Here is a 144179-nt window from a genome sequence, read left to right as displayed (position 1 = left end):
GGCTATTTCTTAATTTTCACGCGTATTTCGATATCTAAGTCCTCTAATATGCATCGCTGTAACATGTTGACTATATACATTTTGTTCCTCTCGTAATAAGCTTTCGAATGAGGTATACGGTTTATCTAAAATGAAGGGTTAAAGGGTCGCAACAGTCCATTCCATTATTCAAAATATCCATTTCATTATTCAAAATTGGCTATTTCTTAATTTTCACGCGTGTTTCGATATTTAAGTCCTCTAATATGCATCGCTGAACATGTTGACTATATACATTTTGTTCCTCTCATAATAAGCTTTCGAATGAGGTATAAGGTTTATTTAAAATGAGGGGTTAAAGGGTCGCAGCAGTCCATTCCATTATTCAAAATATCCATTTCATTATTCAAAATTGGCTATTTCTTAATTTTCACGCGTGTTTCGATATTTAAGTCCTCTAATATGCATCGCTGAACATGTTGACTATATACATTTTGTTCCTCTCGTAATAAGCTTTCGAATGAGGTATAAGGTTTATCTAAAATGAGGGGTTAAAGGGTCGCAGCAGTCCATTCCATTATTCAAAATATCCATTTCATTATTCAAAATTGGCTATTTCTTAATTTTCACGCGTATTTCGATATCTAAGTCCTCTAATATGCATCGCTGAACATGTTGATTATATACATTTTGTTCCTCTCGTAATAAGCTTTCGAATGAGGCATACGGTTTATCTAAAATGAGGGGTTAAAGGGTCGCAGCAGTCCATTCCATTATTCAAAATATCCATTTCATTATTCAAAATTGACTATTTCTTAATTTTCACGCGTATTTCGATATCTAAGTCCTCTAATATGCATCGCTGTAACATGTTGACTATATACATTTTGTTCCTCTCGTAATAAGCTTTCGTATGAGGTATACGGTTTATCTAAAATGAAGGGTTAAAGGGTCGCAGCAGTCCATTCCATTATTCAAAATATCCATTTCATTATTCAAAATTGGCTATTTCTTAATTTTCACGCGTGTTTCGATATTTAAGTCCTCTAATATGCATCGCTGAACATGTTGACTATATACATTTTGTTCCTCTCGTAATAAGCTTTCGAATGAGGTATAAGGTTTATCTAAAATGAGGGGTTAAAGGGTCGCAGCAGTCCATTTCATTATTCAAAATATCCATTTCATTATTCAAAATTGACTATTTCTTAATTTTCACGCGTATTTCGATATCTAAGTCCTCTAATATGCATCGCTGTAACATGTTGACTATATACATTTTGTTCCTCTCGTAATAAGCTTTCGAATGAGGTATACGGTTTATCTAAAATGAAGGGTTAAAGGGTCGCAGCAGTCCATTCCATTATTCAAAATATCCATTTCATTATTCAAAATTGGCTATTTCTTAATTTTCACGCGTGTTTCGATATTTAAGTCCTCTAATATGCATCGCTGAACATGTTGACTATATACATTTTGTTCCTCTCGTAATAAGCTTTCGAATGAGGTATAAGGTTTATCTAAAATGAGGGGTTAAAGGGTCGCAGCAGTCCATTTCATTATTCAAAATATCCATTTCATTATTCAAAATTGGCTATTTCTTAATTTTCACGCGTATTTCGATATCTAAGTCCTCTAATATGCATCGCTGTAACATGTTGACTATATACATTTTGTTCCTCTCGTAATAAGCTTTCGAATGAGGTATACGGTTTATCTAAAATGAAGGGTTAAAGGGTCGCAACAGTCCATTCCATTATTCAAAATATCCATTTCATTATTCAAAATTGGCTATTTCTTAATTTTCACGCGTGTTTCGATATTTAAGTCCTCTAATATGCATCGCTGAACATGTTGACTATATACATTTTGTTCCTCTCATAATAAGCTTTCGAATGAGGTATAAGGTTTATTTAAAATGAGGGGTTAAAGGGTCGCAGCAGTCCATTCCATTATTCAAAATATCCATTTCATTATTCAAAATTGGCTATTTCTTAATTTTCACGCGTGTTTCGATATTTAAGTCCTCTAATATGCATCGCTGAACATGTTGACTATATACATTTTGTTCCTCTCGTAATAAGCTTTCGAATGAGGTATAAGGTTTATCTAAAATGAGGGGTTAAAGGGTCGCAGCAGTCCATTCCATTATTCAAAATATCCATTTCATTATTCAAAATTGGCTATTTCTTAATTTTCACGCGTATTTCGATATCTAAGTCCTCTAATATGCATCGCTGAACATGTTGATTATATACATTTTGTTCCTCTCGTAATAAGCTTTCGAATGAGGCATACGGTTTATCTAAAATGAGGGGTTAAAGGGTCGCAGCAGTCCATTCCATTATTCAAAATATCCATTTCATTATTCAAAATTGACTATTTCTTAATTTTCACGCGTATTTCGATATCGAAGTCCTCTAATATGCATCGCTGTAACATGTTGACTATATACATTTTGTTCCTCTCGTAATAAGCTTTCGTATGAGGTATACGGTTTATCTAAAATGAAGGGTTAAAGGGTCGCAGCAGTCCATTCCATTATTCAAAATATCCATTTCATTATTCAAAATTGGCTATTTCTTAATTTTCACGCGTGTTTCGATATTTAAGTCCTCTAATATGCATCGCTGAACATGTTGACTATATACATTTTGTTCCTCTCGTAATAAGCTTTCGAATGAGGTATAAGGTTTATCTAAAATGAGGGGTTAAAGGGTCGCAGCAGTCCATTTCATTATTCAAAATATCCATTTCATTATTCAAAATTGACTATTTCTTAATTTTCACGCGTATTTCGATATCTAAGTCCTCTAATATGCATCGCTGTAACATGTTGACTATATACATTTTGTTCCTCTCGTAATAAGCTTTCGAATGAGGTATACGGTTTATCTAAAATGAAGGGTTAAAGGGTCGCAGCAGTCCATTCCATTATTCAAAATATCCATTTCATTATTCAAAATTGGCTATTTCTTAATTTTCACGCGTGTTTCGATATTTAAGTCCTCTAATATGCATCGCTGAACATGTTGACTATATACATTTTGTTCCTCTCGTAATAAGCTTTCGAATGAGGTATAAGGTTTATCTAAAATGAGGGGTTAAAGGGTCGCAGCAGTCCATTTCATTATTCAAAATATCCATTTCATTATTCAAAATTGGCTATTTCTTAATTTTCACGCGTATTTCGATATCTAAGTCCTCTAATATGCATCGCTGTAACATGTTGACTATATACATTTTGTTCCTCTCGTAATAAGCTTTCGAATGAGGTATACGGTTTATCTAAAATGAAGGGTTAAAGGGTCGCAACAGTCCATTCCATTATTCAAAATATCCATTTCATTATTCAAAATTGGCTATTTCTTAATTTTCACGCGTGTTTCGATATTTAAGTCCTCTAATATGCATCGCTGAACATGTTGACTATATACATTTTGTTCCTCTCATAATAAGCTTTCGAATGAGGTATAAGGTTTATTTAAAATGAGGGGTTAAAGGGTCGCAGCAGTCCATTCCATTATTCAAAATATCCATTTCATTATTCAAAATTGGCTATTTCTTAATTTTCACGCGTGTTTCGATATTTAAGTCCTCTAATATGCATCGCTGAACATGTTGACTATATACATTTTGTTCCTATCGTAATAAGCTTTCGAATGAGGTATAAGGTTTATCTAAAATGAGGGGTTAAAGGGTCGCAGCAGTCCATTCCATTATTCAAAATATCCATTTCATTATTCAAAATTGGCTATTTCTTAATTTTCACGCGTATTTCGATATCTAAGTCCTCTAATATGCATCGCTGAACATGTTGATTATATACATTTTGTTCCTCTCGTAATAAGCTTTCGAATGAGGCATACAGTTTATCTAAAATGAGGGGTTAAAGGGTCGCAGCAGTCCATTCCATTATTCAAAATATCCATTTCATTATTCAAAATTGACTATTTCTTAATTTTCACGCGTATTTCGATATCTAAGTCCTCTAATATGCATCGCTGTAACATGTTGACTATATACATTTTGTTCCTCTCGTAATAAGCTTTCGTATGAGGTATACGGTTTATCTAAAATGAAGGGTTAAAGGGTCGCAGCAGTCCATTCCATTATTCAAAATATCCATTTCATTATTCAAAATTGGCTATTTCTTAATTTTCACGCGTGTTTCGATATTTAAGTCCTCTAATATGCATCGCTGAACATGTTGACTATATACATTTTGTTCCTCTCGTAATAAGCTTTCGAATGAGGTATAAGGTTTATCTAAAATGAGGGGTTAAAGGGTCGCAGCAGTCCATTTCATTATTCAAAATATCCATTTCATTATTCAAAATTGACTATTTCTTAATTTTCACGCGTATTTCGATATCTAAGTCCTCTAATATGCATCGCTGTAACATGTTGACTATATACATTTTGTTCCTCTCGTAATAAGCTTTCGAATGAGGTATACGGTTTATCTAAAATGAAGGGTTAAAGGGTCGCAGCAGTCCATTCCATTATTCAAAATATCCATTTCATTATTCAAAATTGGCTATTTCTTAATTTTCACGCGTGTTTCGATATTTAAGTCCTCTAATATGCATCGCTGAACATGTTGACTATATACATTTTGTTCCTCTCGTAATAAGCTTTCGAATGAGGTATAAGGTTTATCTAAAATGAGGGGTTAAAGGGTCGCAGCAGTCCATTTCATTATTCAAAATATCCATTTCATTATTCAAAATTGGCTATTTCTTAATTTTCACGCGTATTTCGATATCTAAGTCCTCTAATATGCATCGCTGTAACATGTTGACTATATACATTTTGTTCCTCTCGTAATAAGCTTTCGAATGAGGTATACGGTTTATCTAAAATGAAGGGTTAAAGGGTCGCAACAGTCCATTCCATTATTCAAAATATCCATTTCATTATTCAAAATTGGCTATTTCTTAATTTTCACGCGTGTTTCGATATTTAAGTCCTCTAATATGCATCGCTGAACATGTTGACTATATACATTTTGTTCCTCTCATAATAAGCTTTCGAATGAGGTATAAGGTTTATTTAAAATGAGGGGTTAAAGGGTCGCAGCAGTCCATTCCATTATTCAAAATATCCATTTCATTATTCAAAATTGGCTATTTCTTAATTTTCACGCGTGTTTCGATATTTAAGTCCTCTAATATGCATCGCTGAACATGTTGACTATATACATTTTGTTCCTCTCGTAATAAGCTTTCGAATGAGGTATAAGGTTTATCTAAAATGAGGGGTTAAAGGGTCGCAGCAGTCCATTCCATTATTCAAAATATCCATTTCATTATTCAAAATTGGCTATTTCTTAATTTTCACGCGTATTTCGATATCTAAGTCCTCTAATATGCATCGCTGAACATGTTGATTATATACATTTTGTTCCTCTCGTAATAAGCTTTCGAATGAGGCATACGGTTTATCTAAAATGAGGGGTTAAAGGGTCGCAGCAGTCCATTCCATTATTCAAAATATCCATTTCATTATTCAAAATTGACTATTTCTTAATTTTCACGCGTATTTCGATATCTAAGTCCTCTAATATGCATCGCTGTAACATGTTGACTATATACATTTTGTTCCTCTCGTAATAAGCTTTCGTATGAGGTATACGGTTTATCTAAAATGAAGGGTTAAAGGGTCGCAGCAGTCCATTCCATTATTCAAAATATCCATTTCATTATTCAAAATTGGCTATTTCTTAATTTTCACGCGTGTTTCGATATTTAAGTCCTCTAATATGCATCGCTGAACATGTTGACTATATACATTTTGTTCCTCTCGTAATAAGCTTTCGAATGAGGTATAAGGTTTATCTAAAATGAGGGGTTAAAGGGTCGCAGCAGTCCATTTCATTATTCAAAATATCCATTTCATTATTCAAAATTGACTATTTCTTAATTTTCACGCGTATTTCGATATCTAAGTCCTCTAATATGCATCGCTGTAACATGTTGACTATATACATTTTGTTCCTCTCGTAATAAGCTTTCGAATGAGGTATACGGTTTATCTAAAATGAAGGGTTAAAGGGTCGCAGCAGTCCATTCCATTATTCAAAATATCCATTTCATTATTCAAAATTGGCTATTTCTTAATTTTCACGCGTGTTTCGATATTTAAGTCCTCTAATATGCATCGCTGAACATGTTGACTATATACATTTTGTTCCTCTCGTAATAAGCTTTCGAATGAGGTATAAGGTTTATCTAAAATGAGGGGTTAAAGGGTCGCAGCAGTCCATTTCATTATTCAAAATATCCATTTCATTATTCAAAATTGGCTATTTCTTAATTTTCACGCGTATTTCGATATCTAAGTCCTCTAATATGCATCGCTGTAACATGTTGACTATATACATTTTGTTCCTCTCGTAATAAGCTTTCGAATGAGGTATACGGTTTATCTAAAATGAAGGGTTAAAGGGTCGCAACAGTCCATTCCATTATTCAAAATATCCATTTCATTATTCAAAATTGGCTATTTCTTAATTTTCACGCGTGTTTCGATATTTAAGTCCTCTAATATGCATCGCTGAACATGTTGACTATATACATTTTGTTCCTCTCATAATAAGCTTTCGAATGAGGTATAAGGTTTATTTAAAATGAGGGGTTAAAGGGTCGCAGCAGTCCATTCCATTATTCAAAATATCCATTTCATTATTCAAAATTGGCTATTTCTTAATTTTCACGCGTGTTTCGATATTTAAGTCCTCTAATATGCATCGCTGAACATGTTGACTATATACATTTTGTTCCTCTCGTAATAAGCTTTCGAATGAGGTATAAGGTTTATCTAAAATGAGGGGTTAAAGGGTCGCAGCAGTCCATTCCATTATTCAAAATATCCATTTCATTATTCAAAATTGGCTATTTCTTAATTTTCACGCGTATTTCGATATCTAAGTCCTCTAATATGCATCGCTGAACATGTTGATTATATACATTTTGTTCCTCTCGTAATAAGCTTTCGAATGAGGCATACGGTTTATCTAAAATGAGGGGTTAAAGGGTCGCAGCAGTCCATTCCATTATTCAAAATATCCATTTCATTATTCAAAATTGACTATTTCTTAATTTTCACGCGTATTTCGATATCTAAGTCCTCTAATATGCATCGCTGTAACATGTTGACTATATACATTTTGTTCCTCTCGTAATAAGCTTTCGTATGAGGTATACGGTTTATCTAAAATGAAGGGTTAAAGGGTCGCAGCAGTCCATTCCATTATTCAAAATATCCATTTCATTATTCAAAATTGGCTATTTCTTAATTTTCACGCGTGTTTCGATATTTAAGTCCTCTAATATGCATCGCTGAACATGTTGACTATATACATTTTGTTCCTCTCGTAATAAGCTTTCGAATGAGGTATAAGGTTTATCTAAAATGAGGGGTTAAAGGGTCGCAGCAGTCCATTTCATTATTCAAAATATCCATTTCATTATTCAAAATTGACTATTTCTTAATTTTCACGCGTATTTCGATATCTAAGTCCTCTAATATGCATCGCTGTAACATGTTGACTATATACATTTTGTTCCTCTCGTAATAAGCTTTCGAATGAGGTATACGGTTTATCTAAAATGAAGGGTTAAAGGGTCGCAGCAGTCCATTCCATTATTCAAAATATCCATTTCATTATTCAAAATTGGCTATTTCTTAATTTTCACGCGTGTTTCGATATTTAAGTCCTCTAATATGCATCGCTGAACATGTTGACTATATACATTTTGTTCCTCTCGTAATAAGCTTTCGAATGAGGTATAAGGTTTATCTAAAATGAGGGGTTAAAGGGTCGCAGCAGTCCATTTCATTATTCAAAATATCCATTTCATTATTCAAAATTGGCTATTTCTTAATTTTCACGCGTATTTCGATATCTAAGTCCTCTAATATGCATCGCTGTAACATGTTGACTATATACATTTTGTTCCTCTCGTAATAAGCTTTCGAATGAGGTATACGGTTTATCTAAAATGAAGGGTTAAAGGGTCGCAACAGTCCATTCCATTATTCAAAATATCCATTTCATTATTCAAAATTGGCTATTTCTTAATTTTCACGCGTGTTTCGATATTTAAGTCCTCTAATATGCATCGCTGAACATGTTGACTATATACATTTTGTTCCTCTCATAATAAGCTTTCGAATGAGGTATAAGGTTTATTTAAAATGAGGGGTTAAAGGGTCGCAGCAGTCCATTCCATTATTCAAAATATCCATTTCATTATTCAAAATTGGCTATTTCTTAATTTTCACGCGTGTTTCGATATTTAAGTCCTCTAATATGCATCGCTGAACATGTTGACTATATACATTTTGTTCCTCTCGTAATAAGCTTTCGAATGAGGTATAAGGTTTATCTAAAATGAGGGGTTAAAGGGTCGCAGCAGTCCATTCCATTATTCAAAATATCCATTTCATTATTCAAAATTGGCTATTTCTTAATTTTCACGCGTATTTCGATATCTAAGTCCTCTAATATGCATCGCTGAACATGTTGATTATATACATTTTGTTCCTCTCGTAATAAGCTTTCGAATGAGGCATACGGTTTATCTAAAATGAGGGGTTAAAGGGTCGCAGCAGTCCATTCCATTATTCAAAATATCCATTTCATTATTCAAAATTGACTATTTCTTAATTTTCACGCGTATTTCGATATCTAAGTCCTCTAATATGCATCGCTGTAACATGTTGACTATATACATTTTGTTCCTCTCGTAATAAGCTTTCGTATGAGGTATACGGTTTATCTAAAATGAAGGGTTAAAGGGTCGCAGCAGTCCATTCCATTATTCAAAATATCCATTTCATTATTCAAAATTGGCTATTTCTTAATTTTCACGCGTGTTTCGATATTTAAGTCCTCTAATATGCATCGCTGAACATGTTGACTATATACATTTTGTTCCTCTCGTAATAAGCTTTCGAATGAGGTATAAGGTTTATCTAAAATGAGGGGTTAAAGGGTCGCAGCAGTCCATTTCATTATTCAAAATATCCATTTCATTATTCAAAATTGACTATTTCTTAATTTTCACGCGTATTTCGATATCTAAGTCCTCTAATATGCATCGCTGTAACATGTTGACTATATACATTTTGTTCCTCTCGTAATAAGCTTTCGAATGAGGTATACGGTTTATCTAAAATGAAGGGTTAAAGGGTCGCAGCAGTCCATTCCATTATTCAAAATATCCATTTCATTATTCAAAATTGGCTATTTCTTAATTTTCACGCGTGTTTCGATATTTAAGTCCTCTAATATGCATCGCTGAACATGTTGACTATATACATTTTGTTCCTCTCGTAATAAGCTTTCGAATGAGGTATAAGGTTTATCTAAAATGAGGGGTTAAAGGGTCGCAGCAGTCCATTTCATTATTCAAAATATCCATTTCATTATTCAAAATTGGCTATTTCTTAATTTTCACGCGTATTTCGATATCTAAGTCCTCTAATATGCATCGCTGTAACATGTTGACTATATACATTTTGTTCCTCTCGTAATAAGCTTTCGAATGAGGTATACGGTTTATCTAAAATGAAGGGTTAAAGGGTCGCAACAGTCCATTCCATTATTCAAAATATCCATTTCATTATTCAAAATTGGCTATTTCTTAATTTTCACGCGTGTTTCGATATTTAAGTCCTCTAATATGCATCGCTGAACATGTTGACTATATACATTTTGTTCCTCTCATAATAAGCTTTCGAATGAGGTATAAGGTTTATTTAAAATGAGGGGTTAAAGGGTCGCAGCAGTCCATTCCATTATTCAAAATATCCATTTCATTATTCAAAATTGGCTATTTCTTAATTTTCACGCGTGTTTCGATATTTAAGTCCTCTAATATGCATCGCTGAACATGTTGACTATATACATTTTGTTCCTCTCGTAATAAGCTTTCGAATGAGGTATAAGGTTTATCTAAAATGAGGGGTTAAAGGGTCGCAGCAGTCCATTCCATTATTCAAAATATCCATTTCATTATTCAAAATTGGCTATTTCTTAATTTTCACGCGTATTTCGATATCTAAGTCCTCTAATATGCATCGCTGAACATGTTGATTATATACATTTTGTTCCTCTCGTAATAAGCTTTCGAATGAGGCATACGGTTTATCTAAAATGAGGGGTTAAAGGGTCGCAGCAGTCCATTCCATTATTCAAAATATCCATTTCATTATTCAAAATTGACTATTTCTTAATTTTCACGCGTATTTCGATATCTAAGTCCTCTAATATGCATCGCTGTAACATGTTGACTATATACATTTTGTTCCTCTCGTAATAAGCTTTCGTATGAGGTATACGGTTTATCTAAAATGAAGGGTTAAAGGGTCGCAGCAGTCCATTCCATTATTCAAAATATCCATTTCATTATTCAAAATTGGCTATTTCTTAATTTTCACGCGTGTTTCGATATTTAAGTCCTCTAATATGCATCGCTGAACATGTTGACTATATACATTTTGTTCCTCTCGTAATAAGCTTTCGAATGAGGTATAAGGTTTATCTAAAATGAGGGGTTAAAGGGTCGCAGCAGTCCATTTCATTATTCAAAATATCCATTTCATTATTCAAAATTGACTATTTCTTAATTTTCACGCGTATTTCGATATCTAAGTCCTCTAATATGCATCGCTGTAACATGTTGACTATATACATTTTGTTCCTCTCGTAATAAGCTTTCGAATGAGGTATACGGTTTATCTAAAATGAAGGGTTAAAGGGTCGCAGCAGTCCATTCCATTATTCAAAATATCCATTTCATTATTCAAAATTGGCTATTTCTTAATTTTCACGCGTGTTTCGATATTTAAGTCCTCTAATATGCATCGCTGAACATGTTGACTATATACATTTTGTTCCTCTCGTAATAAGCTTTCGAATGAGGTATAAGGTTTATCTAAAATGAGGGGTTAAAGGGTCGCAGCAGTCCATTTCATTATTCAAAATATCCATTTCATTATTCAAAATTGGCTATTTCTTAATTTTCACGCGTATTTCGATATCTAAGTCCTCTAATATGCATCGCTGTAACATGTTGACTATATACATTTTGTTCCTCTCGTAATAAGCTTTCGAATGAGGTATACGGTTTATCTAAAATGAAGGGTTAAAGGGTCGCAACAGTCCATTCCATTATTCAAAATATCCATTTCATTATTCAAAATTGGCTATTTCTTAATTTTCACGCGTGTTTCGATATTTAAGTCCTCTAATATGCATCGCTGAACATGTTGACTATATACATTTTGTTCCTCTCATAATAAGCTTTCGAATGAGGTATAAGGTTTATTTAAAATGAGGGGTTAAAGGGTCGCAGCAGTCCATTCCATTATTCAAAATATCCATTTCATTATTCAAAATTGGCTATTTCTTAATTTTCACGCGTGTTTCGATATTTAAGTCCTCTAATATGCATCGCTGAACATGTTGACTATATACATTTTGTTCCTCTCGTAATAAGCTTTCGAATGAGGTATAAGGTTTATCTAAAATGAGGGGTTAAAGGGTCGCAGCAGTCCATTCCATTATTCAAAATATCCATTTCATTATTCAAAATTGGCTATTTCTTAATTTTCACGCGTATTTCGATATCTAAGTCCTCTAATATGCATCGCTGAACATGTTGATTATATACATTTTGTTCCTCTCGTAATAAGCTTTCGAATGAGGCATACGGTTTATCTAAAATGAGGGGTTAAAGGGTCGCAGCAGTCCATTCCATTATTCAAAATATCCATTTCATTATTCAAAATTGACTATTTCTTAATTTTCACGCGTATTTCGATATCTAAGTCCTCTAATATGCATCGCTGTAACATGTTGACTATATACATTTTGTTCCTCTCGTAATAAGCTTTCGTATGAGGTATACGGTTTATCTAAAATGAAGGGTTAAAGGGTCGCAGCAGTCCATTCCATTATTCAAAATATCCATTTCATTATTCAAAATTGGCTATTTCTTAATTTTCACGCGTGTTTCGATATTTAAGTCCTCTAATATGCATCGCTGAACATGTTGACTATATACATTTTGTTCCTCTCGTAATAAGCTTTCGAATGAGGTATAAGGTTTATCTAAAATGAGGGGTTAAAGGGTCGCAGCAGTCCATTTCATTATTCAAAATATCCATTTCATTATTCAAAATTGACTATTTCTTAATTTTCACGCGTATTTCGATATCTAAGTCCTCTAATATGCATCGCTGTAACATGTTGACTATATACATTTTGTTCCTCTCGTAATAAGCTTTCGAATGAGGTATACGGTTTATCTAAAATGAAGGGTTAAAGGGTCGCAGCAGTCCATTCCATTATTCAAAATATCCATTTCATTATTCAAAATTGGCTATTTCTTAATTTTCACGCGTGTTTCGATATTTAAGTCCTCTAATATGCATCGCTGAACATGTTGACTATATACATTTTGTTCCTCTCGTAATAAGCTTTCGAATGAGGTATAAGGTTTATCTAAAATGAGGGGTTAAAGGGTCGCAGCAGTCCATTTCATTATTCAAAATATCCATTTCATTATTCAAAATTGGCTATTTCTTAATTTTCACGCGTATTTCGATATCTAAGTCCTCTAATATGCATCGCTGTAACATGTTGACTATATACATTTTGTTCCTCTCGTAATAAGCTTTCGAATGAGGTATACGGTTTATCTAAAATGAAGGGTTAAAGGGTCGCAACAGTCCATTCCATTATTCAAAATATCCATTTCATTATTCAAAATTGGCTATTTCTTAATTTTCACGCGTGTTTCGATATTTAAGTCCTCTAATATGCATCGCTGAACATGTTGACTATATACATTTTGTTCCTCTCATAATAAGCTTTCGAATGAGGTATAAGGTTTATTTAAAATGAGGGGTTAAAGGGTCGCAGCAGTCCATTCCATTATTCAAAATATCCATTTCATTATTCAAAATTGGCTATTTCTTAATTTTCACGCGTGTTTCGATATTTAAGTCCTCTAATATGCATCGCTGAACATGTTGACTATATACATTTTGTTCCTCTCGTAATAAGCTTTCGAATGAGGTATAAGGTTTATCTAAAATGAGGGGTTAAAGGGTCGCAGCAGTCCATTCCATTATTCAAAATATCCATTTCATTATTCAAAATTGGCTATTTCTTAATTTTCACGCGTATTTCGATATCTAAGTCCTCTAATATGCATCGCTGAACATGTTGATTATATACATTTTGTTCCTCTCGTAATAAGCTTTCGAATGAGGCATACGGTTTATCTAAAATGAGGGGTTAAAGGGTCGCAGCAGTCCATTCCATTATTCAAAATATCCATTTCATTATTCAAAATTGACTATTTCTTAATTTTCACGCGTATTTCGATATCTAAGTCCTCTAATATGCATCGCTGTAACATGTTGACTATATACATTTTGTTCCTCTCGTAATAAGCTTTCGTATGAGGTATACGGTTTATCTAAAATGAAGGGTTAAAGGGTCGCAGCAGTCCATTCCATTATTCAAAATATCCATTTCATTATTCAAAATTGGCTATTTCTTAATTTTCACGCGTGTTTCGATATTTAAGTCCTCTAATATGCATCGCTGAACATGTTGACTATATACATTTTGTTCCTCTCGTAATAAGCTTTCGAATGAGGTATAAGGTTTATCTAAAATGAGGGGTTAAAGGGTCGCAGCAGTCCATTTCATTATTCAAAATATCCATTTCATTATTCAAAATTGACTATTTCTTAATTTTCACGCGTATTTCGATATCTAAGTCCTCTAATATGCATCGCTGTAACATGTTGACTATATACATTTTGTTCCTCTCGTAATAAGCTTTCGAATGAGGTATACCGTTTATCTAAAATGAAGGGTTAAAGGGTCGCAGCAGTCCATTCCATTATTCAAAATATCCATTTCATTATTCAAAATTGGCTATTTCTTAATTTTCACGCGTGTTTCGATATTTAAGTCCTCTAATATGCATCGCTGAACATGTTGACTATATACATTTTGTTCCTCTCGTAATAAGCTTTCGAATGAGGTATAAGGTTTATCTAAAATGAGGGGTTAAAGGGTCGCAGCAGTCCATTTCATTATTCAAAATATCCATTTCATTATTCAAAATTGGCTATTTCTTAATTTTCACGCGTATTTCGATATCTAAGTCCTCTAATATGCATCGCTGTAACATGTTGACTATATACATTTTGTTCCTCTCGTAATAAGCTTTCGAATGAGGTATACGGTTTATCTAAAATGAAGGGTTAAAGGGTCGCAACAGTCCATTCCATTATTCAAAATATCCATTTCATTATTCAAAATTGGCTATTTCTTAATTTTCACGCGTGTTTCGATATTTAAGTCCTCTAATATGCATCGCTGAACATGTTGACTATATACATTTTGTTCCTCTCATAATAAGCTTTCGAATGAGGTATAAGGTTTATTTAAAATGAGGGGTTAAAGGGTCGCAGCAGTCCATTCCATTATTCAAAATATCCATTTCATTATTCAAAATTGGCTATTTCTTAATTTTCACGCGTGTTTCGATATTTAAGTCCTCTAATATGCATCGCTGAACATGTTGACTATATACATTTTGTTCCTCTCGTAATAAGCTTTCGAATGAGGTATACGGTTTATCTAAAATGAAGGGTTAAAGGGTCGCAACAGTCCATTCCATTATTCAAAATATCCATTTCATTATTCAAAATTGGCTATTTCTTAATTTTCACGCGTATTTCGATATCTAAGTCCTCTAATATGCATCGCTGTAACATGTTGACTATATACATTTTGTTCCTCTCGTAATAAGCTTTCGAATGAGGTATACGGTTTATCTAAAATGAAGGGTTAAAGGGTCGCAACAGTCCATTCCATTATTCAAAATATCCATTTCATTATTCAAAATTGGCTATTTCTTAATTTTCACGCGTGTTTCGATATTTAAGTCCTCTAATATGCATCGCTGAACATGTTGACTATATACATTTTGTTCCTCTCGTAATAAGCTTTCGAATGAGGTATAAGGTTTATCTAAAATGAGGGGTTAAAGGGTCGCAGCAGTCCATTCCATTATTCAAAATATCCATTTCATTATTCAAAATTGGCTATTTCTTAATTTTCACGCGTATTTCGATATCTAAGTCCTCTAATATGCATCGCTGAACATGTTGATTATATACATTTTGTTCCTCTCGTAATAAGCTTTCGAATGAGGCATACGGTTTATCTAAAATGAGGGGTTAAAGGGTCGCAGCAGTCCATTCCATTATTCAAAATATCCATTTCATTATTCAAAATTGACTATTTCTTAATTTTCACGCGTATTTCGATATCTAAGTCCTCTAATATGCATCGCTGTAACATGTTGACTATATACATTTTGTTCCTCTCGTAATAAGCTTTCGTATGAGGTATACGGTTTATCTAAAATGAAGGGTTAAAGGGTCGCAGCAGTCCATTCCATTATTCAAAATATCCATTTCATTATTCAAAATTGGCTATTTCTTAATTTTCACGCGTGTTTCGATATTTAAGTCCTCTAATATGCATCGCTGAACATGTTGACTATATACATTTTGTTCCTCTCGTAATAAGCTTTCGAATGAGGTATAAGGTTTATCTAAAATGAGGGGTTAAAGGGTCGCAGCAGTCCATTTCATTATTCAAAATATCCATTTCATTATTCAAAATTGACTATTTCTTAATTTTCACGCGTATTTCGATATCTAAGTCCTCTAATATGCATCGCTGTAACATGTTGACTATATACATTTTGTTCCTCTCGTAATAAGCTTTCGAATGAGGTATACGGTTTATCTAAAATGAAGGGTTAAAGGGTCGCAGCAGTCCATTCCATTATTCAAAATATCCATTTCATTATTCAAAATTGGCTATTTCTTAATTTTCACGCGTGTTTCGATATTTAAGTCCTCTAATATGCATCGCTGAACATGTTGACTATATACATTTTGTTCCTCTCGTAATAAGCTTTCGAATGAGGTATAAGGTTTATCCAAAATGAGGGGTTAAAGGGTCGCAGCAGTCCATTTCATTATTCAAAATATCCATTTCATTATTCAAAATTGGCTATTTCTTAATTTTCACGCGTATTTCGATATCTAAGTCCTCTAATATGCATCGCTGTAACATGTTGACTATATACATTTTGTTCCTCTAGTAATAAGCTTTCGAATGAGGTATACGGTTTATCTAAAATGAAGGGTTAAAGGGTCGCAACAGTCCATTCCATTATTCAAAATATCCATTTCATTATTCAAAATTGGCTATTTCTTAATTTTCACGCGTGTTTCGATATTTAAGTCCTCTAATATGCATCGCTGAACATGTTGACTATATACATTTTGTTCCTCTCATAATAAGCTTTCGAATGAGGTATAAGGTTTATTTAAAATGAGGGGTTAAAGGGTCGCAGCAGTCCATTCCATTATTCAAAATATCCATTTCATTATTCAAAATTGGCTATTTCTTAATTTTCACGCGTGTTTCGATATTTAAGTCCTCTAATATGCATCGCTGAACATGTTGACTATATACATTTTGTTCCTCTCGTAATAAGCTTTCGAATGAGGTATAAGGTTTATCTAAAATGAGGGGTTAAAGGGTCGCAGCAGTCCATTCCATTATTCAAAATATCCATTTCATTATTCAAAATTGGCTATTTCTTAATTTTCACGCGTATTTCGATATCTAAGTCCTCTAATATGCATCGCTGAACATGTTGATTATATACATTTTGTTCCTCTCGTAATAAGCTTTCGAATGAGGCATACGGTTTATCTAAAATGAGGGGTTAAAGGGTCGCAGCAGTCCATTCCATTATTCAAAATATCCATTTCATTATTCAAAATTGACTATTTCTTAATTTTCACGCGTATTTCGATATCTAAGTCCTCTAATATGCATCGCTGTAACATGTTGACTATATACATTTTGTTCCTCTCGTAATAAGCTTTCGTATGAGGTATACGGTTTATCTAAAATGAAGGGTTAAAGGGTCGCAGCAGTCCATTCCATTATTCAAAATATCCATTTCATTATTCAAAATTGGCTATTTCTTAATTTTCACGCGTGTTTTGATATTTAAGTCCTCTAATATGCATCGCTGAACATGTTGACTATATACATTTTGTTCCTCTCGTAATAAGCTTTCGAATGAGGTATAAGGTTTATCTAAAATGAGGGGTTAAAGGGTCGCAGCAGTCCATTTCATTATTCAAAATATCCATTTCATTATTCAAAATTGACTATTTCTTAATTTTCACGCGTATTTCGATATCTAAGTCCTCTAATATGCATCGCTGTAACATGTTGACTATATACATTTTGTTCCTCTCGTAATAAGCTTTCGAATGAGGTATACGGTTTATCTAAAATGAAGGGTTAAAGGGTCGCAGCAGTCCATTCCATTATTCAAAATATCCATTTCATTATTCAAAATTGGCTATTTCTTAATTTTCACGCGTATTTCGATATCTAAGTCCTCTAATATGCATCGCTGTAACATGTTGACTATATACATTTTGTTCCTCTCGTAATAAGCTTTCGAATGAGGTATACGGTTTATCTAAAATGAAGGGTTAAAGGGTCGCAACAGTCCATTCCATTATTCAAAATATCCATTTCATTATTCAAAATTGGCTATTTCTTAATTTTCACGCGTGTTTCGATATTTAAGTCCTCTAATATGCATCGCTGAACATGTTGACTATATACATTTTGTTCCTCTCATAATAAGCTTTCGAATGAGGTATAAGGTTTATTTAAAATGAGGGGTTAAAGGGTCGCAGCAGTCCATTCCATTATTCAAAATATCCATTTCATTATTCAAAATTGGCTATTTCTTAATTTTCACGCGTATTTCGATATCTAAGTCCTCTAATATGCATCGCTGAACATGTTGATTATATACATTTTGTTCCTCTCGTAATAAGCTTTCGAATGAGGCATACGGTTTATCTAAAATGAGGGGTTAAAGGGTCGCAGCAGTCCATTCCATTATTCAAAATATCCATTTCATTATTCAAAATTGACTATTTCTTAATTTTCACGCGTATTTCGATATCTAAGTCCTCTAATATGCATCGCTGTAACATGTTGACTATATACATTTTGTTCCTCTCGTAATAAGCTTTCGTATGAGGTATACGGTTTATCTAAAATGAAGGGTTAAAGGGTCGCAGCAGTCCATTCCATTATTCAAAATATCCATTTCATTATTCAAAATTGGCTATTTCTTAATTTTCACGCGTGTTTCGATATTTAAGTCCTCTAATATGCATCGCTGAACATGTTGACTATATACATTTTGTTCCTCTCGTAATAAGCTTTCGAATGAGGTATAAGGTTTATCTAAAATGAGGGGTTAAAGGGTCGCAGCAGTCCATTTCATTATTCAAAATATCCATTTCATTATTCAAAATTGACTATTTCTTAATTTTCACGCGTATTTCGATATCTAAGTCCTCTAATATGCATCGCTGTAACATGTTGACTATATACATTTTGTTCCTCTCGTAATAAGCTTTCGAATGAGGTATACGGTTTATCTAAAATGAAGGGTTAAAGGGTCGCAGCAGTCCATTCCATTATTCAAAATATCCATTTCATTATTCAAAATTGGCTATTTCTTAATTTTCACGCGTGTTTCGATATTTAAGTCCTCTAATATGCATCGCTGAACATGTTGACTATATACATTTTGTTCCTCTCGTAATAAGCTTTCGAATGAGGTATAAGGTTTATCTAAAATGAGGGGTTAAAGGGTCGCAGCAGTCCATTTCATTATTCAAAATATCCATTTCATTATTCAAAATTGGCTATTTCTTAATTTTCACGCGTATTTCGATATCTAAGTCCTCTAATATGCATCGCTGTAACATGTTGACTATATACATTTTGTTCCTCTCGTAATAAGCTTTCGAATGAGGTATACGGTTTATCTAAAATGAAGGGTTAAAGGGTCGCAACAGTCCATTCCATTATTCAAAATATCCATTTCATTATTCAAAATTGGCTATTTCTTAATTTTCACGCGTGTTTCGATATTTAAGTCCTCTAATATGCATCGCTGAACATGTTGACTATATACATTTTGTTCCTCTCATAATAAGCTTTCGAATGAGGTATAAGGTTTATTTAAAATGAGGGGTTAAAGGGTCGCAGCAGTCCATTCCATTATTCAAAATATCCATTTCATTATTCAAAATTGGCTATTTCTTAATTTTCACGCGTGTTTCGATATTTAAGTCCTCTAATATGCATCGCTGAACATGTTGACTATATACATTTTGTTCCTCTCGTAATAAGCTTTCGAATGAGGTATAAGGTTTATCTAAAATGAGGGGTTAAAGGGTCGCAGCAGTCCATTCCATTATTCAAAATATCCATTTCATTATTCAAAATTGGCTATTTCTTAATTTTCACGCGTATTTCGATATCTAAGTCCTCTAATATGCATCGCTGAACATGTTGATTATATACATTTTGTTCCTCTCGTAATAAGCTTTCGAATGAGGCATACGGTTTATCTAAAATGAGGGGTTAAAGGGTCGCAGCAGTCCATTCCATTATTCAAAATATCCATTTCATTATTCAAAATTGACTATTTCTTAATTTTCACGCGTATTTCGATATCTAAGTCCTCTAATATGCATCGCTGTAACATGTTGACTATATACATTTTGTTCCTCTCGTAATAAGCTTTCGTATGAGGTATACGGTTTATCTAAAATGAAGGGTTAAAGGGTCGCAGCAGTCCATTCCATTATTCAAAATATCCATTTCATTATTCAAAATTGGCTATTTCTTAATTTTCACGCGTGTTTTGATATTTAAGTCCTCTAATATGCATCGCTGAACATGTTGACTATATACATTTTGTTCCTCTCGTAATAAGCTTTCGAATGAGGTATAAGGTTTATCTAAAATGAGGGGTTAAAGGGTCGCAGCAGTCCATTTCATTATTCAAAATATCCATTTCATTATTCAAAATTGACTATTTCTTAATTTTCACGCGTATTTCGATATCTAAGTCCTCTAATATGCATCGCTGTAACATGTTGACTATATACATTTTGTTCCTCTCGTAATAAGCTTTCGAATGAGGTATACGGTTTATCTAAAATGAAGGGTTAAAGGGTCGCAGCAGTCCATTCCATTATTCAAAATATCCATTTCATTATTCAAAATTGGCTATTTCTTAATTTTCACGCGTATTTCGATATCTAAGTCCTCTAATATGCATCGCTGTAACATGTTGACTATATACATTTTGTTCCTCTCGTAATAAGCTTTCGAATGAGGTATACGGTTTATCTAAAATGAAGGGTTAAAGGGTCGCAACAGTCCATTCCATTATTCAAAATATCCATTTCATTATTCAAAATTGGCTATTTCTTAATTTTCACGCGTGTTTCGATATTTAAGTCCTCTAATATGCATCGCTGAACATGTTGACTATATACATTTTGTTCCTCTCATAATAAGCTTTCGAATGAGGTATAAGGTTTATTTAAAATGAGGGGTTAAAGGGTCGCAGCAGTCCATTCCATTATTCAAAATATCCATTTCATTATTCAAAATTGGCTATTTCTTAATTTTCACGCGTGTTTCGATATTTAAGTCCTCTAATATGCATCGCTGAACATGTTGACTATATACATTTTGTTCCTCTCGTAATAAGCTTTCGAATGAGGTATAAGGTTTATCTAAAATGAGGGGTTAAAGGGTCGCAGCAGTCCATTCCATTATTCAAAATATCCATTTCATTATTCAAAATTGGCTATTTCTTAATTTTCACGCGTATTTCGATATCTAAGTCCTCTAATATGCATCGCTGAACATGTTGATTATATACATTTTGTTCCTCTCGTAATAAGCTTTCGAATGAGGCATACGGTTTATCTAAAATGAGGGGTTAAAGGGTCGCAGCAGTCCATTCCATTATTCAAAATATCCATTTCATTATTCAAAATTGACTATTTCTTAATTTTCACGCGTATTTCGATATCTAAGTCCTCTAATATGCATCGCTGTAACATGTTGACTATATACATTTTGTTCCTCTCGTAATAAGCTTTCGTATGAGGTATACGGTTTATCTAAAATGAAGGGTTAAAGGGTCGCAGCAGTCCATTCCATTATTCAAAATATCCATTTCATTATTCAAAATTGGCTATTTCTTAATTTTCACGCGTGTTTCGATATTTAAGTCCTCTAATATGCATCGCTGAACATGTTGACTATATACATTTTGTTCCTCTCGTAATAAGCTTTCGAATGAGGTATAAGGTTTATCTAAAATGAGGGGTTAAAGGGTCGCAGCAGTCCATTTCATTATTCAAAATATCCATTTCATTATTCAAAATTGACTATTTCTTAATTTTCACGCGTATTTCGATATCTAAGTCCTCTAATATGCATCGCTGTAACATGTTGACTATATACATTTTGTTCCTCTCGTAATAAGCTTTCGAATGAGGTATACGGTTTATCTAAAATGAAGGGTTAAAGGGTCGCAGCAGTCCATTCCATTATTCAAAATATCCATTTCATTATTCAAAATTGGCTATTTCTTAATTTTCACGCGTGTTTCGATATTTAAGTCCTCTAATATGCATCGCTGAACATGTTGACTATATACATTTTGTTCCTCTCGTAATAAGCTTTCGAATGAGGTATAAGGTTTATCTAAAATGAGGGGTTAAAGGGTCGCAGCAGTCCATTTCATTATTCAAAATATCCATTTCATTATTCAAAATTGGCTATTTCTTAATTTTCACGCGTATTTCGATATCTAAGTCCTCTAATATGCATCGCTGTAACATGTTGACTATATACATTTTGTTCCTCTCGTAATAAGCTTTCGAATGAGGTATACGGTTTATCTAAAATGAAGGGTTAAAGGGTCGCAACAGTCCATTCCATTATTCAAAATATCCATTTCATTATTCAAAATTGGCTATTTCTTAATTTTCACGCGTGTTTCGATATTTAAGTCCTCTAATATGCATCGCTGAACATGTTGACTATATACATTTTGTTCCTCTCATAATAAGCTTTCGAATGAGGTATAAGGTTTATTTAAAATGAGGGGTTAAAGGGTCGCAGCAGTCCATTCCATTATTCAAAATATCCATTTCATTATTCAAAATTGGCTATTTCTTAATTTTCACGCGTGTTTCGATATTTAAGTCCTCTAATATGCATCGCTGAACATGTTGACTATATACATTTTGTTCCTCTCGTAATAAGCTTTCGAATGAGGTATAAGGTTTATCTAAAATGAGGGGTTAAAGGGTCGCAGCAGTCCATTCCATTATTCAAAATATCCATTTCATTATTCAAAATTGGCTATTTCTTAATTTTCACGCGTATTTCGATATCTAAGTCCTCTAATATGCATCGCTGAACATGTTGATTATATACATTTTGTTCCTCTCGTAATAAGCTTTCGAATGAGGCATACGGTTTATCTAAAATGAGGGGTTAAAGGGTCGCAGCAGTCCATTCCATTATTCAAAATATCCATTTCATTATTCAAAATTGACTATTTCTTAATTTTCACGCGTATTTCGATATCTAAGTCCTCTAATATGCATCGCTGTAACATGTTGACTATATACATTTTGTTCCTCTCGTAATAAGCTTTCGTATGAGGTATACGGTTTATCTAAAATGAAGGGTTAAAGGGTCGCAGCAGTCCATTCCATTATTCAAAATATCCATTTCATTATTCAAAATTGGCTATTTCTTAATTTTCACGCGTGTTTTGATATTTAAGTCCTCTAATATGCATCGCTGAACATGTTGACTATATACATTTTGTTCCTCTCGTAATAAGCTTTCGAATGAGGTATAAGGTTTATCTAAAATGAGGGGTTAAAGGGTCGCAGCAGTCCATTTCATTATTCAAAATATCCATTTCATTATTCAAAATTGACTATTTCTTAATTTTCACGCGTATTTCGATATCTAAGTCCTCTAATATGCATCGCTGTAACATGTTGACTATATACATTTTGTTCCTCTCGTAATAAGCTTTCGAATGAGGTATACGGTTTATCTAAAATGAAGGGTTAAAGGGTCGCAGCAGTCCATTCCATTATTCAAAATATCCATTTCATTATTCAAAATTGGCTATTTCTTAATTTTCACGCGTATTTCGATATCTAAGTCCTCTAATATGCATCGCTGTAACATGTTGACTATATACATTTTGTTCCTCTCGTAATAAGCTTTCGAATGAGGTATACGGTTTATCTAAAATGAAGGGTTAAAGGGTCGCAACAGTCCATTCCATTATTCAAAATATCCATTTCATTATTCAAAATTGGCTATTTCTTAATTTTCACGCGTGTTTCGATATTTAAGTCCTCTAATATGCATCGCTGAACATGTTGACTATATACATTTTGTTCCTCTCATAATAAGCTTTCGAATGAGGTATAAGGTTTATTTAAAATGAGGGGTTAAAGGGTCGCAGCAGTCCATTCCATTATTCAAAATATCCATTTCATTATTCAAAATTGGCTATTTCTTAATTTTCACGCGTGTTTCGATATTTAAGTCCTCTAATATGCATCGCTGAACATGTTGACTATATACATTTTGTTCCTCTCGTAATAAGCTTTCGAATGAGGTATAAGGTTTATCTAAAATGAGGGGTTAAAGGGTCGCAGCAGTCCATTCCATTATTCAAAATATCCATTTCATTATTCAAAATTGGCTATTTCTTAATTTTCACGCGTATTTCGATATCTAAGTCCTCTAATATGCATCGCTGAACATGTTGATTATATACATTTTGTTCCTCTCGTAATAAGCTTTCGAATGAGGCATACGGTTTATCTAAAATGAGGGGTTAAAGGGTCGCAGCAGTCCATTCCATTATTCAAAATATCCATTTCATTATTCAAAATTGACTATTTCTTAATTTTCACGCGTATTTCGATATCTAAGTCCTCTAATATGCATCGCTGTAACATGTTGACTATATACATTTTGTTCCTCTCGTAATAAGCTTTCGTATGAGGTATACGGTTTATCTAAAATGAAGGGTTAAAGGGTCGCAGCAGTCCATTCCATTATTCAAAATATCCATTTCATTATTCAAAATTGGCTATTTCTTAATTTTCACGCGTGTTTCGATATTTAAGTCCTCTAATATGCATCGCTGAACATGTTGACTATATACATTTTGTTCCTCTCGTAATAAGCTTTCGAATGAGGTATACGGTTTATCTAAAATGAAGGGTTAAAGGGTCGCAGCAGTCCATTCCATTATTCAAAATATCCATTTCATTATTCAAAATTGGCTATTTCTTAATTTTCACGCGTGTTTCGATATTTAAGTCCTCTAATATGCATCGCTGAACATGTTGACTATATACATTTTGTTCCTCTCGTAATAAGCTTTCGAATGAGGTATAAGGTTTATCTAAAATGAGGGGTTAAAGGGTCGCAGCAGTCCATTTCATTATTCAAAATATCCATTTCATTATTCAAAATTGGCTATTTCTTAATTTTCACGCGTATTTTAGCATTTAACTCCGTAACTCTCTTTTGGTCATTGCGGCACAATCGACTTGTTTTTTCTAAAAAAAATTAAAGGATTGAGAATAGCAAAGTTCTAGTGAAAACTAAAAAAGAAAGACCACATAGATTATTTCAATTTTGAAAAATATGTTTTGGTATTCAGGTCGTCCATACACTGAACCATGGAATTCCTGTTAAAAATAGTTAGGAAAACACCACTAGTTTATCCTCCGAAACTAAAAACTAGATTAATATATAAAATGAAACTTAAAGAGTGTTTTTATCTATTGTTTCTGATATTAATTTGAACATTTGTTAGATATCACCAAAAAGACGAATTTAGAAATACGGGATATAGCTATAGTGTCACAGTCATTTTTTTTATCTTTTATTTCACTATTCACCGCTTCAAGTTGAATGATGAAATATAAACTATTTCATTATTCATTATTCATTTTTTAATATTGAATAATGAATAGTGAACTATTTCATTATTCATTATTGAATAATGAATAATGAACTATGAACAATGGACGTACTTCAGCGCGGTATTGAATTCATTGTTAGGATTTACATTTCTCCTTTTAGATATCAAATGATGGCTATATTATAGTCAAAATCAAACACGAAAAAAAAAATCAACTTAAATAAAAGCAGTGGAACGACTTCATGTATCGTCCGAATTGTTTGGGTGCAAACGGTCAAGGTTCTCAATGCTCTTCAGAAGTTCAACTTCGTACCTTATATGGTCTTTTTAACTTTTCATTTATTCGCGCGTCATTGATGAATCTTTTGTAGACGAAACGCGCGTCTGCCGCCAATACAAAATTTCACAATCCTAGTGTCTGTGATTACTGCTTACCAGTTTCAGTATCGTTTCCGGCCTGCTGCAACGACATGCATGCATAAACTCCCTTTTTGGTATATAGAATGTTTCGCTCTTCTTGTTATATTGATTTTCTGCAGATGATGCTCAGTTTTCATATTTGGAACCAGGGAAAGATCACTATTAAACATCACGTGATCATTCCGCCAGTGCCAAGGACAAAAACATTTAATGTTATCTGTAAACACCTACAAAAAGTGAATTCCGAAAATTATCATTAAAACAAAAAACTTCTAAATGTAATAAATTATGATAAAAAAAGGAAATATTGGTATACACTACACACAATACTGGTGTGTTTATTTTTGTTTTGTTCTAAAGGGTTCATTGTTTTTTTAAGCTGCTGCTGCAAAATGTCTTGGGATATTTTTAGAGTTTTCATCTAATGGGGTTGTGTATTTTCATTGTTTTCATTCGTTATTATCTAAATTGAAGCCATCGAGTTTTGACGTTACATCTTTGAGCTGTTTGTGCCGACTGTTATTCTATTTATACGCAAATACAAAACACAGGACATTGTGCTTTATTTTTTGTATGTTTCAATTTGCATTGCAATACAAATCTTAGTGTGCGTTTAGAAAGAGCAGCAAAAGGAAAGGTCTTATTTGAATAGATTACCCGCATTTGTTTTCTCTCAATCGGTTTATGACTTTTTAACAGTGGCATACTTTTGTGGTCTGTATTTTGGTCTGTATTTACTTTAAGCAGCATTCGGCAAATTTCGAAATTTAGGTTCATTAATACTCTTTGTTTCCGTCTTTTATTTAGCCTTTTCAACTTGTTGGATATATACAAGAGTTACTGATGAGCCTTTTGTACAGAGGCTCGGTGGGCAAGTTGTCTAAGTAGTTCTACTGTAAGCACTAGCTAGTAAACACTGAGGTTTGAGTTCGAACCTCGCTCGTGTGGGTGCACTTGCATCCAATCTTAATTGACTAGGATAATCAGTTTTCCTGTCGAATGTCTCTGGGTTGTCCGAGCACTCCGGCTTCATCCACCAAAAACTGACCACCACGAATTGCCCAAAAATGTCGCTTAAAAATGCAGTTAAATCGAAAAAGAACAAAACGAATGCACTTTATTATCTTTTGTTAAAAATCAAAAGATTATCTTGAAGCTGTTGCCAAAAGATATATAGTGAATGAATGCTATTTACTTGACATATTTTCATAAAATTATAAGAACTGAAAAAGTATATCGAAAATGTCAATCGGTGAATGCAAAAAAAAATAGGAATGCTTAATTACTTATTTGAATCATTTATGACTCAGCAATAATAATACATGTATATTACACTTTTTTGATGCGTTTTGTTATTTGATTTTGCCATGTGATTATGGACTTTCCAATTTGATTTTCCTCCGAGTTCAGTATATTTCTGATTTTACTTTTTACACGTTAGATCTTTCTAAATGTATATCTCGTTATCCTGATCATCATATTTTATGCCGATTCATGATATTTCAAAAACAGCTTCCGTTTATAAACTGTTATCAATTTCAGAACAACAACGACCATTGATGCAGTGGTTCTGTATTAAACATGTAATTAAAAAATCATATCTACCTTAAACATGCTGACCATCTTAATCAATGTAGCCTCAGAAACTTCGAATCACCATTTCAGTATTTAATTTTTACTGTTCCTCTCCCAAGTGTGTGATATATTTTACAACTCACCTTGTTCAATATTTGCTGTGTTTTTCACTACTTTTCCAATTTTAGTTGAGTGTCAAAAACATCCTACCGCTACTAAACAAAAACCGTGTCAAGTCACTTTCCGTACAATAGTCTCGCTTAGTGGGAGATGGCTTTGATTAATAACAATTACATAATTCAGTTTTATATAATGGTTAATAAATTATTTAATAATCTGATAATACTGATCTACATTAAATCATCGAATCGACAGATGTTTCTCTTGTATTCTTTATACATGTACAAATGTACTTGTGTTATCTAAAATTCACCTGGGCAGATGGTGTAATAACTAATGAGCTGTCTTTCATTTAAAATTATTTTTTGAAAAAAGAGTTATCACTGTCTATGAAGTGGTTTTCGAAAGTCAATTTGACATTATTAAGATCAGTGATTTTAAAATACTTATTTATACTTAGTTTTCCCCATATTCACCCCATACAATCTGGAATTTGAAATGAATATTTTATTAATGTTGAATTGATTACATTAATTAATGATGAATCCCTTTCAATATCACGCAAACTACGAAAAACAGAGACGTAATATTTCTCACAGTGTAAAATTACTATTGATTGTTTAGGTAATAACAGTAGTCGGACTGACTGTTGTTATAAACAGTCAGTTTATGAGTGTAACAATTCTCAATTAAGAAAAGTTTATGCTTGGGCTTTGCTAATAGTTCAGTGAAATCCGTACGATGGCCTATAGTTGTTTTAAAATTTCTGTGTAATTTTGTCTCTTGTGAAGAGTTGTCTCATTGGCAACTATACCACATCTTCTTTTTTGATATATAGACTTCTACACTGAATATGTGTTTAATTTCATTTAAAAGCTCTGAACATGCATGAAATATTTGCCACTGGATGTTAGGCAACCAACAATCACTCAAAAATTAAAAAGTTTGTTTCAACACGGCACTTTGAAACACTTCTATTTACGTAAAAATACGACAAAAATTAGATTTTATGCAACTGGAGAATCTTTATACCAGGCGTTCTCAAATTCAGCGGTTTGATTAACTAGAGTTGAGAATTTATTATTTGTTTTTCATTTATTGGAATAACTTGTTGTATATATAGTCTCAGTTAAATCCAAGACAGTGTTTTAGATGCATAAATCTAGACCTCTTAAATTAGCAACCTTTTAATTTATAAATATCTTTTTGTTTATTCTGACACCTGATTTTAAACAAAGAATAAATATTTAACTGGACAACAATAGTGCTTTGTTGGCACTTTTGTTTCTTTTGAATAAACAAATCAAAGATCTGTTTACCACTTCATATAATGAACAATCTGATCTTTTTTTGCCGCAAAAAATCCAATTGTTTGGCTACACGAGAAAACGCAGTACACCATGTTAAAGTGAAATAGTGCTTCTTAAAAGAATACATCGTTTTTCCCCTCTTTTTTCTTCATTCTGTCGTGTTATTATTTATCAATGTTATTTATCATTTTAGAAATGTGAGTAGATCGGTTATAATAGTTATAGATTTAATTAATAATGTTCATTTTTCGCTACCATGCAGCTGATGCTCTTTATCTCTCCTTTCCTTTGTGCCTTATATTGTACACTCTAGATTTGTCTCATATTCCCTTTTTGGTTTTGTTGGAAATCGTTTCTAACGTACCAAAACACAGAGTCGTTATTCATAATTTTTTTTTTATAATTTTTGATTTTGATAAAAAGGTTCCATTGTTACATGTTTCAAAATAGACTTAATCTTTCTCGTTTTCTTGTATTTAGTTTGGTATGAAAGGATTTGCGCGGTACACGCCAATGAGACTTCTACTCCTAGCATATACAGAATATAGAACGATAAACAAAGAACATAAAGAATATAGAAAAGAGACATTTATAAACAATTACAGCAGATTCCATTGAGTATGTAGCCAAAGGTAATATCTTTGGTTAGCTTGCTTGTTAACTGAACCGTGAAGTCATTGTTAGGTCAGGTATACTATCCTCCTTTCGAAGTAGCATAGTCCTACAGACAGATAGATTGGTTTTCTGTCGGACTAGTCTATTCTTAAAGTAGGGAAGTTTACCTTACCTTACAATGACTTCACGGTTCAGCTAACAAGCAAGCTAACCAAAGACATTTCCCTTGGTTACAACCTCAATGGAATCCGCTGCAAAGAATACATAAATGAAGTGTATCCTCGATTAAATGTCAGTCAATCACCAATTAATTGATTGCATATAAATTTTAAAGTTTTATAATAATTTCAATTCAACAATAAAAAAGGTAAATGTATACACATGAAAATGTAAGAGACAAATTTAAATGTGTACAGTACCATCACTTCTGCAAAATTTTGTGAAACTTAACGTATATGTTGCGCATTTGAAATGGATTACTATATTCTAAAGAAAAAGAGTTATCTTCCGTATATCAGATATACTTTTGATTGATGTTAAAAGCTGTAATTTCAGTGGCAAATATTTCACACACATATTGATGATATTTATGAGTAGAACACTTCAACAATTGATCTAATTCGTAGGTTCTGTAATGTAGATACTTTTTTTTCTTTTCACTATTGCAATCCATCTATTCAGTATACTACTCGAGTGCCATGTATAAGGCAACATGAGACTCTCACAATGATTTTGCCTTCCATTTATTAAGGAAATCAAGGGCCATAACTCCAGAACAGCATAATTATCAGGCAAAATCAAACTTGGCCTCTCAGTGTATTCAACTTCCTTTTCGATTTGCGTTATCAGAAATAACACATTTAAATGTTGATTAAAAATAATCGAACAGTTATTGAACTGAAACAACATAAAGCTCCAGTTTCCCAATCAATTGAGGAGCATTCAACTCCTAAATGACAAACGTGAACATGTTCAATATCGAATTTTGACTTCAAATCAAAATCTGAAAGGGGTTGGTTGAAATGTTCTTAAGTCATAAATGTACTACAGAAGTTATGTGAAGCCGTCCTAAAATAGAATTTACAAACGATAAACAAATAAAACACTAAAAGGACAAATAGTGATTACTTAAGTGATGCTCATATTAAAATTCAAAAGCGGAAGCGCTTCTTGATAAGAATATGATAGTCACTCGCTTTCATTTCGTATAAATAAAGGAAAAAGCATGTAACATTCAATTGTTACATGAAATTATACAGAATTTCGAAATAAAAACATATGTTTAGTTATTCACATTTTTAGTTTGAAAGTAAATTTAAACAGAAAACTTTGAAAATATATACTTAGATTTCTGCCTTTCATTGGGTTTGTTTTTAAACACACGACAAAAAACAAATGGTTAACCAAAAGTTTCGCAGGGCGCAGCTTTATACGACCTCAGAGGTCGAACCTTGAACGGTTGGGGCTGGTATGGACACAACATTCAAACTGGATACAGCTCTGAATTTGGATAGTGATTAAAAAGTTGACACAGCATAAGTTTCTGACACAGAATGAATGTGGTCCAATGAACTTAAAAAAAATTTTTTTGCTTTTGAGCAATTCACTATGCTGTTAAATATTAATCCTTTGATATTTGAAGATTTTTTTTTTTTCATTTCTGAAATCTGAAATAAGAACAATTGAACCCAACCAATTTTTTTTCACCTCCCCCTTTCCCAAATTCAAAAAATGATCCCAATTCAAATTTCTTTTGGAGTATTCAACAATAACTACTCATTTAAATACATCATAAAATATAAAATGTCTTACAGTCATGATTTAAGTTGATTTAACTACTATCAAAGAAAGATAACTCAAATGCAACATTTTATATTGGCAAATTTCCAATGTTCAGTTCATTAGCCTGAAGTTTTTGGCAAATTCCAATGGAATTTATTTATACCAATTACCAACCTTACACTGCTTTTAAATTATGTTTTGTACTTAGGTAATTTTCCATTAACTGAGTGGAAACCCTTTCCCCCCTTTTTGCACCTTATTCCTGAACAGTTTGAGCCATAACTCCCAAGACAATTATTACCATCCCTTTGTGGTATTCCAATATCCAAAATTTAAATACATGGTTAGATTCATCATATCAAAGAACCCCAAGTATTCAATTTTGGTTAAAATCAAACTAAGTTTAATTTTGACCCTTTGGACCTTGATGTAGACCAATTTGAAAAACGGACCAAAAATTAAGAATCTAAATACACGGTTAGATTTGGTATATCAAAGAACCCCAATAGTTCAATTTTTGATGAAATCAAACAAAGTTTAATTTTGGCCCCTAATCCGTTGGTGCCAAAAGTCGATAAATCAATCCAACCTTCCTTTGGTGGTCATAAACCTTGTGTTAAAATTTCATAGATTTCTATTAACTAATACTAACGTCATTGTGCAAAAACCAAGTAAAATGCTTATTTTGGGACCTGTTTTTGGCCCCTAATTCCTAAACTTTTGGGACCTGTTTTTGGCCCCTAATTCCTAAACTTTTGGGACTTAAACTCCCAAAATCAATCCCAACATTCCTTTCGTTGTCATAGACCTTATGTTAAAATTTCATAGATTTTTGTTTACTGATACTTAAGTTATTATGTGAAAACCATGAAAAATGCTTATTTGGGCCCTTTTTGGCCCCTAGTTCCTAAACGGTTGAGACCAAAATCAATCCCAACCTTCCTTTTATGGTCATAAACCTTGTTTAAATTTCATTGATTTCTATTCACTTTTACTAAAGTTAGAGTGCGAAAAACCAAATGTCTTTGGACAACTACGACACCGCCGATGTCGCTAACCAATATACGACCAAATTTTTTTTCAATTTTTGCGGTTGTAAAAAAACATGAATCATCGACACTGGGTATATATTATTACTACCCCTGTTAAATAAAATTGAGAATGGAAATTGGGGATGTGTCAATGAGACAACAACCCGGCCATAGAGCGGACAACAGCAGAAGGTCACCAACAGATCTTCAATGCAGGATAAAACATTTTTTAACTCGAGATTATTATCTATTATTCCTTTTTGTGACGGACCTCCCTCAGGGTCAAGTAGATAAAAGTTTTGGATATTGGTCCACTTATTTAATTAGAATTTAAAATATATATTTTCCACAACCGTTCTGGATAAATGGAAAAATATGTGAAACTTTACACTAGGATGATGAATAGAAGAGTTACCCTTATTTGGTTTAATTTCTCATTAAATTGAGAAATTTGTAGAAAAAGAAGGTATGAGAAATATACATATACAAGGACATTGCAAGATTAGTCACAATTTGCACCTTTTGGAAGGTAAGAAATGGATCATGTCAAAATGAAAGGATTCGGTTTTCTAAATGTTATCTACAACTTCATGATGAGATTGTCAGATTAAAAACTACATTTAAAAAATAGAAACATGAACCTGAACATTTTAATTTAAAATAAAACTTTTGTGTTAAGATTGATCCAGGTGAGTTATTCGAAATAGAGAGTAAAACACTATACTTTATAGTTGGAACCCATCACTTCAAAAGCATATCTGAAATACGAATTTAAACTCAACAACTATTATAATACACCTTGACAAAAATATTGCAACATTTCCATTGAAAACAATGTAAAATGACACAAATGTAGAATGTGTACAATTTGGGATTTACCAAATACCATCAAGACATCTGGAAATGGGAATGCAACTAGTTGGTAGATTACCTTGTGAAGAAATAAGTGGCTGGTTGTGTTTTGTTTCTCCTGTAATTGTGGTAGTTTTACATATATGTCAACTAATTTCAAGGATGTTCATTTGTCTGGGTCTCAAGAATACTCAAGCCTGATGAATCTAGCTGCTCTCCTTTGGAATATTTCGAGGTGTATGTTCTTTGAAATGGTCGTCCAAGGCACTTCTTGCATATTTTATTGTTGTTCTTACTTTTGAGTTACACATAACTGTTGTTTTACATTCAATTGACATTTACCAATATCATCATATAATTTAATTTGGGATGTAAAGTGTCTTCTGGTTGGCCGACGTTATTTTGTTATGAGCCCATAGACATAATTTAGTCATGTGACCGTGACATCATCAACATCTTTTTCATGGTTTTCTACAGTTTAAAATAAAATTTAGAATTAAATTATAAGAAATGACTAATATTTTTGTTTGTCTATTCTTCTATAGTAAAAGACTTCAACAACTGTGAAATATTTAATCTTTCCTCCTCAGCAATTTATGTAGACATAAAAATCACTGAATAGAAAAATAATTTTATTCTTAAAATAGTATATAAAATGTTTTGTACAAAGTAAAATTTGATATGTATTAAAACATTTGTACATCATATAAAAACAATGTGGAATGTGAAACAATTTATAACAACCAACAAAGAAGCAAGATTCATTGTAGTTTGAATGTAGAGCCCTAACGTTAACCTCAAAAAGGTCAATCTTAAATGAATTTCAGATCATGAATCCTCCCCACCCCCTTTAATAGTTCTACGGGTTTTTTCCACAGAAAATTTCTTTATTTAAGTCATATTATTTTTGTCATGCTAATAATGGAAAACTATTGGAATTATATTATGGCAAATAAAAAGTTCATGATATTTTACGCTGGAATGCATTGAATCTGTTAAGAACAGTTCCCCTTCCAAATTGTTTATAATTCAGCTACATGAAAATTTACAAATATCATAGATTTATTTTACATTTCGATCTCATTTTGATTATTAAAGTAAAACGAAAGTCTAATCCAACACCCGGTTGATTTTGTTTCTTTAAATGTTTTCAAAATTAATAAATTTTAAACAATCACAACCTAATTACCTACATAGGGGTTTATATGGTATGATTTCGTACATTATTTTATATATACAAAATCATGGCACATCTGGAAAGTTTTTTTGTATATACACATAATTACATTATAATCAGTATTTACATATTTACATTTTATCAATATCTAAAAAATTTAACAAAACAATTGCACCATTCATTTTCTTGCACTCAGATATATAAAATATATTATAAACATACAACAGTACAGACATACAAATCACATAATAATTTCCAATTTTGAGTTCTGATGATTTCTGCATAATATTAAAAAAAAAAAAGTTAAAATGGTGTTTTTTTTTTTAAATCTTTGCCTTGTCAGAAAACGTTGTGTAAATAAATTCATTATTTTATTACAAATATTAAAAAAAAATAATGTATAAATTGACATTGCACTAACAAGAAATCAAAAATATTCTTATGCAGTAAGATCAATTTATGAAAAAAATATAAAAAATATGAAAATCAGTTTCTTTTTGTGTTTCGTCACCATAACATATGATATAGATAAATTTCTAAAATCTATTTCTATGCTTTGTCACCATAACATGATATATAGATAAATTCCTACTTGTAAAAGCCATTTCTATGCTCTGTGCATACTACACATTTTGATTTCATATATTGATTATTCATACTTTGATCAGTCAGAAAATGAATATATAAGTATATTGAAAAATAGACAGGAAAGAATTTTGAAAGTCTATTATTTATGATCTTTGTTATTTTTTGTACAATTGTTAACATTAACATAAAAACGAAACAAAACCCAATATAAAACTAAAGAAAAATTTTTTTTTGGCAAGTTTTACTTTCACAGGGGTTGAGACACTTGTGAAGGACTAGAAAAAAAATTAAATCACAATTAAACCAGATGACTGACTTAAACTAATAATTCTAAAAATAGAATGTTTCCATTTGACTTATTTCAATCATGAATTATTAATTAATGTTTTATATAAATAACACAACTTAATATTTACGTATGATTTACACATTTTAAAGCATTACCAGTTTTAATTTGATGCAAATCGTTTGTTGATTTTAGCTTTAATTTTACAACTATCTTTTTATTATAGTTTTTACAGACAGTCAAGTCATTCCTTAATCTTCTTTTTGAAAAAGAGATAACAATTTCTGTAAAATGTCAAAAAAAACCTCCATGATAAATTCCTGTATATAATTCAAGATTATATAAATATAGAATGTAAAAAATATTCATTATGCATTTTATGAGAGAGATAAGTTTAATATCAGAAAAGTCAGATCTATAACAAAATAAGTTTACAAATGTAGGTAAACAGAAAATATGTAAATATAACTTAATAGCTAGAAAAAGGAGAATCTCAAAGAATACAAAAATCAAATCTCATCAACAGAGCATGTAATCTCAAAATTATAATCATACAAATTGGAATCTCTTAGAAGAGAGAATATAATCTCAAAATTTTCATCATAAAAATAGAATCTCATTTATTTCTTAATAATAATAATAAAGTTTAGGTTTTGAGTATAATTATTTAATGATTTACATTCATTAGCAAATTTTGAGAATTAAGACATTTTTGTTTACTATGTTCTATGGATCATTCCAAGATAGTAATTTTTTGGTATATATTTTTCATTGACCATATGCTTTCATGAATACCTACTCAACTATATTATCTAAATTAACAAGGGAATAATCACAAAAGCACTATGGTGTATAGTTTGGATATAAAGAATTAATGTCAGATTCTAAATAACACATCAGATCTTTAGTTTCTGTTCAGTATTGCCAAGGCAACAGGAAGTAAACCAATCAGAATCCAGTTAGCCATAACTGCAGATGCACCAGCAATTCTACATTTCAATGTGTCAAACCTGTATAATAGAAAATAAAGTAAAAATTTATTTTTGAATTTTAATTGTTTTGACTTGTTGAATTCTTTAGCTTTAGTCCGTAATAATAACCTATTCAATATATTTGTCATGTTTTCATGTAATTTTAATGGTTTGTCTGTTTGACTAAAACGTTGCCAAGTGAATGAATTGCAGAATGAAGTTGAAGATATCTATCAGATTCTGGTCTTTGTGTTTGACTTGCATGAGGAAGACCAATGATTTGATATATACATTTCTCTAATTCTATGGAAATTTATCCCTTTCCGAACCCATTGTATAAAAAAATTTAATCAACGTGTGGTTGCTGGTGATCTCAAAAGATCATTGGGTGATTTTAAGGGTCATGACCTTTTTAGCTAACTGGATGAATCAAAATTTGATAACAGGTGTTAATGAAATTGACAACTTCGTGTAATGTGAAAGGCACTCGAAGGGGATTTTCAGTTAACAAAAAATGAAAATGTCTTTTTTATCATTAGAGAAACAGATTCTTACATAGTTACTCGTGGATTATCGGATTTATCCAATCTCGATAGTTAAATTATAAATTTTAAAGTCGAGAAAATTGATAATTTAACTATCTCGATTGGATAAATCCGATAATCCACTGGTATCAATGTAAGAATCTATATGTACCTGCCCACATAATGTTTAACAGTACAAAAATTGTGCTTTGCTAATTGTTGAAGGCTGTACACTGCCTGTTGTTGTTAATATCTTTGTCATAAAGTTTCTTGTGAAGAGTTGTCTCATTGGCAACCATACGATATCTTTTATTCCATTTTTACTAAACATGTGGAATCAAGGAGTATAAGTGAAGAGTGGTTGCCTCTAGGTCAGAAGAAGTTTCTAAGAAAAGTGAAACACTTCTTGTAGATGGTTACCCTTTGAATTAAATTATAAATCCAGCTCTGTTTTGTGAGTCTAGTACAAATAAGGGTTAAAGTTTTAAATCACAATAACCATAATAACATTTTATCATTTTAATATGCATGTTATATTTGCAACTGGGAATTGAAAACCAATCCATCCAATTCATTTGTTTTTTCTAAGCAAGTTTAATTTAAATCAAAATGCAAAAGGCAAATTTTAAAACTAAGGTTTTTATGAACATTATATTGTTAGCTATTTTTCTAACCTGTTAGGTAAACCAGCCTCCATTTTCTGGTATTCGTTTTCTATCGTCTGTCCATCATAAAACCAGGCGTTGTCATTGAAGATATACTCGTAACCTTGGCGACATTCACATTTGTAATTACCAATGGCATATCTTTTATCTGGAATTCTTCCAGGGGTAGGAATACACTAAAAATATATACAGAAAGCATTGTATATAAAATTACAATCTACAGAGTAACAGATTACAAACATTATAGAAAATCAAATATTTTTTTTCAATTTCTAGGTTGTGCATGTGATTCATTCGTTCTCTATTCTTTGATTTGTGTACTTTTTATTTTTTTTTGTGATGTTGGTTGTTTGTGTCTGTCTGTTGTTTTGGTATTCTAATTTTTTTCTTTGTCCTTTTGGCACGTTGTATATGAATGAGATGTGGTATGATACAGATAAGACAGCTCGTCATCCAAGTCACAATATATTTAAAGTCAACAATTATAGGTCAAAGATTGGCCTTCAACAGGGAGCCTTGGCTCATACATGTACCAAACAGCAAGCTTTAAAGGGCTTAAAAATGACTATTGTAGATCTAGAATAATTCAAATAGAAAAACCATTAGTCTAATATATGAAGCCAGAAAAAAATCTACATTTAGAACAACAGAGCACCAACAGAAAGAAGATTCAATGCTATCTATTATTGGTACCAGGGAAAAATCACAGTAAATTTCACGTGATTATTCCGCCAGTGCCAAGGACAGACAACACAATACATAAAACCAAACATTCCACCAATACCAAGACAAGAACATACTTCATCAACAATAAATAACAACACATACAACCTCATTGTTAACACAAGTTTCAAAGCTATGCTATTTTGCCTAAAATCCACCAGTAGAGACTCATTAGGTTCTTTTACTTTGAAATACCTGTTTCAAATCCTGTCTTTTTAATCTGTGGTGAATTTTTCGGTTCATTGTACTAACTCTGTTCTTGGTACAATGAACTACTTTTTTTTCTCATATTTAGATCCTAAATGATTTTCCCAGGCCTGCATTTTTTTTCTATGTTCATGGTATGAAACCCCTTTTTTCTTTTGTTTTAGGCATTGAACTTTCATTTGACTTTAACACCTGGCTTTGAAATTTGGGGAACTCTCAACATGAATGTTCCAAAACATTTCTAATTCCTTACACATGCTTCAAGTCAGTGTAATTTAGTTTGTACTTACATAAGTAGATTGATAATGGCACTTTGCTGTATTTTTGAAGGCATTAGCTTGGTAGAATGGACCTGGACACTGAGTTATCTGTAGGTAATCCAATTTGACATCTACTGTAACTACTCCTCTGAAATAGACATCATCGTTATTATACTTTTTTTGCTTGTAAAGTTTCAAAATACAATTGTTTATTTAATATATTTGCATCATTCCTACTTTCAACCTCAACTTCATTATAGAATGAATGGTTTGCTTAAATACAATAACTAATCTAACAAATTTGTATTGTCCTATTTTTCAAGAATTGTTATTATGGTGTTCCCTTATTCAGAAGAAGAACATGTATATATACATGAAGATAGCTTGAGCAGACTTCCAGATTTCCCACTTCTGTATAATAGTAAATATCGAAATCAATTATTAAAGGCTACCCCTTTTGGGAGACCATTATAAAAATGTATGCAATTAACATCTTACTTGATTCTTCTTGAGTTTACACTTACTTGAATTCCAGTCTAGATTTTAGACTGTCCAATCCAAAGAAAGGAACAACATATGTAACCACCCAATCCATAATCCTTCCATCACATTTGAACTCTGGCCTCAGCCATTCACCATGCTCATATTTAGGTGCAAAAAATGTCAATGGATAATGTTCAAATCGGATCAAACTAGTTCCTGCTGGATCTGACCTGATCATTGGTTTCAAAGTAAATTTTTTAAGCATGACAAAGTTGGTCTGCCATCTTGCCTTCATGTTTCTGAACCATGGTTCATCGGTGTAAAAGTTTTTATGGCCCGCAAAGTCTTCAGCTTTGAAATCTAAGTTTAATCCAGCTGTCCCAGCCTTCTGTTCTACCCATGAATAAGGACCAAAGTATTCTCTAGTGATTCCATTGGAAAATCTAGGGTCAGTATTATTAATAGGAGGAGACATTCTGAAACTGTATCTATCAAAGAAAGCACCACTTCCCACGATCTTGAAATTGCTCATCACATTAGCAATTACTTCTCCGAATACATGGGTCTCATTCAATCTTCGGTCTCCATCCATACTACCAAACTGTTCATATTCATCCACGTTCTGTAGGAAATTGCTGAGAAAATGAGCTAAACGCAATGCAGTACGACCTTCGGCTTCAAACTGTGCTTCCACCCCATAAGCAGCATCTCCCGGAAGAAATCGTTCATAGGAATGTTTGGTATGACAGTTGGACCTTGTTGTTGTGTCTTTTCGGTCTACGATTTTATTCAGTCTGGCATATCTATCTGTGTCAAATAAATCTCTTTTATATCTCATATGTGGCTCTTCTCCTTTAAATCGTGGAACAAAACGTTTCTTCCTTAATGCTGCTAACGATCTTTTAGCAACTAATTTAACCCTGTGGCTTTGAAAAGAAGGCATAACCTCCTCTAGAAACTGTTCTTTGAGGGTTATTGCTGTAGATCTCTTCTTTCTGTCAACAAAACTAGGATTTTTCTGAGGAGGTACTTGCAATTCTGAAATTTAGAATGACATTATGTAAAATAAACCCCTAAGTAAATAAATTCTTAAATCAAGAAATTCCTTTTTTTAAAAGAGACCTGTAAGAAAAATGCTTTGATAACTATTTTCTTTACATTTAATGAAATAGTTTTAATGCGTCAAATCTTGTAATGCATAACATGACATTTGCATGATGAATATCCCTAATAAGTTTCTATATTATTAAGGGGACAAAATTTCTCCCAAAAAAATCCTAAATAGATGGTGATGATTACAGAAATTATGACATTTATTCACATTTTAAAATGCCCTTTCTCTGTTCAACAGACTTTCCAGAAGAAACACTAGAGCAGGCAAATGTTCAAGTCTATTTAATTAAAAACAAGCTGTTGATAAAGGATTTTCATAAATCTAAAATTACCATAAATTGGTAGGCAGTCAAATCCATTTTCATATTCTTCTTTGGTAGCTTGTTCAATTTCTTCCCCAAGGAAGGGTCCATCATGCCACCAAGGGTAGTAGTATCCAGGTTGACAAGCACACTGGTAACCACCTCTTCTAAAGCCCCACCCCTCAAATCCCAAGGTTTCACACTGAAATAAAAACATAATATTAATTGTATTTGAAATACTACATGTATAATAATTTCGGCACCTTTCAGTGTCTATGATAGTATTGAGTTTACATATAGAAATGACATCAAATATTATTTTTTTTTATACTTTTACTATAAAATTTTGATATGACATACATGTAATGTGTACTCAGTTGATCAGATGGGTAAAGATTGCTTTAATTTATCAGTGGGAAGCTCAATTTAATTGCATTGTATTCAAATATTCAACTACAGTTCTGGATAAAGGAAGATAACTCCAATTTTCAAATGACTGAAACAATGAAATCATCAATATACGACTGCAATATATTTAGAACAGATATAAGATTCATGCATCTTGCAGATGTTATCTATTTTTTTTGCCAGTTATAACATAATTTTGAAACTTGAAGTTGAATACTGTACAGTGGCGGATCCAGGAATTTTCATAAGTGGGGGCCCACTGACTGACCTAAGAGGGGGCCTGCTCCAGTCATGCTTCAGTGATTCCCTATATAAGCAACCAATTTTTTTCCCAAAAAGGGGGGCCCCCCTCCACCCCCCCCTTAATCCGCCTCTGCTGTATACTTGAGCATATAATTCATTCTGTAAATCTTCATGGAAAGGATGTACATGATGTATAGTTATAAATAATGCACTATATTTTGTGTATAACATACATTGTATGTAGGTACAATGTAGTGATAAACCATGAAAGATGTAAATGTCAGTACCCCTTATATGGTTTTGATTACATTTCATGCTATATTTTCCAAAAAAGGCAGAGTAGAAATATTTTCACAGTCCATGTTCTCCTATTGTTGATTGTTTCATGGGCAATTTAATATACAACATCTGATATTTTCATTCTGCCATTACTTTTTTCCCCATACAAAATTATTCAAACTTACACTGTTAATTTGTTAAACCTATAAATATGTTTTATACATGTACAGGTTTGTATCAGAAAAATGCTCATTGTGTTAAGGGTTGGCAAAAACTTGGGTTTTGCCTAGCCCAGTAGGAAATCCCCTGTATATAACTTTATATGTGTATTAAGAGATAACTTACAATGGTAGTCTTTTTACATCTTGCTGTCCCAGCAAACATATTAGGGTCTTTGTTACCCTCACTGACTGGACAGGGGTTGATATCAATCCTCTCAAACTCTATATCCTGGGTAGCAACAGCTGTAAACCTATAAAAAAGAATGCATATGTATATACATGTATGGCTGAGAGTAATCAGAACAGGGTTTTAAGAAATTATTATAATATGATACATGTATCCTATTAATGAAAGGCCATTGTGCAGGAGCAGCAGGTCAAATGAAGATTACACATGAACAATAAAACAAAAGTCATGATAATAACCTTTCATATTTTATTTTTTAATTAATTTACATGAATTACAGTCATGACAGTTTTTAGATTGATTGAACCATTTAATAAAATTCATAAATAAGCTTCTCTGCTAAAAAAGTAGCATTTGAGAGAAAAACCAAGCTGGTAAATGTCTCAAAGAGTAGAACTTTGTTTATTATTTTAGTAAAGCCTGCATGTGTTCATACTTTTTTTTGTACTAACTTAACAATTGTGAAATTCATCATTAAAAATCAGACCAAGTGTGACAGTCTAGTAAAAAGTAGGTTGTTGTTCTGATACGTGTAGACATGTAATATTTGCCACTGGATGTAAATCATTATATCCTTATATGCTAGCTGCTTCATGTATGATTATTAGATACACCCTCATCTTCAAATTTTTTACTTGGTTATTAAAGAGGGTAGTAATGGGGGTACATTTGTACCTTCATGACGAATAATGGAAAAAATTCATGCCAAATGACGTTAACGTTAAATTTTGGTGCATAACTATAAAATGTACACATTCTTTTATCCAATAAAACAAAGTGAGACTAACAAACATAATTTGAGACCTCTGACAATGTTCAATAAGGATATTTTGATGCATCACAGAAATTTTTTAACCAATTTGACGCTAACCGAAAATGACCATTTGATGCTGACAGTAAAAGGCATTACTACTATCTTATATGCATTTTCATTTTAGAAGTGTAGTTACACCGAAAAAAGATTTTAGCATTGATGTTTATACCTTGGTCTCCTCAAATGCGTCCAGTTTGAATATCTTGGCATGTACTCTGTGACTGGTGAACTAGCGCTGATGATCCACCTGTTAGATCGGCCACAGTCAAAGTATGGCTGTGTCCACAAAACTGGTAGTCTGATTGAACCTGTTTGACCTGGCTGCGGAGGTCCAAAGAAGGGAATACTAGTAAATTCTTCTTTAACAAATCTTCCTGTCTCATTTGATCGTCTAATTTTAGGTGCATATGTATATTTGTCAACAGAGTCTGTTTCGCCAGTTATATCTGGTAACCAGTTTGAATACCAGGGAGCAGACTTGAAAGCTTGGCTTGAGTAATTACTAGACCGACCAGCGGCATAATCATGAATATCGACAGTATTGTTTGTAGGTTCACGCAACCAATTTGTTGCTTCGTCATAATCGTCAACTCTCCACGCTCTTGGTCCATACAATGGAAGAGTGCTATTGAAATCGACAATTTTAGTCCACCAATTTGGATAATACACATTGTTATCAAAGTAAAGACCAGAACCGTTCACAAAGCCAGCGCCTGCTGTCACATCAGCAGCATTAGACATGTATAAATACATGAAACCAGGCTGATTAAAAAAGTCTACTGTCATATTCTGTGCTTGATAAATGAAACTGTAAAAAAATGCTCTGTTTAGCGCCATATTATGAAGATGCAATAATGTAGAACGATTTTGGTGAATCACACTACTGAGAAGTTTATTGTACATGGGAAGCTGTGTTACAGACTCTTTAGGAAGAGTAAGTTCTGTTTTTGGCTTTGCGCGACAGTTTTCTGCCGTAACTTCTGATAATTTATCGATAATTAAATCGAAATTGTCCCTCTCCATCCATCGGTAAACCCCTTTTTCAGTACCTGGAATTCCAGATGTCCACACAAAAAACAGCGCCAAAAAGGCGCACGTAAGCGCGCCTCTCCAATAAAACATCGTGTTTACCAACAGTGTAACTTAATTAATTAAGATTTCATCTTGAACTCATAATTTGTCTTTCTTCCTCAGTCTCAGTCTACTTCCTATATTTCAAAATGGCGACCTAATTACCTCACCGTTTGACAAAGGTGAGAGACGCTTTGATATTCTGCGCATGCGTCAGGTATTAGTCAGGTGTATTCGGGGGCCTTCAAAAGGAATGTAAACAATAAATTTCCTTTTATACACATTGTAATACATCTAATCAGGATGTAAAATAACTATTGCTAAATTATTTGTAATTTGAATAAGAAATAAACATATATTTCATGTGATTATACAAAAGCAAGTATTTACGAATTTAATGAAAACCATCGCTACCTTGATGCGGATGAAGTGTCTGGGTATACAGGTGAATCAGTTAAAGCGTGTGGTCCAGGTAAATTACAATAATCAATTTTTCCGAACAGAAAAAAATATTTAAAATCCTAAAATTTCAGTAAACGGTAACTAAAATAGAATAAGTGTATAGATGGACCATATATATAACACCACAAATGCTCACTAATTTTATTTCTTTACAACATTTATTTAAAACAAAAAAATCTTTTCCTAACAATTATACCCCAAAATATGACTAATGCTCCAAAAAAATATCGTGGTAAGGTTTTTTTTTACTGAAAAACCCAACAATTCAATTACGAAAAACCTTTAGTTTATGTGTCATAATATAGTCAGTGCAAAACTTTTTATAGTATGCTCCGTAATTTATATGTTGATAGAAGCTAGGGCCATATAAATGCTAATGATTAAAGGATTTTATTTACTATACATTTATTTAATTTTGAATAAATTTCTACTCAGTTTTGTGATTATTTTATTCAGCAGAACACCATTTTTTTAAAAGCTCTCCAAAAATAAAGTATTTTAAAAGGGTTTTTTAAACCAAAAAAAATATATAACATTTAATACAAAATTGGAGCGAAAAGATAAATATTTCTATTTCATAGTACAGTATTCTTAATAACGATTCGTAATTTTAATCGAGTCAGTATGCTGCAGTGGACCGGTGAGAGAAATTATTTTCTTAAAATTACAAATAAACTGTTCGTTGTTAAGATGAATGCATATTGAACTTTGAAAAGGAGTAGGCCCGGTAAGGACTCATTTTGGCCTCAAATTTCAGTTTCATCTGACGAAAGATTTTGACCACTTTTTAAACACTTAAGTGTCTATTTCACTTGATTCAATTAGTTTTTGTGAAAGATTTTAACTAATTAAGTCTTCAAAAACGATCCGATTCAAGCTCAAATAAGAAAAATCTCTCAAATATGCCAAAAAACGTCACTTTTCAGATGGTTTTTGTCAAAAATGAAAGTGGCCGCATCCGTGTTCATCCACAATCTTTATATATGTTATGTATTATTATCAAATACAACTTACATTTCAATATTATGGATGAACACGAATGCGGCCACTTTCGTTTTACACGGAAACCGTCTAAAATTTAACTAAAATGATAGAATTTTGAAGATTTCAGTAATTTAGCATGGCTTAATGGTGCTACAACCCAATATTTGTGCATTGTATTGTCTAAAACAGCCCATATTTATGTAGCAGAAGCATTCAACTGTCCAATAAATAACTAAAAATTTACATTTTAACAATTTTGTAAAACTGCCATATTTTGGGACTAAAAAGGGGTCTTACCGGACCTACTCCTTTGATGCAGTACCAATACCCCTGTTCTCTGACTGCATTTTTAATGTTTAATTAGTATGTAAGTGACACTGCGTTCTAACGTTTCCCTTAAATGTATGTGTATAATTATTCAACTGCTGCACCAACTCTCCCATCCCCAGTCGCAATTTTCTTTATCGTGGTCTCGGAAAATTTCACACTCGACGTTAGTTTTATATTATGTTATACACGAAACGAATCCTTATTCAATTATCTATGGCATGACATTCTCCTATTTTACAAAAAAAAAAACTCATCGATTTTCAGTATATTGACGAAAAGTCGACCTACCATGTGTTTATTTTGGATATTTTGAACCAGAAAGACTCAACAGGAAGTGCCAGAATACTTTTTTCCGTCTCAACATTTTAGTTGAGATTAGATGGTTTACCAGGCGTGATTATGACATGTACAAGTATTTGCAGAGTACAAATTCTTGTTTAAAATACAAAGCGAGGTCTCAGATTTAAAATCATTTCTGTCAATTTCCATAAATCGTATCACTTCAATTTTGAATATTTCAATTTAAACGTATCTTATTCGATTACATATGTTTATTGTTCTTGTCACGAAATAAGAATTCAATGACTGCAGAGCATAGTATAAACATTAAAGGCATGTTTAGGACGACAACAAATAAATAAGAAATACAATGATATATATAGTATAGCCGATAGATCCTGTAATAGAGACCGTCCGGGTAAAGATAGGAGAAATATGGACGACCACTCAAAAGTGAGGGTATGCTGGCTAGGGACAAACATTTTATCTTTCAACAGTCTTGTACTCGGTAGCCCCTTATTATAAAGAGTTGTTGCAAGGGTTTGTAATGAACAGAACGAACTGAAAACTTTCCATCTATAAGATATAGGATTTAACGCCCCCACTCTGAGTGGGGGTGGCTGCGTAATGTATACGTGCATCCCCCGAAACACGACGGACATCTTACTTTGACAAGAGATACTTGTGCAAGAAGACCAAAGTGACCATATTTCTATCTATGATGAGTAAATTCACAAATCAAAAATAATATTTCTAGAAACGCGTGTGCGTATTTGTACATCCCAAAATTCCACGCATGATGTTAATATACACAAATTGTTTATATATTTATATACATGTACCTCCAATAATGACTGATGAATACAAGTAAAATATAACCACTTTTAACCTTCTGTTAGTGTCTTATGGGTGATAGAATTAATTTCCCGATACGCCCTGTATATTCTTTCTCGTAAATGTTCAGAAAAAAACTTTTTATGTATATATATTTATCAGTAATACCAGGAATTTGATGAATGAAATTTGTGTGTAGTATATTGCCTACCATATATTAGATATAATGTTCCCATGTTATGTGAATTTTGCTTTTACTTTATAAATTTATTCAATTTTGTTATTTATCAAGGGATAATTTATTGAGATATTGTTAAAACTCGGTCCGTTGAGAGCCGTTGAAAAATTGCAAATTTCGATACATATAGATATCACCAATTAGGATTACTATACAAATTCCTGGTATTACTGATAAATATATATACATAAAAAGTTTTTTTCTGAACATTTACGAGAAAGAAAACCAGTTCAAAGAGAGATCACTCTATTTGTTCAATCTAATTTCGTATCATCAGCGTTTAGATCTCAAATCTGACAAGGAATAGAGAGTTATTCTTTTTTTTTTTAATTTTTAAACTTTCGAAAAACGTTCCAAAAGTATATAATCATCCCTTGAATTAAATACATGATTTATGGGGTTTCACGTCAACATCAACATCAACAAGAAACATATGTTGAGGAAGATACGTTCGCATTGCTTAAAATTAATTTAGCTTTGTGTATTTGAATTTGATGTCCGAATACATGAAAGAGTGCAATATGGCATAATTGCCAAGGAGACAACTATCAGACTCCAAATGAAGTGGATTAAAGCAACAACTGGTTACTGTTCGGTCTTCAACAGATAGAAACCATCAACAACAACTGATTACAGCCTCCTGACTTACGAGAGGCACTTATAAACTGTTTTTTTTTTAAAAACATTTTTGTGAGCGCTCAACCCTTTCACCACCTGTGACAGTGGTGCAACAATACAACATAAGAACGAACTATACAAAACAGTTGACGTTGGCGGATACTTGTACATCCCAACACCAAAAAGACACTAAGTACATATCTGAGAAATCTTGGAGTTACTGACAGCTAGTCTAACGCAAAGCCAATAACAACTAATAAAGAACAATCATGCATCTTGGATTCATCTTTTTTTGTTTTAATTTATACATGCATGTTCACGAATAGTCCTCTGAATTTTTATTTCCTATTTCACCCTTTTACACTGTTGGTCTAGTATTTTCTAGTTCATACTTCTGTACATTTACATAAACATTTTGTTTTAGCTTTCTTTTGTGTAAAACCTCTGTAGTCAACTAAAATGGGACAGTTGTCTTTTCAAAAATGTTTCAGAATTTCCCTTTTCTAAGTCAGGCATATTGGAGTGACATGAGGCATATACATGCAATTTTATTTTTAATTCCTCTAACTAACATACTGCTATACCATATACACATTGGAAAGCATACCTACCATATCCACTATCATTTTACACTATCAAATATATGAAGTGCAATTTCTGTCAATCAAAGTCAAAAGATAAGGACAGATTTGTTTTATATTTCCAAATGCCAGAAATAGTACATTTTCTATTACGGTCTATTATTGACAAAGTGATACCAGTGTATTAAATCATGAAACAGAGAACAACATACTTTAGCAGTCATACTAATCTGCAGAAATTTAATATATCAATCATGTCTTTTAAAACAAAAGTGGTCCGTTTCAGTAGATTCATTAAAACTGTAATATAATTGAAAATAAACTGATATAGGTCTTTTTGATAAAACTATTCATGACTTGGAACCAACAAAAATTCGATTATTTAATGCAAAGAAAGTTTTTGACATCTTTTATATAAGCTTTGGATTTTACACATTTTTGCCACGAGCATCACTGAAGAGACATGTATTGTCGAAATGCGCCTCTTGTGTAGAAAAATTAGTACCGTTAATGTTATAACGACCTCTGGGTCGATGCCTCTGCTGGTGGACTGTTAGTCCCCGAGGGTATCACCAGCACAGTAGCCAGTACTCAGGTACTGGCAAAAAATAAGGATTTTTTGTGTTATTAAATTTGCTGTTTCAAAATGTTAAAAAATATTATAAATTAAGGAATGTATCTTCCTCATGCAAAGCTCTGATTCCTTTCACGGATTTAGCTATACTTTTGAATTATAGCTCTTCATCTTTTATATAAGCTTTGGATTTTACATATTTTTGCCACGAGCATCACTGAAGAGACATGTATTGTCGAAAAGCGCATCTGGTGCAGAAAAATTTGTACCGTTAATGTTATTAAATCAGGTAAGAAGATCAATTATGTTTCTAATTATAACGAATTGCTTGTTAGAATGTTCTTTGTTAAACTTATGGAGCGAAACAATTTCATTACAAACCAAAAATATTTGAATTGACCTGACAATAAAGAACAAAAAACTCGGACTTCTTTTAAACTGAGTTTTACTGTGCGTAATTCTGTGTGTTGTTTTTTTCCACATTGGCTAGAGGTATAGGAGGAATGTTGAGATCCTACAGAACAAGTTAAATATTCCGCGATTTTGCGGATGTCCAAAATTAGGAACCTCTGGTTTCTGTTAGTCTTTTTTTTTTTTTTTATTATTAATTTTGAAATTTATTGTGACGTCTATTTTCGTTGGACTAGTAATAATTTTTAAGGGTCCAGCTGATAACCGCCTCCTGTTGCGGGATTTTGTTGCTGTGTTGATGACCTAATGATAGTAATAGGCTGTTTTGTGCTGTTTGGTCGGGTTGTTGGAGAACAATTCTCTACTTATTTGTCAATTCGTAAATGCACTAAAATCGTGAATTCCAACTTAAATACATCCCGGGATGTAGATCTAGATGGTTTATTACCAGTGCAGATGGTAATAGATGGATGTTTCTGTAAAATTGATCAACCAAGTACGAGCAATTTTTTCAGAACTGCACGTGTGTAATTGTCCTATTCACGTATGTTTGCTTCAGTATATTCCCTAATATTTCTACGTTTTGTTTTACATAACTAATCAATTAGTATCATACAATTGCTTACATTCAAAGACATTGTAACATTCTTATACATTTTTTTGTACCTGCATATTTATTAACTTTTTGCATTTTATGTATTTGTTTTGCGATATACCTTATCTTGTTTTCAAGTTGTGTTTTTCATGAATTATTTTAAGCAAAACAAACAGGTGGTATTTTGGCATATAAAGGTGGTTGCTTGTTTACAATTTGTTCCATAATCTTATAAGATTGATATTAAATGGCTTAGAATTTACTGCCTGTTTCGATCACCTTTTTTATAACATTTTTGAAATTCCGAGGTTAAAAGTACATGAAAATGGTACTAGTCTAACCCAAAGTTTTGCATTTCATCAGATGAGATCACCCAAAATATATAAGGTTTGCAAGAGAAATTGGCTGGAAAAAAAATACACATGTATAAATCATTGGTTAGACCTATTCTAGCGTATGGATGTGAATTAAACATGGAAACACACAAACCTTGAAGAAAAGAAACTTAATAATGTACACCATCAATGCCTAAAACAAATCATAAAGCTAAGATGGCAAAGCAAAACACCAAACCAGACAGTAAATAAAAGTGCTAACACAGGAAACATCAGTTGTGAAATCAGACGGCAGTGGACATCGAAATGACACTTATTAAGGCGTGAAAGAGTCAACACCATTGATATAGTACTACAATGGCACCAGAAGGGAAGAGAACTAGAGGGAGTCCAAAAAGTGCATAGAAAAGAAGATTAAGTCTTTAAATTATAGTCAAAAGTTTCAGTTCTGGTTTTTATTATCTTATTTCGTCATAAAGGAACTAGAGGCTCTAAAGAGCCTGTGTCGCTCACCTTGGTATATTTAAATTAAACAAAGGAAGCAGACACTTCATGACAAAATTGTGTTTAGGTGATTGTGATGCGTTTGAACATCTTACTTTACTGAACATTCTTACTGCTTACAATTATCTCTATCTATAATGAACTTGTCCGTGTAGTTTCAGTGGAAAATGTTAGTAAAATTTACAAATTTTATGAAAATTGTTAAAAATTGATTATAAAGGACAATAACTTCTAAGGGGGATTGACCATTTTCGTCATCTTGACTTATTTTTTAGTCTTAAATTGCTGTACATTATTGCTGTTTACAGTTTATCTCTATCTATAATAATATTCAAGATAATAACCCAAAACAGCAAAATTTCCTTAAAACTACCAATTTAGGGGGCAACAACCTAATAACGAGTTGTTCGATTCATCTAAAAATTTCAGGGCAGATAGATCTTGACCTGATAAACAATTTTACCCCTTGTCAGAATTGCTCTAAATGCTTTGGTTTTTGAGTTATAAGCCAAAAACTGCATTTTACCCCTATTTTTTATTTTTAGCCGTAGCGGCCATCTTGGTTGGTTGGCCCCGTCGCAAAACACAAATTTTAAACTAGATAGCCTAATAATGATTCTGGCTATGTTTGGTAAAATTTGGCCCTATGGTTTCAAAGGAGAAGATTTTTGTAAAAGTTGACTAAGATTTACGAAAAATGGTTAAAAATTTACTATAAAGGGCAACAACTCCTAAAAGGGTCATCTGACCATTTTAGTCCTGTTGACTTATTTGTAAATCTTACTTTGCATAACATTTTTGCTGTTTACAGTTTATCTCTATCCATAATAATATTAAAGATAATATCCAAAAACAGCAAAATTTCCTTAAAATTACCAATTCAGGGGCAGCAACCCAACAACAGGTTGTCCCATTCATCTTAAAATTTCAGGGCAGATAGATCTTGACCAGATAAACAATTTGACCCCATGTCAGATTTGCTTTAAATGCTTTGGTTTTTGAGTAATAACCAAAAACTGCATTTAACCTCCACGTTCTATTTTTAGACGTGGCGGCCATCTTGGTTGGTTGGCCGGGTCAAAAAACACAATTTTTAAACTAGAAACATCAATGATGATTGTGGCCAAGTTTGGATTATTTGGTAGTTTCGGAAAAGAAGATTTTTGTAAAAGATCATGGAGATTTCCGAAAAATGGTTAAAAATTTACTATAAAGGGCAATAACTCCTAAAGGGTCAACTGACCATTTTGGTCATGTTGACTTATTTTTTAAACCTTACTTTGCTGAACATTATTGCTGTTTACAGTTTATCTCCATCTATAATAATATTCAAGATTATAACCAAAAACAGTAAAAATTCCTTAAAATTACCAATTTAGGGGCAGCAACCCAACAATGGGTTGTTTGATTCATCTGAAAATTTCAGGGCAGGTTGATTTTGACCTGATAAACAATTTTAACCCATGTCAGATTTGCTCTAAATGCTTTGGTTTTTGAGTTATAAGCCAAAAACTGCATTTTACCCCTATGTTTTATTTTTAGCCATGGCGGCCATCTTGGTTGGTTGGCCGGGTCAAAAAACACAAATTTGAAACTAGATACATCAATGATGATTGTGGCTAAGTTTGGTTTAATTTGGCCCTGTAGTTTCAGAGGAGAAGATTTTTGTAAAAGTTAACGACGACGGACGCCGGACGCCGGACGCCGGACGCCGGACGCCAAGTGATGAGAAAAGCTCACTTGGCCTTTTAGGCCAGGTGAGCTAAAAATGATTGCTTTTTTTTTAATAATCTGGTATGCCTTTCAAATAAGGTAGATCTACATTTTTTCTTAGTAGCTAAATACGTTTCTTCCTGTCATTAGTCTCAATACAATCTTTTATAGTTAGCTGTTGATTTGTTCATGCCTAATGACAACTTCAATGTGCACGACATGTTTCTAGAATCTTCATCAGGTAAATAATTTTTTTTTTGCGGATTAATTTCCGTATTGTAGATTTAATTTTCGTTAAAATTTCCAAGGTTCCACACCACACACGACCAACCTTCACACAATTATTTGAACTTAGCCTGATTATGCTTAGCGAAGCATACTTGTGAGAAAGGAAAGAATAATTGCAATCTGTCTACGTTTTTTTTCTATCATTAATAAAAGTGACGTTATGAACGATAAATATTATGTTAGAACCTATCTATTATAGATTTATGTTTAAGATCAGACACAATGATTAAATAGCTTACTGTAATACAAGAGATCGAGAGAAAACTTACTTAAGTTATATAACAAACGAAAGGATTTATTTTATGTGGAGGTATGCATCCGTTTGCAAGAATTTATTTTAACATATTTGTTTTATCGTAATACATGTATGTATAAAGGAAACAATGAATTTCGATTCATTTTTTACTCCATTTTATACTTGACAAATGTTACAATATTGGTGTATAGAATTGCTATATGGTATTCATTGGGTCACTATTAATATTCTTGTTCATTAGGGTGTGGCCTATTACTATATATCAATTGCTTTAATAATTAAACAAACCGCAGTTTGAATTCATCTCTTGGAACTCATAAACTGATACTACATTAATTATAATATTTCATTAAACCTGGTACCTTTTGTTAGCTATTATTCGTGTGTTTCTCTATTCTATTATATATATTCTCCCATTTATTTGTATTGTAGTCCTGTCATGTAATGTTGTCATTTTAATGTTATATTTAACATTGCCATAAAAGCGGGAGGTTTGGAATGTCACAAAACCAGGTTCAAACCGCAATTTTTTTCTTTCTTGTAATGTCCTGTTCCAAGTCAGGAAAATGGCCATTGTTATATTATAGTTCGTTTTTGTGTGTGTTACATTTTAATGTTGTGTTTATGTTGTGTAGTAGTTATATTTGATGCGATTCCCTCAGTTTTAGTTGGTAATCCAAATTTGTTTTTTTCTCTCAATCGATTTATGAATTACGAACAGCGGTATTCTACTGTTGCCTTTATTCATGAAATTTGCTTCGGTGATAGATAGTTAGTGTTGTGACTGCAGTATCATTATAATTTACCCTTACATCTTTGTACTTTATTTTATCTTTATTAAATTATTCAACATTTATATACAACAGATATATCTCATATTACACAAAAAACAATGTTTTAAAGTATAATGACATATACCATCAACACAATAATAAAAAAAAAAAATGAAATGACAACTTCAGTCTCTTGCACCAGAATATTTTACAATCTTACATCTTACAACCACACAAATATTCATACAAGTTGATTTTTACATTTAATTAGTGACTTTAAATTTAGAAATTTCCTCGGAGTTTATAAATTTTGATATTCTCCTTTTTTATTCACCAAGAACATAACTGTTACCAATTTCAGAGCATCTTGTATGAACTGCACTTGCTTGAGCGCCCTCTTCACGTATGTGTGAATCAGAATGATTGTATCCTACGTTTTATTAGAACATTTCATCAAATATTATCATTAAAAGTCCAGCTTCAAAGACATTGCAACTTTCTAAGATATTTTTTGTACATGCATAATTATTTACTTGTTGCTTTTTATTCATTTATCTTGCCATAAACCTTATCTTGTTTTCAAGTTGTGTTTTTCATGATTTATTTAAAGCAGAACAGGCAGGTGGTATTTTGGCATATAAAGGTGGTTGTTTGTTTACAATTTGTTCCATAATCGTACAAGATTGATATGAAATGGCTTCAAATTGACTGTTTTTTTCGATCACTTTTATTGTTCACATTTTTGATATTCCGAGGTTAAAAGTACGTAATAATGATTCTGGTCTAACCCAAAAAATTTTCATTTTTATTAGATATTTTATGAACTGTCATCTGTTTTAACTATATTTAATTAGTTATCAAAGGTACCAGGATTATAATTTAGTACGCCAGACGCGCATTTCGTCTACGTTAGATATTATATATCCCCATTCAAATGCATTGATCGTCCAAAAAAGGCGGGTTCCAACCATCGGAACCCCCTCTGAATCAGCCACTTCAACGGCTTAGTATATTCTAAGATAACAAAAGAAAAATGGACATGACAGACACCAACGTTAAATAAGTTTATTCAAAATAATTTTATAACTTTTATTTCATGTTCAACCCATTGAAATGTCATGTACCAGGTCAGGAAAACGACCACTGTTATATTATAGTTCGTTCCTGTGTGTGTTACATTTAAATGTTGTGTTTCTGCTGTGTCTTTGTTTTCTTCTTATATTTGAAGTGTTTCCCTCATTTTGAGTTTGTAATCCGGATTTGTTTTTTTCTCAATCGATTTATGACTTTCTAACAAGCGGTATACTATTGTTGTCTTTATTTATACAGTTTACACAATATATATCCTGGATTTGTTATAGTAGTTATATTTACTCTGCTCGATAAGAGTTTTTTGAATTTTGAATCGATATTGTTGATTCTTTTCGATTTTATTTATAGATCAAATTTTAACATAACAGAAGAATGGTCGTTACAAATTATGTCTACGTCAAGAAAGACAATTGGCTTTAAATTTCAAATAAGTCTTGTACGCCTTTAAGATCCGATGTTAAGTTTAATGTGCACGACCTGTTTATAGAAGTTCACCAAGTAAATTTCTATTTTGCGAATTGATTTCCGTTTTGTAGATGGATTTTTCGTATATATTTCCAAGGTTACACACCACACACGAACAACCTTCTGAAATTTAGTGAATTCCAAACTAGACAGAATATGCGAAGCGAAGCATAATTGTGAGAAAATAAAGAACTATTGCAATCTGTCTTCGTTTTTGATTCTATCATTAATAAAATTATCGTTATAAACGATAAATAGTATGTGCAAACCTTTCTATTATAGATTTATGTTTAAGATCAGACATAATGATTAACTAGCATTCTAGAGATTTAGACAAAACTTACTTAAGTTATATAACAAACGGAAGGATTTATTGTATGTGGAGGTATGCATCAATTTGTAAGAATGCGATTTTGCAATTTTTATTCAATAACTATAACATATACTTCATAAATTTGACACTATTGGCGTTTGTTCATTGCCATCTGCTATCTATTCGGTCCTCATTATTGTAATTATTCAATAGAGTTTGTTCAATAACTTAACCATTTTGCACTCTTTTTTTCATCTTTATGCAATTACTCAACATTTATATACAATAGATTTATATAATATTACACAAAAATATCGCAAGACAAGGTTTTAAAGTATAATGATATATACCATCAACACAATAATAAAAAATAAAAAAAGGTATGACACGTTCAGGCTCTTGCACCAGAACACTGTTCTTTAATAAGTGGTTCTCAAAACCATTTCTTAAGTTGTTGTTGTTGTTGTTGTTGATGTTGTTGATGTTGTTTTTATATCTTTATTCAATTTTTTCAATATTAATATACAATAGATTTATTACATAGCACATACAGTTATCGTTGATTAATTTTGATTTACTGCAATTTGAACTTTATCAAAATTATGATTAAGTATAATATGAGTCATTGGTTTAAAAAAGGTCAAAATTTGACATGAAATCTTTTATTCTAAATAAATTTTATTAATAATTAGATCAACACATTGGTTTGTCGGTCAATAATTTATAGCTTTTTCTACTCAAAAGCGTCATAGTAATTTCGATATATGGTTTTCAAGCTATATATTACTACTCTGCTTTTAATAAGGGGAAATAATTTACATCAAAATCAGCAAAATTTTGTTCTTTCAACTATCAACTTCCTTCATATTGACATGTTATAAGTAATTTATTCTACATATTATTTCCAAGATTATTTGTTTTTAAAATAACACCGAAACCTATTTATAAGATGATTTAAATTTTGAAAAAAAAACTGTTGCGGAAAACATATCAATACAACACTTACAATAAGACGTGTCACGGTACTTGTAAATCCCAAATTCATGTATTTAGTTTTAATGTTAAGTATATTTGTTATTCTCATCGGATTTTGTCTAAACTTAGTTCGTTTCTGTGTGTGTAACATTTTAATGTTGTGTCATGGTTCTCCTCTTATATTTTATGCGTTTCCCTTAGTTTTAGTTTGTAACTCTGATTTGGTTTTTTTTCTATCGATTTATGAATTTCGAACAGCGGTATACTACTGTTGCCTTTCAAAGTTGTCTAAAATTATGCTGATTCTACTTCAAATTATGAGGGCACCACCAACAGCCATGAATTATCATCCATATGGCCAAAATTATAAATCTACTGCCAAAAAGTATATAGTTGTTTAAAATACTAAGGATTTTCTACCCCGAGGATAAGATTACTTATGACCAGTTTTAGGTGAAACCTTTCGGACTTGTGTTTGATCGGTGCTCTTCAATTTGCCTTACTGGTGATTTTTTTGTAGACAACACTTGCGTTAGTCGTAAAATATCACCAGCCTGGTTTCTTCAATTATTCTTTTTTGGATAACTGAATACAAATTATTTCCCTTTAATGCCAGCAGATCAGTAATTATCATAGAAAAAATTATCCAAATTACAATTGCAGAATAACTTCCTGTTAGAAAAACAAAATAAATTTTTGACTAATGAAACAATTGTAATAACTAATTATTGGGGAAGAAATGTCATTCGGGTAGAATTTTTTATGTCAGTCGGACTTTTTTAAAACCAGTGCCGTACATTATAGTGGGTGATTAGTTAACTGTCATTTCATTACACAGACATCAAATGACTGAAGATGGAGGGTAAGCATATATTGTATAAAATAGATGAAACTTTTGGTTTTCCTGATTGAATTATTTTGTCCCATTATAGCTTGCTGTTCGGTGTGAGCCAAGGTTCCGTGTTAAAAGCCGTACTTTGACCTATATTGTTTTGCTTTTTACAAATTGTGACTTGGATTGAGAGTTGTCTCATTGGCACTCATACTACCTCTTCTTATCATTTTATATCACCAGTTGATCAGTTTGTGGAGATGATTTCAATTTTGTAAACTATTTGAGGAATTGGAAATGTGATAGACAAGAAACTTCTGGATAAGCACAGTAACAGCATAACACAATTTTTTCTTTTCATCAGTCTTATTTTCAACACATGTATGAATTAGACATTGTGCAAGAACATATATCTCCTATAACACAACTCGAATCGTATATATATATATATGAAATATTCTTAGAACTACATACATACTAGATATAACATAGCAGGACTCACCGAGGACGGTATATATCATTAGCAGCCGTTTCATACTAAATACTTTTATGTGGCTTGCTATGGTATAATCATCTGATATAACTGCTTGTTCATGTGTTATTTTCGTTCCTAATGACCGGTATAACTGTAGGGTTGATATGTTTATTTCTAAACGGATTTCTTTAAAACATTTTCCTTTGTATCGGTTCTTCATGTTGTTTCCTTTATAGTTACCAACAGGTAAGTGTGGGTGCTAAAATTAGAATCATATGTTTGTTGAACTGTTTCACGTCAAGAAGTTCGTCAGTTGTTTTCCTCGTTTTTAACGTTTCCTTTATGGACTTATGTTTTGTTTATGACAGACCTTTGCTAGTCTCTATTATATATGCTCTCCGCCTGTCTACTCTCGAGGTGATATGGAGCTTGATATATGGTTTGCATGCATGGTTTAAACCTTTGTCTTTTGACCGTATGTTGAACCCTACAATTTCGTTCGCCTCTTGTATTGTCATTTTTTGAATTGCTTCTAATTAGAATTCAGAATATAAGTTTTGTACATGTACAGGTTTAACCGTTTTTTGAATAGCAAACATCGGTGGATACACCACAGGCAGTCGGAGTTCACAGAACTTCATAGTTTTATATAGGTTAGAGAGTACATGATCGATTTACTGAATACAAGACACAGCAATGACGAAAATAAAAAGTTGACTAAAGTCCTTCTAAAGTGTTTCTTATAAGTATGGTATGGTCTTCATAAATAGGCAGAAGCCTACTTTTTCTGGAGGATTTGTGCTTTTATTTTTGCAGGAATAAGGGAAAGGGCTTTTACTTTCGTGGTAATTTGATAAATAAACTTATAGGGACCGGGAGTGCCTGATTAATTCTTCGAGATCTAGAAAATAATAAAAACAAATTATGGCATTTGGAATGACACAATTTCCTAAGTCCCCTCTTTATACCCACAGATCAATATTATTTTTTAAGAATAGTGGGTCAAGATCAAATTAATTTGAAATATTCTTGAATATAAATATGTAAAAACATGAGTTATATATATATGTTCCGGACCATACGCGTATGGTCCGACCGTACGCGTATGGTCGGGGAAATTAACACTCTGTTACAGTTTACTTTTTAATACTTCTAAATTCTTCATACGGTATGACATCACATAGTTAATTTCATTATTATACTATATTAAAAAGATTAGCTAAATGAAAAAAAAATGATTAAAAAGGATCGTGCATATATCTCTTGCAAATGCAAAAAAGCTATGATATTGTTTGAAAGTGGATGTCACACCAAGCCTTCATCACGGGTGTCATTCGGTTTATCGAGAGAAATGAGCGTGAAAGAATATCTAACGGCGGTCAAGTATTGAGCGACGATCGTGAAAGTTCTGGTAACGGATCGTGAAAGACATTTAATCGAGAAGACATATGAAAGGTCAATACATATTCGAATTAAATTAATTACACAGACAAATTTACGACAAAATAAAACTGTCTGTCAAAATGGTTCAACATTATGATCAGTATGTCAGAATATCCAGTTTTAAAAGTTCATAGTTATTACAAAACAACAAAAGGCAGATTGCTTCTCGACATTTCAATGACATAAAAAATGTAAACAAACATGATTTTTTCTCAAATTCGACTAGAAAACCTACTTTAATACGAAAAAGGGCATTCTATTTGAATTAATCAAATGGTTTTTATAGTTATTTTGTATAAACATAATATGAAACTTGGAAGATAAAGAACTATTTACACAAAAATGGATTTTTTGGATCGTGAAAGATCATGTACCGTATTTTTGAAGATCGTGAAAAGGATCGTGAAAGATCTGATGCTACGAAGACGTTCACATTTTTTTCAATTATATCGTAGTTAATATTTGTTATTGATATTGAGGAAAGCTATATAGGTCAACATCCTCAATAGGTTTAAGCTTTTCAAAGTATAAATATTTTCAGAAAATGAAATGTAAAATAGTTGGATGATTGTAGGATGAAGCTTTTTATTGTCATGTGAAGTACTCACTTATCACGAGTTATAGGATATCCACATTTGGTATATTGGATCCTATAAACTACATGTCCGTCAGACAGGATTCACCTGACCCCGAATTTGCCTTATTTCATGGATGAAGATTCATTTTTGTGGTCAAGTTAGTCCGTATCGCGGATTCGTTAAGCTTTAGGAAAAGTGTCTGTTGTTATGATTGTGAGGTGTATATTTTCGACTTCTGCAAGGTTTCAACTGACATTGAACCCATTGTCATGCATCATTCGGCAATGCTCGTTTTATGTTGTCTAGCCTTTGGATATATACCTGTATGCTATAGCGCCATGGTATTTCGTGTATGGTGTACATGTCTGTTTGCATGTTTCATAAATGACCATAATGACGTCAATTGTATTTGATATATTGAATGATAGAAAGATGTCTATGTCTGGCTGTCGGTCAGGGTTCAAATACTTTTGACCTTAAGTTTCGAATTAATTGGCCAGCATAACTTTTATATTTGTCAGTTTCTAAGGCACTATAAGGATCAGAACACATTTATTTGGTCTACGGGATATTTGTAGAGATCTGTATGTCATGGTTCATCTGACCTTGCACTCTTTTTATTAACCATTGACAATCATAATTTAAAAAAAAGTGATATGATTGCAATAGAGACAATTATCCACAAGAGACTAAAGTGACACATACATTAACAACTATAGGACACCGTACGGCCTTCAACAATGAGCAAAGCCCATACCGCATAGTCAGCTATAACAGGCCCCCATAGTGACAATGTAAAACAATTAAAACGAAAAAACTAACTTGAAAAGGCTTAATTCATCAGATGGACAAAAATACATTAAGCGCATTAAGCGCATTTGACACTTCTAGTAAAACCCTTGATATTATAGACGTTCCATAACATTAACTATCATAAGTAAAGCAGACAAGACATTACAGCATTTTCGATTTGGTATTTTTTAGTCTGTAGTATATAGTTAAATCAATCCACATCTGCGTTGTATATACAGAACTTAAGAAAGTACTGTTGCACAAAATGTTGGTTATCGTTCAATCTCAAATTACTCATGAAAGATGCTGTTTTGCTGTAATTTTTTGTTTGATGGATATTATTTTGGTTTAAACGTTGCATATCCATATTATTGGCTATTAGTAAATAGTGTCAGTCTGCATGAATTGCACTTGACCGATTCTCAGAGCTGAATCTTTCAAACTTATCTAGAGATGTTTTAGTTGTTGTTTTTTAACTTTCGAGATAAAGCGTTGAATAAAAAAAGCTTTAATGTTCATCCTTATCAAAATAGTAAGAGGCTTCAACCAGTTTCAGGTTTATCAAATGGTAAAAGAAATACTGATTTCTGATTACTAGTAATAAGTCTGGTCACGCATTATCTTTCACGATCAAAATAATGCGTTGCCTGATCTTTCACGATCAAGTTTGATGGATATTCAACAAATTCAAGGTTTTGATATACAAATGAATGCTTTTAAGAGGAGAACATACCTTAATGTTACTGTACTATCAGATACACCAAAGATTACATTTCAAATATATCACGATGAACTGAAACATGACCATTATAGTATATTTGTAATTAATTGCATATACATGCATTGCGCCTTTTGTGTTTTTTCATAAAGTACTGCATATTTTCTCTTTCTTATTTCACAGTTATGTTGGGGAAGTTAAACCATTTTGACAGACATATTTTTTTATTCTGATTTGTTCCGCGTTTTGAAAATTAAGCAATATTTTTAAAGATTGTCATTCTGACCTAGAATTCCCATTAAATGTCTTTCACGATCCGTTACCAGAGATTTCACGATCGTCGCTCAATACTTGACCGCCGTTAGATATTCTTTCACGCTCATTTCTCTCGATAAACCGAATGACACCCGTGTTCATGCAAGAATGTAACTAGCGATGAAAATTAACTTATCATATGCATGACATCAATACTTAATTTTTACGTAGCTTTTGGATTATAAAATTAATAAATTGTCATGTAACCACCACAGTGTTTTTTTTTTGTAATATTGAAACGTTTATAATGTAATGTGAAAAAACCTATATGGTCCAAATACTCATATGGTCCGGCCCGTTAATAACCAAACGAGTATTATACGTACGGTCGGACCATACGCAAATACTCATATGGTCCGGAACAATAATATAAAAGGTCACACAATATAAATGCGTGCATCAAAAATACGCACATGTTTCTACAAAGCGCAAATTGTTCTCAAGATTTGGATTTTCGATTCTCCCTTTTATAATATAAAAAAGAAGATGTTGTATGATTGCCAATGAGACAACTGTACACAAAAACCAAAATGACTTAGACATTAACAACTATAGGTCACCGTACGGCACTCAACAATGAAGCCCATACCGCATTGTCAGCTATAAAAGGCCCCGATAAGACAGTCACAATATAAAACAATTCAAACGAGAAAACTAACGGCCGTATTCATATAAAAAATGAACAAAAAACACATAAAACAAACGAAAACCACTGAATTACAGGCTCCTAACTTGGGATAGGCACATACTTAAATAATGTGACGGGGTTAAACATGTTAGCGGGGTTCCAACCCTCCCCCCTAACCTGGGACAGCGGTATATAACAACACATGCGACCAAGTGGACATAGACCGTTAGAACTGCAGATACTACCAATGATTAAGTGGAATCGACCGTAGTTATATTTACTGCTACTTAAGCTTGTTCAAGAAATTAACCACCAAGTGATTTTCTTTTTGATCAGCGAGTTGATGTTTTGACGTTAGCATGGTTAGTAACTTTAAAAATGGGCGTTTTCTTTAATTTATGACCTGACTTTTGATTATAAAATCAAAACATACGTAATTTCTTATATTTTTTAACCACATGTGAACAACTAAGGTAATTTTTGTGTATCTGGCTTCTGCGATGTGTTTATTTCCTAAGATCAGCTGATACAGATTACATGGCATGGTATGCGCACTGGTAATAGATATTTAAATCCGATTTATTAACCTACGCAAAAACCTTATTGACTTGCATCGCACTCCATTTCTGTTTCAAATTTAAGCAAACAAAAGTATATTAATATCATCGGAAATGTTAAATAGTACAAACGATACTGGTTTGTTTTGTTTGTTTGTTGGTTTTTTTTTTGGGGGGGGGGGGGGTAATAACATTTTTTTATGTTACAGAAAAACAGACCACACCATGTAAAACTAACTGACGAGAAGACAAGAAAACAGTCTACAAGACTCTCAATCTGATTAAAAACCGATCTCTCATCGCTCCCGTTTTCTGATATGTCGCGTGGGACATATCAGAAAACGGGAGCGATGAGAGATTGGTTTTTAATTAGATTGCAAGACAACGCAACGAAGTATAAATACTGCGTACTGCGCAACACATATCAACTATAAACAGAGCTAACATTATGTGTTAAGGACGGTACGTAGGCAGATATTGCTCCGCTTACAAATTATGATGTTGTCCGTAAAACGTTAGAAATGATGACTTTATCTGAACTACCTTGAACCCTTGGTTTAACATCTTCTTTTTAAGAAACACCCTCTGTCACGAGAGGTCACCCTAGTTATGAGAATGTAAGGAATAAGATAAGGTGCGGATCCAGCCATTTAAAAATAAAGGGGGGGGGTTCCAACCCAGGATAAAAAAGGGGGGAACCAACCACATGTCCCCTTTCAAATGCATTTATCGTCCAAAAAAAGTAGACGTTCGGAGTTCCTACCCCCGAAAACCCCCTCCCTGGATCCGCCACTGGTGACATATACATACTAGACACATTTCAAACCATAAACGCACTAAAATAAATATGCCCTTCAAAACACAAAACTTTGTTGGATGATCACTCTTATTACCTTTGAGAAGGTTTTTGGTGTTGTTTCTATATTTTGTTTCGATAACTCCAATAAGAGAGCATGATTATTACCAGAAAATAACAACACCGTGACCTTTAAGACTGAAACCCCAGACTTTGTGTTAAAAATCAGCACTTTAACTGACTGTGCGAAAGGACATGCTTCGTATTTGCTATTCAAGGTAAACAATCTTATAAAACACTTGCTATATTGAACTTCTGTGGATCCATTATTTTTGTGGATACCAATTATGGTGGATTGAGGAAAACTTGCATATTTGAATTCGTGGTTTTTGCAAAGTTTGCGTCCATTCCTTTCTAAAATTCGTAAAACATTTAAATTTAGAGCTTCCCTTGTACCCACGAAATCCACGAAAATTAGTAGTAACGAAAAATAAAACCACAGTATAATAATGTTTTGCACTCAAGTTCAATTATAGCCATGTTCTGTGAAATCTACTACTGTTGAAGCTTAGCCCCTGGGTTATGTGTTAGTATTATATATGTTATCGTCTGGAATGTAAACACATTGAAGCAAAATTTACAATTAACGACTAGCACATTGCGCACTGTTAACAATCGAAAGAAAGAGATAGTGCACAACGCACATCTTCATTGCATTACTGCATCGTAGGCATTTTTGTACATCACTTGAAGACAGAAGCGTGTGTTACTTTCGATTCAAGAGATAATCTTTTTGAGATTGAAGTGGAAATTAGCATGTAAACATTTCCTATAAAATATTTACCTGGGATATTTTACATATATTGTTTTGCAATTGAAAAGGTTAGTGCGTTATAAATATGATATTTTGTAAATATGTGTACTTCATCTTATCATAGCCTTTCATCTAATGCGTACTAGTATTAGAGATGTTAATTTCAAAAACGAAAAAAGAATTTGCAGAATAATTAAAAGATTGAAGTAATATATCGGGTATTTACTGAATCAGATTTGTCTACGAGTATAAAGCCATTGTATAACTGGCTTCCAAATAAATGTGAATTATTATATTCAATTCTTTGTTTGAATTCATCAGTCAAACAATTAATCAGTTAAACGATCAATCAATGAAATACACATTTTAAACAGATTTTACTATACTATTAGCTTATTTATTTTGTGACTTGTTATCATCATGGAAATATCTGTAGTATTGTTCGCTGTACGTTTTACAATGAACAACAGATTAAACTAGAATTTAACTTTCTGGATAGTAAACTTCACTGATATAGGTCTTTGTAAGTCTTGTATTATTTTTATTTTTTATTTTTTTTGGTATTTATTGGAGTTTAGGATGACTTCCATTATCACTGTACTAGTACATATTGTTGTTTAGGGGCTAGCTGAAGCACGCCTCTGGGTTCACAGTTCAAATTGATAAAAGTGACAGGGTCGCGTTTGTTTTGTCCATTTAAACCAGTTTGTACTCTAAATGATAAAATTTTGAAAACAGAAATACTGACCGAATTATCAATTGCCAATGACCTATCAAGGCCACGTACTGCATTGCGCTTGGCCAGTTTTGGAAATGGCAAAGATGCTCCGCAAAGATGTTAGCAAACAATGACTCTTCACAGTTCAAAGGGTCGCGATTTTTTGGGATCATTTATACAAGTTTGTACTCTATTGTAAACGTTTAAAAATGACCGAATTATCTATTGCCTTTGATCTGTCAAGACCACATAGTACTGCGTTACTCTTGGGGTATGACAAAGTTGTTAGTAAACTCGAGTAACTCTTCACAATTCAAATTGATAAAGGTAACAGGTTCGTGATTTTTTTGTCCATTTATACCAGTTTGTCAAAGTTTTGAAACGGCAATACCGACCGATTTACCTATTGCCAATGACCTTTCAATTCAAAGCACTGCATGCATTACTCTTGGATTTGGCAATGTTGTTAGTAAACATGAGTGACACAGTAAGAATACCTATTCAACTGGAAACACTTGTAGACATTCATACATCCTTTATCAAAATCTGTTCATTAATTAGTTATTGTTATTCACATTACTGTCTTTTTCATTCACTCATGCAGTGTCAAGACAGAACTTTCTTTAAAAGAGAGACGAATGGTACCAGAGAGCACTCGAACTGATAATAAGTAGAAAATAAACAAACCCATGGCTTAAAAAGAAACAAAAAGACAAACATACAACTGTACCCAAACACAACATAGAAAACTAAAGAAGACTGAGAAACACGAATCCCACCAAAAACTGGGATGAAAATCTATTTATAAATTCGAATACATTTAAAAGTTGCCTTCGTTTTTCACATATTCGTTATCATTTTAGATGCATTTGTTTGCGAATGAATTCAAATACATTTTATTTATATGCATTTACCTGACTTCAAGTGAACTTTCTAGAAGGTCATATTGTTTGTTTGTCGCCTCTGGTTCTTTACGTCCACTTCAGAGTAACACCTCTATAAACCATAACATAGAAGTCAATTGGCGTTCATTTACATAGCTTCACTTTTTTAAAACGTGTGCTTGGTTTTTTTTTGCTGTCTTTATGTTATTTTGGAGACGAAAAATACTTTGTCTGAACTTAATATTGAACTGCATATCTGTCCTCAAACAGACTTGAAGTAAGACATTTTGAAAATTACGTCATTATTACAAGCCGATATAATTATACAGCAAGAGTCTGCATATGTCATTCAGGTAAACAGATAAGTAAATTAAAGAACATGTGCAGATATAAATATGCACTCTTTTATCTTCTAACGAGAGTTTCATATAATAAAAAGGCTGCATAAGACATAAATTGTAACAAAAAACGTACTTTGTGATAGACATGTTATGATTCCGGATTCTGACAGGTTGTTAAATGGTTTTCCTATCTTTTGGGTGGTGATTCAAATTGATTTATTTTTTTGCATCTCTACTTTTACATCTGAATGTAATATGTTATAACTTAATGATAACAGAGATTTATCTGAACGAGAGATAGTCAAAAGATTTGTAGTGATGTGAAAGACAACAAGATGTTTTGCTGTAAATGAGAGCTAAAACATGAGCTAAGTTTCAAAAAATTATCTGAACGAGAGCCGATTATTTTATTAATATTAAAAGTCCATTTTAACACACTTAGTCCAAGTAATGTTATTCTAATATTGTTTACTCTAACTCAAAATTAGATAAATGTAAATAAAGGGGACACATTTAACGGATTGGGATGGAACAGAATTGCAATTAAAAATTTGGTAAAGAAACATTTCAGAACTAATATGATGCATATGAGTAGACGTGAAGTGGCTCAATTGGTCCGAGGAAACAGTTATCGTCCTTTGTTTTTATTGTCTACGATTATTGTCCCTAGTGTGAAACTTGAAATTTTTCCCAATTCATTTCTAAATATTTGATGTGAGATGAACGACATGTTAAAAAAATGTGGGTGCTAAATCTTTATGTCAAGTACAGGTTTGGTGCAAAAGTCGAAATATAGAATGTCTGAAGCTGTCAATCTGAATTTTGACCTCCCTAACATACACATGATACACGTGTCCATATTTTGAGTTAAAGTCTTTTCTATAATTTTGATACAATTTGTCTCAACTTATTGTCTAAAAGAAATGCACTACGAAATAATGGGTCAAACGATTTATATTGTTTTGTGGAGATGCCGGAGGAGACAGCCCAAAATCTGTTATGTATTGTCGCAAACCGACTAAAAAAATATGCTGTAGAATCTTTGATGAAGTAAATATCACTGATCAGTGTTTACATATACTCTTTCTATCTTCATTAATAACTACCAATTTGTTATCTTGCCAATTTTTCGTGGATATGCCAAATTACTCTGCCCTAATTGCAAGTTTCGTCTAATTAGAACAAAAGTTTTGCATTTCAAAGATAATTGGTTTGATTATTTCCTGAAAAATTCGACGCAGAAACAGTATGTTTATGACCTACCTATGAGATTGATTTGGGAAAACCAAGAAATTTGCAAAGTAACCATACCTATGATAAAAATTATGCTTGCAGCGGGCAATTCTATTTTCATTTTTTGAAAAATGTCACGTTTTGAAATTAAATTTGCTCAAGAAAACATACGAGACAAAACAATGAAGTAAATTTATCTATTTACCTAAACATTCATGGTGTTTTATGATCGTTCACAATTTCTTAAAAAAAGAGACGAAAGATACATTTAAGAATTGAATGCTTCTTTTTGTAAATTTATTGGGGTGTAAAAGCGTTGACCGCTTTTACAACCATATAAAGTTACAAAAAGAAGCATTCAATACTTATAATTACATTTTTTAGCTAGGATTATAAAAACACGATTTTCATGAAGTTAAATTTTTGAATTCACCTGTGCACTTTATTGTGGGACCTCGTGTCATCATGAATGAAATGTTATTGTCTCATGCAACTGCTTACGGAATAACATGTGATGTGCAATTAGCCAATCAGAATAACGTATTACAATGAAACATACATCTAATGTAATTATATGGATATATAAACTCACAACTCGTCGACAAACTGCAAAAAACGCCACGACATGATATAATAACATTGGTTAGACAATGTCCTTCCATAGCTACTTAATATTCGATTTGAGGCGGAAGTGTTGGACTCAAGCAATAGATACCATACACACTTTTTTTTTATCTCTTGTATTCGTTAAACATTATACATTTATTTCCCGTGCCTGAGGAAGATATGAAGATTTGTTCACCCAAGAATATTCCTATTTCACGAGGGCTCTGCCCGAGGGAAATATGATTTTTCGAGGGTGAACAATTAAATCTTCATATCTCCCGATGTCAAGGGAAATGAATGTTTTATTCCACTGCCTAAGTGAAGAAGGCTAACTATGGTCAAAGGTGCTGACAACGATCAAATCATAAAATCACATAAACAAATCGATCTGAATTCATTCAAAATCGATCGAACTTGTGAAGAAGGGAGAGAACTAATTGTTATAGAGTTTTACCTATGATTGTTGAAGACCTTGAATATGTTGACATTTATAAACTGTTTGTTACTTATATCATATAAACCAAAGCCTTAAAAGTTACAACAATAGAACAAAAGTAACATAAAACAAAACAAACTGACACCATAATGGTCCATTACACGTACAAATGATACCAACAAGACAAAACCCACCATTATCCAAGACTCAGAAGGCTATAATTGATAAAACAAAAGCACAGTACATTATAAAACATGATCTACCTCTAAAAAACCCCAAAAAAACCATTATAATCTAAAAAAGAAACGCAGGCCATTTTTACCATTATTCTCATCAGAAGTCAATTCACCACTATAAATCGGAAACCTTTAGTTTGACATTTTGACGCAGAGCACACGGGAGACAAGATAAACGTCAATACCGATTTAATACATTGCGCATGACAACCTTTTTTGGGGGAATGCATGTACTTTTCTCGAAGTGCCTTTGAGACTAAAACCGCGGGACACGTTTTGATCATCAAATGCACGTATGCGACAAGGGATATTGATAACATTCTCACAATTAATAATTGACAGTCAGACAAGCACACACATCAATGAAAATGGAAACGATTTTTTAAGTTCTGCATCCCCTGACACTTTAGCAACGATGATTAACATTTTTGAATATTTTTCCAACAACTATAACTGCATATAACCATGATAACCTTAACCTTAATTTTGTTTGAATACTTGGCTTACAAGTGCAACACTTTAAAATTTATGACAAACACATAAGTCAATGAAAGTAAAAACGATATTTTGAATTCTGCATCTTTTGACACTTTAGTAATTATGATTAATAGTGTTGAATGATAATCTCTTGCTGCAACTAGTGCATATAACCTTGATTTTGATTGTTAACTTGGCTTACGAGCTAGCGCAACACTTTGAAAGTTATGACAAAACATAAATCAATGAAAATGAAAACCAGTTTTTAAATTCTGCATCTCTTGACATTTGAGTAATTATGATTAGCATTGTTGAATCTCTTTGCTTCAACTAGTGCATAACCTAGCTGGAACTAAATCTTGATTTGACTTGCAAGAGCAACACTTTGAAAATTATGCAATGATAATGGAAACGATATTTTTAATTCTGCATCCTTATACTTTTAGTAATTATGATTAATATTGTTGGATCTTCTCGCAACACCTAGTGCATAGCCAAGAACTAAATCTTGATTGAAAACTTGACTTACAAGCGAAACTCTGTTAACCTTATCTTGAAATGCCTAAATTAATTATCCTCAGAAATCAAGAATCGACCTATCGAAGGTCGAAGAGTACCATATAGTTTGTAAACAGTAAACACATACACCAATGATAAACAATCCACCATCTTAATATTGTTTACATCAGATGCACCGAACGACCATTATATATATGCTAATGATCTACTTTTCCTGTTCTTTGATTAATAATACAGGATGATAAATAATAGCTAGAAATCGATATAACCATTTCTGCTTTTGATTACAAATAATAAAGCATGTTTTCTTATTCAAAGAAGACGGTTCTTCCTAGATTTATAACACATTTTACGTCTTACTTTATTTTTGTTTTATTCTCTGTTCAGATAAAAATCCGAAAGTATTTATTCAGTAAACTTGGTCGGTGTTTCTATGGATTTTTATTCCTGACAGTGTTGACATGTAAACTTTGGTAAAATGTGATATGGGGAATTGCATGTTTGATCACTACGTACAGTAAAAAAACAGAATTCTGTCCTTGTGATCCCTTTCTTTCTTCATATTGAAAAAAAAGTTCTGCATAGAACCTTTCTAACACGTTACATGTTGCATGGATTTCACATTTTTCATAATCATAATTCTGTGGATTCAATTATTTTCGTGAGTATCAATTTTCGTTGATTGCTAAACACATGCACATTCATGGATATTTGATTTCGTGGTTTTGCCAATCACTGTATACAAAGCGTATTGAAACTATCTGTCGTTGAACATTTAACTTCGTGGTTCACCTGTACCCACGAAATCCATGAAAATTGGTATCAAACGAAAAATAATGAATCAACAATAAAAATAAAAAAATGAACAATTAAAGGAAAACCAGCAAGACAAATTCTACCCGAAAATAAAGTTAAGAAAAATAGTCAATAGACTCGTTATTGGAGTAATTTTAATGACCTAAAAAGAGTTGATCTTTAAAAAAAAAAATTCTCCAAGTAGATGTTTACGTAGATCAAACTTAGATGCTCATGTTTAACTAAATGTATGAATGATAGTTCGATTAAGTACATGTAGCTTAAGCATGGATTCTGGAGCTCAATGTAGATTAGTCATAATATTCATTTATTGCCCGTCAAAAAAAGGTTATACTAGTAGTCAGAGATGTTTCTTTTTTCAATGAGAGCGCAAATTTATAAAACGTTTTAGGGTTGACAATTTTCGTTTGATATTCGTCGCTTGACGGGCCACCCTTGTTTTATTATACTATATACCTTATATTTTATTGGTCACCTATTAAAGTTTGTAGTTTTATATTATTAATCGGAAGAGATAACACACCTGCCTGGTGCACTTGGGTCATTATGTTCACCGTCATAACATTAATTTTATTATAACATGTAGTTGATTTAAGCGTTTTTTTATTATTACTTGTCTATTGTCTAGATTAAATATATCATTGTCCGCAAATGTTTAAAATTATATTGTTTATGTGCTGTACGTATGATCTCTTGGGGTCCTAACTTGGGGAACAAAATCATTCTATTCTATATTTTATTCTGAAAGGGCTTCTTGTCTCTACTGAGGGAAGCGAAATGCTAATTAAAGGTAACCATTACTACAGGTGATTTAATTGGTCTTTTAAATTTGCGTGGTCTTCCGTTATTTAAAGTTGATATATCGGGATATGTATTTAATTCATTATAGATCATCGCTGATGCTTTTCAAAAACTTCTGCCACAATGTAAGTACATAGTTAGTTAAGGGTCTGTCTTTTGTTAAAATATGTTGAAAATAAGAAATGACAGGATTGCTACTACTGTTAACTTGATACAATTTGCTTTCTATTATTTCTCTCTTACTAATTTATATGTTTACTAATAAGTGCCAGCCTACTGATTGCCCTTGGAGATGTCAGTATATTCAACATCTCCTAGTTATAGCAGTAAAATTATTAAAGGTGCAAATTTGAAAAAAAAAGAAGAAAAAACATAATTAGGAAGGGACATGTAGCAAGTCTACTCCTACTGTAGCAATCGATCAGTTTTGTTATCAGAAACATGTCTATACGATTCCAATAATATTTCATCTAGCATAAAAGCTACATTATTCATTTCTAATTGAATAGAATAATCTACAGTTTGATTTGATAAAAGTCAAGGCTGTATAAAATACATCTGCTGAAAACAAAAACAAATACAAATGTGAATGATTACCTGTTTATGTATAAGTACAACTATACCTATAAATTAGTCATGGATAGTAGTCAATTTCCGAGGCATGTCAATTGCATATATATTGCAATTGTGCGTGGTCTGCATAACTGATTGTTGATTGTGTTGGATATTCATCGTAATGACAGCAGTTTAAATGATAAGCAGTAAGTTTTTTAACCTATGTATAACTTTTTTTTTATTAGTTGTGATCTTTGTATTTGATCGTTATTGTGGAAATGTCTTTATTCGTTTAATTCAATTATAAAAGATAAATTTTAAAGAGAAAGGTAAAGCCAGCTGTTATAGTTTTGAGGGTTTTGGCCCAGAGTTTCTCATTTTTTTCTGTGGTATTACTGTAGACCAGCAAAACATATTTAAACGTGCTACATGTACGTAACATCTTTTGTATTCTGTTTAACTGTCCTCCTCTTTACATGACCTCTCGAAGAAGCCCCATTTGATATCTTAATATTTCTTTCTTTTCCATCGTGGCCTTTCTATGGCTTGGCAGATCATATCTGCATTGTTTACCTGAAACATTTTTCTAGCTCCAATATGATGTTTGTATCCTCAACATGTCTCTCTTAAAGCAAAATATCAGATTTGTACACATGGGTTTGGGTTTGGGGGTGGGGTGGGGATTAAAACATTTTCAATTTGGTACCTGCTGTACATAATAACATATAATATGGATGAACATTCCTCAAAGATATTATATTAAACAGTCGTGTGAATGCTACTGTTGATTATTGTTTTTTTGTTGTTGCAATTTTCTGCTACCATACTTCATGTCAAATTTTTTATACCTCGTTCTCACGTACCTTTAATTCGAATTGAATTCGAATCGAATGCGAATCGAATTCGCTAATCGCGTTCACACACTCTTCTTTTTTTTAATTCGAATTGATTCGAATTGGCTAATTCGAATTAACTAATTCGCAATTAGAAATACGTCGTTAGGACAGTAAAGCGAAACGTTTCGAATGCGAATTAAACTAATTCGAATTAGTTAATGCGAATCGAATTCGAATTACGTGTTAACTCAGCATAAATACATACATTTCCATTCTCAATTTTATTTGATGTTTTTTTTTGTATCTTTAAACACAGGGCTTAAATCTTTAATTTATAAAAACCTTTTTGTTAAAATGGATTTCACCAGAACAGCTTAAAACTAATCAGAACTTTATCTGTGTTAAAAAATAATCGATGAAATGAAAGAGCATTGTATTTTGTACTAGCATAGGTGTATATAAGAGATGAAAAAAGATAACATGCATTATTAAAATAAGTGCTCGTTCATAAACGACTAAACATTACATGTCGTAAAAATGATGATTGATGCCTTTTCAATTTTGCTGTTAAATACGTAGGCAACGGCGAAAACCTTACTTTGTTTTTGCACTTTCAAGGATGATGGTGTAAACGCAAACATGATTATTAATAATGTTGCCCTACTGCTATCAGACTGTTTTATGTTAAACTGTGATATGGATTATTGTCGAAGATCAGAGGCAGATCTAGGGGGGTGGGGGTGGCGTAGGGGGCCCGGTCCGCCCCTATTGAGAGAAAACAAATGTTTGCTTATATAGGGAATCACTGAAGCGTGACTGGAGCGGACTCCCTGTTAGGCAGTCAGTGGGCCCCACTTACGAAAATTCCTGGATCCGCCACTGAAGATTGTGACAAGAGTAAAACAAGTTTTCCAGAGGTTGAATAAATGTATGAATGAATGTATTTGCATAAAGCATATACATGCTATGGCAATCAAAACATTGCTTACAAAATGCTCTTATTATATTTGAAAAAAAGTATCAGCTAATCAGGCTTATTTCATTTGCTCGATAATAAGGAAAGAAAAAAGCAAGAAGAGAAAAAAGCAGTGTCTATTAACAATATTATTGTTGAATAAATGTATGAATGAATGTATTTGCATAAAGCATATACATGATATGGCAATCAAAACATTGCTAACAATATGCTGTTATTATATTTGAAAAAGGTATCAGCTAATCAGGCTTATTTCATTTGCTCGATACGAAGGAATGAAAAAAACAAGTAGAAAAAAATCAGCAGTGTCTTAAAATAGTGTCGTTGATAAACAATACCTATTTTCTATTTATACAATTCATGTAGGGGGCCTTGATCTGTATATTACAAAGAACACATTGAAGTCAAGGTATAGAAAACAATGTATCTTACTGTTGATCTACACGTGTGCTTATATTTTATATAACAATATGCCAACTTTTTGAAAGACAACTGAAAATTCAAGCGCCATCTTGAAATTATTATAGAACTATGTTTTTAATTAAGAGGGGACGTGCTAACAAAGGATAGACACACTTGTCCAAAAGTGCAGTAAACACCCCCATACAATTAATTCGGTAGCATGTGATGTAATACAAAAGAATCATTACCTGCCATAATTAATGTTTATTTCCATCACATGGTATAACATGTAATAACAATGATACATGTACCTTTACGTAACGCACACGTAGCTTTTCAAAAATAATAAGTCTATTATTATTTATTAATATATTCTAAGCATAAACATATCATTAACCGGTCACCCATTACATTTTGACCAGAATTACTATTAATTTCCCTTAAAAAACATAATGGTATAAATAATATTTATTATTTAATTAAATTAGCATGTGCATATTTGTTCCTGTGCTTCCAGAGAAAGAACTTGTATTGGTAAAGGGGCATTGAGTGCTTCACACTTGAGGAAAATATTTCGAATACATCACAAGAAGTATTAAAACATACAACAACGCCATTTGAACTTTGATGCAAGATGTCTCTTTGACAATAATATACATGGCCAAATCTCCTTATTTTCATATAGATAAAAGATCTTGCAGTGTTACACTATCGAAAATTAACAATCTAAAGAAAAGTCAATAGTTTGTATTGGTGTTATTCGTATTCAAATACTTCTAGTCGATCTTAACCCTTGATCTCAATGACTCATGTCTTAGAGAAGAACTAGAATGGGATACATTTCTTTCCGTTTCCGTTTCCGTTTCCTTTCCGTTTTCCGTTTCCGCCGTTTAGCTATACCCAACTAGAATGGGTACCTACTGTCTACTTTATACTTTCTTGAAACAATTAGTAATAGACATTGCGGGCACGTTACTTTAAAATATGTAAATACATATCACAAACATAAGTATAAATCGAATTTAGGTACTCCAATCAAACATATTCAGGTAATATTTTATAATCAGGCTGTTAAACTTATCATGCTTACATTTTTATACGACCGCAAATTTTGAAAAAATTTTCGTCGTATATTGCTATCACGTTGGCGTCGTCGTCGTCGTCGTCGTCCGAATACTTTTAGTTTTCGCACTCTAACTTGAGTAAAAGTGAATAGAAATCTATGAAATTTTAACACAAGGTTTACGACCACAAAAGGAAGGTTGGTATTGATTTTGGGAGTTTTGGTCCCAACATTTTAGGAATTAGGGGCCAAAAAGGGCCCAAATAAGCATTTTCTTGGTTTTCGCACTATAACTTTAGTTCATGTTAATAGAAATCTATGAAATTTTGACACAAGGTTGATGACCACAAAAGAAAGGTTGGGATTGATTTTGGGAGTTTTGGTTTCAACAGTTTAGGAATAAGGGGCCAATAAAGGGCCCAAATAAGCATTATTCTTGGTTTTCGCACAATAACTTTAGTTTAAGTAAATAGAAATCAATGAAATTTAAACACAATGTTTATGACCACAAAAGGAAGGTTGGTATTGATTTTGGGAGTTTATGTCCCAACAGTTTAGAAATTAGGGGCCAAAAAGGGACCCAAATAAGCATTTTTCTTGGTTTTCGCACCATAATGTTAGTATAAGTAAATAGAAATCTATGAAATTTAAACACAAGGTTTATGACCATAAAAGGAAGGTTGGTATTGATTTTGGGAGTTTTGGTCCCAACAGTTTAGGAATAAGGGGCCCAAAGGGTCCAAAATTAAACTTTGTTTGATTTCATCAAAATTGAATAATCGGGGTTCTTTGATATGCCGAATCTAACTGTGTATGTAGATTCTTAATTTTTGGTCCCGTTTTCTTATTGGTCTACATTAAGGTCCAAAGGGTCCAAAATTAAACTTAGTTTGATTTTGACAAAAAATGAATTGGTTGGGTTCTTTGATATGCTGAATCTAAAAATGTACTTAGATTCTTGATTATTGGCCCAGTTTTCAAGTTGGTCCAAATCGGGGTCCAAAATTAAACTTTGTTTGATATCATCAAAAATTGAATAAATGGGGTTCTTTGATATGCCAAATCTAACTGTGTATGTAGATTCTTCATTTTTGGTCCTGTTTTCAAATTGGTCTACATTAAACTCCAAAGGGTCCAAAATTAAACTTAGTTTAATTTTAACAAAAATTGAAATCTTGGGGTTCTTTGATATGCTGAATCCAAACATGTACTTAGATTTTTGATTATGGGCCCAGTTTTCAAGTTGGTCCAAATCAGGATCTAAAATTATTATATTAAGTATTGAGCAATAGCAAGTCTTTTCAATTGCAAAGTATTGCACAATGGCAAGAAATATCTAATTGCACAATATTGTGAAATTGCTAATTTTTTTTTTATTAGAGTTGTCTTTCTTTGTCCAGAATAGTAAGCAAGAAATATCTCATTGCAAAATATTGTGCAATAGCAAGATTTTTTTTAATTGGAGTTATCTTTCTTTGTCCAGAATCAACTTAAATCTTTGTTATATAAAATATACAATGTATGTTCACTTTTTACTACCAACTGATAAATTAAAATAATCTTTACCATTCAGTGATAACAAGCAGTTTTTTTACATCTTAATATTTTATGATGTATTTAAATGAGTAGTTATTGTTGCAAACTCCATTAGAAATTTTAATTGAGATTAGTTTTGGAATAAGGGAAAGGGGGATGTGATTAAAAAAATTGGGTTCAATTTTTCTCATTTGAAATTTCATAAATAAAAAGAAAATTTCTTCAAACATTTTTTTGAGAGGATTAATATTCAACAGCATAGTGAATTGCTCTAAGAGAAAACAAAAATTTTGAGTTCATTTGAACACATTCATTCTGTGTCAGAAACCTATGCTGTGTCAACTATTTAATCGCAATCCAAATTTAGAGCTGAATCCAGCTTGAATGTTGTGTCCATACTTGCCCCAACCGTTCAGGGTTCAACCTCTGCGGTCGTATAAAGCTACGCCCTGCGGAGCATCTGGTTAAGTTATGTTATATAGAACAATCATTCATAGATTAGTATGTTAAGTTATATATATAAATACGTGAAAAAGAGAAACTTTAAACAAAATCATGTGAACAGAACTTTAGTGTGAGCTGTATCGAAGTTTGCAAATGCAAATTGCACTAATATATTAGCAAATTTTTTTGTCTTAAAACTTCAAAGAGAGCATAGCTCTTTAAGTATGCACATCTTTACAATAAATAGTGTGTAAAATCAAAGCTATACCAATCAAAGACTGCAATGTGTAATAGAAATATTATATCAGCTTCTACAAATATTTAACTTAGCTCAAGAGTCAAATGCAACACCTTTTAAGGATGTTCGCTTTACATGTTTTGGAATTTTGTCAGATTTTTTATATCCTCTGGTTTTATCTATTTGAATGCCTTAAAAAAATATTGCCCATTGACCCCCATTTTTAATTTTATAAATCTTTTACATGTATAGTAATAAGCCATTTGTAAAAGTCTGATTTATTTCATAATATTTTTTTTTAGAAAATTTAACTTGTCAATGATTAAGCTATGAAAAATCAAAAGAAAACATTACCCCCCCCCCCCCAAAAAAAAATAAATAAAAAAAATGCAATTTCCAGTAGTCAACATTTCGGTGTTGACATGAATATCAATCATGTGGTCATTTTTATAATTTTCCTGTTAACAAAACTTCGAAAAACTAAGGATTTTCTTATTCCAGGCATAGATTACCTTAGCTGTATTTGGCACAACTTTTTGGAATTTTGGATCCTCAATGCTCTTCAACTTTGTACTTGTTTGGCTTTATAAATATTTTGATTTGAGCGTCACTGATGAGTCTTATGAAAACGAAACGCGCGTCTGGCGTACTAAATTATAATCCTGGTACTTTTGATAACTATTATATCTCAAGCACATTGACCTTTATTTTTTTTTGCTTTTTTGATTCCTCAATTAATCCCCTACCAATATATACCAGTAATATAGAAGGCTAATTATTTAGAAACTGAGTAGCGAACTTCCTTAATAGAAAATGGATATTCCCCAGATATCGTCTGGATGTTCCGCCCGAATTTTTTTTTTTTTTTCAAATTGAAAATCCAGACAAGAAAGATAAACACTAGGCTTTTAAAGTCTTTAAAACAAACGGACGTCAGAAATATACATTAGGTCAATATCGTGTGTGTATTAATAACAATGTTACACAATAGTTTTTTTTACTAAAAAAGACGTCATTTGATGACATTGCTGTCAAAACATCTATCATTCAAATTAATTAATTGTTGTTATGAAATTGATGACAGCCAAAGACCATTCATTCTATTTTCATTTGTTAACTATGCATCGAACAAATACAAAACAAGCTGATTTTGAAAAAAATAACAATTTTAGGCAAAACGCATATATATATATAGTCTAGCGAATATCAGAATTATTGATCACTTTGTGGTAAAAGCATGCAACTTGGTATAGTGAAAGATTAAGATTGATTAATTGTTGGTTGCTTTACGCCGCATTATCACAAAAAGGCACAGAAAGCTTAAGGGGTATAGATAAAATTCAGATATGGAACCACGAAAAAAACAAAACGAAATACAGTATGATTTTAATTGTTCACGACGTGTCTTTTTGTTCGTTTAAATTATGTTTTAACGGTTTCTTCAGTGCTCGTGTTGCCTGATGAGGGTCTAGATGCGGTTAGAAAATAAAGAGTAGAGAATAATGGACGAAAAGTACAGAACAAACAGGATAATTAGGAAGAGACGAACATTTATTTTTAAAGCTAATTTCCTAATGCATGTAGATTTGAACTTTGGTTGGCTTGCTTGATTTGTTTGTTCTAACGTTTGCTCAAGCACTGGAATTGAAGTTGACATCTGCAAACAATATTGCCATGATAGGCACAGTCAAACCTGTACATGTTATATTCAAATTTGTTTTGATGTCATCCCAAATACAATTGTACAATATACAAACAAAGCAAGCAAGTTAACCAAAGTCCTACTCTACATGCATTAGGAAATTAGCTCTAACGAATACTGAAATGAAATCCAGACCCTTCTTTATCAAAGATCTAGAGCTTATAAACATCCACCTGCAGACGATTTTTTATTGCTGTGTTTTCTGGTAGAATACCAATGTCAAGATGTTAATTGTTAAGAATAAACAGAGTTCTGGTAACAAGACAAAGCGTTTTCTAAAGAGTTTTATTACCAACTTGTCAGTATGCCAAATGTAGGTCTTATAATTCACTCGTAATTGTCATAACCCACTTGCGAGAATAAAAGATTATAGGCATGATAGAATGGTAAACACAATGCGGTAATGGTGCTATAAATATTCAATTTCAGTGAACGATATTACACTGAAGGATGGTCGCTTCTCTGTTTTAGAATTTCCAGCTTTAAAATTCTGTTTAACATTGAAAATATTAGACGAGTAATATGGAGATAATGGAACTAGAAAAGGCAGGCAAAAATTAAAAGCTCCGTTTTCTTGTTTTTGAGATATAAGCCATTGAAGATTTGGCGGGAAATGATTCTCTTTAGATTCTTCGTAGATTTAACATTGACACCTTTTGTCCTTCCAATAATAAGGAAAACATTAAACAATAACGAGAATTCAATTTTTTAAGATTAAAAATAAGGCTTTCATTGAGTGAGCAATATTTTTATGTGGCCCTACATGGAAAGCACTATAGGATTCCGAATATCTGTAAAAAAATCAAAAATAAGATCAGAAAACATCCTTAACATCACTTTCCATTGTATATAGTATTTGGAAGAGGCAACTTTTATATCAAATGAGAAGTCAAAAGTATAGATCAATATTTAAATTTCCCATAGAATTTCAGTAGAACAACGACTAACAGCTGTACTTATTGTAAACAACTTTGTTGTTTGGTAATGAAGCTAAGTGCGATATCAGATCAATATTTTGAAAACGAAAATTTTGCCAAAAATCTAATCACCAGTAATTGCAGTGAAGTAATATTTTGCTGATATTATTTTACGTTAAAATATTTTATCAAAGGTTTGGCACAACAAACTGAAATTAGCAACTTGCAAAAACAGTAGGGAGAGTGATTTGAACATTGTACTAGCGTGTTTTGATTTTAACATGTGCAATCAGCCTTTTTTCCCCAATTTCCATTTTCAAAATCCCACATAAAATATAGCATTGTTTAACAGAACCAAGGTAAATACGCTTTTATCGGTTTATTTTGAATTTATATTTTAGTTTTATATCCTTTTTTATGATATTCTATTATCTTAGATCGTCCGTCATATATCCTTTCAATATCTATTCTCCGTCTTCGCAAACAATGCTGTAATTGTTTACAGTATAAACCATTGCTAAATGGCTGTGGAAATGTCATACATTCTCGTTTGGATTGTTTTACCTTTGTCATTTTACTACCTTTCATAGCAGACTATTCGGTATTGATGATAACATTGTTGAATTCTCAGATCCTAGAACTCAGTGTCTTTTTGTTGTTTGGATAAACAAGTACCCGGCCACGTCCACTTTGTTATATGTATTTCTATTTGTATCCATCTGATGAGTTAAGCTTTTACATCTGATTTTTATAGTTAATTCTTATGTTGTACTGTCACACCACTGTTCCGGGTTAGGGGAGGGTTGTGATACCTAACATGTTTAAACCCGCCACATTCTGTATGTATGTGCCAGTCCCAAGTCAGCAGCCTGTAATTCAGATTGATGTCATTTGGAGTTTTATCTTTGTTTCCATTTCAGTCGAATTTCATGTCATGTCAAATTTTCTCCTGGACAATAATATTCTTTTCTATGGTTTTGTATATTTTGATTTATCTTTTGTGTTATCATATTTTAATGCCTCGTTTTTCCTCATGTGGTATTTGGAGCATAATATATCTGTTTTATAGATAAACAATAAAGGAACATATGCGCAAGTTTGTAAAGGTAACAACCATTAGACCCATACCTCAAAGTGTTAAATGTTGATAAAAAAAAAGACTCGAGCTTTGCGCGAAAGAAATCTGACTCAGCACCCCCTCCCCCTTTTTGAAGGTCAATGATTGCGCTCTTAGAGACGTGTGTTCGTGATGAGGAGTGTGTTCGATTTGTTGTTATTGTGAAACAGGTGTTTTTTAATTTATGCTTCTTTGTGTAGAGTGTAATGGCCTCATCATCAACTGAGGTTTTAATATTCAAACTTCGTAACTCAAAACAAAACCATCACATGGCCTTGCCGATCATTGCTCTATTCTACAATCTGTTGAAACAGTTCTGGCACAACTTCTATTAGTTGTTAAAAGATAATTATACTTTTAAGTACGAGCTGTCAATCAACAATCTTTCAAGTGATCCAATTTTCTTTGTTACATCAACTTGGTAATTTGCAGAAATTGGCGAGGCAATATATCTGATTAGATATAAGTGTAGAATTTACACTTGTACTAAAGACTTTAGTCTAAGAGTGGATTCAATATACACTTCCCCCATAGTCAACTTGATATTTATTGTGCTTGCAGCATAATTGTATTGTTCTCAATATACGAGTCTGATTACTGCATATTACATGTATATGAGGGTCTGGATGGGGGGGGGGGGAGTATGCTATTCTGTAAACATTTAATTTACTCCCCTTTTTTTCTCTAATTTTCAAAAGAATTACCCCTTTTTTTCTCTAATCTTCCCACAATTAACCCCTCTTTTCTCTAATCTTCATTTTTATGCCCGTGATTCTCTAGTCTTCATATTTTAAGGGCATTATTCCTTAATCATTTAACCCCCATCCACACCCTTTTATATTGTTTTTTTTAAAGGTTTGTACGGTTATATGTATACCAGTTTGCTAATGAGACTTGTCGTTGATATTGCATCTATTTGTTCAACGTATTGTTGTTGCAGTATCCATGCTTTTAAATTTTTGTTCTTGTGTGAAAGATGAATGTATATATGGGAGAGACCGAATGAAAAAAGAAAATGAAATACAATATTGGAATAACCCACTTTCCTTAAAACAGATACGCAAAGACCAGTATGAAAAGTTAATAAGACAGTTATGTGTTCACACAAACAACAGAAAGGACACTGTTCACATAAACAAAGAAATTTATGTTTTCATAAACATCAAAAAGTCATGTGTTCACATAAACAACAGAAAGTAATGTGTTCACATAAACAACAGAAAGGAAAGTTTTCACATAAACAACACAAAGTCAGGTGTTCATATATAAAAAAAACTGTTCATATATAAACATCATAACGTCATTTGTTCACATAAATTACAGAAAGGAAAGTGTGCACATAAACTACGAAAGTCATGTGAAATCCAGAAAGCTCTAAAACAAAGACTTTGTAATACGAACATCCATATCAAGCGAGAGATTGCAGATGCTTCAATCATGTTTCTAATCTGGCACGTGTCGTATTATCCTTAAAGGTCCTTCTTGACACCCTTCAAAAGTATTGACCATTCATCCGGATTGAATCACAGCTTTAGCTTCTCTGAAAATTGGAAGATATTTGAAAATCAACTGGGTAAACCCTATTGTAAAATTATAACCAATATTAGAATGTTTTAAAAAGAAAGATTGAAGCTCATTTCACATTTTCAAAGCTGCATAGTCTGCGAATTATACATATAACATGATTTGACTGTTTCGTTTGTTGCATCTACTGAAACATATATATTCAGGGTTGAAATCAATTATATGTATATATATAGTGTTACGTGATACAATTGAATTAGTTAAGTTACAGAGATTCGTAGACCTCTAACATAGATAAATAATTTGAATATTTTTGAAAAGACCGGTCTTAATAAAACATATTCTCTTTCTTGAATCAGGTTTTTTATGGACAATATTATAGACTAGACGGTTCTTGTATATTGCAAATTTAACATACATCCTTATTATAACACGTAAGGTGCTTATTCATATTCTATTCACAAGTGATAACTTTGTCAATTCATTATTTATATGACATGAACTTCAAAGTTAATAATTCAATTTTCATATGTCGACAATACTTTTAAAAGGATGTTTCAAAGCTACAAACCAATTTTTTTATATATATTTTTTGCTTACCACAGATATTTGCTGAGGTAAGATCATTTGTGTTCGGTAAATTTAATTATTATAATACACACTTGTTTTTACAAAACACAGCTGTTTCAGACATAATGTAAATGATCGAACTTTTGCTCTTACCGCTGATTCTACGAGTTTTTGGTATGCATCACAATAAAATGCATGCCAAATGTCAAAAATTGATAGTTTCAGTGTTATTTGTAGTCATTGGAATGTTGAGAATAATACGTTTTTGGCATTACATCTGTCTATCAAACTGAAAAAATGATATCTATATAATTGTTATATGTTTGCAAAAAAAAAAAAAAAAAAAAAATAAATAATAAAATTAAATAACTACCTAGAGCCACTTTGTATGTGAAGGACATGAACATATATAATTCATCCTTGATATTTAGGTGGCGATAAGGGTCAGGAGGTAATATCCGAATTGACCATTTAAAAATATTCCTTTTTATTCAGCCTTGTTCACGAGTGTTTATTTTTTAGTACTGACCAGGCTAATTTATTCTCAAAATCATCCTGCCTCCCACTACGACCCTTCCCCGAAAAACAATTGGTCGTCATTTCAAGAGTAGGATAATTATGCTTATCCATCCGAAGCACGTGAAATAACCCAAGTTTTTGGTAGAATTTATGTAGCCCCATTTAGTGTTGTGCGGACATGTTTGTCGTTTCGGTTGTGTTATATTCTTTGCCACGGCTTTGTCAGTTTCTCTTCAATTTATGATTTTGGAATGATTGGTTATTAAAGGTTATTGCAAAAGACTAGTTATATTATGCTGTTGGCATTTTTTAAAACGAGCTACATAATATAAGTTTTTTTTTATTCTAAAATAACTACTTCACCGTAAAGCACAAAGAACAACACAAAAAACTCAATGCTGAGAACTCTCTACAAAATTGGGGATACTATCTGATCCACCTGTTGTACCCGTCGTGTTAGTTACGGCAAACAAAAAGTTAATAACGCATTTCTTATAATTCTTACTTTTTCACGTTCTCTTTTATCTATTTTAGGTATATGGTTACATAAAATGACATCACCAAAAATGCACGACCCGTTGTTCCATTTCGAAACTCATTTCCCAGAAAGATTATCACGACTCCATTTAAATCCAGAATTTTGCCCACAGGTACCGTCAAGGGCTAGCAGACGATCTCGTGCACAGCGGAAGTGTGGTAGATACAAGACTCAGCCAATAACATTTGACGAAATTACGGAAGTTGACGAAGAAAACGTCCAAGACGAACCCAATGAGGACAATATTAAGCAATTGCAGGAATTTTCGCGTTCAATGGACGGTTTAGTCATCAAAACCGCTAAAAATTCTAGGAGACATCATGCAAAATGTGATTTAAGTATACCAGAAGACAGAAATAACAATAAAAGGCAAGAATCAGTGCAAGCAAGATTGCAAACAGAAAGTTTAAAAGACAACAAAGAAAATCATCCAAAAATGAAAAATAATAATGGCGAACCTATTGGCCTGCCACCTACTGGTCTAAGTCCAGCACGTGATCCGCGAAGACAAAAAATAACCGCAAAGGCAAAACGTCGTCAAATGATGGATGAATTGCAAAAAGACAACGATCAAGAAACATAGTTATGCATGTTTTTTTTAAAGGCTATACTATGTTAATATTGTGGATAAATATTATTTTTATACATATACTGTGCTTTTGTGTTCGCTATCAACAAAGTTGTAAATGTTGCTTTAGATTAGTGAGGAAAATGATTTTAAAATGCATCGTGATGCTTATTGTTACATGTCATAAGTAATAACTCAACAGACTGGAAATTGTTTATATAATGTATATTAGGAACAAAGACATTCTTTTGTGAATTATAATTCTGAGACGAACAATAACTTGTGACAACCCTTATTTTAAACGGATGCATATTGTGATAGAAATACTATACAAGAACAAAGAAATGAAATTAATGTTATTACATAAAAGGAAAGAGTAATGTAAAAATGTATTTTGAATCAAATATTTATTTTTCTGTCGTCAAACTAATGATTACTGACACGTGACACGGACTCTAATTGTGCAATAACTAATTAAGCATCTGAAATATTAAAGTAAAAACAACCTTTACTTGTCCAGGTAATTACTTATTTAAGAACACATCCGACTTTGCTTTGGTCTTTTTCGCTTACATGCAAAGCGCACACACCATATACAAACTTGCGGTTCCTGCTTACAAAACACTCACCAAAAAGACAAGTAGATACTAAATGATAAATACGAAAATGTAGCTTTTCTCATTACTTGGCATCCGTCGTTCGTCGTCGTCGTCTGTCGGACGTCGCCGTCATCTTTTTACTTTTACCAAATTTTTTCCTCTAAAACCAAAACCGGCCACACTCATCATATGGCCGGGTATTTAGTTTAAAAGATGGTTCGATGATACCCCGTCTTTTTTTTCTAATTAAGATGGCCGACATGGCTAAAAATAGAACATAGGAGCAAAATGAAAGTTAAGCCTTTATTTTTGAAAATCTGGATGCGCAAAACTGTTTAGAATGTTGATCTCTAGCATTTTGTTTTGCATCAACTCTGTCAGACGACGTTTTATTGGAATTATTTCCCTTAGATAATGTATTTTATCATTTCTGAACTAAACATGCCAAATATCTTAAGTATTTATCTATGGACAGAAACTTAGCAAAAATAATCAGAAATTATCAGTCGTGGCGTGATTGCCTTACAGTGATTTTTACCAACATTTTGCGTTTTGTCTCATATCTTATCTTAAAAATTATTATCTATAGATCCAAACTTTGAATTGCAAATATATTGAGCTTGGCAAAATCTTGTAATAAGTAAAATAACCAAAATTTTAATTCGACTTCATCTAGGAGTTATTGCTGTCCCCTTTCTTTTTTTTTTACTTTATCTTTAAAACTGTGACAGAAATATACTAACTTTTAAAATCACCTTCTGACCACCAAGACAAGATTCACAAATAAAACATACTGGCCGTAATGTTTGGCAACCTCTTTTATAGGTAAAAATTGCTTGAAATGAAATCAAAAACTTATTGGACTCACTTGATATCTTAATGTTCCAAGGCTGATCACTACCTTTTTTGATTCACAAAATATAGTTCATTGATCATAACATTCTATACATACTATCCATGAATATTTGCAGAAATTTATCGATGTAATATATGCTCATAGGTGCATAATCATATATTCAAGGCACAAAATGATGTTTCACTTGTCAAGAAAATTATGTAACTTTTGCAAGGTGCAGGCCCCTTATATCTGTTCTAAAAATATAACTTATGTCATAAAACATTTTATTTCACTAAAAGCCCCCACATGGGGTATGTTAGTCATTGTTAACCTCTTCTTTAAAAACTTGAGTTATCTTACTTTGCATAGAATAGCTTTTAAATCAACAACAACCAATGCAATATTTAATTGTACTTCACACTGATAAATCTAAGCAATCTTGACCGTTCAGTGCTTTCAAGCATTTTGATTGGATTTATTGCCCTAAATGATTACTTTTAACATTTTATTGTATTGTTTGCCGATTATCTTAAAAACTATAATTATAGCAAATAAATCTTTGAAAAGGAATAATTATCCGCGCTGCAGGATAGGATCTACAAATAACTATGTCAGCATGGCTAACATTATCAGCTTACTCTTTGAATAGTTATTCCCCTTTGTTATTCTTACCAAAAAAAGGCTATTGTGAAAGATTCAGGTGAGCGACACGTGCTCCTTAGAGTCTTTACTTTCTTAAGCAATTTTTTAAGAAATCATTTTTATGAATGTGTTGAACGGAGGCTTTTTAGCGTCAATCGATAAATATAATATCAATATTCAGTACGATAACAATACCAAAGGTGAAATACATTAATTAGACCTGTGTCTTCAAGTTGTTTTTCTCAGAACTAAACATAAATTTTACTGTAATATTTGATCGCCCTTAAAATGTACCTTTATTGGTTATATTTATACCAGACTGAGGTCACTACAATAGTTATGATCATATTAAGTCTGATTGACACCTCAAATTTATACCTGTCAACTTTGTAACGGAATATCAAATTTTTTAATTCTTGTTGTGTTCCCTGTACCGGTGTTCCATGTAGGGTAGACGAGTCTCAATGTTTTCATTCCGTGGTATCAGAATGCGTGATATCATAATTATATTCAATTTGTCCACTTTTCTTTAAATCTTGGCATTGTATATACAACGCATGTGTTTCCACTCGTCCTATCAAAAATTATAAAATGTTCATAAAAATGCCTATTCACTGTATGCATCATCATACTAGTTTATGACGCTTGCACAAGTTTACCTACGTCACCAACAACGTGCAAAAGCATATGTCGGCAATAATTTCAAGTGGTCTGTTTTATATCATTGTTCCCACATAGAACCAAAATATGTTTACATATACTAGGGTGTTATAACTACATTATATAGATATAAGAAGATGTGTTATAAGTGCCAATGAGACAACTCTCCATCCAAGTCACAATTTGTATTCAACACGGAGTTTGGCTCACATCAATCAGCAAGCTATAAAAGAGGGACGAAAAATACCAGAGGGAGAGTCAAACTCATGAATCGAAAATAAACTGACGAAAACGAAAAAAGACAAACAGAAAAACAATAGTACACATGACACAATATAGAAATCTAAACAATAAGCAACACGAACCTCACCAAAAACTAGGGGTGATCTCAGGTGCTCTGAAAGGGTAAGCAGATCCTGCTCTACACGAGGCACGCGTCTTGTTGGTTATGTGATTACAAATCCGGTAATTAGTCTAATGCGGTATGTCACATTCATGAAAGGGAATAGGATTGAAGTTACGACGTAAGGAACATATTCAACTTCACCATTTGGAACTCTTGGTTAATAGCTTCCTTGTGAGCAGCAACTCTCTATCATGATAGGAAATGCAAGCACAGGAATATTGTATCAATTGTGAGATATATACCTCGTATGCAGATGCTGTTGGAATGTTGCTACTTAGAAATGGATAGTTCACAATTGGAAAGCTGAAATCATAAAAAATTACTAGGGTAAAATCATTCAAATGGGAAAACCAATGGTCTAATCTATATATATGAAAAAAAAGGGAGAAACACTTTTGTATCACATAAACAAACCAGTCTGACTATCAGGTTCCACCTTCGCTTTAAATTTTGGCATTTATTCATACTACGCATGGGATTCCGCGTGTCCCATTAAACAATAAAAAGTTCTTAAAAAGGCATGTCAGTTAACTGCTAGTAGTCTGTTGTTATTTAGAGATATAGGAAGATGTGGTGTGAGTGCCAATGAGACAACTCTCCATCCAAATAACAATTTAAAAAGTAAACCATTATAGGTTGAAGTACGGCCTTCAACACGGAGCCTTGGCTCACAACGAACAACAAGCTATCAAGGGCCCAAAAATTACTAGTGTAAAACCATTCAAACGAGAAAACCGACGGTCTTATCTATATAAACAAAACGAGAAACGAGAAATACGTATATATTACATAAACAAACGACAACTACTGTACATCAGATTCCTGACTTAGGACAGGTGCAAACATTTGCAGCGGGATTAAACGTTTTAATGGATCCAAACCTTCTCCCTTTTCCTGAAACAATAGCATAACATCACAACATAGAAAAACATACGATAAAATATCAATTGGCAGACTTAACTCAATCAAAAAAACGTATGATTACACAATGAACGAATAAATTTGATCTGCGATATCTGAATACAAATGCACAGTTAATTAAATATTAGCGACACACATTCATGACCAAAAAGCTAATAAACAAATTCAAACACAGGACATCACTGAGAAATATTTAACCAAGCATGTATTATTGTCATTTTGTTTATTTTCTTTGGTTACATCTTCTGACATCAGACTCGGACTTTTCTTGAACTGACCTTTAATGTGCGTATTGTTATGCGTTTACTTTTCTACATTGGTTAGATGTATAGGGGGAGGGTTGAGATCTCACAAACATGTTTAACCCCGCCGCATTTTTGCGCCTGTCCCAAGTCAGGAGCCTCTGGCCTTTGTTAGTCTTGTATTATTTTAATTTTAGTTTCTTGTGTACAATTTGGAAATAAGAAGGGCGTTCATTATCACTGAACTAGAATATATTTGTCTAGGGGCCAGCTGAAGGACTCCTCCGGGTGCGGCAATTTCTCGCTACATTAAAGACCTGTTGGTGACCTTCTGCTGTTGTTTTTTTATTTGGTCGGGTTGTTGTCTCTTTGACACATTCCCAATTTCCATTCTCAATTTTATTATTCGCCGTATGCGTCATCCAACTGGTTTATGACGCTTGCACAAGTTTCCTTACGTATCCAGTAACGTGTAAAAGCATATGTCGGTAATAACGTTAAGTGGTCTGTTTTATATAATTGTTCCCACATAAGATACAAAATATGTTAACATACATTATGGTGTCATAACTACATTACATAGATATAGGAAGATGTGGTATAAGTGCCAATGAGACAACCCTCCAAGTCACAATTTATAAAAATAAATCATTATAGGTCATGGTAATGGTCTTCAACACGTATCATATGCTCACCCTTAACAGCAAGCCATGCAAGCTATGGTTCATACTAATTCTTACTTTTGAATAAAGTTATATTTTTTTTCCAAATAAAATGCAGCATTCAAGGCAGCACATGCTTGTCTTGACAACGTCACAGCCATGCATGGGAAACCAAATAAAAAAAAATGATATTTATCTTAATTTCATAGTTGTATCATATAAATATAATAACAGGAGTTATATTTTCATTCTGTAATTTTTAACGGGTTCTGATATCTTTGAACGTGCGAACATCTTGCAAAGATGAGAAGCGCGGAAAAATGTCTTGTATAAAATTACATTAAGAAACATTTAATTCTTGATTAACTTTCTGCAGTTACTGTAATTTTAAGGCATGAAAAGTAAGAAAAAAATAAATTGTTCTTGTGCGTGTCGTTTACACGGTATGTTCGAATGGTTATTACAAAAAAATTAAACACCAATTTTACATGAATTCACACAATGGAAAATGCTTGTGCATTTCTCTTGAATACGACTTTTAGGGAGGGATAAATCCAATTTGTAAAGAATCATTCTGATTCAAACAAAAAATTCTCTGAAACCGCTATTATCAAGATGCTTGATTTCTTGATTGACAACATATTTGTTATGTTCGGAGGGCGTGTTTTTCAACAGACTGTCGGCATTCCAATGGAAACAAACTGTGCCCCCGTACTTGCTGACTTGTTTCTTTATTATTATGAGGCTGACTTCATGCAGGAACTTCTTAGGAAGAAAGATAAGAAGTTAGCAATATCCTTTAACTCTACTTTCCGCTTTATAGATGACGTTCTTTCACTAAACAATTCACAATTTGGTGACTATGTGGATCGCATCTATCCCATCGAATTGGAGATAAAGGATACTACAGATACAGTTAAGTCGGCTTCATATCTTGACTTACATCTAGAAATTGACAATGAGGGTCGGTTGAAGACAAAACTTTACGACAAAAGAGATGATTTCAGCTTTCCAATTGTGAAATTTCCATTTCTATGTAGCAACATTCCAGCAGCACCTGCATACGGGGTATATATCTCCCAATTGATATGATATTCCCGTGCTTGCATTTCCTATCATGATTTTCTTGATAGAGGGTAACTGCTCACAAGGAAGCTATTAAACCAAGAGTTCCAAATGGTGAAGTTGAAATCATTCCTTCGTAAATTTTACGGACGCCATCACGAGTTGGTTGACCGTTATGGAATAACCGTTTCACAAATGATATCGGATATGTTCCTTACGTCGTAACTACAATCTCCTTCCCTTGCATCAATTTGACCTACCGAATTAGACTTTTTACCGGATTTGTAATCACATAAGCAACACGACGGGTGCCGCATGTTGAGCAGGATCTGCTTACCCTTCCGGAGCACCTGAGATCACCCCTAGTTTTTGGTGGGGTTCGTGTTGTTTATTCTTTAGTTTTCTATGCTGTGTCATGTGTACTATTGTTTTTCTGTTTGTCTTTTTCATTTTAAGCCATGGCGTTGTCAGTTTGTTTTAGATTTACGAGTTTGACTGTCCCTTTGATATCTTTCGTCCCTCTTTTAGTATAGTTTGATTTCTGAGTAATTTGTTAAAAAAAAAAGAAATAAGGATAACACTTGTTTCATTTATCTAAATTACAGACATTGGAATAATGCAGTTGATAAGTTTATTTGCAACCACTGGGTCGAGGCAACTGCTGGTGAAGTTTTTATATTCCCAGAGGGTATCACCATCCCAGTAGTCAGCACTTCTGTGTTGATATGAATTATCATTGATATGGTCATACTCACAAATTAACATTTGAAATACTAAGCAATTCTACCCCAGGAATAGATAACCTTTGCTGTACTAGTATTTGGCAACATTTTAAGGAATATTTGATCCCCTCAACGCTCTTCAACTTCGTGTTTCATTTGTCCTTTTAAATTTTTGTTTTATTCTGGCGCAAATACAAAATTTAATCCTGGTATCTATGATGAGTAAAGTTCCCTTTCCCGCCAGTATGTATCACTACAACCGCATCATGATAAATGTTTAACAACGTAACATTGAAAATTAAGCCGACATATCTTGAACTGTATGCATAAACATACCGTAATAATTCGACAGCAGCTTCAAAATTCTTGGTACAATCATTATTTCTATGGAGATTTTCGGGGAAATTTCAATTCCTTAAACAGCTTACTCGAATATTTTGTATGCAGCTTTACTTTACCCAACGAGTAAGTATCTATTATACGAAATTACACCATTTTATTCATGAATACGATATTCATATTTTAAAACAGCATTTATCTACAGGTTATTCCATTTATCCAGCTATTCCACCAGGACCAACAGCTGGGTATCTGAATGAATAAAAAAACACAAATAAAATTACGCTCTCCAGAACATATTGTTTGACAGACTACTAGTATGTAAAGACACAAAAACCCGACCTAGGGCGAAAACAGTAAAAAGCCACCATATGGTTTTCAACACAACGAGAGAACCCTGCACCCGGAGTCGTCTTCAGCTGGCCCTATACACTATTTTTACTTCTTAAGATAATCATTAATCATACTCTAAGACATTCAACATATCTAATTATTTAATGAATTACTAATAAGTTAGATGCATACGTGGAGATTGTCATTAATTGTACCCTCAAACACTTAGTTTTGGTAAATCATTTAGGAATGTTTGTTCAACTTCGTATTTTATTTGACCTTTTTAATTTTATTTGATTCGAGCGTCGAGGCGCCAATACAGAATTTCAATCCTGGCATCTATGATGAATTTATTTATATCAATCGATCAAAGGGGGCCTCAAATGACCCTTAACACATATGTATACTACTTAAGTGAATTATCATCAGCTGATAATAAATTTGTAAGCAATATTATACATACTTCATTTCACAGATGAAATATGACGGATCTTCACAGTAGTCGTCATTCCACTGACCCAAGTGGTTTGTCCATTTTGACTATCTCCAAACAGTGTTCTAGTCTTGGTAAGTGAAGATCAGGGGTACCTGGTGCCCAGTTAGTATAGGTCAGTGGATTTCCGCTTTCAACCCAGAGCCATTCACCCTCAACTTTTTCATCCGTTCCGCCAATCCAAAAGTCACCTGAAAAGTATATGTTTTCCTAAAAATTTTCATAAAATGAAAACGAGACCGCTTCCACTAACAATTTATACTTGATGGTGATTTTTTTTATCGACCTTGACTGGCTTTACAGTCCTCGCAATTACCTACTAAAGTAATGTATTAACCACGTCTTACGTCCAATCGGTAAAATAAAGAATTTTAACAACCATTGTGTTTATAAAGGTATCAATATATAATACTGACCACGGTTAGTAGATAATTGTTTTAAATAAAACACCAATGACGAATCAAACAACCTCCAAAACTAAAATCTAAATTTTCAGCGAAATATCGACAAGTTACCCTTTTTCGTTCATTTGAATTTTTCAGTATTAGGTTTAGTTGAAAGGGTATTTGCATTTCGACCTTTTTTTTTTTTATTTTGTTTGTCGCGATATAGTCCTTTTACTTTTTGTCTTTTTGTTGTTAAACCCAATTGACCTTTTCCTTTGTCATGCAATTACAAAAAAATCCTGCAAACCCTATAGTTTGCATCCATGTACACATGTTTGAAAATTATAATTAATTATTTAATTTTAATTTTAGTCCTTCTTTGAATCTACTTATTTTCAGTTGGTAAAAATTTAACTTAACCATGTTCAATAACTGATCATAATATTGTGTACAAATTTCATTAATAAATATCATATAGTAAATATTGTAATGCAATATTCAAAATACTATTTGTAAATTATCCAATATTCACTAGTAAGGCTCAAGTTTTCTGGTTTGGCTATTTCAATCTTCAAACGGATGCTTTTTGTCAAAAAGTCATTTTCTGCTCTTGTCTCAACTGATGCCAATCGAGAGTTGTATGCAAGACAAACATTCTCAAACAAAAAGTCTGACACTGATATTACTATAAAATTAAGAATGGAAATGAGAAAAAAACAACCCGGCGAAAGATCACATAACAGCCGATAGCCACCAATTGGTCTTCAATGCAGCGAGAAAATTCCGCGTCTGGAGGTAAGCCTCAGCTGGCCCTTAAATAAGAATATGTACTTGTTCAATGAGAATGGACGTCGCCAAACTAAACTTCTAAACATATAAATGAACTAAAATTAAAAACATACAACACTAACAAATGCCAGAGGCTCCTGACTTGGGACAGTTGCAAAAATGCAGCAGAAGTTTGTGAGATCTCTACCCTTTCGTAATGCATTTAGGCAATGTAGAATAAAGAAAAACAAAGCAATACGCAGAGTAAAACTCAGTAAATGTGTTATGAAGCTTAGAATATACATGATGTTAAAAAATCAAAATCATGAATAATTCATGAATACGGCCTGAAACCAATTGTTATCCTTTACATGGTAATACGCACGGATAAATTCACCAATATTATAATTGCCGAATCTCACGTACACCCATTGATTTTTACATGTCGTTAATGCACAAACAGTGTAAAAAGTAAAATCACAAAAATACTGAACTCCGAGAAAAATTCAAAAAGGAAAGACCCTAATCAAATGGTAAAATCTTAAGCTCAAACACACCGAACGACTGGATAACAACTGTCATATTCCTATCTTGGTATTGACATTTTCTTATGCAAAAATTGATGGATTGAACTTGGTTTTAAAGCGAGCTATACTTGTACTATCACTTTTAATGCGTTATCATGCGTTCCACATATTTTTTGGCCGAATATGTCATATTATTCCTTTACCTATATAAACACCATCTTTTTAGACCATGGTTGGCCAAGATTTTAAAACAAAGTCTTTGCTATTCGTGAAATACGTCTTAAAATATGTAACTATGCAGATAAATAAAGACAAAAGTGGTATACCGGTGTTCAAAAATCATAAATCGATTGATTGAGTAACAAAAACAAACACCAACATACATAGAAACGAACAAATAGATAACTACTTCAATATTTCTGAATTGGTACTGAACATTTTAAGAAAAACTGAAGGGATGAATCTGGTTTTATGGCTAGCCAAAACCTCCGTTGTATGACAATGCTAAATAGTATACTTACTGCAGCATCGGCCCAGTTTCTTTCAGCATCACTTATAAAGTAACACGAGTTTCCAAAATGTAGCCACCCTCTCTGACATTCAGACTGTACAAAGGTTATATCTGTTCAAATTAATCAGATTGATAATTACCAAAATGTCTTATAAAAGAACAATGTTTGAAATCAATTTCAAACTACAAAAAACACGTCTCTGACACTCAGACTGTACAAAGGTTACATCAGTTCAATGACATTGGATATTTTTTTTAAATTTTAGTAAAATGTCTCTATGTCTCTTTAAAGTACAATATATGTCATCAATTTTACTGCGTTGAATTTTTTTCTAGACCGCCAAATGCTAAACGGTTACGATTAGGAAGTAAAAGAGGGACGAACGATACCAAAGGGACAATCAAACTCATAAATCGAAAATAAACTGACAACGCCATTGCTTAAAACTGAAAAAAACAACAACAGACAAACAATAGTACACATGACACAACATAGAAAACTAAAGAATAAGCAACACGAACCCCAACAAATACTAGGTGATCTCAGGTTCTCCAGAGGGATAAGCGGATCCTGCTCCACACGAGGCACGCGTCGTGTTGCAGGTACTGCTGGAATGTTGCTACTTAGAAATGGAAATTTCACAATTGGAAAGCTGAAATCAATTCTTTTGTCGAAATGTTTATTTCAATCAACTCTCATTGTCAATTTATAGATGCAAGTCAATATACGAGGCCGACTTAATTGTATCTGTTGTATCATTTATCACAAGTTTGATGGGATAGATGTATTCAACATCCAATTTTGAATTATTTAGAGAGAGAACATCATCTATATAGCAGAAAGTAAAGTTAAAGGATATTGCTAACGTCTTATCTTTCTTCCTAAGAAGTTCCTGTATGAAGTCGGCCTCATAATAATAAATAAACAAGTCGACAAGAAGAGGGGCACAATTGGCTCTCATTGGAATGCCGACAATCTGCTTAGAAACACGTCCTCCGAACGTAATAAATATGTTGTCAATCTAGAAATCAAGCATCTTGATAATTTCAGTATCAGAGAATGTTTTGTTTTTATCAGAGTGATCCTCCCTGTAACAAGATACTTATATCTACGTTGGCCATTCTTTGTTATGAAACAAAGCAATAACAACTCTTTCAATTTGTCTTTTAGTTTGGAATGTGGAATAATTGTGTAAAATGTAGGAAATATGAAACAATGGTATAGGTTCTAGAGAGGGGTGCACAGAATAATAGGTATGCAAAGAAAGGAAAATAATGACTCGTTAAAAATTGAAACAGGGAATAATGAGCAAATATACCAATATTCCATCAAGATCCTTTTGAGGATGTTATTACCAAAGTCTTTACAAATATCCTATAGAACAATATACATTAAATTGTTTACGGATAATTTGACACGATGCATATGGAGTTGAAACCGTGTAATAAGTTTAATCACATAATTCAGAAAATGATGAAAAGCGATACGGGACACAATAGAAAATGGAGACATAACGACATCTGTTTTCTTTAATTACAAAAAATCGCCAAAGTGGACATTCAAAACAGATAAAACAGTGAACAACTATACTTTCAAAAAAAAAAAAAGAACTAACATTAAGAAATGTAGTAAATAAAGGCAACAGTAGTATACCGCTGTTTGATAAATAATCAACATATAAACAAAATTGAAAAGCAACAAAAAATATTATGCCAAATACGTTTTTTAGCATCACAAACAATATACTCATGGAAGAAAATCACGATTACTATGATGCCGCCCTTTATGATTAATTGTATATTATATATGAACAAAGATTACGATTTTACCACTAATATGTGTGTAATTGTTTGGTACACACTTCAAATCTTATCAAATGACTGATCTAAATTTATTGAACTTAAACAGTATTTGAAAGTTTACTTTGTAGTGGTTTGTGACATAAACATACAAGACAAAACCGTGAACACTTCAAGAAAACCTATGATTTTCATCATATGCTCTTGTACGGCAACAGGAACCTTGTAAAAAAAAAATTGGTTTAAATGACTCTTAGAAGTACAATGCATGAAGTACACTGCATAACACTGATAATTTGCTGCTCTTCCGCCTGTTGATTCTTTTCACTTTTTTTTTTATACTAATGAATAACAAGGTTTATTAAAAAAGTGGAAAGAATAAACAGACTGAAGAGCGGCAAATTATCATGCAGATTACTGAGGGGGTATTTATTCATGCAATGAAAGGGCAATTTTCAAGGGGGAGGCGGGTTTCTTTTTCGGGAATTTGGTATTAATGTCCTGTAAAAGGATCTAGATGGTTCCATTGAAATCATGAATTATATATTATAATTTGCCGCTCTTCCGCCTGTTTATTCTTTCCACTTTTTTATACTTAAGAAGAACAAGGTTTATTGAAAAAGTCGCGTAAATACATTTCGATAGAATTAGTTGGTTTGCAATATTGTCTATTTTAAAACTAAATTATAAAGAAAAGCCCTAAAACGTTATTCAAACAATAAAATCGTAAATAATTTTTAATCCAAATGGTTTACACGTTAAAATCGTTCTGTTCGTTTTGTTTTCTAATGGTGCTGAGATCTCATACATTGAATTCAACTATTTTCGTGGATTGATTCTGCATTATTTAATCATACAGCAAATTTGCAATTCGCTGAACATTTAAAACTGTTGTTTCCCTTTAAGCACAAAATCCATGAAAATTGGTATCCAAAGAATAACAATGAATCCACAGTAACTGCAATTAGTGTCTGATATGACATGAACAACTCCTACAAAGTTGTATGTTTGAATGTTAAAAAACAAGCGTTTAAAATGAGATAACTGAAAAGTAGGACTGTAAAGGTGAATTTGAATTGCTTGTTTTAAAAAAAATCTACTTGAATATGTTATAATGAATAAAATCCCTAAATCTACAACCTCACTATGTGTACTTCAAAGCTTTGATGTCTTCAACTGTCGAGATAAACACAACTGTACCATGAACAAACCCATCAACTAAGGGCAGACAAACATCAGTCCTCAAAACACGTCACCAAAATTTACGAACACCACCTTTAACTGGTGATTATTAAAGTTGCTCAATCTACAATCATGTCATATTTTTGTCCTATTTGTCAAAGCAACTAATATAGTATGTAAAAGTATCCCAACTGAAATAAAAATATCCGGATTTTGTGATTGATCACCATTGTGTGTTTATTCTTCACTTTAGTTCATTTAGATTGTTCGAAGTTAACATATTTTGTATCTTTCTTTGAACTTGTATACTTTATTATTTAGAAACCAGCTAGTATACACCTCCAGGGTGTAGAGTTCGCTTTCTTTTTCCCTACTTTTTAGTCGGATTAGTATCTCTATATGTTAACGTTTACCTTCTCTATATTATTGGGAAAAAAAATCCAGCTAGAATATATCGCGTGCACATACATTTAGTTCAACGGCATCGTCACATGGTTTTAACACAGCAATATAAAAAATAAAGTCCTGACATTTGAATCCTCTGAAACAGCGAAACAAATTGTTACCATAGAAATTTTTGAGTTGTTATATGCATGAGTTCCTTAAACGTTTTGTACAAGCAGCTTCACATCACCTGATGAGTCAACAATTATTAACAAAAAGACACCATTTTATTCAAAAACACGATATTCTTCTTTAACAGCAATAAATACTCTTTATACCATTTATCCTAATATTCCACCGGGACCTCCAGCTGGGTATCTGAATAGACAAAAAAACAAACAAATAAAAACAAGCAGAACATTCATATATCTACAAAACTAACGTGACTATTCCAAATCAGGAAAATGGCAGTTCTCATCTTATAGTACGTTTCTGTGTGTGTTCTTTTGCCGTTTGGTTGTTTGTTGCAACTCAGTGTTTCTGTTGTTTCATTGTTTTCCTCTTATAGTTGATGTGTTTCCCTCAGTTTTAGTTTGAATTCTAGATTTGTTTTTTTCACAATCGATTTATGACTTTCGAACAGCGGTATACTACCAATGGCTTTATTTGACACACTATTTCTTTTATGATAGCAAAGATTCAAGATATATATGTCCCTTCAAGAATCATCAATTATTATAAAAGTACGGTGAAAGATTCAACTACAAGTCGAAATACCTGCGGACAAACAGTAATACTCAGAACATAACATAGAAAATAAAATACTTAGCAAAGTAAACCCAACCAAACACTGGGAATGGTCTCAGTGATCGCATCCGGAAAGGTGAGTAGATCCTGCTCAATATGTGGAACCATTCGAGTTGCGCATGTTAGTACACACTCGGGTACAAGTCTTATTCGGTATTAGAAATCGTGATAGGGAGACGAGATTGTTCTTGGGACATTAGGAACATATCTGCTATCATTTGAAATGGCCAAATAATGATGGCGTCCGTTATATTTACAAAGGTATGATTTCAACTTCATCAATTGGAAGTCTTCGTTTAATAGCTATTCTATGCACAACATCAATATATCAAGGAAATAATAATAGGAAATACAAGTCCTCGCATATCGTATTCATTTGGAAATACATGTAAGGACTCCATATGCAGGCACTGCTGGAATGTTGTTTCAACTGTACATATAAGTACAAAGTTCACAATTTAGCAGCTGAAATTTTCTCTACTGTAGACAATTTTGTTTTCAACACTCTCATTTTAAGATGTAAGTTAAGATTTGAGGCAGACTTATCTGTATCTGTTTTATAAGATAGTCTTACCCCAAATTGCAAAATGGGTATGACTGTTTGTTAACAGGGATACCCGAGGCAAATTTTTATACACAGTAAAAATAATATTAATTTTATTCGCGAACAAGATGAAATGTGATGTATCTATACAGTGGTCGTCATTCCACTGACCCACGTGGTCTGTCCATTTGACTATCTCCAAACAGTTTTCATCTCTTGGTTTATGAAGATCAGGAGTACCTGGTACCCAGTTAGTATAGGTCAGTGGTTTTCCGGTTTCTGCCCAGACCCATTCACCCTCAATTATTTCATCCGTTCCATCTATTCAATAATCGTCTGCAAAGTATTTATTTTAGTGAATATTATCATGAAATGAAGACAAGATCAACTAGCAGTGTTTGATTAGTGTCCATAACCTTCTTAGACATGTGTACTAGTAATATTCATCTGTTAACATCATTCGGTCACATAATAAAGTTTATGAATTAGTTATAGTTTCAGTTCAGTCTATTTTATAGTCTCTTATTTGGTTAATGTTTTAGGGCCATTTTTACGCAACAAAAGGCCCGCATCGTAGTCACTTACCGACCTTTATAAAAGATAAAAACAAATTGTTTTTTGTTAAAAATCGGTAATATCTGTATTTTATAAATATCTTTAAAAAATATGCCATTTTTTATTCAGAAATAACTCATATTTATCAAATGTTCATGAATTGAGGAAAAAAAGTAATTTTTTACTGCATGTTTATCACAATTAAAAAAAATCCTCTATTTACAGTTTTATAAAATTTGGGTCACATAATCTCCCTGCAAAATGAAACCAAATGCCGTTTCGAAAAATAGGGGTCCATGAACTCGTTTTCAAATTAAATCAGTTTGAATGATAAAAATCAGTCGAAAAATGCATCTTTTCCCGATATGTCACAGCTTGACGTCGCGAAAAAAAACAAATTACGTTAGCAACGTCATTACCTTCCCTGTAACTGTATCGTATGCCCTTAACATACAATATGGTGTCATAACTACATTACATAGATATAGGAAGATGTGGTATAAGTGCCAATGAGACAACTCTTCAAGTCACAATTTATAAAAATAAATCATTTTAGGTCAAGGTAATGGTCTTCAACACGTAGCCTATGCTCATCCTGAACAGCAAGCTATGCAAGCTATGGTTCATACTAATTCTTACTTTTAAATAAAGCTAGATTTTTTCCAAATAAAATGCAGCATTCAAGGCAGCACATGATTGTCTTGAAAACGTCACAGTCATGCATGGGAAATCAAATAAAAAAATGATATTTATCTTAATTTCACGGTTGTATCATATAAATATAATTACCGGAATTATATTTTCATTCTGTAATTTTTAACGGGTTCTGATATCTTTGAACGTGCGAACATCTTGCAAAGATGAGAAGCGCGGAAAAATGTCTTGTATAAAATTACATTAAGAAACATTTAATTCTTGATTAACTTTCTGCAGTTACTGTAATTTTAAGGCATGAAAAGTAAGAAAAAATAAATTGTTCTTGTGCGTGTCGTTTACACGGTATGTTCGAATGGTTATTACAAAAAAATTAAACACCAATTTTACATGAATTCACACAATGGAAAATGCTTGTGCATTTCTCTTGAATACGACTTTTAGGGAGGGATAAATACTATTTTGTAAAGAATCATTCTGATTCAAACAAAAAATTCTCTGAAACCGATATTATCAAGATGCTTGATTTCTTGATTGACAACATATTTGTTACGTTCGGAGGACGTGTTTTTCAACAGACTGTCGGCATCCCAATGGAAACAAACTGTGCCCCTCTACTTGCTGACTTGTTTCTTTATTATTATGAGGCTGACTTCATGCAGGAACTTCTTAGGAAGAAAGATAAGAAGTTAGCAATATCCTTTAACCCTACTTTCCGCTTTATAGATGACGTTCTTTCACTAAACAATTCAAAATTTGGTGACTATGTGGATCGCATCTATCCCATCGAATTGGAGATAAAGGATAATACAGATACAGTTAAGTCGGCTTGATATCTTGACTTACATCTAGAAATTGACAATGAGGGTCGGTTGAAGACAAAACTTTACGACTAAAGAGATGATTTCAGCTTTCCAATTGTGAACTTGTGAACTTTCCATTTCTATGTAGCAACATTCCAGCAGCACCTGCATACGGGGTATATATCTCCCAATTGATATGATATTCCCGTGCTTGCATTTCCTATCATGATTTTCTTGATAGAGGGTAACTGCTCACAAGGAAGCTATTAAACCAAGAGTTCCAAATGGTGAAGTTGAAATCATCCCTTCGTAAATTTTACGGACGCCATCACGAGTTGGTTGACCGTTATGGAATAACCGTTTCACAAATGATATCGGATATGTTCCTTACGTCGTAACTACAATCTCCTTCCCTTGCATGAATTTGACCTACCGAATTAGACTTTTTACCGGATTTGTAATCACATAAGCAACACGACGGGTGCCGCATGTTGAGCAGGATCTGCTTACCCTTCCGGAGCACCTGAGATCACCCCTAGTTTTTGGTGGGGTTCGTGTTGTTTATTCTTTAGTTTTCTATGCTGTGTCATGTGTACTATTGTTTTTCTGTTTGTCTTTTTCATTTTAAGCCATGGCGTTGTCAGTTTGTTTTAGATTTACGAGTTTGACTGTCCCTTTGGTATCTTTCGTCCATAATTTAGTATAGTTTGATTTCTGAGTAGTTTGTTAAAAAAAAAAAGAAATAAGGATAACACTTGTTTCATTTATCTAAATTACAGACATTGAAATAATGCAGTTGATAAGTTTATTTACAACCACTGGGTCGAGGCAACTGCTGGTGAAGTTTTTTATTCCCAGAGGGTATCACCATCCCAGTAGTCAGCACTTCTGTGTTGATATGAATTATCATTGATATGGTCATACTCACAAATTAACATTTGAAATACTAAGCAATTCTACCCCAGGAATAGATTACCTTTGCTGTACTAGTATTTGGCAACATTTTAAGGAATATTTGATCCCCTCAACGCTCTTCAACTTCGTGTTTTATTTGTCCTTTTAAATTTTTGTTTTATTCTGGCGCAAATACAAAATTTAATCCTGGTATCTATGATGAGTAAAGTTCCCTTTCCCGCCAGTATGTATCACTACAACCGCATCATGATAAATGTTTAACAACGTAACATTGAAAATTAAGCCGACATATCTTGAACTGTATGCATAAACATACCGTAATAATTCGACAGCAGCTCCAAAATTCTTGGTACAATCATTATTTCTATGGAGATTTTCGGGGAAATTTCAATTCCTTAAACAGCTTACTCGAATATTTTGTATGCAGCTTTACTTTACCCAACGAGTAAGTATCTATTATACGAAATTACACCATTTTATTCATGAATACGATATTCATATTTTAAAACAGCATTTATCTACAGGTTATTCCATTTATCCAGCTATTCCACCAGGACCAACAGCTGGGTATCTGAATGAATAAAAAAACACAAATAAAATTACGCTCTCCAGAACATATTGTTTGACATACTACTAGTATGTAAAGACACAAAAACCCGACCTAGGGCGAAAACAGTAAAAAGCCACCATATGGTTTTCAACACAACGAGAGAACCCTGCACCCGGAGTCGTCTTCAGCTGGCCCTATACACTGTTTTTACTTCTTAAGATAATCATTAATCATACTCTCAGACATTCAACATATTTAATTATTTAATGAATTACTAATAAGTTAGATACATACGTGGAGATTGTCATTAATTGTACCCTCAAACACTTAGTTTTGGTAAATCATTTAGGAATGTTTGTTCAACTTCGTATTTTATTTGACCTTTGTAATTTTATTTGATTCGAGCGTCGAGGTGCCAATACAGAATTTCAATCCTGGCATCTATGATGAATTTATTTATATCAATCGATCAAAGGGGGCCTCAAATGACCCTTAACACATATGTATACTACTTAGGTGAACTATCATCAGCTGATAATAAAGGAGTAGGTCCGGTAAGACCTCAAAATATAACAGTTTTACAAAATTGTTAAAATGTAATCTAGTTATCTATTGGACAGTTGAATGGTTCTGCTACATAAATGTGGGCTGTTTTTGACCATGCTATGCACATTTATCGGGTTGTAGCACCGTTAAGTCATGCTAAATTACTGAAATCTTCAAAATTCTATCATTTTAGTTAAATTTTAGACGGTTTCCGGGTAAAACGAAAGTGGCCGCATTCGTGTTCATCCTTCAAATTGAACTGTAAGTTGTATTTTATGATAATACATAACATATATAAAGGTTGTGGATGAACACGGATGCGGCCACTTTCATTTTTGACAAAAACCATCTCAAAAGTGACGTTTTTTGGCATATTTGAGAGATTTTTCATATTTCAGCTTGAATCGGATCGTTTTTAATGACTAAATCAGTTGAAATCTTTCACAAAAACTAATTGAATCAAGTGAAATAGATAGTTAAGTGTTTAAAAAGTGGTCAAAATCTTTCGTCAGATGAAACTGAAATTTGAGGCCAAAATGAGTCCTTACCGGACCTACTCCTTTGTAAGCAATATTATACATACTTCATTTCACAGATGAAATATGATGGATCTTCACAGTAGTCGTCATTCCACTGACCCACGTGGTTTGTCCATTTGACTATCTCCAAACAGTGTTCTAGTCTTGGTAAGTGAAGATCAGGGGTACCTGGTGCCCAGTTGGTATAGGTCAGTGGATTTCCGCTTTCAACCCAGAGCCATTCACCCTCAACTTTTTCATCCGTTCCGCCTATCCAAAAGTCACCTGAAAAGTATATGTTTTCCTAAAAATTTTCATAAAATGAAAACGAGACCGCTTCCACTAACAATTTATACTTGATGGTGATTTTTTTTATCGACCTTGACTGGCTTTACAGTCCTCGCAATTACCTACTAAAGTAATGTATTAACCACGTCTTACGTCCAATCGGTAAAATAAAGAATTTTAACAACCATTGTGTTTATAAAGGTATCAATATATAATACTGACCACGGTTAGTAGATAATTGTTTTAAATAAAACACCAATGACGAATCAAACAACCTCCAAAACTAAAATCTAAATTTTCAGCGAAATATCGACAAGTTACGCTTTTTCGTTCATTTGAATTTTTCAGTATTAGGTGTAGTTGAAAGAGTATTTGCATTTCGACTTTTTTTTTTTTTATTTTGTTTGTCGCGATATAGTCCTTTTACTTTTTGTCTTTTTGTTGTTAAACCCAATTGACCTTTTCCTTTGTCATGCAATTACAAAAAAAATCCTGCAAACCCTATAGTTTGCATCCATGTACACATGTTTGAAAATTATAATTAATTATTTAATTTTATAATTTTAATTTTAGTCCTTCTTTGAATCTACTTATTTTCATTTGGCAAACATTTAACTTAACCCTGTTCAATTACTGATCATGATATTGTGTACACATTTTATTAATAAATATCATATAGTAAACATTGTAATGCAATATTCAAAATACTATTTGTAAATTATCCAATATTCACTAGTAAGGCTCAAGTTTCCTGGTTTGGCTATTTCAATCTTCAAACGGATGTTTTTTTGTCAAAAAGTCATTTTCTGCTCTGGTCTCAACTGATACCAATTGAGAGTTGTATGCAAGACAAACATTCTGAAACAAAACGTTTGACACTGATATTACTATAAAATCAAGAATGGAAATGGGGAAAATGTAAAAGAAACAACAACCCGGCGAAAGATCACATAACAGCCGATAACCACTAATTAGTCTTCAATGCAGCGAGAAAATTCCGCGTCTGGAGATTGGCCTCAGCTGGCCCTTAAATAAGAATATGTACTAGTTCAGTGAGAATGGACGTCGCCAAACTAAACTCCTAAACATATAAATGAACTAAAATGAAAAACATACAACACTAACAAATGCCAGAGGCTCCTGATTTGGGACAGTTGTAAAAATCCAGCAGGATTTTCTGATAGTTAACCTTACCCTATAATACCTCTATCCAATGTAGAATAAAGAAACACAAAGCAATACACACAGTAAAACTCAGTCAGTGTGTTATGAAGCTTAGACTATAAATAATGTTAAAAAATCAAAATCATGAAAAAATAAATACGAGCTGAAACCAATTGTTATTGTTTACATGATAATACGCACGGATAAATTTATCAATTTTATCAATTGCCAAATCTCACGTACACCCATTGATTTTTTCATGTCGTTAATGGACATACAGTGTAAAAAGTAAAATCACATAAATACGGAACTTCGAGTAAAGTTCAAAAAGGAAAGTCCATAATCGTCTTGGTATTGACATTTTCTTATGTAGAAATTGATGGATTGAACTTGGTTTTAAAGCGAGCTATACTTGTACTATCACTTTTAATGCATTCTCATGCGTTCCACATATTTTTTGGCCGAATATGTCATATTATTGCTTTTCCCTATATAAACACCATCTTTTCTAGACCATGGTTGGCCAAGATTTTAAAACAAAGTCTTTACTATTCGTGAAATACGTCTTAAAATACGTAACTATGCAGATAAATAAAGACAAAAGTGGTATACCGGTGTTCAAAAGTCATAAATCGATTGATTGAAAACAAATCCTAAATACAAACTAAAACAGGAGAACAGCAGGAAAACTAAACGAGTAACAAAAACAAACATTAACATACATAGAAACGAACTAATAGATAACTCCTGCAATATTTCTGACTTGGTAGTGAACATTTTAAGAAAAACAGAAGGGATGAATCTGGTTTTATGGCTAGCCAAAACCCCCCGCTTTATGACAATGCTAAATAATATACTTACTGCAGCATCGGCCCAGTTTCTTTCAGTATCACTTATAAAGTAACACGAGTTTCCAAAATGTAGCCACCCTCTCTGACATTCAGACTTTACAAAGGTTATATCTGTTCAAATTAATCAAATTGATAATTACCAAAATGTCTCACAAAAGAACAATGTTTGTAATCAATTTCAAACTACAAAAAACACGTCTCTGACATTGGATATTTTTTTAAATCTTAATAAAATATCTCTATGTCTCTTTAAAGTACAATATATGTCATCAATTTTACTGCGTTGAATTTTTTTCTAGACGGCCAAATGCTAAACGATTACGATAAGGCAGTAAAAGAGGGACGAACGATACCAAAGAGACAATCAAACTCATAAATCGAAAATAATCTGACAACGCCATTGCTAAAAATGAAAAAGACAAACAGACGAACAATAGTACACATGACACAATATAGAAAACTAAAGAATAAGCAACACGAACCTTACCAAATGCAAGGTGTGATCTCAGGTGCTCCGGAAGGGTAAGCATATGCTGCTCCCTATGAGGAACGCGTCGTGTTGCAGGTGCTGCTGGAATGTTGCTACAATGTACTTAGAAATGGAAAGTTCACAATTGGAAAGCTGAAGTCATCTCTTTTGTCGAAATGTTTTGTTTTCAACCAACTCAATTTCTAGATGCAAGTCAATATACGAGGCCGACGTAATTGTATGTTTTGTATCATTTATCACTAGTTCGATGGGATAGATGTATTCAACATCTAAATTTTGAATTATTTAGTGAGAGAACATCATCTATATAGCGGAAAGTAAAGTTAAAGGATATTGCTAACGTCTTATCTTTCTTCCGAAGAAGTTCCTGTATGAAGTCGGCCTCATAATAATAACGAAACAAGTCGGCAAGAAGAGGTGCACAATGGGTTCTCATTGGAATGCCGACAGTCTGTGGGGAAACACGTCCTTCGAACGTAAAATATGTTGTCAATCATGAAATCAAGCATCTTGATAATGTCAGTTTCAGAGAATGTTTTGTTTTAATCTGAGTGATCCTCCCTATAACAAGATATTTGTATCTACATTGGCCATTCTTTGTTATGAAACAAATCAATACCAACTCTTTCAATATGTTTTTTAGTTTGGAATGTGGAATACTTGTGTAAAATATGAAACAATGGTATAGGTTCGAGAGAGGGGTACACCGAATAATAGGTATGAAAAGGAAGGACAATAATGAGTCGTTAAAAATTGAAACAGGGAATAATGAGCAAATATATCAATATTCCATCAAGATTCTTTTGAGGATGTTATTACCAAAGTCTTTACAAATATCCTATAAACAATTTACATTAAAACGTTTACGGATAGTTTGACACGATGCATATGGGGTTGAAACCGTGTAATAAGTTTAATTACATAGTTCAGAAAATGATGAAAAGCGATACAGGACACAATAGAAATAGGAGACATAACGACATCTGTTTTCTTTAATTACAAAAAATCGCCAAAGTGGACATTCAAAACAGATAAAACAGTGAACAATTATACTTTAAAAAAAGAACTAACATTAAGAAATGTAGGAAATAAAGGCAACAGTAGAATACGGGTTTTTATAAAACAAGCAACATATGAGTCCAAATTGAAAAGCAACAAAAAAATAAAAATGCCAAATACGTTTTTTAGCATCACAGACAATATACTCACGGAAGAAAATCACTATTACTATGATGCCGCCCTTCATGATTAATTATATATTATATATAAAGATTACGATTTTACCTCTAATAAGTGTGTAATTGATAAGATACACACCTCAAATCTTATCAAATGACTGATCTAAATTTATTGAACTCAAACAGTATTTTAAAGTTTACTTTGAAGTGGTTTGTGACATAAACATACAAGACAAAACCGTGAACACTTCAAGAAAACCTATGATTTTCATCATATGTTCTTGTAAGGCAATAGGAACCTTCTAAAAAAAAAATAAAAAAAAATGGTTAAATGACTCTTAGAAGTACAATGCATGAAGTACACTGCATAACACTCATAATTTGCCGCTCATCCGCCTGTTGATTCTTTTCACTTTTTTTTTATACTAATGAAGAACAAGGTTTATCAAAAAAGTGGAAAGAATAAACAGGCGGAAGAGCGGCAAATTATCATGCATATTACTGAGGGGGTATTTATTCATGCAATGAAAGGGAAATTTTCAAGGGGGAGGTGGGTTTCTTTTTCGGGAATTAGGTATTAATTTTCTGTAAAAGGATCTGGATGGTGCCATTGAAATTATGAATTATATATTATAATTTGCCACTCTTCCGCCTGTTTATTCTTTCCACTATTTAAAAGTTAAGAAGAACAAGGTTTATTGAAAAAGTCGCGTAAATACATTTCGATAGAATTAGTTGGTTTGCAATATTGTCTATTTTAAAACTAAACTATAAAGAAAAGCCCTAAAACTTTATTCAAACAATAAAATCGTAAATAATTTTTAATTCAAATGGTTTCCAAGTTAAAATCGTTCTGTTCGTTTTGTTTTCTAATGGTGTTGAGATCTCATACTGTGAATTCAACTATTTTCGTGGATTGATTCTGCATTTAATCATGCAGCAAATTTGCTATTCGCTGAACGTTTAAAATCGTTGTTTCCCTTTAAGCACGAAATCCATGAAAATTGGTATCCAAAGATTAACAATGAATCCACAGTAACTGCCATAAGTGTCTGATATGACATGAACAACTCCTACAAACTTGTATGTTTGAATGTTAGAAAACAAGCGTTTGAAATGAGTTAACTGAAAAGTAGAACTGTTAAGGTGAATTTGAATTGCTTGGTTTTAAAAAAAAAATTACTTGAATATGTTATAATGAATAAAGTCCCTACATTTACAACCTCACTATGTGTACTTCAAAGCTTTGATGTCTTCAACTGTCGAGATAAACACAAACTATACCATGAACAAACCCATCCAATAAGGGCAGACAAACATCAGTCCTCAAAACACGTCACCAAAATTAACGAACAATACCTTAAACTGGTGATGATTAAAGTTGCTAAATCTACAATCATGTAATTTTTTTGTCCTATTTGTCAAAGCAACTAATATAGTATGTAAAAGTATCCCAACTGAAACAAAAAATACCCGAATTTTGTGATTGATCACCATTGTGTGTTTATTCTTCACTTTAGTTCATTTAGATTGTTCGAAGCTAACATATTTTGTATCTTTCATTGAACTTGTATACTTATTATTTAGAAACTAGCTAGTATACACCTCGAGGGTGTAGAGTTCTCTTGCTTATTCCCTACTTTTTAGTCGGATTAGTATCTCTATATGTTAACGTTTACCTTCTCTATATTATTGGAAAAAAAATCCAGCTAGAATATATCGCGTGCACATACATTTAGTTCAACGGCATCGTCACATGGTTTTAACACAGAAATATAAAAAATAAAGTCCTGACATTTGAATCCTCTGAAACAGCGACACAAATTGTTATCATAGAAATTTTTGAGTTGTTATATGCATGAGTTCCTTAAACATTTTGTACAAGCAGCTTCACATCACCTGATGAGTCAACAATTATTATCAAAAAGACACCATTTTATTCAAAAACACGATATTCTTCTTTAACAGCAATAAATACTCTTTATACCATTTATCCTAATATTCCACCGGGACCTCCAGCTGGGTAACTGAATAGATAAAAAAATAAAAAATAAAAACAAGCAGAACATTCATTTCTCTACAATACTAACTTGTCTATTCCAGTTCGGGAAAATGGAAGTTCTCATCTCATAGTTCGTTTCTGTGTGTGTGTTGCATTGTCGTTTGTTTCTTTGTTGCACATCAGTGTTTCTGTCATTTCGTTGTTTTTCTCTTATGATTGACGTGTTGCCCTTAGTTTAAGTTTGTAACCTGGATTGTTTTCTCTCAATCGATTTATGACTTACTTAACAGCGGTATACTACTGTTGCCTTTACTTGACACACTATTTTTTTCATGATAGCAAATATTCAAGATCTATACAACAGAACACAACATAAAAAATAAACACTTAGCAACGTGAACCCCACCAAACACTGGGGATGGTCTCGGGGATCGGATCCGGAAAGGTAAGCAGATCCAGCTCCACATGTGAAACCAGTCGAGTTGCTCATGTTAGTACAAACCCGGTAACAAGTTTAATTCGGTATTTGACATCTTCAAAGGGAGACGAGATTGTTCTTGCGACATTAGAAACATATCCGCTATCATTTGAGAGACAGACATTCCATAACGGTCAACCAAATAATGATGGGGTCGTAAAATCAACAAAGGTATGATTTCAACTTCATTAATTTGAAGTCTTTGTTTAATAGTTAACTTGTAAACAGCATCACTATATCAAGGCAATAATGATAGGAAATACAAGCCCTCGTATATCATATCAACTTTGAGATATATACTCCATATGCAGGCGCTGCTAGAATGTTGTTACATATAAGTACAACGTCCACAATTGTCTCTATTGGAAACAATTTTGTTTTCAACCGACCCTCATTTTAAGATGTAAGTCACGATATAAGGCAGAATTATCTGTATCTGTTGCATAAGATAGCCTTACCCAAAATTGCGAAATGGGTATGAATGTTTGTTTGCAGGGATACCCGAGGTAAATTTTTTATACACAGTAACAATAATATTTATTTTATTCGCGAAGAATGCACACGTTTTGATCAGGTTTAATTTGCTCAATGATTCAAATTTTACAAATTGATAATATGCCCAAATTGATTAAGTAAAAAGAAAATATATCTGATCAGTTTTTGTCAGTTTCATAGTTGGCGGTTGATAAATGTAATAAGCAATATTTTACATACTCCATTTCACAGATGAAATGTGATGTATCTATACAGTTGTCGTCATTCCACTGACCCACGTGGGTTGACCATTTGACTATCTCCAAACAGTTTTCATCTCTTCGTGGGTTAGGTTCAGGAACACCTGGTACCCAGTTAGTATAGGTCAGTGGTTTTCCACTCTCTGCCCAGACCCATTGACCCTCAATTATTTCATCTGTTCCGTCTATCTAGTAATCATCTGCAAAGCATTTATTTTAGTAAATATTTTCATTAAATGAAGACAAGAGCATATCTAGAATAAAACTGTGCCCATAACCTTCTTAGATATGTATAATATATATCTGTCAACTTCAATATCGGTCACATGAGGCATTTCTATGAGCATTTTTCTTAGAATGATTACATTCTTCACTATTAGAAGATAACTTTGTTGAGACAACAAAAGACCAATGCACAAGTTTATTCTTTCTGCAGTAATATCGACTATGTGATTTATAGTATTAAGTTAAGTTTGAAATAGTATTTGCTTTTCGATCTTTTCCTTTACCTTGTTCGGCAATATATACATGATATAGTCATTTTCATTTTACCAAGCAACAAATAGTAAGTTCTTTGGTTGTTTAACATTTTTGATCTTGTCTTCTGCAATTTAATTACAAAATATTCCTGCTAACCAATATTTTTCCGTATACACATCTGTTAATGGTTTTAAATTGTTTTATTCTACTTCATTTTTTATATGATGTTATATTTGTTTTTGTTTTGAAAATCTTAGTTGGTGTCAATCTACGATTGTTCCTTCTACTTATGGATTTTTATTTGGCAAATAATTTAAATTAAAACTTGTTCATTTGATGCATTATTCAAAATAATTTATCCAGTATTTACAATCAATGCTCCGGTATCCTCGTTTGGTTAATCCATTCTTTAATCGAATGATATCTGTCAAAAAATCATTTTCTGCACTTGACTCAACTGATGCCAGTCGCGAATTATATGCACGACAAAAAATCTGAAACATAGATTTAAACACTTAAATTACTAGGCAAAAATGATAATAGAGTTTAGAATGACATGAAGTTAAAAAAATTAAGCCATGTCAGCATTGTACAAACTGAAACTATGTGTTGTCGTACACGGGAAAAGCACCATGTTCTCATACTAAACATATAAAAAGAACATTTGTGAGCTCGCTCACATACCTTTCCTCCACAATGTCACTGACCAAAATTTTTTTATCACCGGATTCCTATAAGTTCAAAACTCGTAGTCCTACATAAGTCAACTGTTGAAATTTCTAGAACGTTCAACCCTTTCTATAAACTGGGACATTCATGTCACAATATAACATAATAAAAATCGCATATATCAGTTTATAAAAAATAACTCATCAAATTGATCAAAATAGAAAAAAAAACCTCATCAAATTGATCAAAATGGAAAAAAAAAGTTAAACATAAAAGGTTATGGTTGTCTTTCTGATATTATTTAATATCTCGTCCAATTTTGTATTGACTTTGTATTTACATAGTGATATAGATCAAATTTATTCGTTCGGTGTATGTTCACCTGCTTTTGTTTAAATGTTTTTTTTATTAATATTTTATAGTGTGTCTTTCTGTGTTGTTATATTACACAATTGTCTCAGGAAGCGTTAGGGTTGGTTATTTATTACACATGTATACTCGATGCATGTGTTTAGAACTGTCCGAACTCAGGAACCTGATGTTCAGTGGTTGTCGTTTGTTGATATTTTTTTTTATATATAGATTAGACCGTTGGTTTATCATGTTTGAATGATTTTACACTAGTCAGTGTTGGGGCGTTTTAACGATTGCTGTTCGGTGCAAGCCAAGGTATCGTGTTGAAGGCCGTACTTTGATCTATATTGGTTTCATTTTACAAACTGTAGGTTTGATCGAGAGTTGTCTCATTGGAAATTAATCCACATCTTCTTATATCTATTAACTCATCAATCGGATACAAAATTAAAAACAAAGAGTGGACCTGAACGGGTACATGTACATTCTCACAACAGATCTGAGAATACTGACAGATACTAACAGCTAGTTCAAAGCCAATATAAAATAATTAAAAACTCGTGTACCTAAATTGAAATATCAATCAGCACACATCCAACACCCAATAAGTTCTGTGTAAAGACGTCATTGACAGTAAAAGAAAAAAAAACCCATGACTTTGTGCAATGCCAAACTTTAGGTATCGACAGATTGTAGTACTGTGAAATTACATAATATGTTTGATATTTCATATGGTTTTAATTTACTCATGACAAAATCAACATTTATATCAATAAAACTATATTCAAAGAGTCGAATAGGTACGATAAGTTTGTTTTAATGGTTGACAAGTTTACCCGGAACGAATCTTAATTTCCGGTCTCGGTTTACCACATTATCGTAGTTTTTAAGATGTGTTATTCCGTTTGAAATAAGTTTTCTACAAGAGTTTAGTTAAAGTTCCAAAATTCCAGACATACCAATTTAATAGTAATATATAGATTACAGTAACTGAAATTCAAAACGTCATTTCACACATAAGCATAGCTATCTAGTTAGGATATATAATGACTGTAAGATGGTATCAAAGGAACTCCAGGACACATAAGGCATTTAGTATGTTAAAAAAACCATACTGCACTTGGATGAAGGAGTTATTGTGATTAACACCCTCGGTGAACAAAATTGTCACCTGCGACTTCCCTCGTGTGTTACTCTACACTAACACCTACATCAAAGGGCAGTATATTTATATTTTAAAATATCAATACATGTCTGAAATGTAGATCGATTACTATTGTCAAAATGTTTTATTTTTGGAACTGAAACGGCCTAAATTGACCTGAATTGACACTAGAACAGAATTAGACATTTAAGATAAGTAGACAGGGAAAAGGAAGTCATGTCTGACCTTTTTTCCATGTTTGATAATAATATCTGCTGACGACATTCACAGAAGGTGTACGTTGGTATTCCGTGGTTTACATGTTGTAGTGTACTATTATCATTTATGTAGTTCTCTGTCATGAGTGTTCTTGTGTTTATTTGTTCTGTATTCCTATCACACAATATTGTCATTAAAGCGACATTTTTAGCATTGTCATATAAGCGGGAGATTTGGTTAACCAGGTTCAACACACCATTTTTTTTCTTAAAATGTCCTCTATCAAATCAGGAATACGACATTTGTTTTCAAATAGTCCGCTTCTGTGAATGTTCATTTTGGGTTGTTGTTGCTGTTCAGTGTTTCTGTTGTTTTCCTCTAATAGCTGATGTGTTTCCCTCAGTTTGGTTTGTGACCCGGATTATTAAATTTATGACTATTGAACAGCGGTATACGACTGATGCATTATGCTTGTTGTTAAACGCTTTAATTATTATTGGCAATTTTTACAGGTAAGCTCTATATTTTAAGCAATTCTGTTAAAAAATAAATTAAAACTGACAATTATTTAAAAAACAAAATTCATCAAATTGTCTGTTCTATACATGTCTCTTCAGTGATGCTCGTGGCCAAAATAAAGCAGTAATAAACAAATAATGAATAAACCTGTGGCAATATTGTTTACAGTGTACTAGATTAATCAAAATCATTAACTAGAAAATTATTTAAAAAATATAGTTTATATGTATAACTATTTAGACAAAAATGTTGGTGACGAATAGTAAACTGTATATATATGTTTCAATGTTACAGCATCATAACAGAAGAATAAATGCTTATATTAAGTCAGGAATGTGACATTTGTAATCCATTTGTTTGATGTGTTTGAGCTTTTGATTTTGACATTTAATTGGGGACTTTCCTTTTTGAATTTTCCTCAGAGTCCGTTATTTTTGTGATTTTATTTTTTGATAGGGATGCACCTGTGGGTCTGTCATCAATCCCTTCTCATATAATTTTGATTTGAATAATGTATACGTTTCAAAATGTTGCATAGGTGAAGATGTAATCTTTACTCATAATGGCTTGGGTTTAGTGTTGTAGTCTGGAAACCGAACTCAGCTTATATATTTCTTATGGAATGTTGACTTGCGTCGAGACTGTCGGCCGTGACAGCCTAACATGTCTGATCATATCACAAGTAATTGGAATTTTATTGACCTTATCATATATTCCTGATGTTTTTCTGACATCAGGGACAGTGAAACTCATAGATCGAAAATGAAATGACAACGCTATGGCTAAACAAAGAAAAAGACAAAAAAGACAAACATACAAATAATAGTACACAAGTCTCCACATAAAAAAACTAAAGACTTAGCAAACGTTTTTGGAATTTTGGGTCCTCAATGCTCTTCAACTTTGTATTTGTTTGGCTTTTTAACTATTTTGATCTGAGCGTCACTGATGAGTCTTATGTAGACGAAACGCGCGTCTGGCGTATAAAATTATAATCCTGGTACTTTTGATAACTATCTAGCAAAACAAATCCCACCAAAAACTGGAGGTTGATCTCAGGTGCTCCAGGAAGGTAAGCAGAACCTGCACACATAGAAAATGTTACCTATTCTATCGGCCCCGTCATATCCTATTGTATATAGAAAGCACCCAACCCCCACACACGAGTTGACACTACATACCATCAATAGTTTAACCAGAGCTAAATAATGGTTCGGTTGTATTTAGTACGGTACACTGTAATGCCAAAAGATAATGTTTATTGTCATTGTATGTCTGTGCTAAGAAAACATTATGTCTTTGTTTTCCTTCCATAAAATCACTTGACTACGAAGATAATATCGTACTTACTGCAGAATCGGCCCAGTTTTTGTGAGTATCACTTATAAAGTAACAGGAGTTCCCAAAATGCAGCCATCCTCTTTGACATTCAGACTGTACAAAAGTTACATCTGTTCAAATTAATTAGATTGATAGTTATCATATTGTCTCATATATGTACAATGTTTATAAACAATTTCAAACGTAAAAACACCGTCATCAGGTAGACCTGAAACCAAAAAAGTTGGAATACAAACTATGAAACAATAGGGAAACGTCTCGATTATTTTTTTTTTTTTTGGGAAGAATTTTTGTCATAAAAATGAAGAAAGAGTATAACGGAGTGCTTAAACATAAAGAATAGAGAATAACAAATAAATAAAGATAAGTTAAAGATGACCAAAAGTATAAGAATACATGAATAAGATCTTGCTTTTGCAGGATATTATTACCACAGTCATTAAAGCATTTCACAAAGCAACATATAAAAATGTCTACGGATAATTTCATATAACCGCAAAGTTAAGTTAAGTAAAAGTAAGTTAAAAAACAAATTTCAATTTCCGTGTTCTGGCAAAAGACAGCTATTACAGAAAGGCGACACAGTGCAAATGGAAACTTATTTACTTTTAGAAATAGAAAAAAATATAAAGAAATTTATTAAGAATAAATGATAAAAATACCTAACTCTGAGAGTAAAATTTAAAACGAAATGTCTGTAATGAAATAGTTCAATCAAAATCGCAAGAACATCAAACGAATGACTCACAACTGCCATATTCCTGACTTGGTAAAGGGATTTCTTTTGTTGAAAATGGTGGATTGAACCCGGTTTTATAGCTAGCTTAACCTCTCATTTGTATGACAGCCGCATACAATTCTATAACATTGAAAACGATGTGTGAACAAAGGAACCACCAAAACGAACGGATATAATAAGTAAAAATGTCCAAAATTAGGACACAGCAGTCAACATTTTTTTATAATCTTAATCACTACAAAACAAACAAATATGTAACAAAGAAACACAAAAAGGCATAGACATAAATTAGCAAAAGAAAAAGACAAGAATTCAAAAATTAATTAACCATAGAACAATCATACAAAGACGGGATGTTTAAGTACAAAGCCGCGTCATAAATAACAAAGAAACACAAACAGGTATATAAGCAAAGCATACAAGCAAAAAAAAAGACAAGAACACAAAAATTGATCATAGCACACTAATACAAAGACGGGATGTATAAGAACAAAGCCACATCAAATGAATATCACCAAAAACAGACCAAACAGTAAAAAGTAGTATTCATAAAGACAAATAAATGAATACTGTAAGACGATATTAAGATAATAAACCACGTCAGATTCAAGACCATGATGTATAATATGTGAAGTTGACACGGGAAAATGTATAACAACAACGTCTTGGTACCTTCAGATGATCTTTAAAAAAAGCAACATATAAGTCAAATTTTAAAGCAAAAATGCCGAACAGGAAACAGACTTATTAACATCATAGACAATGTATGTAACTTACGGAATAAAATTGCTACTAATATGTTCCCCCTCATGACTTCTTGCAAATCACACAAATAATGAACAGAATTTGACTGCTCTTGATAGGTATACGTTTACCGACAAATCTTATCAAATGACCGACCTTAATTCCATTAGACTTGAATCGTCTTTAGTATACTATGTAATATTTTGCTCGTCATATCGTTGTGTTTTGTTTTTTTGCCATGACGATGTAAGTTTTTTGTCGACTTCTGTGTACAGGCTATTGATGTTATTGATGAATTCGTCATTAATACTCCAGTCTACCCTAAATATGAATTTCATCTCTTTTAAATTTGAAAAAAAAGACATTGTTTTGAACTGCTTGTACTTAATCGAATAGTTTTTGAACAAAACAAATGCCAAACATCAGCTAGAACTCAACACACAACCATGTAAAAGTTCCCCTCTTCGATCTGAATCAGTATGGATTTGATCTCGATTGATGGTTTTGTCAAAATATAAATAGGAATGCAATCATTTGAAAAGGAAAGCAACAAACTCGAATTTGTGATTGGACACGTTTTGTGTTAACCATTAGGGGGCTGGTAACCAAATTAGAATTTAGAATAAAACAATTACATTATAATAATGATCCTGTGGAATTCTAACGCGAGAGATTCCAAAACCAAATCGTTTTCTAAATAAAATGTACATTTATTTTATGCTAGATTGCAAACTGCTCAATTCTATGAAATCAGTTACTTTTAAAAAAAATCAATAATAGAAAACCTGATTATACAAATGATCAAACTTTTCAAGCCAAAACAAGATATTAATCCTGAATCTGAAAAATGAGGTCCGTTCATGTCCATCAAAAGTTACTTTATTCTATGTAGTTACGCATTAAGTCGCATTTTTTTCCATTTGATTTCGAACAGTTATTGCGACTTTAAAACTGACCCTGTTTTTTTCACCAATTAGCTCGTTTTATCCTCTTCTCTCTTAAGAATAGTTTTGACCGAAACAGTGTGATAGGGTCATTTGATTTAAAGTCTAGGTCATATTTTAAATTTTGATTTGGCTTATTTTCACTTCTTTTGAAAAAAACGTATAAGATGTCAACAACATATTTTTACTAAATTGTTAGTTGTGAAAAGTAAAATAACAAAAATACTGAACTCAGAGGAAAATCAATTAGGAAAGTCCATAATTACATGGCAAAATCAAATAACAAAACGCATCAAAAACGAATGGACAAGAACTGTCATATTCCTGACTTGGTACAGGCATTTTCAAATGTAGAAAATGATGGATTAAAGCTGGTTCTATAGCGCTAACCCTCTCTCTTTAATAACATATCGTAACACATACATTTTGTTCAAAGGCTACGCTAACATAAGAGTTTTTTCCCTCTTGTATTCCAAAATATGCGTATGTTGATATAACTCATTAGTCAAAAATGATTAGGACCTATGGTCTTTTGATTTGAGATTCTTGGTTTATGACCTTGAAATTAAGCTCACGGTCAAAGGTTAATTTGATGTTCGAGATTTTGACCTTTGCATTTACCTCATATGTTTACATGATAAAGCCATGAGATTTTGTGTATTAGGTTGCAATCAATTTGACCTTTAAAAGCCAACCGAAAAAACCCTTGTCTAAACCAAAAGTAGCTATGTCTTGTACTTATTTGATATTAATGTGTAAAACACCATATATCTTTTATATCGTTGTCAAGTAAACATTCAATCAATACCGGAAGTAATCTTCTTCAAACAGAACCTTACGGAAGTAACACATTATGTCGTTCATTTAAAAAAATTAAAGAAACCATATATATATTTTGAATCAGCGTACAATTAGCTAGCATTTGACGGTGGAAATGACATTTTAAACTGAATTTTTATATTTGTCATATAACAATAGATCTTTACGGATTGAAAGACCTTCCTTTAATTGTTCACTGAACAATTGGTTTTTAATCTTAACTATGTCTCTGTCTTATGTTTATACTTGTAGTTCTTGATTTGTATTTTAATACTGTGTTCTATTTCGTTGTTTTTGCTTGAACAATATGGGTGTAGTGATTATGTTTATTCTGTACATCAACAATTTCTGAATTCAGTTTTCTTTTTATATATATTTACCGAATTTCTTTCTTTCTTTCTTTCTTTTTCTTTTTATTTCTTTATACTACAGAACCACATTATTCTCCATTCTTTTTTGTTTTGTGTTTGTTTTGCTAATTTTTGTTTTTTTGTTTTTTTTACCGTTATTTTCAATTCTGTAGACCCCAAATAGACCCTAATATAACTCTATAAAACACTTTATCATCTATATATGACCAGTGATTGTATATATCAAATATGTTTAAATGTCAATACGTTTTGACTTCCCGAATAGCAGGTTGCGGTATGAAAATATACTTTATTATTTGGAATAAGTTTTCCAAATACTATTGGTTCCAATGACAATATAAGTTGTACTAACTATCACAATGAACCACAATGAATAACTTTTGTGTAAAAAGCGTTTCGTTTTCTAAACAAGAATTTCAAAATGCCTGCAAATTTTACAGTACTTTAACTGCAAAATTGCAATGGTTTACAGTAAGCAAAAAAAAAACAAACAAAAAAAACAACATTGAACATCTTTAAGTTAGATTTGTACAAAATTAAGTAAACTGCATTGTGCCATAACGAAAAAGAAAATATTATAAAGACTAAAGAAAAAAAAATGAAATCGACGTCCAAATAGCTACAGTACTGCAAATTCAGAAAATCTATATAAAAAAATGCCTGCACAAAAGAAGGAATATGACATTCGTTTGATGTGTTTGAGCTTTCGATTTGGACATTCGATTAGGGACTTTCATTTTGAATTTCCTACGGATTTTTTTTTATTATCCGAAGATCTCAAATGAAAGCTTTATTTGATGCGTCAATGAACTAATAACCGAATAACATAATTACTACAGAGAAAAACAACTAGACGATATAATATCGTCTTTCAAAACATCAGTATTGACTAATGGGCATTCACCGACTGACTATAGAAAATTTACCAAGTACCTGCTATAACTTAAGGATATTATTCAAGGACCTACTATGACTAAAGGAGAATCATTGAGTACCATATTTGACTAAAGGACATTCAACAATTACCTGCTTTTAATTAAAGACATTGATCAGGTACCTGTTATAACTATATAAGATTTAGCAAGTTCCTACTATAACAATAAGATATTCAACACGTACCTGTTATTTTTGTGACTTTACTCATGATATTGTTAGAGTTTCTTTAGAGCATACTACTCGGAACTCGTATCAGTAGAGACTCGTGCAGAAAATGAGTTTCTAGCAGGCAGTAAAATTCGTATAAAGAATTGAATATTCAAACAGCGAAGCCTTGACCGTAAATTTTATAATCGTAGATTTCTTAATATTCGTTTGTTACCAACTTTCGTGGATTTCATGGTTACAAGGGAATCACGAATTTAAATGTTCAACATATTTTAAAGGACAAGGTTTTCTCATTTTCTAAATTTTGCTTTGGAAAGCTACTTTGGTTTGAAGTTTGTTTGGATGAACTTTAAAACCATTTATTTTAGAAAATGGGTGAGGTAAGGGGGGGATGAAGGGCATACAAAAAGGGAAAATAGCGATTTTTTGGCCATTGTTTCTTAAAATTTACAAGCGTGCGCCTACGTGATCCGGAAAAAAATATGGCGATTTAGACAACAAAAACAGTCCTTATGGCAATGGAATAAAAAAATCCTGGGTCACGTTGACGCAGGCACTAAAAAAATGACAATTTGTTGTAAAATCACCTGCAACATGAATAATATTTACAATATTTGAATAATAACAGAAAGTTAACCCACCTCACCTCGCCCAGTTGCGAAACTTAGTGGTTTTGAAGATCATCCAAACAAACTTCAAACATTAAGGAATGTTTTAACATAATAAATAGCTTTCCAAAACAGAATTTGAAAAATGAGAAAATAGGGGGTCAAAGACTGTGACAGATGGCCGATAAACGCGTTTAGCTTTTTATATTGCAATTTGAAAATGGATTTCCGTTTTGAATTTTCCTAGAAGTTCGGTATTTTTGTTGTTTTACTTATAGTTGTTTTTATTATAACTATGTTGGGGTAGTTTTTGTGTCAGGAGCTGAACCTCTGTCAACGAAATCCGTATTGTGAGAACATTCTCGCGCGTATTGTATAAATTGAGATATGTATACGCATATGATTGGGCAGACGGTGTGATACTGCAGAAAAATGGTAAATTGGCATTTGAGCACGAAATGTTCCAATTGTCAAAATCACAATCCCGTCTTATTTATTCACATTATGACATCACCGGATGTGACTTAGTCCCGAACTTGTGTTGCCATAGAGAAACCGACTGGTGCATCCAGTGCAGCAAGATCTTTCAAAAATTATTAATGCCATTCAATCTCCAGAAAAAAAACGTATTTGATGAAGTATACTAAACCCTTGGTGTCAATCAGATGTAAATCCTCCTTTTTTCCCCGTAGCAGAAATCAATAAACCATTCTTAAAAAAAGCACACATGACCTTTCAAATTCTACTTCATATACATATTGATGGTGTCTTAGCACTAAATAACCAGCATTTCAATCAGTGCTTGCTTGTTTTATGTAACAGTGAGCCATATTTAAATGTTTTCTTTATATTGACATAGATACCCAACTGAAAATAGAATATGTTTCAAACCTGACGAGTTAAACGTTTACATTGGTAATGTGTAACGTTATGCACAAATAATTAGGTAAAATATACCAAAAGCGTTTTCAAATGTTTAACATAAAAAACAGACTTAACAGAAAAAATATTATTATTGAATAAAATAATTTTGTCATTCATAGTATGTCAAGATCTTGGTCGTTCAAAGTATGAAGGCATACATACATGCATCTTAATATCAAAACAACAAATGTAACGAAGAAGCACAAAAAGGCATCCATCAAATTTAACATACTCATTTTGCTTTTCTTATACCACTTAATTTATCCATATAAAGTCTATCCGTAAAGGATATAAGGTTTTCATTGCTGGTGTAAAATTGCGCGTTTGAAATTCGCACATGTAGACATAAAAATAATTTTGTCGTTCAAAGTATGAAGGCATACATACATGCATAGTCACGTAAAGTTGATATAACAAACAACAGACTCAACAATAAATGTAATAATAATAAATAAAATAATGTGTAGTTCAAAGTATGACGGGATACATACGTACAGTTTGTCAAGTTTGTATAATAAAAAAAACCAACGGCAATATCTAAGACTTGAAATATAAAAATTCAACTTTCCAAAGTGTATCTAACATATTTAGAGAGAATAATAATTTTGAAATGCTTATACAGAATTTTTCTTCTTCATGGAAATAAGGCCTATTACTTACATTTTGATTTGATGTTTCTGAAATTTTCATGAAAAACAATTTTCTCCTTTAATTTTAAAAATTCTATAAGGAATTGTTATTTTCTATTTGACCACCTGAAATTAAATAACTGTGGTTTTGTTAAGTCCAATGTTTTCGAGAAAAAAAACTAAGGTCTACGACCTGAAGAATTGATCATGTTTATATTGAAAATCGAAAATATATTGACCAAGAGGTCTTTAAAGAAGTTAAAGAAAAATACATCGTCCAACATTTAAACACCTAAGCTATCTGAAAGCGCTTATCTATGAATTTATTATTTGTAGGTATGTTTCTGTTGCCATAGCAACATGAGCAACGATAACTTTGTTATTGTAAGTATAATGAGTTGTAAACAAATGTTATGAAATAGCATTTGTAAACTGTATAAGTTGAAAAATACAATTACCTAATCAACTGAATGTTAAAATAGTATATGCTACATTGAAATTTCAAAACGGCTACAAATAAAAATATTCCATGAAAATGAAAATGATTTTTGCCCTTATTGCTCCTACTCCTTTCATAATCAGTACAAGGACATCATTCGTAAATATAAATCAACATGCAGATATCTAAAACTTTCAGGTATTTCACATCCACTATTGTATGGTAATATTCTTTTCAAAGCTCAAAAATGTCGGCATACACATCAAAAGCTAACCACACCTTTAGACATACTTATTCGAAAATGATATGGTTATAATAATGTTGTCAGGTCAAATGTTGGTGTTAATATTGATTCACTGATAGGGTCTTTTCATCGGAAATAAACACTATCATTCTAAAACCAGTTGTTGACATGATACGGGTTATGTTCTTTTCATATATTTTATGATGGTATGTTACTAAACCTTTAACGGGAGGGATTGTACTTGAGTTTCATATGAAGAAGACATAATCGTTCATTCAGTTTAAATGAGCGCTGTAGTTCTGGAGCTGGCATGTCAGTAAACAGCTAGTAGTCCTTTGTTAATTAATGTATCATTGACATGCTTAGCTTCTTTTGTTACCTATTCTGACATCGGCCTCGGACTTTTTCTTTATTTTATATTGTCCGCCGGCTTTAGTCAGGAGCCTCTGGCCTTTGTTAGTCTTGTATTTTTTTTAAATTGTAGTTCATTTATAATTTTTGGAGTTTAGTGTGACGTCCATTTTCACTGAAATAGTACACAATGTTATTTAGGGGCTAGCTGAGCACCCCCAGGTGCAGGATTTTCTCTCTGCGTTGAAGATCCATTGGTGGCCTTCGGCTGTCTGCTTTATGGTCGGGTTGTTGACTCTTTGACACATTCCCAAAATTCCATTAGCGTAAATATAACATAGTGCTCGATATTGGAAATGTACCATATGGTGCTCTCCTTTACCACATTAAATTAACAATAGCACTTTTGCTTACAAAATGCTCATTTTTAAGGTCAAGCATTCTTCCCCGGCGTTCATGGTGTTACTCAAATGATTTCCATGCCATTGAAGTTATAAGAAAAAGAATAAACAGGAGAATGAGGTCTTATAAAATTAAACATTAAGAAAACATGATTAAGTATCCAGATTTTGACGACCGTCATCCAGCGCTTTATTCTGCCGACAGAGTACATTTATCATTGATTGGAAATGATATTTACCATAAACATAATTCATGTTGATACTAAATGAAACTAAATGGCATTTTGTGCAATTTAGTTGCTGTATGCATGTTAGATACACATTATCTTTAAATTGTTTGATTGTTTGAAATGTTGCTAAAAAAAATTGCTCATAGCTTTGGATCTCCAAGCTATGATACAGTGATTAGTTAAATCGTCATCAAGAATTTATTTTTTTACAAATAATTTGGTTGTGTACTGATGTTGTTATTGTTTGCCTGAATTTTGATTTAACTCTATCACTAGCTCACGCAACTAGCAAATACTTCCCGTACACCCGTAAAAGACAGACTTTGTTTGTTTTGTGAAAGTTGTAGTGTACAGACTGAATCTCATTTTCGTATGGAATGCACGCTTTTTTCATGAATGTTCAAAATTAATTCAAGATGTTCACAGCCTCAATATAGATAACAAATTTATAGCAATTATGAACTAATGATATACAATATTTCCTACGTAAATTTTTATATAATTTTTTTCTGGCAAAAAAAAATTGTTTTACAGTTCTTTATGAAATTTTACTAGCTTTAGAGTTTTATCATTTTAATTTTATCTGAAAAGTCAGCATTCGACAATTTTAAATATATATATATATATATATATATATATACGAATCTAAATTGAAAACTACGTTCAAACCTATGATTGCGTTGGATAAAAACCGCATTTTTTATACGTGTGCATGTCAAACAAATTTCGTTGTAGAAGGGTCTAAAAACAGCACAAACAACATTTTCCAAAAGACCAAAAAAGTGAAAAAGTATATTTAAACAAAACGCATTTGACTAACAGGTCGAACAACTGATGTTCTTTAACCCTGCTGACTGACATTGACGATTGCCAAATAAAATTGATCACAAGATGTAACAAAATGGATTTAAATATAAATTCAATACGTCACAGATTTTTTTTTTTGTTAACTTGTGGCCACGATGTTGTGCTACAAACTTTCGGTGTCAATATTTCTTTAGTACACCAGATCTAGATTTCGACAATATATGTCTCTTCCGTGATGTTAGGGATCGAAACGGTATTTGGAAGGCCATATAATTTACTCTCAATTTAAGATTGACTCTTGAATTTTAGAGTCAATATAGGATGAACGGATCATATAAACCGGAGGGAAAATTTAATACGTCACAGAATTTATTTTTTTTTGTTAACTTGTGGCCACGATGTTGTTCCACAAACATTTGGTGTCAATATTTCTTTAGTACACCAGATCTAGATTTCGACAATATATGTCTCTTCAGTGATGTTAGGGATCGAAACGGTATTTGGAAGGCCATATAATTTACTCTCAATTTAAGATTGACTCTTGAATTTGAGAGTCAATATAGGATGAACGGATCATATAAACCGGAGGGAAAATATGATACATGCCCAAACAAAAAATATAAACGAGTCTAAACTGAAAACTACGTTCAAACCTATGATTGCGTTGGATAAAAACCGCAATTTTTATACGTGTGCATGTCAAACAAATTTCGTTGTAGAAGGGTCTAAAAACAGCACAAACAACATTTTCCAAAAGACCAAAAAAAGTGAAAAAGTATATTTAAACAAAACGCATTTGACTAACAGGTCGAACAACTGATGTTATTTAACCCTGCTGACTGCCATTGACGATTGCCAAATAAAATTGATCACAAGATGTAACAAAATGGATTTAAATATAAATTTAATACGTCACAGATTTTTTTTTGTTAACTTGTGGCCACGGTGTTGTGCTACAAACTTTCGGTGTCAATATTTCTTTAGTACACCAGATCTAGATTTCGACAATATATGTCTCTTCCGTGATGTTGGGGATCGAAACGGTATTTGGAAGGCCATATAATTTACTCTCAATTTAAGATTGACTCTTGAATTTTAGAGTCAATATAGGATGAACGGATCATATAAACCGGAGGGAAAATTTGATACGTAACAGAATTTTTTTTTTGTTAACTTGTGGCCACGATGTTGTTCCACAAACATTTGGTGTCAATATTTCTTTAGTACACCAGATCTAGATTTCGACAATATATGTCTCTTCAGTGATGTTAGGGATCGAAACGGTATTTGGAAGGCGACATAATTTACTCTCAATTTAAGATTGACTCTCGAATTTTAGAGTCAATATAGGATGAACGGATCATATAAACCGGAGAGAAAATATGATACATGCCCAAACAAAAAATATAAACGAGTCTAAATCGAAAACTACGTTCAAACCTATGGATGCGTTGGATAAAAACCGCAATTTTTATACGTGTGCATGTCAAACAAATTTCGTTGTAGAAGGGTCTAAAAACAGCACAAACAACATTTTCCAAAAGACCAAAAAAGTGAAAAAGTATATTTAAACAAAACGCATTTTACTAACAGGTCGAACAAACGATGTTCTTTAACCCTGCTGACTGCCATTGACGATTGCCAAATAAAATGGATCACAAGATGTAACAAAAGGGATTTTAATATAAATTTAATACGTCACAGAATTTTTTTGTGTTAACTTGTGGCCACGATGTTGTACCACAAACATTTGGTGTCAATATTTCTTTAGTACACCAGATCTAGATTTCGACAATATATGTCTCTTCAGAAATGTTAGGGATCGAAACGGTATTTGGAAGGCCATATAATTTACTCTCAATTTAAGATTGACTCTTGAATTTTAGAGTCAATATAGGATGAACGGATCATATAAACCGGAGGGAAAATATGATACATGCCCAAACAAAAAATATAAACGAGTCTAAATTGAAAACTACGTTCAAACCTATGATTGCGTTGGATAAAAACCGCAATTTTTATACGTGTGCATGTCAAACGAATTTCGTTGTAGAAGGGTCTAAAAACAGCACAAACAACATTTTCCAAAAGACCAAAAAAGTGAAAAAGTATATTTAAACAAAACGCATTTGACTAACAGGTCGAACAACTGATGTTCTTTAACCCTGCTGACTGCCATTGACGATTGCCAAATAAAATTGATCACAAGATGTAACAAAATGGATTTAAATATAAATTCAATATGTCACAGATTTTTTTTTTGTTAACTTGTGGCCACGATGTTGTGCTACAAACTTTCGGTGTCAATATTTCTTTAGTACACCAGATCTAGATTTCGACAATATATGTCTCTTCAGTGATGTTAGGGATCGAAACGGAATTTGGAAGGCCATATAATTTACTCTCAATTTAAGATTGACTCTTGAATTTAAGAGTCAATATAGCATGAACGGATCATATAAACCGGAGGGAAAATATGATACATGCCCAAACAAAAAATATAAACGAGTCTAAATTGAAAACTACGTTCAAATCTATGATTGCGTTGGATAAAACCCGCAATTTTTATACGTGTGCATGTCAAACAAATTTCGTTGTAGAAGGGTCTAAAAAACATATATATATAATATAGCGGATGAACACTGTTTAGAGTTATTTTCAGACTTATATGCTGCAGTGCAGGCGATTTGGTGTCACGATATCACAGTAGCATGGGTTCGAATCCCGGTGAGGGAAGAACCAAAAATTTGCGAAAGCAAATTTACAGATCTAACATTGTTGGGTTGATGTTTAGACGAGTTGTATATACATTATGTACACAGCCATGTAACACCATCATTGATGGCGATCCGATGGATACATCTGTTATAGGGTTGTCACTGACGCAGACGTACTTATAAATATTATTATTTTCTGTGACTGTATCTTACATTAATTTGTAGGATCCTTTACTATAGATAATTTAGCTGATCTGTAACAATAACATCTTCATGCCTTATATATCATGTACTGTAGTACGCCGCTAGATTAAAACTGACGTGGAAAGGTAACATATGGCCACCGAAAGCTCTTTTTTTGAGAGCCCAGGTGGTCGTGTGTAACGGGACGGCTACAGTGCAGGCGATTTGGTGTCACGGTATCACAGTAGCATGGGTTCGAATCCCGGCGAGGGAAGAACCAAAAATTTGCGAAAACAAATTTACAGATCTGACATTGTTGGGTTGATGTTTAGACGAGTTGTATATATACTGAATATTATATGTTATTCAGGTCTCAGACAGGGTACATACTGTGACATACCTGGCTTAGAGTTTATATCCCCTGAGCCGAAGGCGAAGGGGATATAAGCCCTGAGACGGGAATGTCACAGTTTATACCCTTTCTGAGACCTGAATTGCACATATATTACGGATTACCCCTGACTTAATGTTATTTTCCAGTGCAGGTATTTGTTGACAACACATATATTGAAAAAAACCAACCTGATATGTTCAGCATACGTGAAGGATTTTCTAATTTGCTGTGAACATAATTTTATCGTGTATGTAATAATTTGTAATAACACTTTTAACATTAAATTTAAGAATTAAAAGTGTAAATTGCGTGATTTTGTATCAAAAATGTAATATTGACTGAAGCATGTCATTTTTTTCCCTCTGTGAGCCTCTGACAGTCTGATAGCTTTTGACTACGTTACATAGTAACCGGTGTTATGATGACGTTTTTGAGGTTACAATTGGGGATAAAAACGTCGTATATACCCCGGCAGTTTCCTGAATATATACTGACATCTCTGTGTTGTTATCCAATCACAAACCTTGACACATTTGTAATCCGTAATATATTGATTTTAGATTTTAATGGTCTATTTTTTGTGATTGATTTTTTTTACGGGATATATTTGAAATTCTTATAGAATTTTAAGCTTTTTAGTGTTTAATAAGTCGTTTATTTGGCTGGATATTGATTGTTTGATGTGCATATATTCATATAATGTTGCTTATATTTATGTCCATCAATATGTGACACATTAATAAACTATTTACTTACTACTACATGTTGCAATAACAATTGTATATCCAAACACAATCAGTGTTTGTTATTTAGTGTAGTGAAATGCAAATCAATTCATCAATTGCGATTGTTCGTCAATTCTGATTTTTTTGTAATATACATCAAATGATTTCTTTGATCAAATGATATCTTCAATAAAAAAATGATATATCATTGATTAGGTGTTTCTTCCCATTGTATAATGGGCAATCCAATAAGCATAGAGATGAAAAGGGTGTAAAGAAATATACTAGTTTGTTTTTCACAGTTACTATATTATACAATTATTAATTATGTCCGCATATTGACGCCTACCTAATATAAAACAAACAGAAATAAAAAAAAGACACTCTTCTCAGTCTGGTCAATACTTGAAGGAAATCAAGGTAAGCCTTATTTTAGGGGAACAATTTTGATATTTTTCTTTCTAATTTTCAGTCTGTTAATTATTTATGGTGGCACGGTAGTATTTGCATTCCAGAACTTAGTATGCTCTGTTGTGTACCCTACTTAATTCAATATAACAGTGTGATTGGGAAAAAAATACAGTATTAACTGAAATACTTTCCAAAACTGAGGGATGAATCAAGTGTAGAAAAATATGAAATAATTTTACATATAGATGAAAATGACTTTTTGGGATTATTTTAAAATTTTGTATTCAATGCACGATAAAAAAAAATCTAACAGCTCCAGTGGCCTAAGGTTTTTAAAAATAGCAAAACAATAAATAAACGGTCATGATACACATGCAAATTCATTTCTGAATAGTAAAATGAGAGTACTTCAGTTAACTGTGAATGTAGAATTTTCGCAATGTTAGAAACGGACGAAAATTCTAATAATACTATCATTATCCCCTATGGGCCGGAACATACTACCATGCCACCTTACGGTGGATATATATGTTTACACTAAATCAATGAAAGGGTTGTTTACCCTCTGCATTTTGATGTTTATCAATAAAAAGTTGATTAAGGGCAACTTTAATAATAACTACTATTTCAATTAATTATTCCAATTATAGTTATTACAACAGTTTTATTTAGACAAAGGCATAGGGGTACATTAGTATTTAAATAGCCTTAACGGGTTTTTTTTTACAAAATATTACAACTAGAATTATCATAATAATATCAATTCATGTTTAAAATTCAAAAACAATTATCCGTTATAGCAAAACGTTTAATAACTTTATAATGATGGACGACCAGTAGATTTTCTGCGGGGGTCTGATGTTGTATTAGCTGAAATAATATTATTGTTGTTTGGCTTTCATGTGGTTCTGATGTGTTAATTATCAAAATGTTTTGTAAATAGTTATTCCTTGACAATACGTATTTTTCTACAATTCGTCGAGTTTCAATGAAGAAACAATTAACATTTATTGCAATCATATAGATTTGTAAATACTTGGAGGTAAATACTTTACTTAGCTAGCTCGATAAACTATGGACATTTAAAAAAAAGTTACCTCAACAAACAATTACAAAAAATTACGTGTTTTAAAATCAGTGAAAACTGATCGCTTATTCTTCATTGCCTGTTTTACTCGTGACACGCTTTCAAACGGAAAATAGTTATAGAATAGTTAAAACAAACAGTAAATATAACAAAATATCAAAACAACACCACGATACAAGCTATCATGTTAAACTGTTGTAGTTTGTCGTTTATTGTGCAATTTTCAATTTCATTTTACACCATTTGATTTCGTTGTGTGGCCTGAAGGTGTGTAAGGTGCAGCGCCATCTTGTAACAACAAATAAACGTTTCTCACAGGTACGTTATATTTGTCAGACTCGTTACAAATTCAAATGACTGATAAGAAGTTCCGAATAAATTTTGCTGAATTCGGAGATCTTAGAACAGTGCTCAACATGTTATTAATAATTAATTATAGTCGTTGAAGAAATAATAAATATAAAGAGAACAAACTTTCTTTTAGAATCACGTCTAAGATATTGATATCGTGGTTGACGTTTCCGCTAATACCATTAAATTGGAGACTGTTGACAACTACAGGAAAGACACAAAGGAAGACATCAAATAATTGCGGTTAATTAGAGAGAACAATCATCGGGATAAAAATGCAATTTCCACAAGTAATAAACAACTTTCAAAATCAACAGCAAAATTTTATTCTTTTCATGAAGGTTAAATACTATACAAACTGGTATTACGCATGTTACGATGGGTGAAAAATAATACTAGTACATGAGATATAACATTTTTTTGTTTTTTCAGATTAAAAGCATACGAAGACAATATACAACAGAAACAGATATTGCTTAAGCAGCTGACACTGAACTAATTATAATGAGAATATTTAGAGGGCATATAAATGTTCTTAATCTAGATGTGAAACAGTTTCTGTAATAGATGTAGACATAACAATGATTGTCTGCAAAATGTTTTTTGTAGAATCATGTCTAAAATTTTCAATAATAGTCTTTTTAAGTCAGTATGCGTTCGTTGGTTGTCATGACTCAAATGATAGAATACTTGAATCGACTGCACAATACTCCGATTTTGTAGGTTATACTGACGCAATGCGAGACCAGACACATATTGTCAGCTCTCTTGATAACATATTTTCTGAGACAAAAGACAAAGTGGATGTCCTCTCTGATTCTTGCTCAATGTATGGTACATGCGAATATATTTCAGATATGCAAATTCCAATGTGTCGCTGTGATGAAATATGTAATCGTTACAAAGACTGTTGCATTGACGCTAGTATTATTGATTTGAATGATACCGGTGATACTCAGTTTGAATGTATCTCAGATGTTATACAATCAAATGGCAAGCGTGAAGATTACGGAATATTTGTTATTAACAGTTGCCCTAAACATTTAAGAGATACTGATATTGATATGAAGTGTCGTACAGACGATTTACTTGAAGTGGGGCCATGGGTTGCCAGTGAGACAAATTTAGTTTTTCAAAATCGTTTCTGTGCTGCATGTTATACTGTTGACTCCTACACACCATTTGCCATAAATATTTTAGCCATTCCTCTAGATTTTGTCTTGGAACAAATCAATTCTACCACTATTGCTAAGCTAATCGCTGCATTAACCGATCCATGGAAGCATAAGATAAAGATAAAGTTAATACCAACAGAAAATATCGAAATTAGATTTTGCTTAATGATTGATCAACCACCAGAAGATAAAGATGAAGATTGTATGGACTATAAACTGAATCCTGTTATTGACAGAGGACCTCATAAATATCGTTACAGAAATCCCATTTATCGGAACCAGTTTTGCGTACCGAAAAACCATTCGTTTGAATGTCTCGGCAAGTATAAGAATAGCATAGTACCTTATGAAGAGATGCATTCTCTATATCCACTGTCAGTGATGTTCAATTTTAAACGAAAATATCATCGATGTGAAAATGAGGTAGGTTATATATAAGAGAACCATTAAAATCACCCCTATGTAAACTTAAGGGTAGTACCTAACACTAAAGGGAGATAACTCTGTAAATTCAGCTAAACGTTTTAATCACGTTGTATTATATAGATATATTAAACTTCTCAATGATCAAAATTAGTGTTTGTCAAACTGATATGTATCCAACCAATTTTTCTTAGAAAGTGATTGGTTCATTTGTTTTAAATTTTTTATAATTTTCATAGCGCTGTTTCAATTTTGTCAAAATTTCATGAAAAGAAAACGAGCAAACTTAATTTTAGATGAGGTGTTGGGTACCATCTCAAAAAAGTACAATATCTGAAATCATCAAATGTAAAGCATATGCAGGGATAGAATTATCCGGTTCTTTTTTATTTTCTATGTATGTTTTGTTTACTATAACTTTTCTTTGGTTCGTTTTGTTTCGTTTTTTAAAGCTTTTTATTATAGAAATAGAAAGTCAAAGATGGACTTTAGTGCAAATGTAACAGGACTTTTAGGTCTTTTTTTTAGAAGAAATAAACAAAAACAAAAAATATGTTTATTGGACATGCTTTGATACTATATCTGCCCTTGAATTTTTACAAGATAACATTTTTGTTCGCTTTGGAGATTCCGTATATCGTCAAGTTATCGGAATTTCAATGGGAACTAACTGTGTACCACTTATTGCGGACCTGTTTTTGTATTGCTATGAATTACAATTTATGACAAAAATCAGAAAAAGACCTATCAAATCAACATCTGATACAAACATTTAATAATAATTTTATATATTTGGATGATATTTTGGCTCTCAATAATGACGACTTCAGTATGTATACTAAAGACATTTATCCTGTTGAACTTACTTTAAATAAAGCTAATACTAACAATGACAACTTCCCTTTCCTCGATCTTGATATCTTTATCATTAATAGGCGAATGACATTTTCAGGAAAGACGCTTAGTTAGTGACTTTAATGCACCCACCTAACACACAGCTGAATTTTTTATATGTTATAGTATAATATCTGAAATTCCATTACACAACGGTTATTCTTTCAATTTTTTATGAATGACCTTTAACCCGAATTAAAAAAAAATTGCACCATATTTCATTTTACGACCTGGATAAATGGAATCTACACATGTTTTCCTTTCGAATGATATATAATATAGCTGTGTGTTAGATAGGTGCATTAAAAATATATTTTTAGGTCTGAATGTCACTCGCCTATAACGGAAAGCTTCATACTAAAATTTATCATAAAAGAGATGATTTTTCATGTCCTATCGTTAATTATTAATTTTTAGATTGTGACGTTCCCTTGTCACCATCTTACGGTGTTTGAATATCTCAATTTGTACGATTCAATCATGTATGTTACAATGTTTTAGATTTTAACAAGAGAAATTTATGTCTCACAAACTAGTCAAAACATTAACTAAATTTTATCATCAGTATAAGGACATCATTCGTAAATATAGCTCAACATGCAGACTTCTTATACGTTTAGGTATTTCACATCCAATATTTTATGCATGGAAATATAAACATAAAGCACAAAAATGTTATTATTCACCTCAGAAGCTTACAAAACCTTCAAATAGACTTATTAAGAATGGATATAGTTACGATACTGTTGTTAGGTCATTTAAGATTGTATATTTTGGCGTTAATATTGATTCACTTCTAGGGTCTTTGCATCGGAACTAAACACTTTTATTGAAAAACCAGTTGTCGGCATCACACGGGTTATGTTCTTTTCAAATATATATGATGGTATGATACTAAACCCCTCATGAGGAGGATTGTGCCTGATATTCGTATGATGAAGATATAATTTTTCAATCAGTTTAATTGAAATCTGGAGCTGACATTTCAGTTAACTGCTAGTAGTCTGATGTTATTTATATATTATTGTCATTTTATTTATTTTCTTTTGTTACATCTTTTGACATCAGAATCGGACTTCTCTTGAACTGAATTTTAAGTTGCGTATTTTTATGCGTTTACTTTTCTACATTGGCGAGAGGTATAGGGGAGTGTTGAGATCTCAGAAACATGTTTAACACCGCCGCATTTTTGCGCCTGACCAAAGTCAGAAGCCTCTGGCCTTTGTTAGTCTTGTATTATTTTAACTTTTAGCTTCTTGTGTACAATTTGGAGTTTAGTATGGCGTTTATGACCACTGAACTAGTATATATTTGTTAAGGGTCCAGCTGAATGACGCTCCCGGGTGCTGGAAATTCTCGTTGCATTGATGACCTGTTGGTGACCTTCTGCTGTTGTCTGCTATATGGTCGGGTTGTTGTCTCATTGGCACATTCCCCATTTGCATTCTCAATTCCATTCAATGCTAGTATAACTTTAACAACGGCAAATAAAGGCAACAGTAGTATACCGCTGTTCAATGTTCATAAATCGATAGAGAAAAAAACAAATCTGGGTTACAAATTGAAACTGAAGGAAACGTATCTAATATTAAAGAACTACGACACAACAGAGACACAACACCGATACGTAACACACACACAGAAACGAGCTATATTGTTACGATGGCCATTTTCCTGACTTGGTACAGTGCATTTTATGAAAACAAAATGGTGGGTTCAAACAGCTGTCGCCCTTTTTATAGTCCATCGTTAGTCTTTTATTAACCAGTGGTGTAACAGCACATCATACAGAAAAACATGAAACAAAAACACAGACCGAACGTAGCCTGACTCATATAATTGCTAGATTGCATAGATTCGAGCGCTACTGATAAATCTTATTTAGATACAAAATTGAATTACGTTCGCCTGGCGTACACATTATGAGTCTTGTATCTTTGTTGAGTTTTTGTAATAGGAAGAAATATTATGGATAAAAGGATGTACTGTAAACCAACTTATTTTTGCGGATACTTTATTTCGCGTTTTACACTTACTAATCAACTGCGCGGCTACTTAATTTCGCGATTTTTTCATTTTAATGCCGTAGTTTAATATTGAAAGATCCAAGTCATTCATATTCGCGACGATTTATATTCGCGTTATCTTTCTACTCGCGAAAGTCACGAAAATAAATCGCTCGTGAAAATAAGTTAGTTTACAGTATTCAAATATGTCTGTTTTGTGTTGTTTTGTTATTTTTAAGCACTTTTTTTATCGTTTTATAGGTAAACGGCTTATGTATCGACAACGAACTCTATGTGAACTATGAAACAAACAAAATCTTTTCGCTTATATCCTCTACTTTTATTACATGGAGCGTGGTAGGGCAATTAGTCCAGGTTATGTCGTGGTCCATTCACGCAGAGATGAAAGCAGTGCATATAAGATATTACAATATTGATGGTGTCAATGAAGTGGGAAATTACAACTACAGTTCGTATGTCATTAACCAAATTCACATGACTGCTCGGTTTCAGAAAAAATTAACTGCAAACGCTATGCTAGATTTTGAAACTAAATACAAGAATGCTGTTTGGTCAATAACAATTAATGATTCACACGGACTAACGGAAGTAAATATAGTAGAGGATAATAGTTTTTCAACTCTTGTATTCCCTAAAAAGCAATTGAACGAACAGGAAATCAAGACAAAGACAGAAAACTTGAATATTGATATAAAAGGCAACTTCACTTCGAAGTTATGTGACAAAACTGTTATTGTATGTAATATAATCGATGGAAATATAGATCAAGAACTTACTGTAAAAGAGATAACATGCATTGACTTCACCCAAAGACCACCAACAACTTCTAACGCGATGGATGTCAGCATGAATATTATCACATATATTGGCATGGGTATTTCTGTTATTGCTTTAATTGTTTCAGTAACTATTCACAGAAGGTTGAGAATGCACATAAGTATCCCTGGTTCAAATGTGGAAAATCTGTCTGTTGCTTTGTTATGTGCAGACATAGGATTCTTGATAGGAGTAGGTGCTAATGATTATTATTTAGTATGTTATGGTATTAGTGTCATCCTGCATTATCTTTGGTTGCTTGTTTTTTCATTCAAATCCATTGCATTAATCGATATGTGTTACACTATAACACAAATGTCTATAAACATTTCATATGCAAACAGGGAGACGCAAAACAAAAAACGTAAATTATCATTACTTGGTCTTTTCCTTCCGATTATGATTGTTGCACCAGCAGTTGTAATAGATTTGAGTGAGATTCCAGGCTTTAACCTTGATTACAGTGGGTCTATTTGCTTTACTACCGGATATCCTGCTAACTTGATCTTTGTTTCCATTCCGATTGGCTTATCAGTTATTATCAACATTACATGTCTCATTTGTATTGCAGGATTCATTGCAAAACAGTCATTTGAACTGCAACATGTAAGACAATCTAATTCGTTCAAGCACATTCCAGTGTTTGCTCGAATTAGTGTCGTAACTGGTATGCTATGGACAACTGGACTTATAGGGGCCATTGTTCAAACTGAATTCATGGAATACCTGTTTGTAGTATGTTGTAGTTTTCAAGGTCTGTTAATAAGCATTGCAAACTTGACAACAAAACGTGTTTATCGTGCCTTGTTGAACCATGGAAAGTCGTCTATTCAATGATTCATTTTGAACAGGTCGAAGTTTCAAAATATTATTTTGACCATCAGTAAGTTCAATTTATCAGTCGATAACTCATTGAAATTAAAGATTCATATGTTTATCTTAGTCTGCTGTTCAATTACAACGGAAATTTCTTTCAAGCTCGTAAAAACTGGTAGACCAAGCTCAAAAAGCACTTTATGCTTTTACAAGAAGATACAAAATATCTCACTTCCGATTGATCTACAGCTAAAATTATTTGATGCGTTGGTGGTTCCTATTTTGACCTATTCCTCGGAATGGGGGTTTGAAAATAAAAATAATACTGAAAAGTTACATCTACAGTTTTGTAAGCGCAGTTTGGGTGTGCGATCATCTACGCCAAATTTTATGGTATATGGGGAACTTGGAAGATTTCCACTTGAACTGCAGATCAAGTAAAAAATGGTATGTTTTTGGCACAAGCTAGCAATAAATGATTAAAAACTATTGGGTAAACTTTATAAGATACTTTGGTACATGCATGAGCATGAAGGCTGTAATTTTAAGTGGTTTAACTATGTAAAATCTGTGTTTAATGACTGTGGCTTTTGTGTACTATATAATTTTCCGGAGCATGTTGATTATAATTATATTAAAATTAATGTAAGGCAGCGTCTCCAGGACTAGTTTATTCAAAAATGGTTCTCTGATATAAACAATTCATAAAGGGGGGAATTTTATCTACACTTTATAGAAGAGTTTCGCTTGGAACCATATCTGTTTAAATTAAGGCGGGGTCATAGAGTAAACATATGTAAATAAAGGGTATGTAATACAAAGTTTCCCATCGAAACAGGAAGATGGAGAAATGTACCACGAAATGAGAGTATTTGTCCTCTCTGTAAAGCTGGTCTTTGGGATGTATACCACTATATATGTAAATGTACCAACTGTGAAATTAAGGATTTAAGGAGGAAGTTCATACCTCCATACTATTTAAAATATCCAAATGAAAAAAAGTACTTGGCATGCTTAAATATAGTAATAGTAATGTGCTGTCTAAGCTGTCAATTTTTATTCAAAATGTATAACAGATGCCTGTCTAATTTAAAACTGTAATAAACACAAACTTATTTCTGAAGATGTATAAATTAAAAAATGTATTCTGTTTGTTTTATGAACTATGTTGTAATTAATATTGTGTATATAAATATGCTCCTGTTACGCAGTCTTCTGCGGCTGAGTTTTCTCTAATAAAACTAAAAAACTGAACACAATTATCAAATGTTAGAATGACACATCATTTATGTACTACTAACTGTCATAAGCATTTAACGTGTACATGTAGTCTTTAATTCTCTTTTACTGTTGTTTGTCATTGTTGTTTTGTAATGTTGTTTTCTATGGAATAGTAAACCATTTCGTTATATCTTTGCTTTTATAGCTCACGATACGGACTTTGAAGGAGGCTGTTTTCATCTTTAACTTTTGGTGTTTTGGTGGCTAGTTGTTCCAAGAGAACTTGTACATGTCTGCTTTTAAATAAACTCTTCAGAGATACAAGTATTGAACTTTTGTAATTAGCAATATGCGCGTTTCGTCTACAAAAGACTCATCAGTGACGTTCGAATCTAAACTAGAGGCTCTTAAGAGCCCGTGTCGCTCACCTTGGTTTATGTGCATATTAAACAAGGGACACAGATGGATTCATGATAAAATTGTGTTTTTGAGATGGTGATGTGTTTGTAGATCTTTCTTTACTGAACAATCTTGCTTCTTACAATTATCTCAATTTATAATGAACTTGGCCCATTAGTTACAGAGGAAAATATTTTGTTAAAATGTACAAAATTATTAAAAATTGACTATAAAGGGCAATAACTCCTTAAGTGGTCAAATGACCATTTTTGTCATATAAACTTATTTGTAGATCTTTCTTTGCTGAACATTATTGCAGTTTACAGTTTATCTCTATCTTTAATAATATTCAAGATAATAGCCAAAAAACGGAATAATTTCCTTAAAATTGCCAATTCAGGGACAGCAACCCAACAACCAGTTGTCCGATTTGTCTGATAAATTCAGGGCAGATAGATCTTTACCTGATAAACAATTTTACCCAAAGTCAGATTTGGTTTCAGAGTTATAAGCCACAATCGACATTTTACCCCTAAGTTTAATTTTTAGCCATGGCGGCCATCCTGGGTGGTTGGCCGGGTCACGCCACACATTTTTAAACAAGATACCCCAATGATGATTGTAGCCAAGTTTGGTTTAATATGGCCCAGTTGTTTCATATGTTTTTGTAAAAGCTAACAAAGGACGACGACGACGGGTTACTACGGACGACGTAGACGGGCCAGGTGAGCTAAAAATGTAAAAATGTGAAAAGGCCAAATAAAGTACGAAGTTGAAGAGTATTAAGGACCAAAATGCCTAAAGCCTAAAAGATTTGCCAAACACAGCTAAGGTAATCTATTCCTAAGTGTTTCAAAAATTTAAAGTTTTGTAAATAGTTAATTTATAATTATGACCATATTAATGATAATTCATGTTAACTCAGAACTGCTGACTACTGGGCTGGTTATGTTATATTTATGTAAGAGTGTTGGTAGATGAAAATTTCGTGCGTCCAAAGCATTTGTCTTGAATTAACCTTATCACTCAGACCCTAATCCAAACATTTGAAAGTTTATAATGTATAAATACTTAGAAACGCTATGAGTTATATGAACACATTGGATCTTAAAAGGATATCCAAATTCACCTTAAGTCAATTAGGATTATATGTTATAGAAAAGCATATTTCAAAGTTTTTCGACAAAAAAACCTTAAAATATGCATTATTTGACTTATAAACCGTCAACAAAATATTATTTTGTTTTAAGATTTGAAAATCTAGCATCCTATTTTACTGACCAAACGAAAGTGGGATATTTCTTTCTAATGACTTTAGGTTTTGATACGCCGTACGGCTCATTTAAAGTGTTAAATAAAACTCACGAAATAATCTAGAAATAAACCTTAGATATTATTATCCATACACAATATAAATATTACTATAACTGCATGAAGTAAGACACAAATGAAATGTTATCAACCGATAAGTGTGTATGAAAAATACAAGGTCACACATTACAAGTAATTTATTGTACCAATTTAGTTTATGGACAAGGAGGGAAAAGGGGGGGGGGGGGGTAGGGGCTTGTTTTTTTTTTATATTTGTAATGACATTTCTATCGCGGAAAAGTAGTTAATTTTTTCAACAATTTTTTTCAGAAGTTAAGAACTGACAGGACGGGATCACGAAATCGTGATACTTTTTGTTACATGAAATTAGAAAACGATTATCAATACATGTAGGTCACAGTTTCTTATTCAATGTGTATCGTTCTGAACATGCATGATATATTTGCCACAGGACGTTAAGCAAAAACAATCAATCATCTTTTCAGTGTGAATCAATACGGTTATCAAAATCTTACACGCGAATATCTTAAATCTGGCTTTCTTTTAAGTGCTATGAAAGACTGCATTAAAATTCATCTCACATATATGATAATGTTTCTGTGTTGTAGCGATAAATTAACAAAACTTCACGTTATTTGTTTCTTAAATCAAGATGCGGGCAATGACGACTTTTTTATACCTATTATAGATTAAACTACGAATACAATTTTAAAGTAAAAAATAGTTTGCATTTTTATCAAGGAATTAATGACCTCACACAGGTCATTATTTTATGCCTTGGGACATATTTCATTGAAACATAGTATCGTCCGGGTTGATTCTTCAAAAGAATGACCTATCGTTCTGAAAGTAATAACTCCATCGAGGAATATAATTTATATGCATTACCATGGGAAACAATTATATCCCAAAATAGTCAAATTATCTGCAAATGTTAGAAAGAAAAAAAAGTTTATGCGTATGGGTTGTATTACTAATCACAGAAAGGGGTCAGTTCCACAACTGACAAAATGTGACCAGAATGCTATTTGTCAAAATGATTCCTTGTAAATGAGTAAAAGAGATCTGTATCAACCTTTGATCAATAGTACGACACGTAAAGTTTTTCTACATCTATCAATTGTTTCATCTTTTATTATAACTTTGCGTTAACGTCTATTTACGTAATAGTTCTTGAATAACTGGTCTTTATCGTGATATATGGACTGCCCACAGGACAGTAGTATTGACTAGGATATTGATAATGACTGAGCCGAAGGCAGTCCATATATCACGCAAATGACCAGTTATTCAAGAACTATTATGTTTTTTTCATTGAGGAACCATGTTTTTTTAAATTCTCAAAAAAACAAAATGTCCAAAGCAGACTCGAGTAGTTGTACGATTTCTATGACAAAGAGTGAAGATCAGTCGCAATAATACTGCTATTCCTTTTAGCTCAATGTTTCAGTATATGAATACTTAATCAAGTTTACCAAAACATATGGCAAACAATTCAACAAATTAAAAATAATATTGAGACATGAAATTTTTTTATTAAAAGAACATATCTCCAAACAGAGAAAACAGAGAAACCACGCCCCCTTGGTCATTAACAGAGAAACCACGTCCCGACGGTCATTAACAGACTGACACCACGCCCCACCGGTCATTATCATTAACAACCGTTTTTTTTGGTCCGTTTTGTTCTGTTAATGACCGATGGAATTTATAACTGAAGAATAATGAATAGCATGTGACCCCTTTTTATCCAAAAAGAGAAGCTTATTCTCAACCGATATGAAATAAACCTTGACAATGTCTGACAATGACAAGTTATTTAGATGTCAGTCATTTATTTTTTTTAAAAGACAACATCGTTTCAACGATCGCTCATAAGTGTGCAGTGTATTTAGTTTAACAATCAACAAAATACGTTATATATTTATGTAAATCATGAATTAAAACCATACTAACACCAGTGATTCAGCAATTAAGTAAAAATCTTTTATTGAAATGATAGATACAAGATGATAAAGTCCCTCTATCTTTTAAAAGGGGAATTTCATCAAACATAACGTTTATATTATTATATTATATATATATATTAACTTTTAAAAAACATTAAATCAACCCCGAGTTATGCTGTTGTTACTATTTTAGTCGTCTGCGATTGCTGATGTCACTGAAAAATTTAATGTTGATATCTTTAAACTTACATGTAGTCCATTTATCAGTCAGATACGCAATATTAAAACAAATCAAACTATTTCCTCATATTCTATTTTGTTTTGTTGTGATGAAGCTTCTGTCTAAGTCTTGAAACATCCAACGGATGTTTGACATTATCGATGGCTAATAGAGGTTTACAATAACTGTCCGACTCCGACCTGAGTCCAACTACGAATCATAGTTAGACAGTTTAAATGAAGGGGGCGATCTCAAAACAATTATAATATTGAAAACATTGTGCTTTTATAATTTTATACTAATTGAAAAGTTGTTTCTTGCTCCTTTAAAGCACAAGTTTTCGATTGTACGTCGTTTAATTTTGTTTAGTTGTTCTTGTATTTATAGCGAACACCATACGAATAGTCAAACAATTATAAAACAAAGAAAAATTCAAAAATAAGATATGGTTTGATTTCCAATAAGGCAACTTTCCACCAGATACCAAATGACTTCGAGGTTTAAAACTATAAAATGTAAAGGTCTGTGTACAAGACTTCAACAATGATCAAAACCTATATCTCAAAGTAAGCTAAAAAGAGTTCCAAAATGACATATGTAAAACAACTATATCAGGAAACTAAAACGGATTCCTTTTTAACCAGTCAGGGGCGTTACTTAAACAAGTTATTTTTTTTTAATTACTTATATAAGTAATTTTTTATTCTAAAAATAATAAAATTACTTACTTGAGTTATTTTAATTTTCAATAGAAACATAGACTAAATGTAGTTTTCATGATTTTAAACAACATTTTATATCATAAAATAAAGAATTTATCTGATTTGAGAGGAGTATAGAGATAAAGGGTTGCTTTGAAAATAATGACAAAAATATTACTTGAATAAGTTATTTTAAACATTTTTGAAAAAAATAGCAATTGCACTTATCTTAGGCACATATGTAATTGATTTAGGTTACAAATTATTAATAACTCGGTAGAAAAAATAAGTGCGTCGGAAAGTTAATTATTGTTTATGAATAATTAGTTTTTATATATCAAGGGAAAAATAACCTGATAACTGTGAAAAATATCTAAAGCTAGTAAAATCTGTATTCTTGGACACCTATAAAAATAATGTTCAGAAAAATAACTTATATAAGTTATATTTAAATTACCCTCGTTTTCAACATTACTTGTATAGGTAATTTTAATTGTTACTTGTTTAAGTAATGCCCCTGACTGTTAACTGCACATTTTCAGAAATAGAATTAAAAAATATTGCTCTATAATATCAAATAAAGTCTTTCCTCCCTGAAGCTACACCACCTAAATATCCTATCAGTTTTCATCTCACTACTCAGTTCTGTGTTTTGATGTTTTCTTTTTTCTATTTCATTTTAATCTACTTAGTCAACATTTTGCGTCAGCCACCGTTTGAATCATTTGATTTCAAATTTATGCTTTCTTTTTAAAATTGTTTGAAAAGAAGCTTATATGGAACACTATTTCTATAGCTTTGTCGAAAAAATCCCACCTGCAAAACTGAAAGGCTGAAATGGTAAAGATCTTGTAGAATTGTCTATTTAAAAAAAAATGAAGCGTGGTTTGGTTCTTTGTTAGAATTGTTTTTGTACACTGCCAAAATCAGAAAACAAACAATTGCAAGCTAACTTGACAGGGATGATGATTGAAATGACAATTACACTTACACTAGGTACTAGTATTAGTCAAACGTAGCTTGTATAACCTCCAGTTTTTTTTGTAGCTCACATTGAAGAGAGGCCTTCGTTAATTTAACTCACAACCGGTACAAACCTTAAACTTAAGAACTGGTCATTGCTTTTTTACTATTCTTTGTACGCGGAATGTAGATGTTATAGCAAAGACTGTTCGGTATACTGTTACAAGAATTTGACCCGGTATGATGGAATGCCATAAAAGGGCGAAGTTTGGCTAGCCACAAAACCAGGATCAACCAACCATTTGTTCTTTTAGCGTCCTGTACCAAGTCAGAAAAATGGCAGTTGTTATCTTAAAATTCGTTTCTCGAT

General features: G+C 32.4%; 6 protein-coding genes across 7 annotated transcripts; 2 read left to right on the top strand and 4 right to left on the bottom strand.

Annotated features, from left to right (window-relative positions):
• Positions 1 to 33321: 33321 nt before the first annotated feature.
• LOC134687212 (uncharacterized) lies at positions 33322 to 43439 on the bottom strand. Its single transcript, XM_063547336.1, has 7 exons — positions 42327 to 43439; positions 41281 to 41407; positions 40036 to 40207; positions 38632 to 39628; positions 38138 to 38255; positions 36927 to 37093; positions 33322 to 35767 (listed from the first exon to the last, which is right to left on the bottom strand). Exons 1-7 carry the CDS (start codon positions 43277 to 43279, stop codon positions 35662 to 35664), a joined length of 2640 nt encoding a protein of 879 aa, XP_063403406.1. The 5' UTR covers positions 43280 to 43439; the 3' UTR covers positions 33322 to 35661.
• Positions 43440 to 63632: 20193 nt separating this feature from the next.
• Positions 63633 to 84879, top strand: LOC134687211 (uncharacterized). 2 transcript variants are annotated; one of them, XM_063547335.1, is made up of 2 exons: positions 63633 to 63864; positions 83797 to 84879. In XM_063547335.1, exon 2 carries the CDS (start codon positions 83814 to 83816, stop codon positions 84381 to 84383), a length of 570 nt encoding a protein of 189 aa, XP_063403405.1. In that variant the 5' UTR covers positions 63633 to 63864; positions 83797 to 83813; the 3' UTR covers positions 84384 to 84879. The 2 variants fall into 2 exon arrangements, with proteins under 2 accessions (XP_063403405.1, XP_063403404.1); XM_063547334.1 differs by lacking the exon at positions 63633 to 63864 and adding an exon at positions 71471 to 71624.
• Positions 84880 to 91679: 6800 nt separating this feature from the next.
• On the bottom strand, positions 91680 to 102485 carry LOC134687826 (uncharacterized). Its single transcript, XM_063548284.1, has 4 exons — positions 102443 to 102485; positions 99371 to 99520; positions 92316 to 92481; positions 91680 to 91716 (listed from the first exon to the last, which is right to left on the bottom strand). Exons 1-4 carry the CDS (start codon positions 102483 to 102485, stop codon positions 91680 to 91682), a joined length of 396 nt encoding a protein of 131 aa, XP_063404354.1.
• A 7027-nt stretch (positions 102486 to 109512) lies between these two features.
• On the bottom strand, positions 109513 to 111114 carry LOC134687825 (perlucin-like; the record flags this gene model as incomplete). The annotated part of the gene is made up of 2 exons (XM_063548283.1): positions 109513 to 109738; positions 110906 to 111114. Coding segments are annotated over 2 exons (246 nt in total), but the record flags the coding sequence as incomplete, so codon positions are not given.
• Positions 111008 to 117260, bottom strand: LOC134686170 (ladderlectin-like). Its single transcript, XM_063545845.1, has 4 exons — positions 117168 to 117260; positions 115661 to 115761; positions 111776 to 111899; positions 111008 to 111125 (listed from the first exon to the last, which is right to left on the bottom strand). The coding sequence occupies exons 1-4, from the start codon at positions 117199 to 117201 to the stop codon at positions 111115 to 111117; spliced, it is 270 nt and encodes an 89-aa protein (XP_063401915.1). The 5' UTR covers positions 117202 to 117260; the 3' UTR covers positions 111008 to 111114.
• Positions 117261 to 129395: 12135 nt separating this feature from the next.
• On the top strand, positions 129396 to 138221 carry LOC134686169 (uncharacterized). The gene is made up of 3 exons (XM_063545844.1): positions 129396 to 129444; positions 131306 to 132471; positions 135633 to 138221. The coding sequence occupies exons 2-3, from the start codon at positions 131455 to 131457 to the stop codon at positions 137043 to 137045; spliced, it is 2430 nt and encodes an 809-aa protein (XP_063401914.1). The 5' UTR covers positions 129396 to 129444; positions 131306 to 131454; the 3' UTR covers positions 137046 to 138221.
• The last annotated feature ends 5958 nt before the right edge of the window (positions 138222 to 144179 follow it).

The sequence above is a fragment of the Mytilus trossulus genome, chromosome 10 (genome assembly GCF_036588685.1).
Source record: "Mytilus trossulus isolate FHL-02 chromosome 10, PNRI_Mtr1.1.1.hap1, whole genome shotgun sequence".
In the NCBI taxonomy this organism is placed as follows: domain Eukaryota; kingdom Metazoa; phylum Mollusca; class Bivalvia; order Mytilida; family Mytilidae; genus Mytilus; species Mytilus trossulus.
The sequence above is the reverse complement of the archived record's forward strand: the minus strand, read 5'-3'. Positions and strand labels throughout refer to the sequence as shown.

What these genes read in the sequence shown, in the direction of transcription:
- LOC134687826 (XM_063548284.1), bottom strand. Translation starts at nt 102,485, where the DNA reads ATGATTGTACCAAGAATTTTGGAGCTGCTGTCGAATTATTACG. An exon ending in GCTGCTGTCGAATTATTACG is followed by an intron (nt 99,521 to 102,442) that starts GTATGTTTATGC and finishes ATTATTGAATAG; the next exon opens with ATGGAACGGATGAAATAATT. An exon ending in CAAATGGACAGACCACGTGG is followed by an intron (nt 92,482 to 99,370) that starts GTCAGTGGAATG and finishes TATACTTTTCAG; the next exon opens with GTGACTTTTGGATTGGCGGA.
- LOC134686169 (XM_063545844.1), top strand. Translation starts at nt 131,455, where the DNA reads ATGATTGTCTGCAAAATGTTTTTTGTAGAATCATGTCTAAAATTTTCA. An exon ending in ATCATCGATGTGAAAATGAG is followed by an intron (nt 132,472 to 135,632) that starts GTAGGTTATATA and finishes ATCGTTTTATAG; the next exon opens with GTAAACGGCTTATGTATCGA.
- LOC134687212 (XM_063547336.1), bottom strand. Translation starts at nt 43,279, where the DNA reads ATGTTTTATTGGAGAGGCGCGCTTACGTGCGCCTTTTTGGCGCTGTTT. An exon ending in ACGCATTTGAGGAGACCAAG is followed by an intron (nt 41,408 to 42,326) that starts GTATAAACATCA and finishes TCTTTTTTATAG; the next exon opens with GTTTACAGCTGTTGCTACCC. An exon ending in GATGTAAAAAGACTACCATT is followed by an intron (nt 40,208 to 41,280) that starts GTAAGTTATCTC and finishes TTTTTATTTCAG; the next exon opens with TGTGAAACCTTGGGATTTGA.
- LOC134686170 (XM_063545845.1), bottom strand. Translation starts at nt 117,201, where the DNA reads ATGAGGGGGAACATATTAGTAGCAATTTTATTCC. An exon ending in ATTAGTAGCAATTTTATTCC is followed by an intron (nt 115,762 to 117,167) that starts GTAAGTTACATA and finishes TAATTTGAACAG; the next exon opens with ATGTAACTTTTGTACAGTCT. An exon ending in AAAACTGGGCCGATTCTGCA is followed by an intron (nt 111,900 to 115,660) that starts GTAAGTACGATA and finishes TCTATGTTTCAG; the next exon opens with ATTTTTTGTCGTGCATATAA.